Here is a 144,179-nt window from a genome sequence, read left to right on the forward strand (position 1 = left end):
GCAGGGCTAGGCACTCTCAAAGCCAGCTCCCAGTGACATGCTTCCTCCAACAAGCCTACATTATCTCCCTGAATAGCACTACCAACTAGGAAACAAATTTCTAATACCTGAGCCTATGAGGGACATTCTCATTCAAATTACCCCCAAAGCAATCAAACAACTGATCAAAGCAGGATGGATTTCCACCAACAGGGTCAAGACGTGGGAGATGATCATATAAATATGTTTATGATTTTCTGAGAATGATTTTCCTCTCATAATAAGATCTTACTCTGACTACTATTGAACTACACAGATTACAAAGTACACTTAAAGTAAGCAATACTGTATTCAATGCCTTTAAAAATCAATATGCTTCGTTAATTAGGTCTAGTATTTAAATAGAATATTTATCAGAAAACATTTCATAAGCTGTTGAGTAACAGCATCATTAAAGCAGTTACAAAAATTCAAGAACACCTTAAAAAAGTATTATCTGGTTTGATGTAAGTTGAAAAGCCAGTTAGGCGGCTTGTCTTCCAGACATGCACTCTGGCTGAGAGGGAGTGAGCTGTAGCCAGATTCTCAAGCTAGGAGTGGTTCATGGCCAGGCTCATTGCTCAGTGACAGACAAGCCAGAAGTGCAGATGGAAGATTCTGTGGATGCCAAGCATACCTCAGCTCTGCAACCAGCTCGATACAAATTCCAGAGGAATGTGAAATGTGACAAAGATGGCTTCCAGTAGGTTTTCATGCCAACAAGGCAGAATGTGAAAGGTACAAAGTTGTGGTTCCAACAACCTGTATTGGATGTTGAGCAAGGGACTTCCCAGTCAGCCTGTTTCCTCATCCAAAATGCAAATATGACAAAAGGTTTACATGATGGTTAAGTCAGTGTAAGTTTCTGGACCCTAGTTTCTGCTACATAGAGAAGAATCACAGTAAGTTGATTTCTTATGCAGCCCTTAGAATTGTTTACCCTTTTTTTTTTTTTTTTTTCAGCGCTGAGGACCAAACCTAGGACCTGTGCTTGCTAGTCACGTACTCTCCCACTGAGCTACTACAAGTCTAGCACAAATCCCCAAACCACTGAGTTATTTCTTAAAGGATACATGGGTCCACACAAAGCAGTGGTCTTTACATGATCATACCCAGTTTAAACCAGCCAGAGAATAGAATGGACAATGAATGACACATGTATGTTCTTCGGTCTGTCTATGCTCAGCTATCCAGAGTCATCCAAGTCTCAAAGTAAATAACCTCCAGGAGAGAAGGTCAACAGTCCTTGTTTGTAATTTTTAAGTTTATAGTAGCCAGAAGGGAAAAAAAACAACAACCAGGGACATGCTCCCCAGAGATGAGCAAAGAAACTGGCCTTGAATCAGTCTCATGGCTCATGGATCCTTTGACCTCCTCTGAATTCCCAGACAGCCACCTCAGGGGCAGTAGGTGGAGGACTGGACTGTCTTTTGAACTTAGGCTGACTGTTTTTCCTAAACCACTGTCTTCTGTGCTAGAACCCTACAACAAAACTACTAAAAATCTTTGCTAAGTCACATGGGGAAATCTGCACAAGCTTTATGTATCTTAGCTTTTTTCCCTCTGCTCTCCTGCTGAGCACTATGTTTACAACATAATAGCACCTAGCATTTTTTAAACAGCTGAAATGGGTTCCAAGAACTTGTCACTAGAATATTTCCCATAGCTCAGCTCCACATGGGTGCCCATGCATTGCTACCACCTACTTTGGAAGTGCTGGCGGACAAGTTGCAAATGCACAGGAAATGTGGGAAGGCTATCCAGATGTTGGAATCCCATCTGCAAAACCTCCTGTATCCCCAACCCTCACTAGTCATCACTGTATAATGGGAAGTGCGGCTGACCTCACCTCGATTTTACCTACAGCAGATGGCAGAGTAGTTTCACAGTTCACCCAGAGAAACATCAAGGGGACTCTCACGTTCCTACTGGCCCCATAGGCTTAAGTGAGGCACCTACAAAACATGACATCACTGTGTCTTAGTCTGTTTCATGTTATTTTATCAGAATAATGTGAGAGCTGAGGAGATGATGTAGTTGGTAAGCTGCTTACCACACAAGCATGAGGAAAAGGGTTCAGTTCCCAGAACCCAGATAAAACAAGCCAGGCATAGTGGTATGCACATGTAATCCCTTTGGGAGGTGAAGCAGGCAGATCCCTGGATCTCTCTCGTCAGCCAGCCTAACCTAATCAGGGAGCACCAGGTCAACGCAAAAAACAAGGTAGATGAACCTGAAGAACAAAACCTGAGGCTCGCTGAGATGGTTCTGTGGGGGAAGGGCACTGGCTACCAAGCCTGATGGCCTGATTTTGATTCCAGGCCCCACATGATGTATGGAAAGAATGAATTCCATCAAGTTGTTCTCAGACTTCAGCACATGCCTCATAACATGTGCACATACATACACACAACACACATACAAAATAAATAAACAAATGGATTAAAAAATAAAATGTAATACCTGAGGATGTCCTCTTGCCTGCATACATGCATGCACTTATGTACACACATACTCACACACGTGCTCTGACAGTCACACACATATATGCTGGGGACCCTATGAAGTAAAGAAGTTTATTTGGCTCAGTTCTGTGGTAGCTGGAAGATCCTCGAAGCTTGCATTGGTCCCTGGTGGTAAGAATGCTGTGATCCTGGGCTGTGTCTCAACATGACAGAGAAAGAGAAAGGTGAGCAGGTGCACTCAGAGAGGACTGAGTGTATAGAATGGCTTCACTTCCTAACAACCCACTTTCAAGAGAACCACTTCAGAGAGCCCTGGTCTGCCCCTCCCAAGACAGCTTTAGCCCATTACCTTTACTTCTTAAAGCAGCAAGTGTCTCAACACTGCTGCACTGGGGACCAAGCTTCCATGACACAGACTTGTAGGGCCACAAAGTACATCTGAACCATAGCAGAGGCTAAATACAACGGGCCTGATTTAGGATTTCAGGCTGACTTTAAGGAAGGAAAAGCAAGAAGTTAAATGATTAAAGAAACACTCCTCTAGCCCTACTGATACAACCAGAACTTCAAGTCCTAGTCCTTTCCACACTAAAATGTTAAGCTGCAAAGTGCCTGAAAAAAAATAGACTGACTCCTGAATAAATCTTGTTACAGACTAGGAAAATTAGGTTGTTGGCATTTCAAGACCTTCCCTGTTTATTGTAAGTATAAACAGATTGCTAAAATTTGGGAAATTATTTGCATATTATTCTATTTTTCAAGATTCAGGGAAGTGCAGAATTACGGACTTTTGGATCATTTCCTTACAAGTCTTTCATTGTATAAATAAGGGACCGGGGCTAGAGATGGCTTATAGGTTATAAATCTATGAGCTTGTGCAGCAAGATGAACAGATGACTCTCAATAGAGCCATGCCCACATCCATTAGCTTTATAATTGAGGGAATCCTTGCTTTTCTTTCCAATGTACTGACATGGTTGGAGTGTGGATTGTATCTCATAAGGCCTCCATCTTTGAAACACTTGGTCTCCCACAGGAGCTGCTGTTTTGGAAGGCTCTGAAGACTTTAGGAGGTGGGGCCTCACTGGAGGAAGTGGGTTCCTGTCTGTAAGGGTCTGAAAAAATCTCCAGGTAGCCTCACTCTTTTCTTTGTCTAAATTGATATATCATTTATTCTGGCAATATTAGTTTTGGCTTACTACTGCATGCATTGTTTTTCCCTAATCGTATATGACTCAAATGATTAGTTCTGGGGGAAATTCTTAATCTACTCAAAGAGTTCCTGAAGTGGAGCCAGCATTAACTCTAACTACTAACTCCATGAAACACACCTTCTCTTTCTAGGTAGAGGAATCATTTCTCATTTCCCACTCACTCAAGAGTCTAAAACTAATATAGAAAAGGGGAAACGATATGCTCAGGATATATGATATGAAAAAAATTAATGAATTTAAAAATTGACTAACAAAAAAGTACTCTCTTTTAATAAAAGTATCCAGAGTCCACTCACTTAGCCTGTATGTTCACTGACTGAAGGAAATTTACCCTCTCTCCTGAGCAATGCCAATTGCTAATAGCTTCTCAGCTAGGAGTGGGGACCTCTTAACCCTCACTGCTGAGATCTTTCTGACTGACTTGATTTTGTGGAGGCCTTGTGCATGCAGTCCCAGCCCCTGTCTTCACTTGGTCTTTATTCTGCCCCAAGCTGTTACCGTATCAATCTTTCAGCTGTGAGCCACCTCTCAAAAAATCTGCTGACAGGGTCCCATTTCCCAAATCACAGGTGTACAGTAGCTAATGATTTACTTGTTTCTTCCAAAAGTGGAACTGTGAAAAACTTCTTTTGTACTCTAGTGGGAAAAGAATACTAGTTCAGAGGCTGTCTAAGTGGTGCATGTCATCACACAGAGTCCCTCTTGCCTGGAGAGAGAGGTCTCCCTAGCTGAGAAGCCCCTGATGCCAGGGAAGCCCAGGCTTGCAGTGTGAGCAGAGGATTGGGCTCAAACAGCAGCAGGCAAGTCTTGGGCAGGGAAGGACAAAGTTCCACAGGGTTCTAATCAGCTTAACAAAAGAGCAGGAACTGGGGTCACACTGTGCCCTAGGATATTTGTATTTTAACTTTCTTATTGCTAAGATAAGAAATATGACAGAAACACCTTAAGGGGCGAAGGATTTGTTTGGCTCACACTTGAAGGAAAAACAATCCATCATTGCAGGGAAGGCACGACAAGAAGAAACAACTTTTGGCGGAACAAGAGGTAGCAGGTTACAGCCCAGCAACGTCCAGGAATCAGAGCGTGAACCATGGTCAGTACCAGTATCCATAAAGCCTACTCCCCTAGCCAGTGAGCCACTTCCTCCAGTGAGGATCCACCTCCTAAAGGATCCACAATCCCCAACACAGCCCTACCTACTGGGAACCAAGTATTTTAAACACATGAGCCCATGGGGGAACATTTCACACCCAAACCATAATAATGCAGTAGAAGAGAACCAGAGATTCTCTCAGTTCTAGGACTGGTGGACACAGTTATGGCTCTTATGAGAGTGACTAGTCCATCATTAGTTACACAGCTCATAGATTTAAAAAGAACCTGCCAATCCTTCATGTCTCAATCAAGGCCAATTTCACGTGTGTAATTAATTTATAGCTAGCACATGTATCCAAAAGATCTTTATTTCTACACTGTAATACATTCTTTTTATCTTTATTATACCACAGCTTGCAAAAGGGGACAGTACATTCACCAGGTCAGTGGTTAGGCTGTTTCAGAAGCCACTCAGCCTCCTTGAGATGGTATTAATTAGCTCTTACTAGTCAGGAAGTCAATTTGTGTCGTTATAATATCCTTTATGTATTATGATATTTTCTTCTGATTTTACCTTTAAAAAAACAAACATTTTGATACACAGTCAAACCCTGTCTTGAAAAACAAAACAACAACAACAACAACAAAAACCAACCAAACAAACAAAACCATTTTTAAACAACACAAAGAGAACAAAACAAAAAGGTCTTCATACCTGGTGACATGCGCTCTGAGAATTCAGATTCCATGAATGAAAGGGTTTGCCTCTGGGACCCACATGGAGACAAACAAAGAGTTCAAAGTTCAATATTAATGAGTTAAACAAACAACTTTCTGTAATTGGTGGCCTGGTGGTTCAGGAATCCTGTTGGTATTTTGTTTAGTGGCAGAGAGGGATGGACCCTTACTTGGTCAACTGGATTCTGGTGACTTATGTGGTGGCCTTTAGCTCGCTCTGCTTGGTGATTGCTTTGAAGATTATCAAATAATCCCTCAATTTAGCATTAGACCATACAAAACAGAACATTCAGGACTCTGCTCCCCAGTCTTTCCACCTTGTCCGTTTGTGGTTGCAGGCAGTGGAGACACTTTATCACTTTAACACCTAAGGAAACACACTTTCCACGATGTATCCTTCATCCCATCCCCCCTCCCTAATGATTCCAAGATCTTGCAGTTGAATAATAACTGATCCTTTCACCACCGCTCATATTTCAAAGATTGCAACACATCAGGTGTTTGTCTTCCCCTTGGCAGCCCTTTCTTTGGTTTCCAGCCTTGGACATGCTCTGATTACTCAGGGAAGACCCTGGGCTTTGTTACAGTTGCTGTTTAATGGTAGTCCAAGAGTAGACTTTTCTCTTCTGGCCTCTGATCCTGACAGTAAAGCTCTGTAAACAGCTCTGAGTGCCAGAAGAAGTGGATTCTGGTGGCCTTACAAGTCTTAGGGTCAGGGCTGTGAGAGAGGACGATGAGGTCAGCCTCTGACCTGACTCCAGGCTTGGAAATGAGGAGCTGCTGCTTTATTGGTCAGTCAGATGTCTTCTGTCAGATACGTCATCAGAGCACAAGTCCTTCAGAGAGCATACAAGAACTAAACACTACTTTATAGGGAGGGGGAAAAGACCAGGAAAAGCTTGGGGTTTTTTTTGGAATCCAAGCCTGAGTTAAGTATCAAAGAGGGTGTTAGCTAGTGCTATTTACTTTTTGTTTTTGTTAAGTGTGGGGCAATAACCAAGCAGAAAAGAACAAGGAAGGAACATTCTAGGCAAAAGAGATGGTGTGTATAAAGAGAGAGAAGCCAAACTATCATGGAAGTGCAATAATCAAATTATTTAGTGTTTTTGAGCCAAAAGTATAAAAGGGTGTAAGAGATGAAGCAAGAAAAGAGGGCAGAAGCTTCTCTTAGAATATAGACTCTATTCACGCTGTCAGTGATGGGTTTGGGACTTTGTTTGTTTGTTTGTTTGTTTCTTCTTGGACAGTATCTGGTCTCCAACTTAATTTCCTGAGCGCTAGGATCACAGGCATGTGTGTCTGGCTGTGATGAGTTTTGAGATGACATGATACTGTTGGCCTGCCATGACTAATGTATTCTTTTTGTGTGAAAGAAGAAGATAAACTGAAGAAGCAAAGATGACAATAAGAGAGACCAGTTAGCAGACTACAATAAAAATCCAAAATGAGGTACTGAGACCCTGTACCAAAGCATCAAAGCTGAAGGAAGAATTCAGAAAAATACTGACAGTATTAGCTCGAATAGCCACAAGCTGAGTGGACAGAGACTCCTTAAAGTCAGCATGGGTGACAGGTCCTACAGGAGAGAGAGAAGCAAGAATATCACCGGGGATGAGCTGTTACAAACAGCTACAGGGCTAGAAGCAAGAAGACAACGCAGACAACATTGCGCTGATTCTCAGGTGGAATGTTCACTTGGCAGGTCCTTCCGGCATTTCTGTATCCAAGTCTCAGAATTCCAAAGAGCAGCTTTCATATGAGTGAATTAGTAAGAAATGCAAGAGGGTTGGAGTCTTTCTTCCGAAGGTGCAGTATTCAAATATTAGACCGCAAAGGTAGAGAAAAATCCAGGCCCCAGAGACATCATAGTTACTACAGGATAGCTCTGGAATGGAAGGGACCTGGGAGTCCGTAAGCTATGCTGTTTGGTAAGTCCTCTGCCTGCATGGGTGGCAGAACTTCCAGGAATGGAGTAAGGAGCACAACTTTACATTAGGTCCTCAAGTTCAGAGGTCAGAAATTCAGTACATGACGGTGGGGAGGGACGTGAATGGCTGATCCTGATCCTCTCAAATACATGTGGAATGAGCTTTAGGATGCTAAGGATGACGAGAGCTGGGGATGATAAGGCAGAAGCCATGGTCCCTGGAGGGCTAAAGACTTAGAAGGGAGACACAGCCTGTGCTGAGGATAATGACACACAGAAGCAAGAATCCTTGCTGGCCTTTATTTGGTGAAAGGCAATTGCCACAACAGACTTGATTTGAACCTCTGATGCCCTTACTTTGTCTAGGGTAGTTCTAGAACTAAAAGTGACAGCTGTGTGAGACTTCTTCAGATTGCAAGCCTCCATTTGTTCAACTCACTTGACTTATTTATCTTCCTCAGTGAAGGACTATACCTGACTTCTGCCAGTATCATCTCAGAGCATGTCCTCAATAGTAAATACAAGTGCCAAAGGCAAACACAGCCGAGGAAAAGGAGCTGGACTGTCCAACTTGTCTTTCTCCTATGCTGAGATGCTTGAGCTAAGATCCTGAACTCGTTCTCTTAGTACTTCTTCCCTCTGGTATTCCCTTCCTATGTACTTGTGCACATACACAAATGTACGCTTTGATGATCGGGAGAATGGTATGGAATGATAATGATGGTGATTGTGGTGCTTTGAATGAAATGCCCCCCCCCCCCATAGGGAGTGGCACTGTTAAGAGCTGTGGCCTTGTTGGAGGGAGTATGTCACTGGGAGTGGGCTTTCTAGTGATATTTTGTTTGTACTCTTAGGAAATAAAATTTGCCTGAAGATCAGAGGACAAAACAAGCCACTAGATTACACATAGAGGCCAGGCAGTGGTGGCACACACCTCCAATCCAAGCACTTGGGAGGCAGAGGCAGAGATCCATCTGGATTTCTGTGAGTTCAAGGCCACACTGGGCTGCATGAGATGAATCCAATCTAAAAGAGGAACAGAGCCAAGCAATGGTGGCACACACCTTTAATTCCAGCTCTTGGGATCACACACCTTTAATCCCAGCACTAGAAAGGTTGAAACAGGGAGTGATATGGCTGGGTAGAGAAAGGAATATAAGGTGGGAGGAGACAGAAACTCTGGCTCTTTACAGGCTGAGGAGTTGGTGAGGTAAGAGGTGGCTGTGGCTTGCTCTGCTTCTCTGATCTTTCAGCTTTGACCCTGATATCTGGCTCTGGGTTTTTATTAAGGCCAATTAGGATTCATGCAATAGGCTTTGAGGTTTCAGATGCTCAAGCCAGACCCAGTATCACTCTCTTCCTGTTGCCTGAAGATCCAGATGTAGAACTCTCAGCTACCTCACCAGCACTGGCTGCCAGTATGCCACCAAGATTCCTGCTGTGATGATAATGGACTAATCCTCTGAACTGTAAGCTAGCTCCAATGAAATTTTTTCCTGTATAAAAGTTATGGTTATAGTGTCTCTTCACAGCAATAGAAATCATAACTAAGACAGTGATGAAACTCAAAGCAAACTTGGGTGACAAGTGTCTGGCATTCATGAGCTACATAATGAATAGGTAAGGAATATGCTTGAGTTTTATTTCAACTATTGACCTAACCTGAACCGTATAAACAAAACAGAGGATAAGTGACTGACTTAGTGACCTACTATCCTAATGCCCAAGCTACTTCCTGGTTTAAGTCAGATGGCTCAAGCTAAGAATGTTAATGTGGATTTCAGAGATGCCTAAGTTATTTGCACATAAAGGCCAGCATGCCAGAGATTCTGAATCATTGAAAATAGAAACACTTAATCCCCTGGAACTCTGCATTCTATTGTTTATTAAATTATGCCATTAGGTTTAATGAGAAATAAAATCTGTTCAAAATAAACCTGTTTTGAGGAGGCTGGGGAGATGATCGGTTCATAAGTGCTTGCCATGAAAACACAAGGAACTAAGTATGTCTGTCCACGTGAAAGCTAGATGTGGTGGTGTGTGTCTATACCCCAATTACCAGAAAGAGGAAGAAGAAATGAAGATACATGGAGGTTATTGTCCAGAGTCTTGCCAGTTAGTGAGCACCAGGTCCGATGAAAGATCTTGTGTCAAAAAATAAGTTGGGGAGTAATTAAGGAAGACACGCACCGCCAAGCTCTGGTTTCCACATGTGAAAACAATAATGTCAGGGCACAAGCACACACATAGACATGTACGTGCACTACACCATACAATACAATCATCAATAATAACATATTTGATTTTTAATATAGATGTTGGGGATCCAAACTCAGGTTCTCATGCTTGCACAGCAAAGCTCTTTACCCACTAAACCATCCCCCGCAGCCCTGAAAAAATAGAAATTCTAATGAAGAGCGTGTTTCTAAAACCCTAAAGCCTTAAAAATGTACTGTGTTTGGCATCACAAACAACACTAGATACCTCTGGGGATCTGCTTCATAAGTTTCAACTCTCCTCTTGCTAATAAGATGTAGGACAAAGGGAATTTAAAGTAATTAAAAGGTAAAGTAATTATATTAACCACTGAGATTTAATATAATAAACATGACATACATTTCCATCTAATATGAAGTAAAATTTGGTGATAACAACGACAACAAAACATGACAAATATCTATTGGTGTTCAAGGCAGATTTCCTTCCAGAACATACTCTATCAGGAGGTTTAGCGTGGAAGGTTATTCATAGACTGTAAGGAAAATTCAAACAGGTACAACATATAGCCAAACTGAAGGCCAAGAATTGCTGAGTTGGAAATGTTCAGTTTGTCTCTCAGCAGGACAGCCTCTGTCAGGTTTGAATCCTTTGAGCCTGGGATTTTCTAGGATTTACAAGGCTGCTCCATGCTTGGGCTATTGGGATGACTGAGCTAGATGACGACGGAGCAATATTGCTTCACACACTCAGCAGTAGATTTGACCAGGTCATCTAGCTTGGTGTGAAGCTGTGGAAGGAAATGATTTTATGAACCAACGAGGAAGTCATAACTTCACGCAGAGAAAAGGAGAATGAATTACAGCCTCCCTTGAGGCCAAATAGTTGGAAAATAAGGTGGTTGTAGAATGCTGTTTAGGAGTTCTCTACTGTATTAAGTATATGAGCTAAAACCATGTCTGTGTTCTTTCTCCTAATGGCCCTCCTTCCCCACCTGTAACTATTATTGAAGCACACATTTTTATCCATCAGTGTCCTCCACATATGTTCTTGCCTCTCCATTCCTGCTATCTTAATTCACACTCACATTACTACTGACTTTGCAAGCTCACCCTGCCTTCAGTTCCACTCCATGTCCATACACTGCCACGTTAACCACCCAAAATTCAGCACGCTCTACTACAACATCACCAACTGCTGAGGAAAAAAATAAGACCTTGTTTTTGGTCTTACACTCTTGGCTCATCTCAGTCTAGTCCCGAAGTTCCCACATCTTCTCTAACCCTATTGTGCTTGAATATCAATTCTCTATAGAGGATTGTCTTTCTTACTTCCAGCCCTTGCATTTAGACTCTTTTTACCTTCCTTATTTCTGCCCCAACCAGGCACATTCTTCCTTGAGAGCAATCTGAAATATTCCTGCAACACCCATAGCTTTGACTCTGTAGCTTATGCAGCGTCCACACATCCCACTTCTCATTAAAAATCATTGTAATGATTTCTATTCAGGTCGTTTCCTCCTTTTGTGTCCTCTAGTCAAGGTCACCACGGACTGACTCATTACTCTCACTCAGAGATAAGAGGCGAGCACAGCACTCATTTTCCTTTTACTTTATCAATGGAAGCGCCACACCCAGAGGTTGTATGTTAAGTAGGAGAAAACTGGAAATAGTGATCTCAGTTTTGTCTATTTTTTTTTAATCCTACTGGCAAAACTATGTGAGTTAAAAAGAAAGAAATGTGTCTCTTAAGAAGAAGTAGGAGGCATTAAATAAAACAGAATTGCAATCAATAAGTTAAGTTGGATCAAGACGGAGTCAGGGGAAGTTCTCTCTCAGCAGTTAGAGTCACATGGAGAGCAGCAGCGAAGGAATTCTGTCTCCTTTGCCTAGTCTTCTAAACACAGGAACTCGTCTGTGCTCCATGTGCCTGTTGATTGCCAGCAGAAAGATATAAAACAAATACAATGCATAAAGGGTGTAATTTACAATTAGCCGGGGAGCCAAGAACAATGAAACTGTTGAATAACAACCTAAGATGATATATAATTAAAATCATAACGCTAATCATAGAAATGATAATTGTTCTGCATTAGTGTTCTAGAAAGGCTGTATCTCAAGACAGAGTTTTTACTTAAAATTGTGTCACTCACATCCTGCAGATAAAAGATGCTTAAAAATGTTTTATTCATTTTACATACCAACCACAGATCCCTCTCATCTCTCTTCCCGTCCTGCCTCCCCTCTGCCTTCTTCTCCAGTCCACCTTCCGTCCCTTCCTCCAAAAGGGTAAGTCCTCCCATGGGGGAACAGCAAAGCCTGGTACATTCAGTTCAGGCAGAACCAAGCCCTCCCCACTGCATCAAGGCTGAGCAAGGTGTCCAACCATAGGCACTGGGCTCCAGAAAGCCAGTTCATACACCAGGGACAGATCCTGATCCCATTACCAGGGGCCCTCACACAGCCCCAGCTACACAATTTTCTCCCATATGCAGACAGTCTAGTCTGGTCCCACGCGTGTTCCATTACTATGGGTCTAAACAGATAAAAGATTTTTATCATGCATGGAGTGGATGGCAATTTGAAAATCTGTTCAACATCCAAATACAGAAAACACTACACATTAAAACTAGCCAGGCTCAAAGACTATACAGCTTGATGAACTTATATGTAGTTAGAATTGGCATTCAAAAATAAATTTTATTTATTCATAATTTTTATATTAAAGTATATTTCAAAAACCAGTAGAAAGTAAAATTGGAAGTGTAAAACTTCAGTGGGCTGCTGGTATACTCTCCAGGAGGTCCCCGACTATTTTTACACAATACACCCTATTTCAGAACATTCAAGCTACAGAAACATTCCTTGGTTGAAGAGAATTCCCTAAAAAATATCAATAATCTTTACAGGTACAACGATTTAATTTTTAAAAATTGAGCCTGTCTCAAGACCATTCCAGGAGCAATGTTTCTTTCTCCAGGGCTAGGCCAAGTTTAAATTAATTAATTAAAAAAAATGACTAAGAGCTTTCAATATGACTTGCTCTAAGTTAGGCTCTGGCAATACAAATCTAATGAGACCAATTCCTGATTTGTCTCTCTTTGTCTCTGTTTCTGTCTCTCTCTGTCTCTGTCTGTCACTCTCTGTCTGTGTCTTTGTGTCTGTGTCTGTGTACCTCTCTCTTCCTTTCTCTCTCTCTCTCTGTCTCTCTCTTTCTCTGTCTCTCTGTCTCTGTCTCTGTCTCTCTCTCTCTCTGTCTCTCTCTGTATGTGTGTGTGTGTGTGTGTGTGTGTGTGTGTGTGTGTGTGTGTGTGTGTGTATTTCTGGGGATTGAACTCCTGGTCTTGCATATACTAGGCAAACACTCCACTACTGAGCTACATCCCTAGCCTGCATAATTTTGAGACAGGCAATTACTGTGTAGCCCAGGCTGGCCTCCAACTTGCTAGCATCTTGCTTCCACCACATGGCACTGAAATTCCAGGTGTTTGTATCATGTCTCATATCTACCCTTCTTGATATAGTTTAGCAGGAAGGAATGAGGGAATTCTGTAGACAGGGTTGAGCACTGGAATGAGTCTGAACTGGATGTTAGAAGACTTTCGACCTAGCCTTGGTCCTGCCATGGCCCAAACTATTGTGCTAACCCAGGCAAATTCTTGAATCCCTTTGTACCCACACATTCTCTTATCAATTAAGAGCGAAAGTCCAAACTTCAAAGTATTTTTAAATATTCTCCACCCTCTTTAACCTCCTGATGGCAATCCTTCACTGTTTTCTCCTTCCTTGTCTTTTCTTTATAGTTCTTTTTCTTGTTTAGAGTTGACCCAGGGAAACACTTAGAATTGATAGGTTGTTAATCCCTATTTGTTTAGCATACTGAGAAGTCGTGGCCTAGGCTTTGTCTTTTTCCAGAAAGAGCTCCAAAGCTTCATGTTTGTCCTGCAGGTCTGCAACTGGGGGCCTAGGCCAGCGTTCAGCCTATATACCCTCAGCCAACCTTGAAGCTCTGGATGTGGTCTCCAATGGCCTTAACAGGAGATGGAGGCAGAACTGGGCATGCTGGTACATGCCTTTAATACCACAGCACTTTGAGAACGAGGCAAGAAGATCAGGAGTTTGAGTCCAGCCAAGGCTATCTTGTGACATTCTGTTTCAAAGGAGGTGGGAAAAAAGGGGGGAGAGAGTGTGTTCAGAGGTGCTCTGTATGGAAATGAGATGAGATGGTAGTAGTCTTCAGTCTGCCCCCTGAGTTTATTGAGGGAATGAACAGCCAAAAGAGTGACAGTTTGTCAAAGCTATGTGATAGGAACCCCAAATTCTTTCATTTAGGTATAAGCCGCCAAATGACTTTGTGACATATAATCTTCTTTTTCCTTTGTATTTCTCTCCAACTGTAAAAGAAGTCTAGATAATGTCTAGATTCTTCCTAGCCCTAAAGCTCATAAAACGTCTCCTCTTTGAATGATATCTTGGAAAGGTATGGTAGGTGCTTTTCATTATTTAGGGTTGAGAAATGTGGCTCCATAAATTCTCTATGGAGATAGATTCCTTTCTCTGAAGGGCTCAAGGGTCTATATTTCTCCATTTCTGGAGCATGATCTGTCATTTATTGGCTGGACTTTCTTACCAGAAGCCTATGTGTATGGTGTGAACATGCCCTTCTCATTTAAATACCAATATGCCAGTAAAACTTAACTCTGTCTCAAACTCAAACAATAGCTCTTACCACAGAGGCCATAAGATGGCTCTCTCTACTTGAACACACATTGAACTTGTCTTTGCTCACAGGCAGAATCTGCAGGTAGAAAAGAGTGCTCAGGAAAATGAGTATCTCTTAGATAAATGGTTTGTTGGGAACCACTGGTGTCCTGGAAGACAGAATGTCAGATACCTTCAGGAAAGATAGGATATAAACTAGAACATGGGTATGTGGCCTTAGGAAATGTTTTCCCTAGTTCCAGGGTCAGAGGGAACACTGGAATTTCATCCCCAGAAAGCAGTAAAAAAAGATCAGCATGTACATAAGTGGGCATCTGTGAAGAGCCAGACACTGAATTCAGGGATCATTTGATCCCCACCTTACGGTATGATAGGCTGGGTGGAGGGCATCTACCCCCTATGGGGCTGGGAAACGTGCCTGAGGACCAGAACCAAGAAGATGACCATGATAGCAAAGGTTGTTACTACCTCTTCAAATTTCTGTTTCTATGGCTTTCATTTAAACTATTTAAAAATGTTTATTGTTATTGTGTTTGCATGCACATGTGTATATATGATTGGGGGTACACTTAAACCACAATGTGCCTTTGGAGGTCAGAAGACATCATTGTAGAGTCAGTTTTCTCCATGCACTCTATGTGGGTTTGGGGGATCAATCTCAGGCCTCCATGCTTGTGTGGCAAGTGTCTTTACCCACCAAACCTTCTTGCTGGCTCTAAATTTTAAAGGTTCTCAGCTATAGCCAGACTGGGGTTTTCATGGATACTATGAGAAAATGTTGATGTCTGTGCTCATCCCTACCATATAAGAACTTCTTGGGGTGCGGAGTGAAGGGGTACAAAGAGATAAGCTTTAAGAAAGATGTCCCTGAGTTGCTTTAAGCATTGTTTAAGAACCACTTTTAAGTATTCATTTGCATTAATCCCAGCATAAAACTAGTAGAAATTTGTGTGTTTTTTTACAAAACTGCATGTCCGAGATTAGTTATATTGTTGCAAATCAGTTCTGAATCTGGTAGAAGATTGATTTTCAACTCAACAGAATCTTAGAAGTCCCAGGGATGTGCCAGGAGACTAGGGAGAACTTGCTTCTGCTTTTCCGTTACAGCTTTGGGTTGTAAAAAAAAAAAAAAAAGCACTAGTAGCCTGAGGGTTTTGGAAGGTGTTTCTTACAACTTGGGTTATTGTCTAATTCCAAGCTTAAGCCTCAGCTCAGCAGTTCTGGGTCACAGGTCATTTCCATGGCATTATGGAAGCACAAGACACGATGTGTGTATTCCGACAAATGAGACTCGGTGTTTGAGAGGATGGGGATGTGAAGGTAGCTCATGGAAAAGGAAATAGTCAATTGACTTTGTAAGTGGATGAAAGGCCGACAGTTTATCTTGCTCTTTATGACAAGGAGGGAAAGTCCCACCCCCAGCCATGAAGGAACTAGAATAAATCAACATGACATCTAACTGCAGACACTATGCTAGGGACACTCGGTTCACAAGATCATTATTTCAGACTGATGAACTAAATGAGATGTATTTTAGGGTTTGATCAGGTTTCAGCAAACTTTAAATGTTTAGTATTTCTCCTTTTTTTTTTTTTCTTTTTCTACCTCACAGTCACTGTGGGACAAATAGAACTCGCTTCTTAAAGAGTGCTCAAAAGTTGTCTGGGTTTCTAATGCTGATAATATACTATGACAGGAAAATATTATTGGTGCTTATTATATTGTGTTTTATAAAGAAAGGGTAACTTCCATTTTGTGGAGAACTTAAACCTAAATCGTTTAATTTAGAAAAATGACAAGGTATCTTCCTGGAGACGACAGGGCTTCCAGTATGCACAACTCCAGCGGTCACCTTACATACCATAAACTCTGTGCCTGGCCTCCACACAATTATACCCACACTGTGCTGTGTGCTGTACATGGCAGTACTGAGCAGCAAGATTCTTAACCAAAGACAAATGCCAGAGAGAAGAGATGGTAACAAGTACAGGAAAGAGGCTCATGGCATGAAGAGGGACAATGAGAGTCTTGGTTCTGCACTGAATAAATTGTTACCATATTTTTGTACAGTCTGTGTTCATTTGGACTGGCATTCACTCAACTACCAATTTTTGGATACTAAATGCTTACCCTAGGTGTTGGTCCTGCCATCAAGACATTGATGACATTCATGAACTTCAAAGGAGACCTGAAATCTGCGTGTAGGCACTGTATGTGGCAGTGCCGTGGTGTCAGGGACCTGAGCCATGGACTCTGCTGCCCCTCAATTGTCACCACATGGCCTAGCCTCTACCAGGTGTCCATGAAATGTTCCCAGGTGTGTTAGTTGCTAAATTTGATATCAGTGGGTGCAATAAGGACTGTTTCTGAGTGGGAGGAAGAGATGCAAGCAAAGAAATGTCCTAAGGGCTGACTCTTCAGGAGAGGTGAAATTTTCCTAAGGTGAGCTGTAGAGTGAGACATTTTAAACAATGGACCCAGTGTGAAGCTGTAGAGCCTGTGAGTTAAGGCTTGTAACAACGAGATTACGGGAAGGTAGGGTATCTAATAGCAAGGTGATATGCCTGAAAGAGCTCAGTGTTGGGCTGTCCTGGCTACTAAAAGTTGGCCCGCGGTTCCGCGGTTTGATCTTAATTCACTCAGCAGGAGAGAGAGTAGGCATTGAAAATGTTTCAGCAACTGAATGGTGGGTAAGAGATAGATCAATTATTTATGGAAAGGATGTAAGTTGACAGCTCCACTCTCAGTCTTGGGCCTGGGGCACAGACTCTGAGGCCTTCCCTTGACTGGATCACCTGAGGTACTTGTTGGACATGCAGATGCCAGGGTCCTGCAATGTTATATTTCTTAGCTCTGGGCTGAGGTATGGGCTCAGTATTTAAATGATCTATCCAGGTCATTTTCTATACATGAGTGCTAATTAAATTTGGGTCAGAAATAAGACCAGGGAGGGAGGGCATTGGTTATTCACTTCTGTGTAACAAACTACCTCTGAATTATTGACTTACTACAATGCAAATGGTTTAGCTTTAACTATATACAGATCAGGAGTTCAGCTTAACTGAACAATAGCATGAATTTTCAGTGAAGCTACAGGCCAGTATTATAGTTACCAAAAAGCTCGAGGGCAGCTGAGGATCTTCCAAGCTAATTTGTGTGGGTTTGGCCTTAGTGTCTCTCTGGGTGGATTTCTCCAATGGATCACTTGATATGGAAATTCTTATCTCTCGGCATGAATGTTTTAAGGGTATGGGAGACACAGAGGGGGAAGGAGAAGGGATGGTGGAGGAAGAGACAGACATACAGTCTAAGACAGAGCTACAGGCTTCTTTTACATTGTTATTTTACATTGTCATATGCTTTCACTATGAATCCAGGCTGGCCTGCAACTAAGCAGCTCACATTGGCCTGGAACAGCTTTCTTTCTATTTCAGCATCCTGGGTGCTGGGATAACAAAACTTTGCCACCACTACAAGCTAGACTAGGAAATGGCATACCATCACTTCTGCTATGTTCTCCTGGACACCGACCAATGCTGGTACAGCAAGGGCTTGCATGCTTTGACTAGGAGGACTCAGGAGAGCCTAGAGTCAAGGTAAGGTGGGAGACAAAATTTATAGCCTAGGTATGAAAAGATGGAAGGATCATGAAATTATAATATGTGGTGTGGAGTAATATGAACTAATGTGTTTGAATATGTATTGCATGTCGGAAACTCTCCTGAATACTTTGTGCAAAAACCTCTGTCTGCTCAATTGTCTCTGGCATGCAATGCGTATTCACACATATTAGCCAGCCATACTCTGAGCACTTTGCTTGCATCATCTCACTTAACTCTCGTGGCATCTGAGTGGGCCAGGCACTGCTGCTGTCCTGAGTGAGAAACTGCAAGACCGATCATACAGGGGGAGGGCTGCTATTAAGACAGACTTGTCAGGACATGGAGACAGAAGGCATGTGGAGGAGGATAACCTATGAGAGATCAGTGTCCTATGAGACTTTTAGCTGGCTCAGAGGCTGCTTGGGCAGTTCCTTAACTCCCATCCAGGGAGTGTGAGGACACTGGCTGAGCAGATACAGCCACTAAGCAGAGGAGGACTTGCCAGCCTAAAGCACCTCACAGGCCGTGCATGCAGCTCAATGCCTTGGAGACTAAGCCTTGGGCCAGGAATCCTTCCCTGAATGGATCCCAAGTACCATTCCTAAACAGCCGATTCTGTTTCCTGAGAACGTAGGGTATGGCCCCTGCCTTAAGGCTTTTCAACTCAAGAGTTTCAGCATGCCAGGCGTCTAAAATGATTGGATAGGCTGTATAAAATCACACCACGATTCTTGTTTATAGCACTTCTTACCAACACTCACAGTCTGGGGTCCTGGGTCCATCAGCCTCGCCACCCAGCACTGTTTTCCTCCACACATCCCTAACATTCCTTCCCGATGTAAAAGGCCCGTCCAGCTTTCCACTCTGCTAAGCTTTCTTCCCAGATGTGCTTCGGCTGTGCCCTGCACCACCCTGGTCCTCTTCTGTTAATCATAGGGTTTTTCCATCCCCACCCCCCAACACAACTCCCCTTTCAGGTTTCTCTCCCTGGCTGTCCCTCTCTCTAGTGCCTTCAGACTCCCACATTCCGGCCTTTCTCTTCCTTGATCCTGCCCAGTAAAGCCATACCTGGAGTAACAAATGCTTCAGAGTTTGATAATTTACTTAATGTCAACAAAAGAGAAAGGGGAAAGTAAGCTTGTAGAAATGCAGGCACAGAACTGAAGAGAGAGAGCCAACTTGGCCTGCAGGACTCAGGTTCCCAGAAGGGCCTGTCTGCCTCTGCAGGCTCCACCTAGCAAGTTGAGTGTGGAAGGGGCCAGGCTGTTGTCATTAATAAGTCCCTCGGACCCCTCTGAGATGGCGGGACAAACCATCCCAAACTGACTGCGGACAGCGCTCTAGATTAACTGAGGATTGCCTTACTGTCGCTGGACCAAAGCAGCCAAGCCTAGCCTAGTGGCCCTGGAGCCTCTCCAGCACCAGGGTGGGGCCCGGAGGGAGCGCCCAGTCAGTCACCCCGGCATGTGGGCGCGGCGGGGCGGGCCAGGGCTCGGAGCAGGACGCTGAGCGTCCTTCTGGGCCGAGTGTTTGTCCAGCCTGCCCGCCTGGCTGGGTCTCAGCCTGTCCTCCCTTCTCTTCCTGGACAGCTGCCGGAGGCAATCTGAAGGTGGCAGTGGCTTGCTCTGGGTCCTGAGCAGGTAGGTGACCCGGTGGCGGTGGTGGTGGATGGGGTGGGACGCTGGAGCACGGAGCCAGGCAGAAGGGTGAGCGAGTGGGCAGTGGGACCCGGGAGGTGGGTCTCCAGCGCGAGGGGAGAAGTACAGGGGCCAGGGCTAGGAGGGTGGTGAGACCCCGGTCCCCGTGCATCTGTCCCTCCGGTCCCTCCTCCACCGCGCGAAGGGCGGGCTCAGGTGCCCAGCGGAACCGCGGCCGGTGGTGTCCCGTGTCCGGTATAGGGTGTCCGGAGGCTGCAGCCGCAGCAGGGTGAGTTGCGGCCGGAAGACAGGGGGTTTGTGATCGATATACCCGGTGCCCACAGTGGGAGGAGAATAGGCATCGTCGACTTGGCGTCTTTAGGGGAAGTTGTGGGGTTCGGGCGGTGTGCATGCACACTCGATGAGTGTGTACACCGGACCGGGGCAGGTGCAGCCGGAGGAAGCCACTGCTAGGGTTTGGGCCACGCTGCAGTTGCTGGGTGCTGGCCGCAGTGGGTCTCTGCAGGGGTCTCTCCTGACCCGGAGACCTTCCAGACAGAGAGCCCTGAAAACCGGTTTCATCCCACGCAGAACTCCAGGAGTGCCTTCCCAGCTCCGGGACACCCTTGTGCCGGCGCCCCCACGTGGTACAGGGAGGGCCGGGCGGTGTTGCCTCCTCGCGGTTCTGGGTCAAGGCTCAGTTCAGAACCAGCTCCGGCTTCTGGCCGCTCCTGTCTTAGGAGTTCATGGGTCTTTTTGTAGGTTTTCTCAATCCTATCTCCCTTTCCTATGGCCTCAGAGAAGCAGTGTGACAGCCTCTTCCGCAGCTCTTCCACAAGTTTCTCTTCGCTTCTGTAACAAAACAATGTTTATATATATTTTTTTAATTTAATAAATAAGTGGAAGGAATACTTGGGTGAAGATTTGGCGTGGAGAGAATTTTTTTTCTAAGTACTTGAAAGCATTTATAAAACATTCAACTGATCTTACTACTTGCAATTTATTTTATTCTCAAAATCATCATATAAATAAAAAATTGAATAAAACAACTCAAAGCCTGAAGATGTAGGTAGATGTTTAAAGGATAAATAGAATTTAAACTAGGTTCTTAGTTTTAGGGATATACTTACTGTACACACCACATTATTTTTATGATGGATTGGGCTGTGGCTAGGGTATTATTATTATTTATTAGGCCCCATATTCATTAAAAACATAATTGTGTTGTAGAAAAGCAGAAAGTATGAAAGTCAGACCAGAGATCTTCGGGTATCCTGGGAACTTAACCCAACTTAGGACTCTTTAGAAAGTTTTAGAGTGAGCTTGTGGCTTCTTACTTGCCCTTTTCAAGAAAAGTGTCGCAGGAGAAGAAAAACAAGTTAGTTGAGCTGCACATTGTGCTGAATCTTGAATAACTGCACTCAGTGTGAGACCCAAACATGACTGACTGGGTGAATCAGCAGTGAATGTCGCTTCAGTTGGAGTGGAAGTAGAAAACCCCAGCTGGTTAATTTCCTTGTTTTCATTCCCTGCACTTGCCTCAGTAACATCAAGGTAGATTTTATCTCACAGTCCACGGGTCACAAATATTCCCAGATTGATTTTACTGATTGGGAAACTGAGTCCGAAGATGCAAAGTGACCGAAGCTGGGAATCCAGGCTGGGCTGGTATCCCTTGAGGTAGCCCATGAACATACTGCTGTGTTGGGGTGTGCTATAGGAAAGCCTTGAGGATGGTGCAGGAGCTTCATCCAGAGTGAATCAGCAGTCCAGTTTGGTGCCCATAGTCAACAGCCAAAGACACTTGTTAGCTGGGTTTCCTTTGTGTTCTCTGGGGACACCAGCAGCCACTTGTCTTTTTTCCAAGAATGATTAAGCTGGCCTGGTGGTCAGGGTCTACAGTCCGTGTTATGTGAGAGCAGAGGCAGTCAGTATAGAAAGTCAAAAGCATACCTAGCCTGGAGTATATTCAAAACTGGCCTGGGCAACTTAGACGCTATCTCAAAGTATAAAGTAAAAGGAGGGCTGGCGATGTAGCTTAGCAACAGGGGGATTGCCCATCATGTACAAGGGACAGGGTTTACTTCTCAGGACTACAAAACAAAACTGACTAACTAACCTCAATGCTTGAAGTCCATGTTTGTGACACAAGGCAAAATGAAAAGTTTGCACAACTCTTTACAGAGGTGCCACGGAAGGGAATATTGGAGAGACAAAGTAGTGAGCCGGAGGAAGACAAACTCACCACTGGGCGAGTGCGCCTGTCAGCTCCGTGCTCCTTCCTGGGCGGGGTGTTTTCTTCTGTGGCCTCCTCTAATCTTATCTATAGTTGATGGGTTGGGCTTCTGCACTTGCTGAGATATCGGTCTCCCCATCTGCAGCTCTCTTCCCAGGGATATTTTCTGGTCTTCCTTCTGAAATTCTAAAAGCGGCATCACACACTGATTCTGGGCTCCTGAGTAGACTTGTAGCTGCCAGTCAATGCAGTGGACATAGAACCCGCCCTGCTTTGCAGCCTCCCAGCTGTCTGCCTCAGCTGGGGGGGGAGGGCGTTCCTGGAGGAGGGAGTGGAGGAGGGAGTTGACTTATGCTGAGGGCTTGAGTTGGTGCTTGCAACAGTTAAGTGTTGGTTCTGTTATCTGAGCACTCAGGGAGGAATGTGCCCTTGGCTCTTTGAGAGAGTTGATTTTCAGCTCTCCCTGACCCTCTAATACTAGTCACTTGATTAAAGATTGGGGTAGAATAGAAGCTGCAGACCTCATCAGTGGCTAATTTTTCTATCCTGTTCTATGGGCACCAACCACTGAGGTCATGGAACGTAGCCATTTTGGATGCTTCCTGGAATTTCAAGGAGTCATTTACTTTATTTACCTAGTGCTTTACCTCAGGACCTTGGAGTCACATGGGCCAAAGAACCAGATTCTTTCTGTGGGAGAAGAATATCTTCTATAAACACTTCCTTTAGTGTGGAATTGCTCTATTGCATGAGAATGTGCTAGAACCAAAATATCACAAGGCATTGACTCTGTGCTGTATACCCCTCTGAGGACCATCTTAAAGCAATATGCAAGCTTAACTAGGGATCCTGACAGAGGTATGCCTGGCCAAGTTACAGCCTTGGCATTCATTTTAATGCTGCTTAACCTTCCTCATATTAGCACGTTCCATTTGAATTCCAGTAGTTAAGCGCTGCTGTGGGAGAAAATGGGGTGCGGGTAGGAACAGTACACGTAGCTCCAAGGCCCTGCTGTACAATGAATAATTAGTGAGTCTGAATGCTGCTGACGTCCTGTGGCACCTGACTACTGAGTGAGCATGTCTGAACGGACTGTGTTCAAGAAGCCACCTTACAAAGAAACAGAAGAGGAAGAGAAGAAAACAGGATTAAAACTCACAAAGATAGGGAAGAGACAGGGGGAGTCAAGATTACTGTGGTCACGATGTGGCCTACTGACTGTTCCCAATTTAAGCGTGTTTTGCTTCCTATGGAGAAACAGGAAGTTTGAGCGGGTATGGCTGGAACTGAAATGTCATGGTGAGACTTTTGTACTTCCTATGCCATTTAGGACAAATCGAATGTCTTTCCTCCACATATATACATATGTGCATATACATATGTAGTATTTCCTCCTGATGATAAAAGTGTAAGGGTTTAGGGCCGAGAGATAGGTGGGTAAATAAAGCATGAGGGTGCATTAGGACCCCACACAGTGGCATCTAATCCCAGTGCCCCTCTGCTGAGAGGAAAGGTGGGATCAGGAGGCTCCCAGAGCCTTCCAGTCGTCTGGCATGGTTGGTCTACAAAGTGTCGAAGAAGAAAAAGAGAAATCTTGTCTCAAGGTGGAAGGACTGAGATTGTCCTCTGTGGCATACATGTGTGTACATTCATGCATTCATAATACATGCGTGTGTTGTACGCACAGAAAGTCTGAAAGTTTGATGTCTAAAAACATTAACGCGCATAAAACTATGTAAACTAAACAGACCTAGAAGAAGCGCTACCTCTTGGCACCATGCTTGCCTCTTTCTAAAGGAAACCCCTGATAAACTTATAAATCAAAGACAGAAGCCAGTGCCCACCCCACCCCCATCTGCCTGAAACTTTTATTTTACTAAATTAGGTTCCCGGAAAGGAGACACCTACAAGCTGGTAACCTTCCAGAATGTTCGTGCATGTTCTCTTTTGTACTTGCGCGCTCTCATGACTTTGCTGGGTTGTCTGGAAAAGTCCTTTGTGAAGGAGGAAGCACATGGTTGTATTCATACAGTGCCTAAGAGAAAGAAAAAGAAAGACAGCCCTCTCTCAGTTTTATTCCTTCTTTTTACTTTTTGAGAATGGCTCTGTTCCCCTAAAAATACCTCCAATGTGATATTTTCCTTTGGGATTTGGGGAGGGTATTTTAATTTCCTCTTGTGACCTTTTGTTATTGTTATTGTTGGTTCTTTTCGGCCATACTGTTGGCACTTGGGAGGCCCTGAGATAATAATGTGTTTGTTTGGTTGGGAGGAGGCCAGACAAACCTCTGTTAAATTTCTGTTTCCCTGAGGCTGGCCTGTACAAAGTTAGGGTTTTTCCAATAAAGTATCTATTATGGGATAGAGGTTATACAATCTCTTATCAAAACATACCACGACTTTTCTCCTGTTTCTCTTTAAAATAAAGAACTATATTGTATTTCCTCCTGGCTTTCTTTGCCAGCCTGCTCCCGTACAGAATCTATGCATTTTATTGCCTGATGTGGGCTGTCGCTCTTTGCAGGTTTGTCCACTGAAAGCGTTTACAAAAGAAACCACTCTGCTGAGTTCCTGTCCCAGCAGGTCATTATTGCTGGGGGTGTTCCAGCCTCTGGGAAGGTCTGTGGAGGTGCCCAAGCACCAGCCTGCTGGGAGCAAGTCATTTCCAGAAGCCTCTGCTACAGGTGTAGAGGTTCTTGTGATCAGCAACGATGCTGAAACAGATTCTGGCGGATATGTTCATAGACCCTGACCTGCTGGCAGAGCTCAGCGAAGAGCAGAAACAGATCTTGTTCTACAAGATGAGGGAGGAACAGATCCGGCGGTGGAAAGAAAGAGAAGCAGCCATGGAAAGAAAGGAGATCTTGCCAGTGAAATCCAGACCAAAGAAAGGTAAGTCTAGCTTGGTCCTCCGTGCTGTGAATGGGACGGCAGGAGGCCTGCTGCCTTGCTGGAAGTGCTCAGGCCACTCACTAGCTGGCCAGGTATGAACCGGGACTTTGTGACTAGCTCCTATGTTACTTCTTAAGTCAGGTTTTCAACTGGAAGTCTGCCTCTACTCACACGTAAACACATGGAATACCCACCATGCAGTATATATGTTTTAAGTATCTTGTCTAAAATCAGATTATCCTTAAAGTATGGTGAAGTCAGTGCTAAGGAATGGGGGTATAACAGTGGCAGAGCACTTGCCGAACGTACATGAGCCTCTCATTTCCATCCCAGCACCTCCAAAAAACAAAAAGCCATCCTAGATTTTGACTTGTGGGGCATTAAGAGAGGTCTTTACCCACCCCAACCCCCTTGGCATTTTGCCATCATAATACAAAGTACTTGGACAGCAAGTGTAACTATGCGTCATCAACTTCAGGCACTTTTTAAAGTTACCATTTTAAAGGCATGCCTGTTAAAATGTAAGAAATTTGCTTAAAGAAAGCAAATCTCTATAGTGCAAATGCTTAGTGTGGAATGATTCTCAGATGTACTTCTTCATGGCTGAATGAATCCCTAGGAGTTTGAACGAGTTCTTTTGAGATCATCAGGGGAGGAATTCTTTGTTCATTATGACCTAAATGTATATATGCACAAATATGGAAAGTGTACAATAACTCCCCCACACCCCCACACATGTAGGCTCTATCATGAATCAGTACTTAACTAAACACATACACATGTACACACACACACACACACACACACACACACACACACACACTTGCACACAGTTTTCAAGGTCACTTACTGAGATATTCACACTCAATTTCTCTTCACTTTTTTTTATTAAGCCAGGAAAAGTAAAATTTTTATAAAATTGCTCAGGATTTCAATAGTTGAGAAAATCCCACTGGCAAGCTTGCCAGATACACAGATTCAAAGTGGAAATCAGTTTAGTGGCCTTTGCCTCATACTATAACTAAATTCTTTTTATGAGGTCTATATACTGATAAGAAAAACAAATATGGGTATTTCGATTATTATTATCTTATACAACATAGACAATTTAAGGGCTGGGTGTAGACCAGGGTGAGGGTGCCTGCATGGGCATACAGGAAGCACTAGGGTCTACCTCAAGTACCACTACCACATCAGCAACAAACCACTAAACAAAAAGTCCTGGATATAATATTTTAAAAAATATGGTATTTTAGATACTCTGTGAAACACATACCTTGTGTCTTATTCTCCCTAAATTCGTACAATGTTGCTATTAACTGTCCACTGTTAGAGGCCAAGACAAACAAACAAATAAAATGTAACCCTTAGAGATCTTCTATATTGTATACCCTGTACAGATGCTCACATCTTTGAGATTTTTCATTGCACTATCCAGATTCCAACTTTTCCTTCAAAAAAGTCATGGTGAGCTGAAGCATTGGGGCATGGCTTAGCTGTTCATCTCTTTGCATCCCCAGGAAGTTGATCAAACAGCTGGGCTCCTCTAGGGAACCCTGCTCATTGAAAACCTGATATGCTGGTATAGTGGGGTAACTTTGGGGACTGTTGAGACCAAAAGAGTGCTTGCCCCTGGGTCCTTTACTAAGCTGCAGGCTTCTCAAATTTTCTGAATTGTTTTCCTTGTGATAACTTGAGGCAATTATTTCAATGTCTTTGCTTAACTGTTTCCTTGTAGAGTTTTGAATACAGCTTTCAAAAGAAATCCGCATTACCTTTTTAGTTAAATGGTGGTAGAAGAAGTATGCTAATATAAATATAATGAAAAGAATAGAAGTTCTATCAATATTGCTTATCAGATGTTTATTACCCCTGGAAATTCTTTAGCCCTTGGAGAAAGATGACTGACATTAAACTAGTTCCTCTCGTAACCAGAGAGCAGGAAAAAATTCTCCACTTCCTCTAGGAAGCAAGTGCTTCTCATATTTAATCTTGCCCAGCCTTTGGAGCCAAAACCACAAGTGGTCCAAAGTGGCAGCAAGGTGCCTAGTGGTTGCCCAAGGGCACTGTCTGTGCTGTGGACCCATTGAGCCTGTAGCCACCATGTCTTGGCCTCCCACACTTATCTTCACCTTACTGACATGTGCATTCTACCTGCCCCCAGCCCTGCCTGCCTCCAGCTTGTCTTGGACTACAGGCTTTTCCTGCCCATAGATCACAGCCCAGCCATGGCTTTGGAAGTTGTTCCTTTTATTGTATCGATCTTATGCCCACCCCCATTCCTTTATACCATTGTCTTCATCGTGTTAAAAGTTCTTAGAAATGCATAAACCACTGTGGAACTCTCCTGGCTTTCTATAATCTTAAGGTGTATGCAGGAATGGCTGAGAAAATCATTGGCAGCAGGGATTGAACCAACAATAGGCCAGATGCTTTCTGAATTCTCATGAGACATTATCTTTCATAAAGCAGGAGATAATTGTGGACTGACTGTTTTTGCTATGTGATAGCTAAGAAGAGGTCTGAGTACTGTAACAGGGAGCTACACATGGCTGTACCACAACTCTGAATTGAGGTTTATTTATTTATTTATTTTTGCCAGAGCTGAGGACCGAACCCAGGGCCTTGTGCTTGCAAGGCAAGCACTCTACTACTGAGCTAAATCCCCAACCCCATGACTTTTTTCCCCTGAGACAGGGTTTCTCTGTGTAGTTTTGGTGCCTGTCCTGGATCTTGCTCTGTAGACCAGGCTGGCCTCGAACTCACAGAGATCCACCTGGCTCTGCCTCCCGAGTGCTGGGATTAATGTCATGCTCCACCACTGCCCAGCCTGAATTGAGGTTTGACGAATGTGTAATGAAGGTCTCAATGGCATAGATGTGTAATTGAAGCTTCTTGGGAGCTTGAGAAGGGTAACCTGCCAGGCTACAGAGGGAGTTCAAGTCCAACTTGAGACCCTACCTCAAATAAAAAGTAAAATGTGGGCTGGAAGATGGCCTAGTGACTAAATTACTTACTGTACCAGTGTGAGAACTTAAGTTCAGATCTCCAGAATCTGTATAAATTCGGAGTGGTCTCGTCAGCCCATCTGTAATTTTAATCTTGAAAGGCAAAGCCAGGGGACCCCCAGAGTAAGCTGGCTACCAAGACGAACTATATTGGCAAGCTCTGGTTTTCATGGAGTCCCTCTCACAGAAGAATGTAGAAGAGCCATTCAAGATGATTCCTGACCTCAACCTTGGATCATGGATATAGGCACATGTGCAAAAGAACCTACATTATGTACACACACACATGCAAATATGTATACATACACATACACCCACACACACACTTGAAAATGGAAAAGTGCTTTAAAGTATAAGGGGCTGGGGATGGGACTATAACTCAGAGCAGTTACCTAGCAGGAGAATAAACTGGATTTAATTTCCAGTGCTTAGGGGGGAAAGTGTATAAACCACCAGATTTCAAAGACTTGGGTAGTAGGAAAATAGTTAATAAAAAGTAGACATGGAAGTTCGCTATTGAATATTGGGTTGGATGCATGATTTGCATAAATGTCACTAGTTTTTAGGTGTCAGAATGTTAGAAAAGTCATCATTATGGATGTGGTCCCCATTTGGACAGTACTACTCTCTGCTCTAGACCTTCATGGGAACCTCAGCCAGTGTGTTTCAGGCTGGCTGTTTCATTCAGATTCTGAGCTGCATGCCTCAGTATATTATCTCACTAAATAATAACAACCAAGCTTGCGGCATGAAGTACTGTTTACATTTTATAGATGGGGAAAGTGAAGGTCAGTCATTAATTAACTTGCCTTGGACAAATAGCTGGTAAATGACAGCTGGAATATACCCTGACTTTGATTCTCCCCAAACTGGTGCTATGAACAAACGTGGTACGTGGCAAGCATAACTGGGGTTTGGGAGCAGTTACTAGAAATGCCTTGCCTGTATCTAAGACAGAAGTTGGCACTTTTCCTGTGTGCTCTGTCACATTAACACAAAAAGAAGACATGGTTCCCCTGCACTTTTTTTTTATTGGCTCTTAATGAAGCAGAGGACAGGAGCCCAAAGCCCAGGTGAGGATCTGGTGGCTGGGATGGTGTGTCCTCATCTGCCCTTGAGATACGTGTGCTTGAGATACACGTGGTAGTTTGAATGAGAATGGCCACCATAGGCTCATATATTTGAATGTTTAGTCACCAGGGAATATAACTGTTTGAAAGGATTACTATGCTCAATACAGAGCCTGACTTCTGAGGCTGTGGCATAAAAGCACTGTGGCCCCTCTTCACTCTTTTTTTAAAATCTCTCCCTCTCCCCATCTCCCCCACCCCTCATTCCTTGCTGGAGATGTGTAACTAGCAGGGGCTTTGAGGTTTCAAAGGCCCATGCCAGCACCAGCATTACCAGCCCCCTCTTATCTGCCTGTGGGTTACAATGCTGTTCTCAGCGACTGCTCCAGCACCATGCATGCCGCCATGCTCCCCGCAATGATAAAGACAGACTAACACTCGGAAACTATAAGCAAGGCCCCAATTAAATAGTTTCTTTTGTAAGAGTTGCCTTAGCAATGGTATCTCTTCACAGTTATGGAGTAATGACTAAGGCTTGAATTCATCTCCATTTGCTGCATTCTTATTATTATCGCAGGCACGTTGCTTTAGCTAGTCTTCTGTTTCCAGGAAGCAATGGTTCCATAGAGCTGAGCTGGAATGCAGAAGGGTCTCTGGAAATGATAGCTAGACAATTAGCTGAATCCTTTTTCTTCTATACAGCAGTGACTCAAACCCATGTTGCCAAGAGACTTCTCACCAAGCTTTGGTCTGATTGCCATTACCTCATGAGAATTTCTGTTCAGATGCCCATGAGCCCTGCAAGATATGCACAAAGAAAATTTTCCCCAAGTTTTCCTATGGTTCCTCATCAGCCCCTGGTCCTGTCTGTCACTCTGCCATGATGGCAGCTCTGCTCTCTGCCTAGTCACTAAAGCCAAATGGCTAGGAGGCATTGTGGCTTCTCTCCGACCCTTACCTGTCCCCAGTCATTAAATCTTTTTTTTTTTTTTTTGAGCTGAGGATCGAACCCAGGGCAAGCGCTCTACCACTGAGCAAAATCCCCAACCTTGTCCCCTTTATTCTTACAAATAAAGAAACAAATGGAAAGATATGATTTGTATAATCCCAAACTGGAACTATCATTTGAATTTGAGTCCAGTTAAGTCCCTAGTCTTTTCTGAGCAGGTGGACTGAACCTCTTGCCTTAACATTTTGTCTGTCTAGCTGGCTTTGAATTCCCTGGTAATGCATGTCTTCCAAACAATTGCATTTCCCATCCCTCTTGCTGCCCTTAAATCCCATGTTCTCCCTTCTTGATTTATTGTTTCTGTCTGCTCTTTTGATTGGCAGTCTCATTTATCCATCCACCAGTCACTTTTTGAGACTATGGTATCAGGCATGTCACCAGCTTTCCCCTCTCTAAACTGTACATATGATTTTATTAAATTAAAACTGACTTTGGTGTTAAGAACTCCAGCACATTCAGCAGGATTCGAAATTATAGAGAAAAATAAAAACCAAGTAATTTGAGGAAGACTTGATAGAAATTGACCTTGGCCTTCATTAAAAAATGGAGACAGATCAGGCCTGTTCATTCCCCCATTTCACCCTAAAAGATGAGAAAGAACACTACATTGAACTTAATGTAGGTCACCCCAGCTTACCTGTTATCCTCTTGGCTCTTTTTATTCTCAGTGTCTCAATTTGGATCACATATTAGAAATATTCTTTAAATACAGGCTTTAGTCACACAGATCAGTTTTGAATTCCCCTTTCAGTATGCAGTGGCTGTGTCATCTTGAATAAGTTCCTTCTCTGAGCTGCCATGGCCTTACAATAAAATATGGTTAAGAATGGCCTAGGGTAGTGTGGAAAGATGAGTATGGTGTAGGCATTCCCCAGTCAGAAGGGATATTGGCCACAGCATGAGGACTCAGAGGTCAAGGGCAGCTGATGGTCATCATTTGGTGTCTACCTGAGGATGAGGGTTCTTACAAGAGACACAGAGTGAAAGATACTCCAGGGGCCTCTGGAGTGGCAGTGTATAGAAGAACCTCAGGATTGTTGACTCTCCTAGTATTGTTGCAGGAGCCCTGATTCTGGCAGTCACACAGACTAGTGCTGAATTCTTGCAATGTGCAGTAGTTTATTATCTTGAGGAAATACTTTCCCTGGAGCTCAAAGGACTCACAATAAAGTAGGGCTATGAACAGCCTAGGGTTATGTGTAATGATTAGTATGAGCATCCACCAATGTCCCAGGAGTGGGTTACTGTAATACATACCTGACTTGTCATGAGAAGCTTGTCTTCCTGCTGGACCATCACATAGGAAGCAGCAAACACAACAGTGTTATGTTATAATCAGGAATATAAGGCTGGAGTAGTCCGGTCATTTCTCTGACAAAGAGATGTGCCGCTCTGTTTTTATATGACATTTTACAGCCCTGCCTCATGAGAGGGTTTGCATGTGGCTCTGAGTAGGGAAAATCTCTTAGTCCAGAGAAAAGACTTCTCCGAAGAACCAGGTATGACTACAGGCCTCTGCTTGACAGTTCTTATGATGTAGTCCCCAAGCAGGATGGACCCACTTTTCTAGAACAGCTGGTTTTAGAATAATTTTATAAGATCCCCTGAGATAACACTCAGAAAGAGACCTGTGGTTGTAGAGTCACACTTAAAAGACTAGAGAAGCAAAAGACCTTGTAATTATGTGGAAGTGCTATACAAACTCCCTCCCTCCATGTGTTCAAATTTAAGAGTACATATAATTTCAAGGCGAGGTAGATGGAAAATCCAGAATGACAGGGTAGTATTAGACTGAGAAAGAGATATTAAATGTGTCTCATTTAGAATTCCTAAGTTTATACCTTTTCTTTTAAAGAGGCATGTTAGGAGCTACATGGCTCTGTGCGTGCCTAATCTCTGCTTTTCTCTTTCCTCCCCCTCCTCCCCCTCCCCTTCCTCCTCCCCCTCCTCCCCTTCCTCCTCTCCCTCCCCCTCCCCTTCCTCCTCCCCCTCCTCCCCTTCCTCCTCTCCCTCCCCCTCCTCCTCCTCCTCCTCCTCCCTTTCCTCCTCCCCCCCTCCCCTCCTCCCCTTCCTCCCCTTCCTCTTCTCCCTCCTTCTCACCCTCCTTTTTTAGTTACAAGGTCCCACATATCCCAGGCTGAACTCCAATTTCCTAAGTAGCCAAGGATGTCATTAAACAGATCTTCCCGCCTGTATCTTTCAAGCGCTGGGAGTACAGGCATGAACCACCACGCCTGATTTTATAGTTGTGCTTGAAATTGAGCCCAGGGTCTCAGATGTGGTCGGTTAGCATTCTACCTGCTGAGCTACATCTCCAGCCAGCCAATGCTTTCTTTTCACCTACCTCTGCAGTCCTTCTATCCATTTTTCCCCTTCTGATCTTTCCTGGCATTCTTACTGGTTTGCCTTCCAACGGCCCAGGTAGAAGCCCCGCCCTATTTCCTCGATTCAAGGAGCTCTCTCGTGCAGCTTTGTTCTTCCACTGTCTCTCTGTCCCCGAGGCCCTTGGAGCAGTGCAGGAGTGTACAGATATTCTGGAAATGTCTGCTGAACAGACAGCAGCACCCCCTTTTCTCTTCACTGATGGACTCTAGAATGCACACCTGCTTCCCAAACCAGTTCTCACCATTCTGAGTCTCCTGCCTCCTCCTGCATCCCTGATGTGCCTGTCCCCTCAGCATCATTTAATACCACCTTATTTCTCTCTCATCTGCATGGCTGTGTACACTTTCCCGGCCATCTTCGACCTTACCTCGTTATTTGGGGAATCAGAATTCTCCGCTTTCATATTATTTATAAGTAATTCGGATTCTTTTCTTCTGACCCCCGAATGAAGCCTGTGTTTCTCCCAGGCTCTCTTCTTGGCTTCCTTCTCTCTGTGAGTCCAGCTATTCCGGTGATTTCGATGATGATATGTGTAAGGTAATTTCCAAGTCCACCTGACCAGTCTCAACCTCATTTGCTTTCTGTACCTACTCGAGGGACTCTGGAGATGAGGGGACCGAACATCGGCTAATCACTGGTGGGAACCTGGCTAAGTGTGACATTTTGGATCTAGTCCTTACACTACTTGCCAGTGTTGTTTGTGGCCACAGCACTGCCTAACCCTCTTCCGTTTGCTGAGCTCTTATCGTTTCTTTGTCCTGCACACACTCCATGGTTCACCTCCAGTCCTTGCTTTTGTCTGTCCCCCCCCCCCCAGTCACTGCCACCTGCAGCCTGCAGCCTCTATGAAAACCATTTTGTGGACATTCATATGGTGTCCCAGCTGAACAATGACTCTCTGGGCTCTGAATCTTTGCCTCTCTTGGCATCCTACCACTGTCTGCTCTAGGTGTCAGCCTCCAGTTGCCAAAGAATGTCAGCAGAGAGTTATTTAAGTGACGTTTGAGAGATGGGCATGATAAAAATATTATAGTTGGACTCGGGAGTGTGTAACAGAGGCAGTTTTATGAGATATGACAGCTTTCTGGAGTTAATGAAACATTTGACATGTCCTGAAACTGCAAGATCAGTGAGGGCTGGCCCCAGGGCTTTTCACCACAAGAGTTCTCAGGGAACCATCTCCCTTTCTACCTGGGTTCCACCTTTGCTGTCTCTCTATCTGTGAAAGCAGGGTCAGGGCCGTTCCTTCTGCATTAGGTCCTGCAGTGAAGATTGTTCAAATGTGCCCCACTCTCCTCAGTGGTTTTCAGAATTCCCCAAGACTGTGGTGTGGTGATATATTGTGTACCCTAATAAACTAATCTGAGGATCAGAGGACAGAGCCAGCCACTAGATTAGACACATAGAGGCCAGGCAGTGGTGGCTCATACCTTTAATCCCAGCACTTGGGAAGCACACACACCTTTAATCCCAGGAAGTAATATGGCAGGGCAGAGAAAGGTACATAAGGCATGAAAACTGGAACTCACTCTCTTTAGGCTGAGGTTTTCATAGAGGTTCAACTAGTAGCTGGCTGTTCTGCTTCTCTGATCTTTCAGCTTTTACCTTGATATCTGGCACTGAGTTATTTTAAAATTATAAGACCACTTAAGATTTGAACAACACTTCAGGATGAGATTATTCATCTGGAGAAGAGCAGAAAGCAGAGATCAATTTTGGCAGCCTGCTTTTGTAATGCAACCTGAGACAGCACGCTGAAATGGGCCAATAGTACATGAATGTTGGAATTGAAAAGCTTCCTCTGCTTAGCATAATACCAGAGCACCCCCAGAGTGGGTTTCTAAGGAATACCACATGGATTAGCATATGCTACACCCCATTCACATACTCAGCACCCTTAGCTGGTTTGAAGGTATTGGCTACACCTAACTTTGGACCACAATGACCTATGCAGATCCCAGATATGTCCCTTTAGTTTATGGACTGTATTTTTGGCCTCTCCTAATCACACGTCACATTTCCCTGGTCTCAGGGACCAAGCTCTCACTGGCTACATTTCTGGAGCATAGAAACTAGATGAAATACAACCCCTGGACCAATTGTAAACAAGGGTTATTTAAGTAGCTTCACCAAGTGTCATACTACCCAGGTAGTATTATCTTCTCACATGCTGGTGTGAATCTCCAAGCAGCCCCATAAGTAAATAATAGGCTGGCTGGCAATAGCAGTTAACCTCTGTTGAACTCCTATTATGTGGCAGGTACAAGGGCATCCTTAGCATGCCTGTTCTTCACAACCATCATTGTGATGGATGTTAGTATTCCCATTTGGCAGATGAAGAAATCGAGTCTTAAAAAATATGAATTTTTCTAAGTCACAAAGCTGGTAGGTAGCAAGGCTACCAGAATGAGACTGGTCTAACTCTAAACATGCATTTAAGGCCCTGTAATGGTAGTGGGAACACCAGATGCTTGAGCAGCTGCTCAGTTCTGGGTAATGGGGAAATTCTTAGGCTTAAGACATGGGATCTGATGGCAGCTCGCTCTCTTTGCTTTCCTTCTCTCTCAGCATCTGGCAGGTGCAAGCACCAGGCACATCGTATTTGTAAAGAAACCTTTGCACCTCTAGAATTACTCTTCACTCCCGAGCAGGTTGGAAGTGTTTTGTTTAACCCCCACCCCCCAAGACTGAAAATACTAAAGTGATTGGGACACATAATACCCCATAAATAATTTGTTCAACCCCAATTTTGTTTTGTTTGCAGAGAATGGCAAATCTGTCCACTGGAAGCTGGGCGCTGATAAGAAGGTGTGGGTGTGGGTGATGGGCGAACACCATCTAGACAAGCCCTACGATGTGCTGTGTGATGAGATCCTGGCTGAGAGGGCGCATTTGAGAGCAGTGCCGGACTCTGAGCTCAGGTAGGGGAGCTGCACCCCAGCCAGAGACTGGCTGCCTTTAGAAAAGCAGTGTGTATCGGTTACTTCTTTTCATTGCTGTGACAGGATACTTGACAAAAGCAACCCAGCGGAGTAAAGGTTTCTTTGTCTCAGAATAAAAAAGGAATATAGTCCATCATGGCCAGGAAGGCATGGAGGCAGGAACCTGGTCACATGACATCTACAGTCAAACATCAGTGTGAACAGAAAGTGGGGCTGGAGTACAAAACATAAGACTCGTCCCCAGTGTCTCACTTCCTTCAATGTGACTTCACCTCCCAAAGGTGAAGTCACATTCTACAACATTCCTATCAGCTACAGACCAAGCATGCAGACACACGAGCTTCTGGGGGTGTTTCACATTCAACAACAACACTCTGGAGAGACACCTCTTGCTCACAGCATCCGGTAGGAGAATACAGTGAACTCTAAGAGTCAGAAAGGATCACTTTAGATCTTTCTAGAAAGTTCACTTGAGCTTTCAGCAAATACCCTTCTCACCTGCAGTGCTGCCAAGCAACTGCTTCCTGGCTTTGACAGACATCCCGGTGCTGATTTGCATGAACATGCTGCCTCCTCCTCCTCCACCTCCAACACACATCTATTAGCATCTTCCTGGAGCAGCACCACAGGATGCAGCTATGTGTCAGGTGTGTTTGGGAGAACAGAACCAGCTGTGGGCAGCTGAATGGCAGCATCCACCGGTGCTGGTGCTTGCGCTATGCCAGGCATCAGGAATGCCAAGAGAATCCGAAGAATTCATTCCAGCCCATGAAGGAAACAAGGCAAGATACACAAGCAGCTGTCACAATGCAGGCTGTGCCCAGGAGACTTGGTTAAGGTGTAAACAGAATCCCCCTGTTCCAGGTGGAAGCCCAGCATTCTGATGCTACAAGGGGGGACATGTGAGTTGAGTCTTAAGGAAGAGTTGGGTATCCAGCTATAGAAGGTTAGGAGAGAAATTCAAGTGGAGGGCACAATCAGGATTCCTCAACTTGGGTTTTGCACAACTCTGAGTGTGGGGGTGTATGTGAAACCTCAGTCCTTGGGGTACAGTATCAGATGAGCCCTGGGAGATGGGGAATGATGCTTTAAGGTGCTTTGAAGGCTAAGCATGGGAGTCTGAAGCTCTTCTAGGGACAGTAAGATTTTTATGGGAAATTGACATAGTCAACTTGACATGTAAGTGGACTTGGAACAGAGGCAGGTGATGATCACCTCTGCCGGGTACTATCCTTGAGTTCTGGGAGGCTCCACCATTAAACTGGTGAGCTGAAACTGAAAAAGATGTGTGGACCTAACTTCAGTGCCCAAAGGCTAATAGTGTCTCACTCCATTTCTCATGATGTTGAAACTATAAATAAACATACAGCAATGCAGGGGATATTCTTTGAATGGCCATAGGAAAGCAGGATATACTAGCAGTCTAGCTGAGTCAGGAGCTGGGTAACCCTGGGTTCAAATCCTGACAAAACCCTTATGTGGTCTTGGGTAAATTATAGTTCTTTGAACCTTTTATTGTAACATGAGGATAGCCTCAAGTGGTTGTTTAAAGAAAGATTTAGTTAATATTTTTAAAGCTCTAGGCAAAGACCTACCAGGTGATAAGCGTTATAATAAGCCAGCTGCTGCTGCTTTTCACCTGGTTTGATTGTAGACGCCTGCCTTGGAAAGCCTGTTCCTGTTGAAGAAAGGTTTGATCATTTCCCCTTTGTCTCTCTGCAGGAAAGCCCAGTCTGTGGAATTCACCAATAGCTTGAGAACAAAGTCACAGAGCTGTGGTCAGCAGGCACTAGAGAAGCTGGGGCTTCAGAATGTCACCAGGAAAGCAGTGGCAGAGGAGATGTCAGGGCAAGGACCCAGAGCAATGCCGACCAAGAGTGAAGACAAAGCCCATGTGAGTCTTACCTGCACACCAATGTGCAGAATCCCATAGCCAGGCAGGGGAAGGGAAGCGGCCACCGACACAAACAGAGCCGTGCCCTGGAAGCTCAAACACCTCCAACGTTTAAGGTCCCGTCAGTCACCTTATATTAGGGGGTGGGGGCACTTTTTACCTTATACTTCATGGGTATAGTTAAGCATCGCCTTCTCCCCAGTGGGGCTGGTACTGAGGAGAAACTCGAGGAGAGTTTGACATTTTAATGTTTTCAAAATTTCCCCACTTCTATAACAGAAGACTATAAACACTCATTTGTTTGCTTTTGTTTTGTTTTCTTAGTAAAAGTCACATGTAAATAAGGTAGGCTTTGTGGGCCAAATAATCCTTGTCATGATTGCACACAAATGAGCAAGTATGGCTGTGGTCCAGTAAAACTTTACTCACAGATATATGCAGGCAGGACTCAGCCCATTCCCGAGTTAGATTACGTTCTGTTGAGTCTTCCTTGTTTTTTTAATGCACGGGCTCTAAACATGAGTTTTGGCTTCTGGATTCTGCTGGCTGCTGCTTTCTCCACAAAATAGAATTTTATGCTAAGAACTGATATGAATTTTTTTATGGACCAGATGCTTTAGAACACTCAAATATAATTTGCTTCCTGGATTACAGTTTGGAAGAACAATAAACTGTATTACAAAGTACAGTATTCTGCCAGAAATTTACAGTGTGAATTAACAGAGGATTTGCTGTTGTTTGACTTATGTTCAAGTCCATGTGGGTTACATGTGACTTGGGCAGCTGCCTAGTGCTCCCTTTGAGGCTGGCCCTTGGGGATATGGTTATCTCTGTCCTGCCCACTTTGCGAGTCTGATAATATTCTAATCATTAGCAGGACTCAAGGGTTATTACGTGGGCAAAGGCAGGTCAGGCTGCAGAATGTCTCCTTTCGTGCTCACAATACTGTGAATTAGCTACTGCTTAACTTTGTCCATCTTACTTATTTTTAATGTACCTCTGTTCACATGTGAGTACAGGTATGTGTGCAGGTATGCGGAGGCCAGAAGATAATCTTCAGTGTCATTGTGAAGAAAATCATCTACCTCAATTTAGATAAGGTCTCTCTTTCATTAGCATGATGCTCACCAGTCAGACTAGTCTGGGGGCCAGTGAGCAAGGTAGTGTCCTGTTTCTGCTTCTGCAGTTCTGGGATTGCAAGCATGCGTTACTCAACCTCTCTGCATGGGTTCTGAGGACTGAACTTAAATCCTCACACTTGTAGAGCAAGTGCTTTACTGACTGAGCCTTCCTGAAACCTCTATCTTTGTCTTACAGTGAGGTAGGCTTAGTTAAGCAACATGCTGAAGATCTCATTCATACTGAGGTCTTCTTGATCCCTAAGTTCCTCCTTAACTGTCAATTCTTTTTCAGAGACTTATTTGTCTGTTTTTATTTTATGTGTGTGTCTGTATGCATGTGCATTGTGTACATACATTGCCTAAGGAGGCCAGAAGAGGGTATCATATCCTCTGGAGTCACAGACAGCAGTGAGCTGCCATTGAAGGTGTTGGGAGGCAAACCCAGGTCCTCTGGAAGAGCAGCCAGTGCTCTTAAGTGCTGAGCTGTCTCTCTGGCCCTCTCCACTGTTGACTCTTACTAGTGATTGTGTCCTTACTGTGAAGACTATGAAGAAACTCCACAAATATAAGACTTGTAGTCTTAGTCCGAAGTTCTAGAATTTGGTTTGAATCCTCACATCAGCCCTGGGGACTTCCCTCATCTTCTTAGCGAGGCTCCCAAGCTTTCTCATACTTAGTGTGCACTCAACATGACACTCTGTGTGCACTCAACATGCTTTACACTCAACTCTCTCCAAGCCACTCTGTTTCTAAGACCCCTAAAATGAAGAGCAGCAGCAACAACAAAAACCTCAGGGAACCTCATCTTTGTGCTTGAACTACATTGTTAGAGTAACCACACCTTTCAAAACTAGGATAAAAGATTAAAACAGAAACTAAACATCCACCATGATTTATCTTGTTCACACATTTCATAAGCATAGAGTGGCACTGTCTCACTCCTTTGTCTGCTAAAGTTTCAAATGGAAAGTTAAGAGGGGCAAGAAAACGAAACATTTAGATCCAAGAAATATGGATGTTGGTGAAAGGTTTTCTTTCTTCTCTGTCTGTTATCCCTATGTTGGGGTTGGGAGTCCTGCCAAGTTCTGCTGTGATGTTTCCTGAAGTTCCCTCTAGCAGTGGGATGCTCAGTGACCTTTACATTTGAATGGCAGACTCTTGTGTAATATGTGGAATCTACTTAATGGCCTATTTATATTTTGCTTGTAAACCCTGCCCGTGTTACTACAGCGTAAACTCCCGAGTCGGTCATGGTTTGGTATAGCAGCAAAGGGAGAATAATACTATCCAGTAGGATTTTGGGATGAGTGAAAGAGATAATAAATACAAATGCACCAAGTCAGTCCCCAGCACCTATCAGGTGTTTGGTTGGTAACTCCCTTTCTTTCTCAATAGTAGTTTTAAGTTATAGAGAGCAAGGAGAGTGCCCCAAGCCTGATTTAATTACTAATTACTAAAGCATTGGGATAACAAAGTTGGAGTCAAAATAACCACACCATTAGGAGCTTTACTGATGTGGAGGTAGGCAGAGATTTAACTAATGTTTAATTTCGAATGATAATAAGTGCTCTGAGGGAAATTATGGGTTTCCGTGCATCCCATTACATTAGGACTTGGGTCAGAGCTTCCAGAATGGCGTCTGTGAGGACTTGAGGATTCTTGGGGGCTACCCTTCCAGCCAATGGCAGCATAGAAAAAGCCTTTGAGGGGCTCCAGCAGAAGGGGAGGTGTGAACGTCTTGTTACGCTGGAAGTGAGCAAGGACAGGTAGGAAGGGGGGCATCAGTGTTTTACTCTGTTTTCAGAAATAGTTGGAAATCATCAGTGAATCTTGAGCAGCTTTATATTTTGAAAAGAATTAGTCTTGCATTGCCATGAGTGCAGGGACAGATAGCACAGCCAAGCCTGCACACTTCCTGTCTAGGGAGCAGGAAGCCACCAGCATCAACAGAAGCTCCTGCAAGAGGAGCTGTGGTTTGGACACAGGAAGGGTTTTTCATGCTGCCCACAGTGGTATGGGCTATCTTATACATGAACACGTGTGGTTTTCCTCATGCTGACATTTCATTCCCATTCATTTTATAACTTCTTCTGATGCATAAACAAGGCACCTACAGGAGTTTCTTTTATAAAGTAAGGAAATTGATGGTCAAGGAGATGACAGGATATGCCTCCAAATCACACATCGGAACAGCCCCATTCTGCACCTACCTCAGTCCCCAGTCTCATAATGACTTTGGTATGCTTTTGGACATGACAAAACCATTTGTCACTGTTTCTCAGACCCTTTCCTTCAGATGAGAACTCCTGTGGGAAGAGGCTAGAATAAAGAGAGTCATCCTATATGTTTCTAACTGAAATCCATTTCCCAGGAAAGAGTTTTAAGTTTTAGCTGTAGTTTATTCTAACTTTGGATTGTTGTTAAAACTCCAGGGTCTTACCAGGCCTAAAATCTATTATGAAGAAAAATATCTCCAAATGCATTGTGTGTGTGTGTGTGTGTGTGTGTGTGTGTGTGTGTGTGTGTGTGATATTTATGCAGATATATGTGCCCACACTCCACTGAGGCCAGAGGAGGATGGCAAATATGCTGCCCCATCGCTCACTGTACTATTCCCTGGAGACTTACTCCCACAGGGGTTGTTTGTCCACGGCCAGGCTACAGCTTTTGCTTCTCACTCCTTGTGAGTTTTCTATGGATCGCTGGAGCTACCTGGTTGTCCCACATGAGGGTGAGAAGCTGAGGACATGTGGTAGAGTTTGTTGTGAAATGTCTGGGAAAAATCCCATAAAATTTGGGGGCCTCTGGTTTTCCATCTATAAAAGTGGGGAAGTAATGGAATATGTGTGTCATGAAAACAGGAGAAAGGGGACAATAAAAAGGGACAGAGGACAGGAGAGTAGTAACGTGGAGAATAAGCAAACGGTGAGATACGAAAATATCATGGTGAGCCCCATCTCTTTAAATGCGAATTCAAAGACTTTATTCAAATACCCGCTCTGTTTATCTCATGGGTTGTGAATACAAACAGATTTTTGTTTTTGTGGGTAATGGATTCAGAAGCGCTTTGAAAACTGCAAGTCCCAGTGACTAGGAGGGGTTATTTTCAGTAGAAACACTGGCCTGCGCTGGCTGCCCGTGACGCCCCTGACTCCATGCTTCACTGCCTGGCACTCTTGGGCTGGTTCACCTGACTCACTCCTTCCCTGAGTGACTACTTTTCCATGGTTCAGCACATGTAATGACAGGCCTTAGGGAGCCTGCAGGGGGGCATAAGACAAGATCTCCCCCCCTTCCAGGGTTTTAATTCCACACTGGAGAGAAGGGAAGCAGCTAGAAGCCAAGGATGAGGCAGGGCTTCATCAAGTCTCAGGAGGGGAGTGGTGCACTGGTGTGGGTATGAGTAGGATGACGGGGCGGGGGGGGGGGAGATGGCGTGCTAGAATGGCAGATGGGTGAAGGAGAGGTTTGGCGGAGCAGAGTGTCAATGGTGTGAAAGCACAGAACATGTTGTGTGGTGGGGGCAGGGAAGAGAACATCCTGACTAGGATTGGGCACATAGACTAGGACCCAGGAGGGGAGTGATGCCAAGAGGCTGCATTCTGCAGGTGGAAAACAGGCTGGTCTTGGAAGTTGGTTTTGTTACTGTAAAAACAAATAGCAATGCACTTAGTGTGCTAAAATCATACTGAAGCCCGGTGTGGCATGTTTAAGGTCTTGCAAGACTGAAATCACACCACATGGGCTGCTATCTGGTGGTTCTCAAGAAGAATCTACACTTGTTAGGAGTCTTGGACAAGTGGGCCATCTAAAAGCCAACCAGGGCACAGTTAGCTGATGGTATTAGTTAGTGGACAGTTGGCTCCTGGAAGTGGCTTGCAGCCCTTATCTTTCTATGTGGCCCTTCCAGGGCGATGAAGTCTGTTTCTAGCTTAGAATCTCTCTGGTTTCCCTTCTGCTCTGTCTCTCTGCCTCCCATTGGAGCAAGTGCTCTGCTTTTAACAGCTCATGTGTCCTATGGGACAATCCAGGGTAATTTCTCCACTTAGACGCATTGTTTGTTATTAATGTCTATGAAGTTCCTATTGCCATCTAACCCAGGTTCTAGGAATTACCATATGGCTACCATTAGAGGTCATTCTATCTATCATGCCTGTAAGGATGGGGCTCAATAGTATATGCCTTCTACTCATCAATCAAAACATCTAGGCCAAGATGTGTTCCAGAATTCAGATTATCATGTTTCAGAATTCAGATTATCTCAGACTTTATACAAGAAATGTGAATACATGACCCCATATTGGGTCACGTAATTGAATGCAGGAGATGCAAATTTTGGCAGTTGTGCAAAGTTTCTGAACTTACACTGAACAAAGATTAATTCAAAATCAAATGTTTAATGAATCCAAGGAGCTTCTGGTAGTACTTGATTTGGTTGTGTCACATGACTTTGGTGAACATACCATGTGACCACTGTATTCCCATCACTCTGTGAGACAGTGGGCACTGCTTGGAATATCTTAGCTCAGATTTGAGAACATTATGCGTTGTGAATTTCAGTTCTTACTGTATATACAAAGTTTTCTGTTCTTATAGAAACATAATGGCTTAACTATGAAAAAAAAAAGATTTTCACTATTTCCTTATAGTCATCCCTCAATATCTATAAATTAGCTTATCTTTGCATTAAATTATTAGAATGTTTGATTTAAAAATTGTTTTTTGAGTTGCTGACTTCAGTTTCATATTAAAATATTTGGCTTGGGATTAGAACAGAATATTGAGTAATTTCTGAAATGGCCTTAAAAGTACCCCTGCCTCTTGTACTGTGTACTTATGCGAGGCAGTGTTCTTAGTATTGATGGTTATAAAATAAAAATAGTGTTTAACCCTGAAGAACACTGAAGATGCTCTCCAACCTGAAGAAGCAAATACTCAGCCTATATTGAATTATGGATGCACAATAATAATAAATCTCATTAGTGTGCAATTTTATTTTCATTTTTAATCACTGGTAAAATATGTGTACCAAAGAATTATTTTAAAATAAATTTCTTCGTGATTTATTATCTGCAAATGTTTGATTTGTATTCCTATTTTGCATTTTTATAAACATGGGGTCACAGAGCAGTTTCTCAGGTGAAAGGGGATCATAGGTGGAAAAACTTATAAACTCCTATATTGTACAATGGATAATGCCCCTCGGAAAGCTTTGCAGAAGCACCCTATAGTCAAACATCATAAATATTACAAATGTTCCATGTTAGTGCAAGTCAGATTTTCCTTTGCATAGGAGCTGTATATTTTCAGAACCTTTTAGATTTTAGAATTGTCAAGAAAAGATTATTTTTGAATTGTGGTAACATAACTAAGAGCAAGTGTGATAAAGTCTAATGAGAAGCACTAGGCTTTCTGTCTGGTTCTGCAACAGCAGGACATTGCTTTCTTTGTATGAAATAAAAACTATTTAAACAATGGTCTAAGTACAGAGCATACCTACATACATAACACCTGCATCTAGGGCAGACATGACTAACTGGCTGTTGTTATTCACCTCTATGGTGAATAAGTCAGGTCTCATAGCCTCAACAGAGTACTCCAGGCAGCCACATGAATCAAGTCTTGTGGGTTGGTTGTAGTGAGGGAATCTGATGGCTGAGATGACTACTCATAGTCCCATCCAGGGATACACATTTGTACTTCGAGTCAACACCCTGTCTGCATGGCATGAAGGGTATTTTCTCACATCACTTCTGGCTATTAACTAGGGTTTCCATGAAGTTTCAATGGCTAGAGCCTTTGACACTATGAGTTCAATACTTCCACATTCAAGCAAGAAGTAGAAGTGTGATATACAAGGTCCAGACAAACTCAATTTTTATAAGAGAAAGTACTTTATCATAGGTAAGAGACAGACCTATTCAGCTCTCCTTTATACCACACCCTTTATTCCTGACTCAAAAACTTATCTCTTGGTCACCTGAGAAATAGCTGTTCTCACATCTAAAGTATGTAGAGAGACACAGATTTCTATACATGGAAAAGTTTTGGCAGTTTAACCAGAACATAAAGAGCCAGGTCAATAGATTTGATTTTGGATTATTTTATACTAAAGTAACTTTGGGCTCTGACGCCTCCATTAGCAAATGACTTCATCCAAGGGCATCCTTTGCAGACCAAAGGAAGCCATGTCTCCCATTCTAGGAATAAAGCACTTCTGTCTCACCTTCTGATCACTAGGAACAAACTGGAGGTTTTGGAGGTGAGCAATTTGAACCCCTCTGTGAAAGCAAGAAAGCAGGAGGTCCAGTCATGGCGCATCTTTCTGTACACACAATATGATGTTCACAAGAGGCTTCTTTAAATAATATATCTATTTTGGTTTACATTTTTCATTTTATCAAGGAATGTCCCAAACTGACTACCCAATGAAGTACTAGGTACTTGTAAGGCATGTTGCTAGCACAAGAGAAGTGGTGTATTCTGAAAAAAGATATTTTCAGTGCTTGTAAGCAACTCCATGACTTGGGGAAAGAGCTTGCTAGGGATCCAATTCCCTCCATAACGTAGATTAAGTGGAGTGACGTCATCCCTTTACAAAGGGAGCTGAGATCATTTGTGGATATGAAGCTAGCCTTGTGAAAGCTGATGGGAAAAGTAAGATTCATTCACTTAAATCCTTCAGATGTGAGATCCTCTCAGGAGCACAGACTTGGTCCTTCTCACTTCTCTGGTGATGAATCAGAGGTGATGGAATCCCATTGGTTTGCTCATGCTGAAGAGGAGACTGTGCCACTAAAATTTCTTCCTAGGGGGAAGACAAATTTAAGCAATGTCTACCCCTTCTATTAATGTCCCAAAGACTAATTGAGACATAATTCCACCCAAATTTATTCTGGGGAAACCAATGAATCTAGAGGGCTTCCCTATAGAGCGTAGGTTACTTACCAGGGTATGGGTGCTCTTCCCCAACGGGTCACACCTGAAAATTCTTTACCCAGCAAAGGTGAAGTCTTCTGTAGTTGCACTTTCTTTGGACCACCAGTTCTCAAATAATGACACAAAGACTTCTTATTAATTATAAAAACTTGGCCTTATCTTAGGCTTATTCCCAACTAACTCTTAAAACTTAAATTAACCTGTTTATATTAATCTACATTCTGCCACATGGCTCTTTACCTCTCCTCCACATTGTACAGCCAACTTCCCCATGTCTCAATGGTGAATTCCTGGCACCTCTGTTTCCTCACAGAATTCTACAGGAGTCCTGCCTATCCTCTGCTGCCCAGCTATTGGTTATTCAGCTCTTTATTAAACCAACCAGAAGGTGTCTTTTACACATTGTGATCAAATGTCCTGTAACAGGCTTCCCCGTTGCTCCATAGTTGGACCCTTCCTCCAGTCTTCTTAGGCCACATGCAATTAAGGCAGAGTCACATACAACAGGTGGTAGAGAGAAGATGAATGTTCCGGGAGGGGCTTGTGACTCTTCACACTCCTCCACTGGGGGCTGTGAACAGTCAGTTGCCTCGCTGGGATGATGTTTTGCAAGCAGGCACAACTGAATGCCCCAAGAGGGCATTTTCTTGGGTCAGAGGACAGTATCTCACAACAGATTGTTCGAGCTGAGAATGTGGCTTTTATTCTGCAAAGCTGTTGCTTTCTGTCTTTCCCTTCTTTTAGGGATGATGCAATTAAGGTATCTCACAAGTGATGCTCTTTCCTGTTCTGCAACACAGCTGTGGTTCCGACCAGATCACTCAGTGTTTGTGGGTGCCTGTTCCTGAACTGGAGGGGATAGTCAGTGGTAGGACTTTGCTGTCATTGAGCTGGGTCCCAAGATAGACAGGTTGGCAACCAGATGCCATTTCCAGGCAAATACAAGTACGGTGAAGGATTGATAGGACACAGGATGATAGATGAGGCACTGTGTGATCCCCTGGCCCAGGGAGTTGAGTGGGAACTAGTTGGACCCTGCAGCTGCATAGAGCTCCTTGGGGGACACTCAATAGAGACAGCTGTCTGAATAGTCTCTGTGTTTCTTCTCACTTCCTACAAGAGAATCTGAGAAGACAGAACAGGAGGATGCCAGACTATGATAATTTTTAAAATAAGTCCTTTCTGGTTCTCTACTTAAATGCAAAGTGTAGTTTGGGAACTCATTAATATGAGGAAACTGACTGTCCTTGTTCCTAGAGGGAACCTTGAATAAGACTATATTTGCTCCCTTTTACGTTTTTATCTCTAGAGAATTATCCTACTAGTTCTGCAGAAATGACCTTCAGAGACAGCCACATAGTAAAACAGGAGATTAAAATTAGGGATTATCTGTATAAGAGCTACACAAGATTATTCCCCTCAACATTCCATCATGGAAGGGGTAAGGGCTTATGAGGCCCCACCCCTCCCTGAGGGACTATAGACAGTCAGTGTTGGCTGGGAGAAATGGGTGTCATTTTCTTCTTTGGTATATCCTCTGGTCCATTGGTTGCTCCTGCTCTAATTAATCTCCCACCCACATTCATGCAAGCATCTAAATAAACTCAATGAGTCTCTCTGTCTCTCATAAACATCTGGGTTCAAAGAAGTACAATAAAGTAAAAAGAAAAATATAAAACCTCTCAGACAGCAGATTACAAAGCCAACAAGAGTATACTGTGTCTTATTTTCTTTAACCCAAAGGAGTTAGAGTGTCCCCACCAGACACACTTTGTGCTTTGCATACACACAATATGAGTGCTACCCACCAGTATACAGCAGTTACCTGTAAAGGCATAGTGAAAACCTTCCACCTAGCTCTTCTGTCTTCTATACTGCCCTTCTAAACCAAAGTTAAGCCTCTATCTACTCTGAAACCAGCAGTTATCTGAACTGGATTTTAACTGATTGCTTTTATAAAAGGATGCTTCAGAAATGGAAGGCTAAGGCTGGGGAGATAGCTTACCTGGTAAGTGAATGCCTTGCTAGCAAGAGGACCTTAATTTGATCTCTAGAACCTACTTTTAAATTATTTTTAAATCTGGGCATGATAGTGCTCATTTGTATCCTAACTCCAGGGTGAAAGAGATGTATAGCTCCTGGAGCTTGCATGCTACCCATTATAGCCTACTTGCTCAGTTTGGGGCCAGTGAGAAATCCTGTCTTAAAAAGCAAGATAGAGAGTATTAATCCCACTGGGCAAGAATAAGACCACTACACAATTTTGAGCCAAATTTAAAGCAAGCTTTAATTAAATACTGGCCAGGATGATGGACTCTGGCCAGGTCCATTCAAAATGGCCACGAATCACATTTTGCAGAGGCTTATATAGGTAAACCTGTAAGCCTACATATTTCCTAATCAGGAACAAGCATATATCCTGATGTACTTCCTGCCTATGTGCCTCCACCTACATCCAATCAGAGACAAGCATACATCCTGACATATTTCTTGCTTGTCTACCTCTCATCTACCCATCTACATGTGATTAAGCAAATCCAGTACAGTTAGGTCAAAGAAACTTGTTTAGCAACTTGTTCTCTTTTTGAACAACATCCTACAGCATTTCTGTATCTGTCCTTGGGAAGTGGCTTACAGGTCAGAGGCATTTTTGTCTTATGGATCTCTTAGGCACAGCAACTTAAAACATAACTTTGCCTCTCCCAAGAGAATGGAGGAAGAACTGTGAGGTTATCCTCTGGTTTCTACATGTGTGTGTACAAGGTGCTGATGAACCTGCTCACACACATGGAATACACACACACACACACACACACACACACACACACACACACACACACACAAAGTGAGAGCCTAATATGGACTACTTCTTTGAAGGAGCATAAAAAGTATGTGCTGAACTGGTTTATTTATATGTTTGTTTTATTTTAAACATAGATGCCTCAAAATGTTGTACTTGAGCAACCACAGTTTTAGATTTTCTGTAGCCTTGGGCCTTTTGAAAAGTAGGTGAGCAGACAGAAATATGTATTGCTGTTGTGTGTGTGGCAAGATTGAGAATCTTGTGCCTATCCTAAAGTAGTTATCTGAGGCCAGGGTCCCTGGAAACATCATGGTGTAGACAAGCTTCCTACAGCGGTTGGCATTATCATGAGTCATATCACAGGTCTTGGGAGGCCAGGGTGTTGAGGACACACAGTGAGGGGCAGTATAAACAGCACAAGGAAATGCATTTCTGAAGTTCAAGCTAGAATTTGGAGGACAGAACTAGCTGTGAACAGAGAAGAGAAATAATCCTGCCCCCAAACCAGCAACTGTTTCTTTTGATGTAGACTCCTTCACAGAATATATGGAGGATGTATTTCAGTAGTGTGTGTGTGTGTGTGTGTGTGTGTGTGTGTGTGTGTGTGTGTGTGTGTGTGAAAGATAAAATACTGGCATGTCAGATAAAGACAGAGAAAGAACAAGTGTGTTTATCTTTCTAATTCACAAACCAAGAGAAGAGCTATAATTGGAGCCCAATGTGGTTATCCAAGTACTTTCGATTTTAGCTAATAGAATTCAGGACAGTTTACAGAATATGATTTTGTATAAGACACATGCCCAAAATGCTAGCACTTTATAAGTCACTTAAGCTGTTTTTTTAAAAAGACAAATGGATAAATAAACAGAAAGCACCTGACATAAGACACTAATGTAAAATAAATTAGAAAAGAGGAAAGATAATGCCTCTAACACAACAGAGAAACACAGTCTGGGGTCCCGGATGTGATGAAGTTGGTAACAACTTTTACACAGCTTTGCATTGCACTAAGTTCCTAGTGACAATCAATGTTTTAGGTGCCATTGGCAGTGATTTGCCCACCCAACTCATTGGTAGAATTGGGGGAAAGAAAGAAGGAATTTTGAGTCAGTGGACCAAAGGTCAAGTTGAGCACTTGGAATCAGTCATTAACTCTTTGGGACTGGGTAATATGATCTCTAAGATGGGTGTTACAGTAGCTGCGTGTCACTGGACTAATGTATGAATCAAATATACTACACAGGGTAGTGTTTTACAGAGTACCCTGCATGATAGGAAAAGCCATGCTCTACAGTTATTTGTACTTCCTTCCATCCCACTGATCAAGACTTCCTGAGGCAGTTATGCTTTAGAGCTGGACTATCCTCTCAGCCATAGTTCATTATTTTCTATCTTGTGCTTGAACAACTTCTTTGTCTTCCTTGCCTGCTTTTAAAGATGCTTCATAGATGTGAATGCAAGAACAGCCTTTAAAACTTCACCTCTGAAATGCTCTGCCTTGACAACCCTTCCTAGCTGAATGCATTTTCTGTGGTCTCCACATTGCCCTGGTGGACTGTAGGAAGGAAGGTTCAAGAGCAACGATTGAAGTTCTCCTGATGTAACCCTTCATACTCCAATATGCAGAATAAACTAGAGACTAAACATGGTAGTTTATGTAAAGGTGTGTCCTTAAATCAAATATTGCGTCAAGGCAGTGATTCTCAACCCATGGGTTATGACCTCTCTAGGGACTGAATGATCCTTTCACAGGGGTAGCCTAAGACCATCAGAAAACACATAACGATTCTTAAAGGTAGCAAAATTACAATTATGAAGTAGCAATGAAAATAATTTTGTGGTTGGGGTCACCACAACTTGAGGAACTGCATTAAAGGGTCACATAATTAGGAAGGTTGAGAACCACTGTGTTAGAGCTTATTGTACTTTTCATTTAAAGCATTCAATAGTCTAAAGTGATTTGCTAGAAAAACAAATAAGACAAGTGAGGAAAATATTCCTTGGTTTCCATTGTCCTGAAGAATGTTTTGGTAAGATCTCTTTTTAAGGAGCACATAGCTATTTTCAACAATAAAATTTATCATCCCACTTTTCACCCTGTTAGTCTACTTGCCTTGGGAAATCTCTCTCTCTCCTGGTATTTCATAAGCAAAGGCTAAATCCCAGTATGCTCAAAAGCTAAATATTCTATGCATCTATTAAGGTGATGGGAGGAGGGTAGTCTGGTTACTTCACTGACTAGTTAGTGAAATGAGAGAAACTGCTGATTTTTACAGCACTTGAAGCCACTCTGTCTTAATTACTAACAAAACTAGATTGTATATCTTTTCATGATTAAGAAAGCATTTTGCAAATTTCTTGTGTATTTGTTTTATCACCCAATATTTATGAGGACCTACTAAGTGTGGTTCAATGTTCTAATTTTTGTAGAAGACTTGGTGATGCTGGACTAAGCCCCATGGTATTTACCATTTATGGAAGTTATTATTCTAAATATCCTTCTATTGTAGAGTGTCACAGTTAAGAAATATGGGAGAATAGAATAGTTGAAAGTGCAGTCATTTGCTTTAAAAAATAAGACCTTAGTTTTATATTAACTCATTATTTTTATCTTTGTTCCTAAACTATGAATGCAAAAAAAACCCCAAACATTTCTTTTATTGGAGTCTTCTGATTTAGTTGAAATGAAGGGTCCCTGGCATTTGTTTGATTGTATAACCCTGTTTTTAAATAAAGTGAATGCTAAATGAATGGTTTGCAAATCAATTTTACAAGTGGATATAATTAGAATAATCCTTCTTGTATGACATCTATTCTCTTTGGGGATTGCAGTTTGCAGCCTTATAATAACTATAGCATCAGCAGCATCAATCTATAACCCGGTTGCTTATGTAGATGAAATTGCCATATTTCCAGGTCTAATAGCTTTTAAAATATACTCTCATCTGTCCGACTGGATGAGCTACACTCCCAGACTTAATGGAGACTTGAATTGGGCTGCAGGAGCCTCTGTAGTTTCTATTCTTATTAGCTTTCTAGTTCCCTCTTTATTTGGGAAATTTTTGTGTGGCTACTCTTAGAGGCATTTTTTTTTAAACATAGCAAACATGAAGCTGATGTGATTGCTTTAACTCTGGCTATAAATTTTTCAGTATCTGCTACATTTCTTTAGGGTAACAGGTAGAAGATGGCTATGGAGGCTGGTGTGTGTGGGAGAAGGCTCTCTTGTTCCCTCTGGGAGAATGAATGGAACAAGCTTTAGATAGAAAAAGGACATGGGCTTGAGTCTTCTCCCCAATACCCACTAACAGGTTACTTCACCTCTTTGGTAAAGGGATATACTGGCTCTGGCATGTGATATAAAGGTCAAAGGATGCATTGAACAGCAAAGTGCTTTATAAACTAAAGTTATTATGGTAGAAGGCACTTTTCTTCTATTTGTTTTGTATAGGAATAAGTGCAGAGCATGCTGATCTTCTTCAGAGAAGGCCAGTACCATCTCCAAGCAGCTCATTCTTCCTTCAAGTGCTTAAGTGGAAGGCACATTTCTGAGATTGTCTTCCTCCTGTATAGACATCGTAAGCCATCATGTTTGAGCCTGTGAAGCTAGATGGTTTTTAATAAATACATTTATTAGATGCATTTTTCAACACAGTACATTTCCTGGGTTGGTAAAAAAAATATATATATGTCACGTATCTGAGTGGACATGCTTTATGCAAGTCTTAATCCTTCATTTTGCTTCAACCCTTTGAGAAATGTGAAATCTTGGATCACTTTGAAAAGCAGAATTTTTATAAACATGGTTGTTAGTATGTATGAAGAGCTTTATGGCATAGTTTCAATATATAAAAGTATTCGAACAGAATTAGTCAGCTCTAGGGTAGTTAATAAAATTCAGGTCCATACCAAAATAAGTCTACTTGAGATCCAATGTGTGCATCTTGGTTTTGAAAACCAAACCTAGAGTTTTAAAGACAAAGAAGCTCTGACACTCTGAGCTCATCGTGGGGTGGTTTGTATTCATGACCACAGGGCTCTCTCTCATCTCTGGCGTACTTGCTTCAGTTGACACTGTCTGGCACATTCTGTGTGCTTAGCTCTCAGTTATTTCAAGAGTATTAACAACCCTGTCATATCTGATAAAGTCAAAACTGGTGAGCAGGTTGAAAATGCCAGTGAAAGAAGAAATAGAAAAAGTTTAAGGTAAATTTTAAAAGTGAATGCTGAGAAAACAATGCTGTATTATGCACTAGGTAAGTGGTTCCGAGAGACTCAAGGTAACTCATACAAGAGGTTTGTAGCGATACCCATGCAGGTAACATCACCGACCAAGAGATGAAGTGGGGTGGTGGTGGTATTTGATACAGGACATAACACTTCTGAGTAAGTGGGTCACTATTAGATGTCTGGTGGCTTAATGCTAGTTCAGGGAACACTTTAAGGGCTTGGGAGTTCAATAGCTGGAGGAGTGATGGTGTCTGTAACAGAATGTTGCTTCAAAGATCTCTTGTTTCATGGATGTATCAGTCAACTTAAGGGCCAAGCCATTATGACATGAGGCTTTAGAGAATTTTTAAAACTTGGAGGATAAATGGGTCAAGTCCTGACCTTAAGAGTACAGCTCTGCACATTTGGAACATCATCCAAATCCCTTGAGGAGGGATCAAGATGGGATGCCTATCTGCCTCCTGGATTTTAACACAAGAAACTGACCCTGTTTGGAATGTAAGGTTTTATTGGTTATAGACCAACAAGGAAAGGGAGCTTGAGCCTGTCCTCAAAGTCCACATCTCTGAGGACAAAAAAGAATTCAATGATTTTTCAAAGTCATCCGAGGCTGTTGAAGAAACAGTTCTAACTTGTGATGAGGGAACTGGTCTCTGGACTCTATTTCTGATGCTAAGCAGCTAAGTGTTCCTTAATGTGCAGAATGCATATGGTAAGTGGGGATTGGAAAGCCTATAGGATCTATTCACTTTCAAGTCATCAGCATAAATGATCTTTTGGCCTGCCTCTGGTTTTCTTTGGCTGCAATGTCAGCAGCACAGAAAGCATATATATACATAACAAAAGCCAGCATGTATTCCCACACAACTCTGAGACACAGTTTCTTTACCTGAAAATGAGTTCTGTCATCAAAGTCATCACCCAGAGTTAACACAATACTAAATCCCTAACACAACACTGTACCATTATAGACCTCCAAGTGCCTAGCAAGCACTGGTAGTTACCATAAATTCAACTTCACACCACGAGTAAAACAAAATCTCAGTAGAAGGCTTGAAATGTGCTATCAGTATGTAATGGCCTATTTTTATCAACTTAAGGCAGTGAAACATTTGGAAAAAAAATAGACCCAAGATGTAACACACTCACACACACACACACACACACCCACACACACACACACCCACACCCACACACACACACACACACATGGTTACTTTTCATTTTTAACATTCCTGGATTGTTGTTTGTTCTCAGTAGGGCTGAGCTCCACAGGGTCACTCCTTGAACTAAGGAATCTTGTTGACGTCTCGAAGACATCAAGTTCCCCCAGGGCATCATGAGAACAAGACAGACCAAACCGTCAGCTCCTGACTTTTGGGCATTCATCCATCTCTATGCTCTACTGAATGGAAACACTGGTTTCATATGCTGCCAGGCAGCTTGGCTCAGGAACTTTGGTGCCAGTGGGAAGGGAGACTTGGTGGCTTCAGATGTGTGGGAAACACTGATAGATCAGCTTCTGAAATTACTTCCCAATTCTAAACACTCAAAAATGTGTGTGTGTAGACAAATTTCTAAATGGTCTTACTAAATAAAAAACACGGAGCCAAATATAGGCGTGAAAACCTTAGAGAGATCAGGGAAATAGGGAAAGCCATCAGCCAACCTCGCCTCACCAACTCTGCAGCTTCCAAATGCAAGCTACTTCTTGTCTACCCATGCCTTTATTGCCTTGCTGTTCTGCCTGTCACCATGCTTGGCTCTGTTCTCTAGTGTGGCCTTGAACACACAGAGACCCTGCCTGATAAGTGATTGGATTAAGGGCGTGTGCTACCACTGCCTGACTTTTGTGTTTACTTAAAATGGCTTGCTATTTCCTCTGATCTCCAGGCAAGCTTTATTTATCAAAGCACAAATTAAATATTACCACATTTTAGCACAGATAAAATATAACTCCATGTGTGTGCTTCTAATTTTTAGTCACAATGCAGTTTTTCAAGATGTACTCAACAAAAGTAGGCAGATTCCATCAATCAGATGCAGGCATATGGATTCCACCAGGTAAAAGAGATTTGCATTCTGTCTTCAGGGGGCTAGATGCATAGCCACTTCCACTAATGTTTCACAAATTAGTTAATTAGGATCATGCATACATGAAATGAGGCAGCAGAATGTGGAATCTGTCCGGAAAGCCACAAGCACAGCTATTCATCTTTCCCCATTTATCTTGAGTTGGGAACATCTTGGATGTCATGCAAAGAATGGATGCCAAGATGTATCTGCTGAACTTCTCGCTGAAGAGCCAAAACAGAGGCGGCATCCCCAGCGGCTGGGAACATCCAGGGAAGACTGATTTTAGAGAGTGACAAATGGCCTATCAAGCCTGGCATCAACTGGGGTTCCTGCTTAAGTGGCTTGAGTGCTTGCTGACTCTGTGAACCTCACTGCTGGGAAGGAGCAGCGGCTTCTGCTGCTACTGTCCGTTGAGCCAAGCCAGAGCTTCTTTGGGATTGCTTTTCCATCCGTCCAGACATGACCTTGTCCTTAAAGACTGCTATTGTTTTTCCGTCGGCACAGAGGCTGGGCTTTGGTCATAATCTGCTGCTGTGTCTGTCAGTCAGCAATTGTGGCTCTGCAGTTACTGGTCTGCTTCTCTGGCAGTGGCCACTGCTTACACCCTAGCCTAGTGGGAATTCTGTTCCTGCAGGTGCCAGCTATGTTGCTGCTGCCAAATATAGCTTTTAATTAAATCTCCATCATTCTATGTATTAATAAGACGCAGAGATGAATACCTGCTGGCTCAGAAAGGTCGAATAGCAACTAGCTGACCTTCTCTCTTAGCTGGCATCTCCTAAAGCAGGTATCCTTCTGCTCTGTCAAAACCAAAAACACACGCCACACAAAGCCCCTCCCTACTACTTCCTGTGCATCTGTCTGTCATCCTACCTACACCCTCTGATTTTCTATGATTGCCTCTGTCAACTAGTTGCTGACTCGGCTTCCTGGTTGGTTTTATTTAATTAATGCAAACACGAACTCGGGATTCACAGTGTAATTGAATATCCCATAGCACCTTACTTTTCCCATTATATTAGATTGCTGTCAGATCACAGGCTGTTCACAATAAATTAGGGGTAGATTGTGGTAGGATTTGATGCACAATAGGTCTGAAAATTCTTGGTAAAACACAAGGCCAAGAAGAGAAGTTTTCTAATGGGTCCAGGCCTAAGAATGGGCTTTTGAAGAGGCTGCCTAGAAGTTTCTGTGGGCCATATGGTCTACTCTCTAACTGTTCTTTAGGGACCATCACTAATGAGGACAGCTTACAGTTGTGGAACATCAAGAAATCACACTGAATTCAGGGCTGGAAGGATGGCCAACAATTCAGAGTGCCTACCTACTGTGCAGTCACAAGGACTGGAGCTGGGTTCCCAGCATCCACATAAGAAGCTGGGAGTCTCATACACACACATGCACATGTGCACGCGCACACACACACACCACACCTGTAGCCCTCTCCAAGAGGAGTGGAAGCAGAAAAACCATTTGTGTATTTCTGGCTTCTAGCTTAGCAAAGAAAAGGAAAGATCCAGGTTCAGGGAAGATCTCGTCTCAAAGGAATAGGTGGAGAGTAATAGAGATGCTCTCTTCTGGCCTCTGCATGTGTGTGCAGGTACATGTACCCAAACACACACACACACACACACACACACGCACGCACGCACGCACGCACGCACGCACACACACATACACGCACACGCACACGCACACACACATGAATGAACACAGTCTTTAAGGGAAACACTGTTGTGTTTTTGGAACATTCATCCTCATGGGTGTGTTGACCATGGAGGGCATCTCTACCCTACATCTAGGAATTCAACCAACCACGTATCACAAGCATTGAAAATCACTGCATTTGTACTGGCCATGTGCAATAAATACTTAGACAGCATTTACCTTGCAATCTGATAGATGATTTGATGTAAACACAAGGAAGTATGTAGTTTCACCACACCCACTGTGCTTCCTTATATGAAAGACTTAAGTATCTGGACATTTCCAGCGTTGTCAGGGGTCCTAGACACTGAGGAATGACTGACTACATGCTGGAAATCGGTGGAAAAAATTTCAGTACCATTATCCCTAATTACATTGTATCAGCTTAAATGATGAAGGCCAAGAAAGTCAAGCTGTATATTCATTCAAGGAATATTTGCTAAATGCCTGCTGTGCACCAGATATGGGTGTGAAAATTGAAGACATATTTTATGATAAAATTAGATAAAATTTCTTCCCTTCAGCTGAGAAAAGGTAAATTTATCTGTGAAGTCTGGTGATCATAAGAAATCTGGAAAAAAATAAAGCAGAATGTAGAGGCTGAGGGATGCTGCTGGGATGTGGGTGGTGGTTGGAGGAGACCATTCTGAGGAAGTGATGCTGGAGCAGAGCCCTGGAGAGGCCATGTGGATTGATGAGAGGGAAGTGTGGTCCAGGCAGAGGGAATTCCAGGCACACAGACTAGGAGAAGAAGGCATGTTTGATGTGGTCAAAGCATGATGACAGTTATTTGGATAGAATGAGGTCACCCCAGATCCCATCGAACAAAGGTGATAGAACAAGGCTTGCTCTCTTAGACGTTAGCTTGGAAAGAGTTCTTTACTTTTCCAGCTTCTTTGGATAAACAGAAAGGTCAGGGCCAGATCTCATCTGCTATTAACTTGTGAGGCTTATTTATTTTCTTTCCTTCCCCACTGTGCCCATATAATTACACTGTAGAGAAGAAAGGATTGGGCTTACTAAATATAGCACTCCCAGACATCTGATTATCAGCTATCAACCAAGTACTCTCTGTGTTATTTTCTCAATATTTTTCCTTCAGTGGGTTCACTTTTCAAACTTCTTGTAAACCATGACCTGGGCAGGGAGCACTAGAGGGGTTGGCTGTGGTAAACCCTATGCTCTTGAAGAGGACCTGAGTTTGATTCCCACCAACCACCAACATTAGGCAGCTCAGAACTCCCCCAGACTCCAAGGAATTTAATACCTTCTTCTGCCCAGCAAGGGCACCTGCATACATGTGTGTACATGCATATGCATTAATAAAAGTAAAATACATTGTCCAGCTTCTTGTTCAAACTGAGCATCAGAGTGGGTGAAAGTCCTAATTTAATGTTGTGACCATGTTTTGAGGTTATTTAAAAACAAATTCAGGGCCTTGGGAGATAGCTCAGTTGGTAAACTGTTTGCTGTGCAAGCATTGGGACCCGAATTTTGATCCCCAGATAAAAACGTGTGTGCTTATAATCTCAGAACCAGGCAAGCAGAGACAGGTGGATATCTGGCACTTGCTGGCCAGTCAGATCTAGACAATCAAGGAACTCCAGGCTCAATGAAAGAACTTGTCTCAAAAAGTAGGCGAGGAAATGATTGAGGAATACACTTGATATTGAACACTAGCCTCTATACACCCTCTCATTCCTGCACAGATGGACCCCTACATGTGAACACACATAGAGAAAGACAGACAGGAACAAAGAGCCAGAGAGATTAAATAAATACATACCCATGTGCTGTGTAGCTGGTTCCTCTGCTAAGACATTCCATGCAGGAGGGGGAGGGAAGGAAGGATACAAGATGGAGAAGCTACAAGAAGTTATTAACACTCCCAACCCACTCCAAAGTTAGGTAAGCTGTAAGTAATTGGTAGGTTGGAGGACGCTTTTCAGTGGCTCTGTCTGGAAGTTGGGCCAACAATTCCAGGGACAGAACTATGAGTGGTCACTGTGCTGGGGTGGGCTTGGCGATGCCCCTGCCTTTCGGGGGTCTGCGCTGCTGTCAGCATCCCCAGTGACCTCACTGTTTCCTCAGTCTTGATGTGGGGAGAACGTTTTCTTTGTAACTAGTTTGTTCACTTCTCCCAGGGAAGAGGTGTGCCCCATGAACAGAGTTCCTCTGGAAGGGTTTTTGTTTTTCCTCCTGTTCACGTTTGAAAATTACGAGCAGTACTTTGGTGTACTTCAGGCTCAAAAACAGCTGCAGCAAAAGATGGCAACTTTGAGCAGTCCTTTGAGAAACCAAAAGCTGTTCTTTGGATTTCATAAAAACGCCATGCCACAAATGATAGGAGCTTGGCTCTCGGCAGGGAAACAATGTAAGAAAAAAGTAAAAAAAAAGATGTGCTCAAAGCACAGTTTCAGAGTATGACTGCCTTAGTGGTGGTTTATGGTTTCCTACAGTGACCCAAACCTGGGTTCCCACCACAATTTGTATTTTGATTGTGGTAAAATACTTTCACCGCAAGGCTATCTTTGTGGACATTTGGGGATAGGGTGGTGAGTGTGATATCTGCATGTAGAAGCCTGTGTGTGCACTGGATGTCTTCCTCTGTGGCTTTGTATATTTTTTAAGACTTGGTCTCTCTCTTAGCCTAGAACACGGTTTGTCCAGTATGCACCTGTCTCTACCCTGCCGGCACTGGGATTACAGGCACATGCCACAAGGCCCAGCTACTAGATGGATACTGGGGATTCAAACTCGGGTCCTGATTCTGGGACAGCTGGCACTTGACACACTGAATCCATCTTCGTAGCTGGAAAGTCATCGATGTCATTTTCGTGGTCCTCCTCCTCCTCTTGTGGCACAGGGGATTGAGCTTGGAGCTTTGCACACGCTAGGCAGGCCAGGATTAGAGCTTTCCCAGAGCTGGTCTAGGCCCAAGCTCTGGTCACGACCCTCTTTTCATTTTGAGAGTTGGTGTTACAAAATTGTTTGTGCTGAATTTGAACTCACTCTGGAGTGTATTTCCCTTTTTCAAAGGTGATTTTTGTGTGTGTGTGTTTTTAAGAAAAAAAGCACCTCATTCCTTTTTTGAGCACACCAAATCACATATCACATTCCCCTATTTGGATACAAGGTTAGAGAACATTTAGATCCCACACAGTTGAGATTGCTCTTGGGATCCTGTTAGCTACAGCAGGTCAGTGTCTACACTGGCCCCGTGACCCGACATGTTTACTTCAGAGAAGAATATTTGGGATAGCTAAGTGCCACATCTGGGGAAGGACTGCTTAGAATGGTCTTAGGTGCTGTGCCATGTGCTAGGCACTCCTAAAAACATGGATGCTCACCGTGACTCTGTGTTACATTCTTTCTCACTTCTGGGGAAACAGTCTAGAGTCCCACACAGAGTTAGCCGAAGCTGTTGGAGATTATTAACATGTGAACTCGATTTTCTTGGAGAAGCTGGATTTTAAATTATTCATTTCAATTTTACTTCTTGTTACTCTGTTTTGGTTTTCTTCCCAAAGTTCTCAATAGTGCATATGTTTTTAAACAGTTTTTTTAAACTGACACATGTCAGTTGAGTATGAGGTATACTATGAAACGCCCATCATATAACTTTGTAATACAAAGTATACGGAAGTGACAGGTAGGGTATATTTGCTTCATCCTCATGACTCTAGCCTCTGACCCAAGGTACACCAAGTACCTCCCTTGTGGGTCAGAGATGGTTAAATAGAAGGCAGGGTGCCTTCTGTCCTCTGAACAAACGGCCACATTCTTTCACCACTTCCCATCTCTATTTTTATTTTCAAACAGACTAAAGAGCCCATCAAGAAAAAGGGAGATGGAGAAATAAAACAAACAGAGGATGAGAAAGCCAAGCAGATATACAAGAGCTGGAAAGAGGATTCAGAATGGCAGGCATCTTGTGAGTACCCAGGGGTCTCAGACGCACCATCCAGGCCCTTAGCTGGACCTTCTTCCAGTGAAATGACTCATCCAGGGAGCACAGGAAGGGCAACCTGAGAAGTGTCTTCCCATTGAGTAGTCCCTCAAATGTTATTAGTAAGTGATGCCTGGGTAGCAGAAGGCTTTCCATTTATCTTTATACCACTAAATTGTAATGCTTCTGTATGGTGGAATGGTATATCGCTATGAAAAATATCCCATGGAAGAATGTCCAATGACATTAAAACATGTCTCTTTCTTGGAGAAGAAAAAATTATAAGTAGTATAAAATATCACTATTTTAAAACTCTAAACTATGATGGAGAAAACAGGGAGATTATTAACATGTGAACTTGATTTTCTTGGAGAAGCTGGATTTTAAATTATTCATTTCAATTTTACTCCTTGTTACTCTGTTTTGGCTTTCTCCCAGGTTCTAAATAGTGCATATGCTTTTAAACAGTTGTTTATTTTTTTAAACTGACACATCTCAGTTGAGTATGAGTATACTATGAAATGCCCACCGTATAACTCTGTAACACAAAGTATGCAGAATTGACAGGTGGGGTGTATGTGCATCATCCTCATGACTCTAGGCCTCTGACCTAACACTGATGCTCTTTTGAGCTTGTACTGCCAGGGCCAAATCAGGAAGACAGGTCAGGCAGAAGATGGGCAACCCAGGCTTAAGAATGGATTAAAGTTTTCCCTTGGCATCAACAGAGAAGACTCAACTGCCTGATAGTTGCTTGAGGCAGGGGGAGAGGCAGATCCTAAACATCAAAATTGTCGGGATTCTAAGAGTCCTAAACTGGTCTGCAGTTCCATTGCATTCCGTTATGCTAAAAGTTTTTGTGAAACAAAAATATCTGCGAGACCCAATCTGTGTCCCTCTTGTGCTAAGCACTGAAACTCTGGTATGATGAAATAAATGTTTTTAGTATGTCTTCAATGTCAAACATGACAATATTTAACCCATAATGCCTCAATTATTTAAAAAAAAACCCTTAATGAAAATGGTTATTGCAAACAAAACAAAACAACCTGGAAACTTAGAAGTCGGGCAGAAATGATACATGCCTTTAACCGCAGCACTCGGGAAGCAGAGGCAAGCAGATCTCTGTGAGTTCAAGGTTGGCCTGATCTACAGAGCAAGTTCAAGGACAGCCAAGGCTACTCAGAGAAATCCTGTCTTGAATGGCCCCCCTTCCCTGAAGAAATGGTTATTGCATCCTACATTAGTCTTTAACACTATATGGCTAAAACATGACAATGCCCTTTATTTTAGAAAGTAATTAATGTTCAAGGACGTACTGGGAAGTGCTTTGTACATTTATTGAGGTGTTCTGAAATTCTCCACAGCATGTTTATGGGTAAAATGCCCTTACTTTCTGTCTTTTTGGCCAATTCACATTCAGTGAAGCCTCTAGTGGGCTCTAGATGTGACAGGCCTAGCTGTCCTTTTTCTAGTCACCTGTGATGGAGAAGTCCTGCCTTCCTAGTCTTTGCTCATGACTTGGAATGCACTGCATCCTGACCATGCCTGTATCAGGAATGTGGTTCTGGCCTCTGCTGTTCCCAGTCTCTCCAACCTCACAGCTCCGCCCTGCAAAGTGAAGTAGCTATCTTGCTATGCACTTCCACTTCCACCTCCCTCCTTCCCCTTTGTCTTTCTTTCCTGTCCTTCTCAGGAGTCCTCAGCTCCCAAATGCAGATAGGAATGCCACAGCAACCACAGGAGAGCTCATAAAATGTCCTAAGTACAAGGAGTGATTGTTAACATGAGCACAAGGCCAACTCTGCCAGGAGCCTTCCCAGTCTCCTGTGTCTGTGGGCTCTAAGACCTTTGGCAAGCCTGATGGACTTCCTCAGACGCTTTTGTCTTTCTAGTGAGAAAATCCAAGGCAGCTGATGAGAAGAGACGCTCCTTAGCCAAACAAGCACGGGAAGACTACAAGAGGCTATCCCAAAGGGGAAGGAGTGGAGAGGGGCTGCAGAGCCCTTTGGCTGGCCCACAGAAGCCTAGAAGACCTCCTCTTCCCCCGAAACCTCAGTTCCTACACCCACTAGGAAACCCTCCAAAGTCTGTAGGGTAAGAAACCACACGTATCGGTTTCATCATAAGCTCTGGGTTGGGCTGATTAAAGCTATATATGTCTTGGGACACCCGGGAGCTGGCTCGCTGCTTAGGTCGACGCAGGTTCACCTCTAGCTCGCCTCCAGCCTTGCCTTCTTTGCTCTAAGATATCCACAGTGGCTATAATTATAACCCAACCACAGGGTGAAGATGTCTAGTTAGGTGATTTCCTGTTCCCCGCCTCCACCCAGTAGCAGCAAGCTTACAGGAAAGAGAAACAGGGAGCATGGGGAGTGGGAGGATGTATGATGCTCAACATTGCCTCTAGTGGTAAAAAAAGAAATAACAAAGTAGGATGCCGCAAGCAGGCGGACTCTATCCACAAGCCTGGGACTGCCTTTGATTGCTGAAGAGTCAGGATTCGAGGGCAATTCTCTTTCTAAGATGCAGAACCGAGGTCATAGGTTCAGAATTCTGAAATGCTCCATCCTGGACCCAAGTCTCTATTTGGTGATGAAGGCACCTTCGCTTTCTAGGCAGAACACATGCTGGCAGGCAAACAACAACAACAACAACAAAACCCCCATCAGTATATATCAGTTTATATCAGTATATATATATACTGATAACCAGAACAAAACTCCATTCCTCAGGTTTACTGACTATCAAATTCTTTTTTTAAAATGACTACTGATTTATAGACTTGTTAATATTCTAATATTTTTTGATTGCTTGTAGTAGGGCTCAAACCCAGGGCCTCTCACGTTAGGCAAGCACTATACTACTAAGCTACGTCTTCAGCCCTAATATTCTAATATTTAGAAAGAAGTATTTTAAGATCAAATTTTGATTGCATGATCCAGACTGCATCTAGCATTGCTTTCTGAAATAAAAACTAAAAATACTTCTCTGTTAAAAGTTCGGCAAAATGAAACAAACGATCTTTGTTTTTGTTTTTTAATTTAAAAAATTAGTTTTTTTCTAAATAGGAATTATGACCTCAGAGGAAACACAGGGGTGACTCATTTCTTTTACTATAATTATTTCTTCCCATTGCCCTGAAAGTTCCATATTGAGACGTGATGATCAACACTAAATGACCTGTTCACAGTTTGGGAAGTGAGATTTTATTTTTTATTTCCCCCCTTACAGTTAAAAATAAAAAGTCAGGAAATATGTATCTCCTATTAGCTTTGCAACATGTCTCAAATAAACTCCTGCACATGGCTCTGCCTAGTGTAACTCTGGCCACAGAGCTTCATGAGCAGCTTTTTCCTGTTTTCTAGCACCTTCACAGGGTAGCATGGATACGGCTGACACGATGTCTCTTTCCTGTAGCTTGTAGTGTATTTAATGGATGACAGTACAGGCAACCTTTAAAGGGAAGGAAACAGTTCTTGTCAGTTGTGTTCAGATTATTTTCTCCAACTTAAGACACTGTGTGAAGAGCTCTCTGTGTGTCAGAGTGGATGGGGCGAGGCTTGGGACTCTGGGCAGCTAAGACACAGGTCAGTCAGGAGCCAGCCCAGAGAAACACACACTAGCCTGTCCCATGTATGTGGAATTTTACTCCATCTCTGAGAATTTTGTGGAGAAAAGGAAGCTAATGTGGAAACTAGTATGATAATTTGTCTTATAATCTCACGTGTATACGCCATGTCAGCTTCCTGGAGGAGTCCAATATTATAAGACATTTTTCTCTCAAGTCCTCTGAATGTCATAAATGATAATACATAGCTGTATTTGCATATATGCATGAATGTTTGCTCTGCTCATCCAGTGGTCGGTTGAGCAGGATTTGGGAATAATGTTTATTTCCTTGTGTTTCTGCCTTCTGTGGTGGGACCCACCCACCCTGGAACCCCCTCCTGATATCTGAGTGGATTTCAAGACGGTGCTCTTTCCTTCCTGGTCTGCAGAGTTACTCCCTTTACCTTCTTCTTCCAAGAGCATATTTTAGTAGAAATAAACTTCCTCAGAGTGTGAGAGAAGAAGCAAGAGAAGGAGGTGAGCAGAAACCAAGAAAGAAGAGTTAGGGATGCAGGTAGCTCATTATGTGTGCTTGCCCTTGTTCACACATCCATCCTCTCCAGGAAAACAGCTCCCACTTCTGAATGCTTCTTTTCTCCAATTGTCAATTGGAAGTCAGCGGATCTCCTAACCCATAGTAAAATGAATTTGAATCTAACACAATAGTGGTCCTTTCGGACCAGACAGATGAATGTGTTCTCCTTCTCTGACCTTGAAGAACCATATAATGGTGGCACATAAGAGCCCAACCTACCATTAACTCTGCTTCATGATTAGATGTTGGAAATGGAAATGAATATAATTCTCTCCTCCCACCTCTTCCTCCCTTGTCTTCTCCCTCACCTTTTCCCCCTTCCCTCTCCCCTCTACCTCTCTGTATAAAGTCATCCATCAGTATCTATGGCAACAATTCCCAAGACACCTTGAAGAGACCAAAATGTGAAAGATGCTCAAGCCCCTTGTATAATAAAATGGTGCAATGTTTGCATATAATGCATGCATAGTCTCCCTGTACTTTAAATGATCTCTAAATCACTTATGATGACTAATATAATGTGAGTGCTATACAAATAAGTACATACTCATATGGTATTGTTTGGGGAATAATGAGAATCAAAAATGTCTCTATATGCTTAGTATAGTAGAAAACTGTTCTTGAATATTTCCAGTCCTTCATTGTTTGAATTGATACAAGTCAGTTTGTATGTGCATATGTATGTATACATAAACACACATATATGTGTATATGTGTAAGGCTACACACATATATGCATATACATAATGGATCAATTGTTTTTCCCTTAAATTACAATTAAAACTTTAATTCTCCTTTAGCACAGGTGAAAATATCACATCTATAATCAGATTATCATAAATTCCCATAAGCTTATTTTTTTTATTGAAAATGTATACACTCTATTCTGGTCACAGTTCCCCCATCGCTCATTTCCTCCCAGATCTCCCCCTACCATATCTCTATCCATCCAGCTCCTTACCTTCTTTCTCTCTCACTTTAGAAAACAAGCCAGCAAATAGAAAAGCAAACAAATCAGCCTAAAAAATAAAAAGAAACAGTGAAAAAACATAAGACAAACACACAAAGAATAAAACCCATAAAAACACACAATTAGAAATCATAATATACAATCAAAAGATCAATGAGATTTTTAAAAAGCCCCAACAAAATGTTATAAGACTTTTTTTTTTTTCCAAAAAGACCATTGAGTTCATTTTGTGTAGGCATTTACTGCTGGGCATGGGGCCTCCTTTAAGTGTGGTTTGTACACTCAGTGAGAAAACCAATTTGTTTTCTTTGTAAGCAGTTGGTCTGGGTTAGTAATGAGAGCCCCAGTCCACTTCCCCCTCTCAGCACTGGATCCCAGCTGAGTAAGACCCGTGCAGGCCCTGTGCGTGCTGCCACAGTCTCTGTGAGTTCGCATGTGCTGTGTCTAGAAGACCCTTTCTTGATGTATCCGTACCCCCTGGCAATTACACTCTTCCGGTGTCCTTTTCCTCAGAGCTTCTGGAGCCCTGAGTGTAGGGATTTGATGGAGACATTTAAGGCTGAGTGTTCCAAGGTCTTTCACTCTCTGAATAATGAATGCCTTGCTGTGGGTCTCTGTATTAATTCCCCTCTGCTGTAGGTGGAAGCTTCTCTGATAGTGGCCGAGCCAGACTCTGATCTATGAATATAGCAGAGTGGAGGACATATTTCAAAATAGTTCGCTCTAACTTGAGAATCGTCTTCCGCATCACAGGAATCAGGGAGTGGTAAGGGCAGAGTCCAGCTCCACCCAGGAGGACATCATTCAATGGTTCAAAGAGGAACAGCTGCCATTCCGTGCAGGTTACCAGAAAAACTCAGACACCATTGCTCCCTGGTTCCACGGTGAGTACCCAAACCATCTCTGTGGCAAATCAGACATGCTTGCGCCAAGAAAGACAAACAATGAAGACTTTCCCCTCCCTTCTTTGTGCTGTACTAACAGTCTTGTGCATTATTCCCATGAAGCATTTTCTCGGTTCTTTCCAGAGGGCTGCTTTCTTGTGCCTACTTAGAGAGCAACTGGCATTCATGGCCACTGTGCATGATGCCGGTTAATTCTTTACCATGAATACAACACTTCAGGGTAGATGGGAAAAGCAGGGCTTCCTAGGGACTGGGAGCATAACTTCAGCAAACGCCACTCTCTTCCTCCACTAGAAACTCAGTGGGGGCTGTTTGATGTAGTCGGGCAGGGTCAGCAGGCTTTTTTAACTAGTTGCACTATATGCTGAAGAAATAGTGGTCTCTTTCTATAGCTGCTCAACCCACTTGAACCCAAATTTCCTCATCTTCTAAATGAGAATCTAAAATGTTTTGATCTTAAAGAATCCTGTGACTTTGATCCTTCCTTTCAATGCTCTAGTACATCTATCTGCAAGGGGGAGTTCTTTGAGTCCTGGGACAGTATTAGCTGATCATTTCAGCATTTGGCTTAAGAGATGGTTAACCGAGGCTCCTCTGTCGACCCAGGTCATATGCACTGGCTGCTTCATTTTAAGAAAAGTTGGTTGTTTCTTTATGACGTGTGGTTAGGTGACTGGGACATAACTCTGACAGAGTTATTTGCTGAGAATGTACAAAGTGCACAACACAGAAAAGAAAAGAAAGGAAAGGAAAGGAAAGGAAAGGAAAGGAAAGGAAAAGAAATTAAAAGAAAATAAGAGAAGAGAAGAGAAGAGAAGAGAAGAGAAAAGGAATTACTCATGGCTGAATTGGACTTACTGCCTAAGTATGCATCCAAGGCATTCTCTCCCACGTAGCAAATAGAGTGTCTTGGTTTGAACTATGTTTAAGGGATCTCACTTTTCAGTAGTGTCATTGCACACATAAATAGACCACAGAAAAGAAGTTTCCAAACACACTTCTAAAGCCCCCAGCTCATCCGTGATGGCTTTTTCCTGACAGCCCCTTTTGTAGCCTGTGTCTCAGCAGATCTGCCAGCTGTCCTTGAATATATTTGATAGTCAGACTTTGGTTTTGATCATTGCTGAAGGACTGCTACCCCCTCCAGGGGCAGGGTGGCAAGTGTCTCTCCCCTCTGCGAAGATGTGCTGCAGTCAGAGACTAACAGAGAACTCTGCTGACTCTGCATGCCTTTGCCAGGGCCACCTCCATTGTCTGCTGTCCATGGCTTTCCTTTCTAAGATAAGCCCAGGAAATCAGCATTTGTAGTTCCTGTGGCCTTGGATAGTTGCTGTATTCCATCCCTGATTATAAGAGCAGTCATACTTTCGTTTCTGTGTTTTTGTTTTTTAAACAGCAGGGTATGAAAGTGTTATTGGAAGTGTTAGCTGATGTCATTGAGAATTCTGATAGATGAACTTTTTCAGTTCTGTCTGAAAAAGTCATGGAAAGCTAGAAGACACAGCAGGACTAACAATCCCCTGGGAGCTTTGCTTAGAAAATACAACTCCGGAGGATTACACATAATACTTTATAAATATGACATTGTGGATTTGTTCTACAAATATTTATCATGGTTATAAGCAAAATAAATAATATGATAAATAAATAATGTGGTGATAAATATGCAGTCAGCATATATCCTCATCTTCCATTTTAGGGAGACTATATTTTACATTTCCATGATGGAGAGAGGGTGGAGCACACTTTGTCTCTCTGAAATACAACTGCTCATGTGTTTCCTAGTTAGTAATATAAAAATGGCCTGACCCCACTCTTGAGCACATCTCATCATATCCGCATAGCATAATTTCCTCAGAGACTTCATCCAGATAGAGAATTTCTGGAAAGGAGAGACATATGTATGTTTAAGTATGCATGATGAACATTCCTAATCCAAATAGCCAAAATCAGAAACACTCCAGAACTTGAGCTCAAATACTTCAGATTTTAGAACATGTCATGTCCTGTATTTTCTGGTTCTAAATGCTCAACTTGTAGGTCTACTGAAATACATTGTCATGAAAACAACCTCCAAAATCGGAAGCACTTGTGGATAAACGTGCTGAACAAGGTACACTCAGTCCACACTGAGTGTTACCAAATGCCCCTGACACGATGACCCCAATGTATACTCCTCCGTCCGTCTGTTCCCAAGTTTCTGCTTTTTCTCTGTATTTGCCAGTGCTCGATGCTGCCTGACTTCATTTCCTTCTGTCTTGTGGGTCCACAGTGGAACTGTAATGATTGTGCTTGTCCTGATGTGCAGTGAGCCTGGGCCCCTCGTGTATTTGTTGGGTGAGTGTTTGCTGCAATAGTTCTTCAGATGTTTTGATCATTTTCCAGGATATTTATTGAACGTCTACTTTGATTTGTAGAATTTTATGTATTCTAAATACTCATAATTTATCAATTATATGGGCTCGCAATATTTTCTTTCAGTCAATGATTTACCTTTTAACATCTTGGCACATTTCGAGGCACACATTTTCATTTCAGTGCTGTTCAGTTTAGTTTTTCTTTCATGATTTTCTGCTTGTATCATGTACAACCGACATGCAATTTATTTTTCATAGATACAAGGTATACAGATACCTTTCTGTTTATATTGTGTCCTTATGGCATTTCATACATTTGTGTATTTCACTTTACTGATATTCATCCCGCCCCATCAGCTTCCCTCTGTTCTGCCTCTGCCTTCCTGCCCCGTCTTAGCAATGCTATCTATTTATGTGTGCATGCGTGTGCTGGCCTCCAGGCCTGTGCATGAGTGTGTAGTGTCTGGCTTCTTCCTCTGTCACTCTCCACTTTGACCTTTGAGACAGGATTCTCACTGATCCTGGAGCTTTCTGGCCAGCAAGTCCTTATCATCTGCCTCTCTCCACTTCTCCACTACTGAGCTTCAGCTTCGGTGTGGGTGCTAAGAATAGGAACGGGGTCTTTTGGTTGGGTATCAGGCAGTTTGCCCACTCAGCCACCTCCTCAGCCCTTTCACTACCGTTAAGTGTTTGTTTTAGTTATAGGCAGTCTCTGTGCCAAGGATCAGTGTGCGGTGTAAGCGTGTGGTCTTTCCATGTCTTTCCTGGGCCTGCCCTATATCTGGGTATCTGTGGTGACTTTTTAATTGTATACCATGTACACCATTATTTTTGAATGTCCTAGTCTTTAATTTCTACCCCACAAGGGTGAAATGAAGAGAAATGGAAGAGGCAAGGAGTTTGGAAACTTAATTTCCAGAACATCAAGCTGTGAGTTGCACTTTCTCCATTGTGAATGGGGAGAAGGATAAATATGCGCAGGGAATTCTGTAGAGAGCAAATGAGCTAAAATGGGAAGAGTCCAGAACAGCCCCTGAGAACAAGGCTTCTTTCTGTTCTGGCTCTTCAGAAGGATGCATTGGACCTGCTTTTGCTTTCCGCTCTCCCCTTCATCATGGTCTCAGTGTGCTGAGCAACAGTTACACAGGGAGCATGTGCTTCTTCAGCAAAACAGATCTTAATTACCGCAAACGCTCTCGCCTTTGCAAGTACTGACTTAGGGCCTGTCTGTAAGAAGTCAGCTCATCTCAGAAGGCAATAGTAACACAGGACAGAAGCCACCACAAAGGCTCAGAGGGTTTGGCTGTTTGGGAAGTAGGTCCGTCAAGGCTGAGCCTGTGGGAGAGGATATGGCCACCAGGCGGGCTAGAGCTGCTGAAGTAAACTCTTGGGTCTCCGACACTCATCATCCTCCGAACACTGACATGAAGTCTGTTTTTTGGTTTCCTCAACAAAAGGGATTATTATTCTTGTCTGCGTCATTTTTATCTCTTCTCATCCTGCTGTCCTAGACTGTAATTCTCCGCTCAAGTGTATTGTCCCTTGAATACAATACCAGTTTTTAATCCACTTGATTCTTGCAGCTAGCTCCAGGGTCCTGCAGTCTTTCAGCCGCACTGTTCAGTCTCTGGTGTTCATGAAGTATATGGATTAAACTCCAGGGAGTCCTCCTGCCCCAGGGATCAGCAAAGTCACCAAGCACAAGCTAACCCCAGGTTCGGAGTCTTCAGAATATATTGCTACATAATGCATTATACCCACTACCATGCTTTGTGGACTCACTGAAAGAGTCAATGAATAAACACAACTCAGGTCTGAAGTTCTACCACAAGTTCATTACTTCACTCTACCAACGTTTCCTCACCTCTTCTAAGTAGACTAAACTGTAGCTGTGTAGGTGTCTTAGAAGCTGCCAGAGTCTGAAGTGTAAAAACCCAGAAAAGAAGGTAGGAACTGAAAGGATAAACGGCGCTCGTTGTACGGTGGAAGAGTCGCGAGCCATGGCTACCAGAGTCAGAATGGGCTTTGCTAGAGAGAAGAGGGGATAGGACAGAGAAGCCATGCAAGTCCGGCTTTTAGGCTGGGACACAGTCGCCCATTGATGACGCAACAAGGCGCCAGACAAGCCCCCCCCCCCCTCAAGTTGCGAGTTGCGCGTGTACAGAATCCTAACAGGATCCCATTTCTAATTGAGGGTTTCCTCAGCAGTCTTTGTTGCTGGGTAATTTCACTCGCACACTTGCTTTTCATATCGGGTTGAAAGTTAGTTTTGAAATTACTGACAGTTACCAAATAGGATATGACTGAGCTCTGCGAAGTAGCCCCGTCCTTGTTTATTCCTTGTGGATGCCTCTTGCTGACGTGGCATGTGACTGAGCCTGCCTCCCAGACGCTGTAGTCCCAAGAATTTTTACTTTAGTCCACTCCGAAAGCAAATTCTCTAGTTTTAGTGGGATTTGACATTGCTGGATCGGACTACAGAAGTTTACATTGCTTCTAGGTTGATACAGCTCTCTGCCTCATTCTCATTGGTAAATTTTCTCTGCCTGTTGTGGGAGTAGTCGTCCCTGCAATTAAAGCGTCCTGGAGATAGCCATCAGGGTGAGGCCTTATATGTTTCTCCATTTTTTCAGCTTTTGTCATAGCCTCGGTTCCTTCTGCAAGGGAACAAAACACCAACATAGCTCGTGTAGGCAACTGATCTCATTAAGAAAGACTCATAGATACACCTCACCAGACCTGCCAGTCAGTGCCCATTAGTGACCTATCTTTTGACCATCTCGCTTCAGAGGAGAGATTTCTTAATGTAGGACATCAAATTCTGCTCATTTTCTGCAAAGGGGTTCTCATATAGCTGTCTTCCAAGCACAATTTATTGATGTATGCGGCATCTCCTAGTCTGTAGCTAAGCCTCAGGTGATGGTTTGCATCCTATGTCATTATGTGTAGGACACACACATTTCATGAAGCAATTAGACTATGACTAAGAAGCAAAAAAATGCATCACCACTGTGTGTGGCAGGCCACTGGAAGCCCAATCCCTGCTGGTCACTGTGTGTGCCCTTAGAGGAACCAGCATGGCTCTGTTTAGCATGCAAACTTACATTAGTGGCATTGAGACCCTTTTCATAATTATCATCTATATTTCTCTATTGGTTATATACAGATTTTTGGTTTATTCAGATTTTTAAGGAACTGAAGAAGATGGAACAGAAAGGGGCTAAAGCTGCACAGGTTCATTTGGGGATGTTTTAATTCTTCTGCAGAGAATGCTGTGCACTGGTGTTCTTTTCTGGAATACTCTGATGTTATCAATGACTCAGTACCATCTGCATAGATGTCACTGTGATTTCTATTGATGTTGAGTATAGAGAAGACCTTAGACTTCAAATTCTCCATTACTAATGTGTTGCAAATGATGTACTTCAATTACAAATGTCCAGGATGCCAAATGTGTGTGTGTGTGTGTGTGTGTGTGTGTGTGTGTGTGTGTGTGCGCACATGCTCACATACATAGAGATGGAACTCAGTATATTAGCAAGCATTGTATCTATGATTCAGGGTGTAATCTTATAGTTTTCTGTCATATTTTTGGAGCTTCGAGGTTATCCAGAAGCCAGTGGCCAGCAGAGTGGGTATAGTAGAAGCAAGAGTGAATACCTCTGCTTTGAGGGATCCTGCCTAGGATCTGTGTAGAAGGGGGATTCTAGAGCATTGAAGAATAATGATTTTGTCTTTAGACTTTTCTTGGTCAGCACACGTTTTCTTACCACAACCATATAATGTTGGACACCATTACTTTATGTCAGGGAAAGAAACCTAAAGAAATAAGTGGTGGTTAAGAGCACACACATGGAGTTGGCTGCATGGCCTCATATCTGAAGCCATGTGGCCTTGACCAGATGAGCTGACTTCTGTGTTTCTGTCACTTTTCTGTTGATGTAGGATGACTAAGGTCCAAGTCTTTTAATAGATATAGAGTACTCAAAACTGTGTGAGGTGCACACTAAGCACCGGGTGGTAAGTGTCACCATCAAGAAAGCAAATGAGAATGGGGAATGCTAATAGTTCTGTCCTTTAACTATGAGGGAAACATTTAAATGATATTTTAAGAGCTTTGGTCATGGTCATCTTTTCTGAGCTGGGACGGACTTGGGGCAGGTTCCAGAGCTCTCAGGAATACTGCTTTTAAGTGCAGAAGGAGCTGAAAGTGCATAGAGTAGAAAGGAGAGGCTGTGGAGCCATAGACCCTCATCCAGGTGCAGTTGGAGACTATAGAAAAAGTTGCTGCTCATCCTGTGCTGCAGGCAGATTGGCATAGGAGACTCCAGGGTACCCTAACAGCAGAGGCATGTCCCCTTGCAAATGCTGTTTTCCAGCAGCCTCTCCTTTTGCATATTTTTGGGGAAGCCCAGAGGCAGGAGTGTAGCACAGATGGCAAAAGAAGAAGGGGAGGCATGGGAGGGCAGCCTAGGACACTGGCAACCTTCAGCCACCTGGCTCTGGGATGCACTACAATGGCCACATGTCCTATTGTTTTGTGATACCTCCCAGTGTGGCCTGAAGTATCTATAACACAAAGCCTGAGCTGAAGAGCGTGAGAAATAGCACCCTAGTAGGATCTGCACACCCAGCTTGACCACACTTAATGTTTCAAGAGACATGCATCTTCTGTAACTTGCTGAGGGTAGATATGAACACCTCTTTGTGGTATACACATTTGTAAAATTTCATGAGAATAATGAGTTCAAAGCAAAATACCACAGCTGAGGACCCAGAACAGACCCTGATCCTACAACCTTGGCTTTGACTTCCCCCTGCTTAGCTTGCTTGTCTACAAAATGGGATGATAATAGTACCAGCTCTCCTTATTTAGAACACATTGAAGATTAAATAAAAGGTGAAATATAAACAGAAGCACATTGTATCATCATGGGAGGAGGTATCCTGGTTGAGTGGGTAAGAGTTTGGTTATAGGCTCAATGCCTAGAGCCAGTGACACACTTACCATGATCTTCATAAGGACCCTATAGTGCTATGTAGTTCTCTGTGAACACACTTGGAGGCATTTTACAAATTTTTTATTTTTATTTTAACTATATGAATCTTTGCCTACATATATGTATTTGTACCAATGCATGCCCAGTGCCTATGGAGGCTTGGAGAGAGTATTAATTAGATCACCTGGGACTGGAATTACAGGGAGCTGTGAGATGCCATATGGGTGCTTGGAGTTACAGATGGTTGTAAGCCATGTGTGTGCTAGGAATGCAACTTCGGGTCCTTTGCTGCTGCTCTTAACTGCTGAGCTATCTCTCCATCCCCTTAAGGCTTCCTTCAAAGTAGTCATATTACTCTTCTGTAGGGTTGCTTTAAGGGATCAATACATTGAGTCATTATTTGGTAATCTTTCATTTCATTCAAACATGTATTTTCCAGATATGGAAAGTATGTGGTACAGCTGTACGGTTTGTATCACTTCATACAGAAGGGCACACATCCCTTGACTCTATCTAACAATTCTTAGACCAGATGCAGTAACTTCACAGAGGTGTCGATTATGAGATGGAATCAGTTAGCTAGGTATTTTCCAGGAGCAGGTGCTGAAGATGTAAAGTATGTCAGTGTGGGGGCTGCCTGACTGCTAGAAGGTCATAGGAAGTGGGGAAGGACAAGATGGTCCTTATGGAATGTGCTGTACATGAGCCCACAGAGCTGAGACCAGGTGAGCACACATGGGTGATGGGTGCCAGGTACGTGCTCTGCAGGGTCAGAGGAAATAGCTCAGGAGGAATCCAAATACTTCATATTATCTGGTTGCAGATTGAGTAGGAATTTTCCAGAAGGTGCTTTGGGAATAATCATCCTACCAACTTCTTCCTATGGAGTACTCTCTGCCTGCTGGATTTCTAACTAGAGCCTTGCTAGGGTTTTCAAGTTACTGTGAGTCCCTTTGGGTCTGTCGATCTCTTCTGGGCAGAGATCAGTTTTCTTAGGGCTGTTTTAATCAAATCTTTATTCCAGAGAAGTATAAAAACAACACAGTCCAATGCAGTAGGTATTGACCACACATGCCAAGTAACTAAGGAAACAAAATAAAGCTGAAGTTTGAGTCCACAGGCATATTCACTCTAGTTCAAATCTCAATAAATACCTGGGGCTGACAGCAGTCATCTGGCCAACACAGGACATTTCCCTCATTGCAGGATCTTCTGTTTCATGGTGCTGCTAGAAGGAGGGTCCCATCCCTATCATTATATATAGAGGAGTGTGTGGGACTGTATTTTGTCAGCTAGTAGCTATCTCTGCCCTCTCATTAGAACAAACTTTATTATCAGACTTGGGAGCATCAGAATGCAATAAAAATATCTCATAACATTTCCCCCCTTTGTCAAAATAAAAAGGGAAGGCTTTAACTCTAACATAGTAAAACTATATACAATAAGAACAATCATCAGGCAAGAATTATGTTCACAATTTCTAGTCCATTTGCATTTGGAAAATTCAAAGAAAATACTCCATTACCTATCCTACCTTGGTGAGTCCAAAGTTTTATACCTAATTCACTTTCTACCCTAACATATATTACCAACCCAGAACTATTTTTTTAGACTTCAAAACATTTTCTTAGATAAACATTTTAAGATTTTATGTCTCTCAACCTTATACACTTTACACCTCTTTTGTGAGTTACTTTTTTGAATTTGGTAACCAAAAATACTGTAACTATGACTGTCTAATCATCAACTCTACCAGAGACCTGAGAAGGATACATTACCTGAGTAAACAGGAAGTGCAGAGCAAACAACTTTCAAAACTATAGAAATGACAGAAACATTTGGCTGCCTGGACAATCACCCAAGGTTCCTTTACAATGTCAGGGGATCCATCTTTAACCTACAGGCCTAGACAATCTGACAGACTTTTCTTTGAAGCAGGAATTTTGAAGGACTGTCTTACCTTGTCTTGGCAAAGTCCAGCAGTCACTTTCTTTTGTGTCTTGCTTGTCCAATTTTGGCAGCATACTGTCAGCCATCGAGGCATGGGTAATTTCTAAATTAAAAGTGGCTAACTTTTGCCACAAAGAAAGCAAATTCCATATGAAGAATCTTTGATGATCATCATCTTGTCAGAAGTAGATTGGTGCTGCCAGGAGCAGACATGTCTCATTGTCATGAAAAGTCTTATGTTATTAAAATATCTTACATGCCATATTCTGTAATATCTAAAGTGTTTGAAGACCATCTGTCTATCTAAAATATATCTCTGTTTGACTTTGAAAACATACCTAACATAGCCACAAATTTGATTGTTGTAGATGACTAACTACTAACCTACATTTCTTAATTATATTAAACAGTTTGTAATAATATAATTTAAGGACTAAAACTTTATATTATAATTTAAAATGACCTGCATAGACACAACATCTTAAGCAAGAGTAGAGACATATATACAATGTTAAAACAAAAATAACCTTAAATTTTTATCAATATACAAAAATACTTTAAACAAGAGTGGAAACATATATACAGTATAACAAAAATAACCTTAAATTTGTATCACTACACAAAAATCCATACCAATGTAAGATATTTAAGACTAGTAGTTGCTTTTTAGTATAAAACTAGGTTCAATAATCTATCCTTTTATCCTACCAGTCCCATATCCTCCTTTTTCTTTTTAGAACAAGATCCTTGAATCTGACCTCCTTTGCTTAGTTTCCTCCCTGACTATGACCAATAACAAATTGCTATCAATTCCCCCCAAACAACATCTATAATCCACCAATAAACCAAAACAACCCACCCCACCTCTTGGAAATGTGGGCATCATGTTTTCTATACTGCTTCCTGTTGTCTGGGAGTGATGGCATCTTTAGGAGACCCTGAGAAAACTGAGATAATGGTCAAGTCCTGGGAAAGCTGCTGTATTATTTTTTGTCCAATCTCTATGCAATGAGAAAGTCCAGAGCTTATCTGAAGTCCTGGTTGGAGTAGTGTGTGAGGCTGGACCATCTCAGCAAGCAGCTTTGAAGTTGTTCTTGATGCAGAATTTTGAAGAAACTGCAACATAGGCATTCTGAGAGGCTGGATCACCTGGGCTACTTGTTTTCACCAGCTTCTAAGTCTTTTCTTTTCTGAAGACACACCAACTTTTAAAGGTAACATACATATCTGTAATAGCACAAGTATGGAATGTGCACTGTGACAAAGTCAGCTAAAGGTGATTTTCTGTTTTCTGTTCGAGCATGTAAAAGGCATCTATCAATTGTATAAGTTTGTTTGGACTTTATAACCAAACTGTCATGAAGATTCTGTGACCAGCTAGATTTATCATGCCTCATCCATTCTGAGAGCTGTTCCCATGTTGGTCAGCATACATATCACAATCTTGTAGTAGTTTTTCCTGGCTTTCCCCCTCAGGTCTGCATTCAAGATCCTTAGGAGGTCTCCCCTGGTCTGATCTCTACTAAATTTGAAGGAATCTGAGGTTTTTGTTTCCTGTGGAAATAAACCTCTCCCCCAATGTAACACGTTTCTTGACTTCCATTCTAAAGCTGAGATATCTCTAAAGTATCTAGGCTGGTTTAACTCAGCAGTCCCTCTATAATCCAATGTCTCTCAGCAGCTGCACTTGGGCATAAGCATTCAAAACTTCAAAGTCAACAAAGCACCATACATGATCCAGATGCCCTGTTGATTTCCCATCCTTATGTGGCTTATTTCTTTTATTACTTATTCTTTCTTTAAAGACTTCACTTTATTATTTTTAATATTTGTTTCTATGGTTGTCTATACCCATTTTCTTTTTTCTTTAGCATTTAAGCACATTTTTAAGCATTCTGTAGCTTTTGTTGTTGTTGTTGTTGTTGTTTTGGTCTGGTCCTGGCTTTACTAAGCACCCTAAGCATCCTCTGACCATTTGAGCCAAAATTTAAACTGCTAAGCAGTGGATAAACCTTCTGCCTCTGGGCTATGGCAGCTGGTTCTAACTCTTTGGTTCCCTGAGAGCCTAGCCTCATGTAGGCAAGTATGGGAGGGGAGCTGTTTACTGCTCCAGCTCTGGGAAGTTGCTGAGCCTATTTTCCAGAGTCCCTGCAAGTGCTCCTGGATAGATCTATGGGCCAACTGCAGAGAGGTACCAGCCAGCATGACTTCTCTGTCCATGTGGTCATGGCATGTGTTGGTGTACCAAATGTAGCATTTCTCTAGTTATTCTTTATCAATAAAAACTCAGGAGTCAGATATCTGGGTAAGAACATGAATGATCAGAGAAGCAGTGGAGAAGTGACCAGTGACCTCCCCTCTCCCTCTCTGTTTCTTGATCCAAAAATGGCGAAGACTCTCTCCAAACCATGCCCTACTACTTCATGTGTCTCTCTATCTGTCCTTAGTCTTCCAAAATCTCTATGGCTAATTTTGGTCAGTAGTAGCTAGCTCTACCCTCTGATTCAAAGCCAACTTTATTGGCAATCTCAGGAGTGTCAGATGTGATCAAAATATCCCATAACATGTTTCACTTCCTTCTGGTTTCACTTCTACTTATTGGGCCTGCACACCAATGTTCACACTCCCAGAAGTTTCAATTCTAGCTGTGCCTTGGCCCTTTAGGACCAGTTGCTGCCCATGAGACCTCATGCAGTGACATGTCACATCAATCTGCTACTTTCTAGCTAGATTCTACTCTTAAAATATGTGGGCTATTTTCCTGGTAGAAATATATCCCATTAAACTTACTGAATAAAAGAAATCTAGCCAGATGGTAGCATATGACTTTAATACCTGCAAAGGCAGACAGATCTCTGTGAGTTCCAGGCCAGCCTGGCCTATTAGAAAGATGTTGTCTCAATAAACAAACCAACAAATAAGTAAAAGCAATATGCCATTCTCTTCTTTGGCCCTCACAGAACTCCCCTCCCACTTTCAGGACCTCAGATTGCTTTGGTTTTTTTTTACAATGTGTGAAGATTGCTGATTCCCAGAGGCAGCCCCTAAGTGTCTTGAATTGAGATGTGGGGTGGAGACTGCTTCTTTCATAATTCTTAGAGACATGCAGTGTGCAAATTCAAAGTCTGTGAGGACATTGCTCACACCACACAGACCAGTACACCTGACTTTGGAACTTGGCTTTGTACTCAGTAATTCCTATCTTTCACAGACATGGCTCTTATGAAGCTGGCAGTGGCCATGGCTCCCCAAAGTATCCATTTCCCCTGACCACCGAGGACTTCCAAGAAGAAACATTTACATTAACCTATGTTTTTAGATGCAAGAGCTGTGCTAAGTAAAGTGAACTACATGGATAAGCAAGTAGAAAGCAACCACCCACTTGCAGATGGCCCTCACCTTTGAGCCTGTTCTCACCCCTGTGATATGCAAGGAGATTGCATTATGACCTGTCATTTATTGCAAAATCATTTTATTGTGTTCTGGTGTCTTAGATTAGATAGTGCTAAGATAGTATGTAATGGATGTTGATTGCAGAGGTCAGGAAGCTTGTAGATACTTTGATTTATGCTTACTAAACCACCTGATTTTAGGAAAAAAAACATAGCCCAGGTTTCCTTTTATGAGTCCATATATATCTGGGTACCACTCAGATGTCATTGACTGTACACATCTATCCATTCTGTTGGAGGAACTTAGAACAAAGTCTTCATCTGTCAGTAAGTTTGGTTGTAATAAGAAATAATTTTCCATAATGCTACTTTCTCTCCAGACAGGAGTTTAATAAGTCCTTGTTTCTGAAGGGAGATTTGCAGTGTTGGTGAAAAATAGTCCTTCTTCCCTAGGTAATCTAGTATGGCATCTTCTAACTTCTGTCATGGGGTAGTCCTGGCAGAGAGTGGTTGTTTGTGACCTTCTTACAGCTTACAGTTGTCTTTTAGACAGTTTATCCATGGAAGCTGAGATTTATAGAGGCAAAAGAGACTGTGAAAGCAATAGCCTGTGTCTGCTGGGCCATTATTAGAGCTTTTGTCACAGATGGTGCAGCTTCTGAACTGAGACACTCACTATGGAGTCACTGTTGCCCGGGCGCCACAGAGAAAGTTTAGAACAATGACCGACAGGTAGAATGTTCATGCTTGGTGTTGCTGTGACCAAAATTCCATAACGAACAACTGAAAGGAGACGATATCTGTTCTTCATGTTAGAGGGCTCAAGCCTGATGTTTGGTACCATGCACATGGGCAGAACATCCTGAGAACAGGAGCATGTGCAGATCTAATCTCAGGGAAGACAGGAAGGAGAGGTAGAGAACAAGCAAATGGGCAGTGTAAGACACAGCCCCTAAGGACATCCCTCTGGTTACTTACTCCAGCCAGGCTCTACCTCCCAAAGTTTTACAATCTCCCCAAAATGGCACCAGCATCCAGAAAGCAAGCATTGAAGTCATGAACTGGGGTGTGTTGGAGGAGAGGATATTTCTATTTCAACTATGGTGGACATGAATCATCAACCCTTCAGAGAGGCACAGCAATAGAACTTGGGTCTCTGGGAGAAATGCCCTGGATTTCTTTCCTTTTAGATGCCATTTCCTATCTGAGTAGAGGAATCTAGCAGCACTTTCCTAACCCCAGTGCTTGACACAAGTTCTCATGCTGGGCTTTGTGGTATAGGATCGGGGCCATCATCTTCCTGAACAGTGATTGGTAAAGAGCAGATAGAAGTGTTGGTGGGTTGATCTTGGCTTGGGGGAATGGGGTTTTTTAAATTCCTCCTCTCATTAAAGATTTATTTACACAGGTTTTTTTTTTTTTAATTGTGCTCTGGGTGGCTGAGGCTTACTTAATGAACTAAAAATTCACTAGCAATTAGAAGGGCTGTGAAAACCTGTTTCCTTTTCATGAGGAAGGCTTCTGTTTGCTTCCTTAATAGTCAGAATTTGAATATCAGCAGCAAAGTAAGGCTGGAACAAGAGAAGCCAGGAGCTTCTGTATGCTGCAGAGCAGAGTGAACATGAACAGAACATTGCTCCTCCCTTGCAAATCAGAGCCCAGGGGGTAATTCAGCAAGCTGATTATTTTCTGTATGTTTACAATGCTGTCTATTCATTTCACGAACTATAATAGAAATAAGAAGGGAACTTTGGAGGATGAGTCAAAGCCTATGAACTGGGAAATGAGAATGGGAAAGCAGGAGACATCTTAATTATACCTTTCTACATTCTACATAAAGGCCCATATATGTGTGTTTGTAGAGCTTACCCCTTTGAATGTATATATACCTAAGTAAGTTAAGCTCTAGCCTTTCAAAGACCAGTGGATACATACACTGGAGATTAGTTTTAGTAGAAGTCACAAGACCTGGTGCTGGGATGTGGCACTCAGTAGACCAAAGTATCTTCTGATTCTGTCACTCATTTGTAGGGCCTCCTAGACTAGGCTGTATCATCTTTATCACCATTGATGCTTTGTGCTGGATGAGTTTTTACAGTGCCAGACTGCCGTGTGCATGTTCTGGCCTCTACCCTGTGAATAGAAGTATCACCCGCACCCACGACGACTTCTTACATCACTGTGAACACAATACCTGAGAGTAACACCACAAGAGAGAATATTTATTTGGTTCCATGACAGAGAAACACTGGCAGTGAGAATGAAAGGCAGGTTCTTCCCATCATGGTGAGCTGCTGCGGGCCGCAGGAGTATACCGTAAGAACTCAGCTGGTTATGGCAAAGTTATTACCTGAAGGGATTAAGGAATTCCTTCAGAGGAAGCCAAATTCCAAGGAGCTTTTGGTGTGACTTGGCTTGTTATATATCAGATGTATTCTGTTATGAAAATCATGTGTGCCTTCATAGTTTTCCCAATTGATTTTTCCCTAAGAAGGGCTAACAGTGTGGACTGATCACTCTCTGGACATACACATTCCAGGTATTTGGAGAACAGCCTTAGGAAAGGCTTCCTCTGGAATCAGATATCTCCCTTAGACACTTTCAAGGACTACAGTCATAACAGTCCACATGCTAGTCTCCAGATTTAAGGCAAATTCCACACGGAGACACCACCTAGGTCAGGTGGATGTTAAGTAATAGCTTTACACAATTTAGCTCAGACCCTCTTTTCTTATAGCCTTACTAACTTTATAGACCTCTAACTCCTCACCTAACCACTTCTAGGAATATTTAGATAACTTTCTGTGCTGACAGCTATGCTCAGCCAGAACCCCAGTTCAAGCCTCCCTGTAATTACCATCATTGGCAGTATCCGGCAAGGTCCATCCCCAGATGGAGAAAAGTGCCTTATCAGAGACACCTCTGTACTCTCTAAGAACAGACCTAAGCATCCAGGATACCTGTTAGAGAAGGCCTGGCGGATGTGCCAATTAAGCTTTATTTCCTTCTTTCCCAAACCTTACCTCTAGATCCAGATCTCCGTTTACCTATCACCAGAGGCATCTAGCTGTACACAGGTTGCCTAGAGACTGAGCACACTTTCCCCCACCCTGCAGATAAACAGCAAATAGCTTGGACAGATAAGAGCCACAGGAAAAAAGAAGGCAGTTTTATTTTTTCCCATTGACCTAGCAACTTAGATTCTTTACATTTTCTACCAATCACATTTAAGACTACAGTGGAGCACATAAGATCCCTCTTCTTAGATATTACCTAAATTTAGCCTCTAGTAAATTCATTCCCCATTGATCACTTCCCCTTTGGGTTGCAAATGATAATTAACAATTACTGCCCCTCTATGTGATTCTTATCACCCCTCCAATTGACCCTGGAAGCCTGGTGGTTTCTGCCGGAGGAAAATTCTTACCTATCTTTATGATCCCATAGAATTCAAGCCTGGTGACCCTGCTAAACCAGGGGATTGCTTGGGTTTATAATTGTTTTGCTGGGAGACTTGGGAGGAACGTGGAGAACTTAGAGATGGAGAACAGAGAGGGATAAGGAGAATTTTGACTAGAGAGTACATGTGGACGAGATGAAAGATGAGGAAGAGTCAGATGGGGAAGTATTAGCTAGGTAAGAACAAGGTGAAAAGGACTTAGATGAGGCAGAATTGAGATGAGAGAATTAAGATAGAATTTAGAGGGAGGAGTAGATAAATATAGAGAGAAATCAGGCAAGAAAGGAGCTAGGCACGAGAACAGAACTGAAGCTGTGTAAATAGGATGTTCTGCCAGAGGAATTAAAGCAAATGGACTGTAGAGCTTGGTGTGTTGAGATTCTATTTCCCAAAACCAGTCCTCACCATTAGTATTTCTCTTTCCTGAGCCCCTGGGATGTATAATATTAAGGCTAGTTATGCTAATATTATACAAGAATGAGCTGGAAACACTGGCAGTGGGAATGAGAGGAAGGCTCTTCCCATCATGATGAGCAGGATACACTGGCAGTGGGAATGAGAGGAAGGCTCTTCCCATCATGATAAACAGGAAACACTGGCAGTGGGAATGAGAGGAAGGCTCTTCCCATCAAGATAAACAGGAAACACTGGCAGTGGGAATGAGAGGAAGGCTCTTTCCATCATGATAAACAGGAAACACTGGCAGTGGGAATGAGAGGAAGGCTCTTCCCATCATGATAAACAGGAAACACTGGCAGTGGGAATGAGAGGAAGGCTCTTCCCATCATGATGAGCAGGAAACACTGGCATGGGGAGTGTGTAGGAGAGACTAGTCACATCATATTGGATGTGGAAGTGGAGAAAAGAGAATTCTAGCCCTTGACTAGCTTTCTTCTTTCTCATTCTTTTCATCTCATCCACTAGGCAATGGGATAGTGCTACCAAAATTCAGGGTGGGTCTTTCTCCCAGTTTATCCTCTATGCAAACCACCTTAACTTCACAGCAGGGGGCTTTAATCTCCCATGTGCTTCTATTTGAGAACTACTATTTTAGACCAAGTCAGGTCACTTCCCAGACCAGAGTTCTCCCTGATAAGCTGATAGTGGCGGTCCTACAACAGCATCTGAAGTTCACTTCGGATCTGACCAATCCCAACACTGCCGTCAAGGTCACACCAGACTTTCATAAGTGGTAGACAGCTTGTGTTAATCCAAATGGGTCTAAGTGAAACTGTTTGTAAATACAGTTCTTTCATTATTGCTTCTAGTTTGCTTCCCTGTTGCCGATTAAAACACTGACCAAAAGCAGCTGGAGGAGGAAAGGGTTTATTACAGCTTGTAATCCCAAATCACAACATGCCATTGAGGGAGGGCAGGGTGGGAACTTACGGCAGGAATCTGGAGGCAGAAACTGAAGCAGGGACCAAGGAGTGCTGCTTACTGGCTTGTTCATGTCGGTTTCTTATACAGCTCAGGACTACCTGCCAGGGGTGGCACCACCCAAAGAGGGCTGGGCCCTCCCAATCAATCACTACTCAAGAAAATGACCTAGCTTAATGGAGGAAATTCTTCGGCTGAAGGCCCTTTCTCCAATGTGACCTAGCTTGTTGCTAGTTGACAAACTATTTGTTTTGTGTTTGTCCAGTCATCAAATACCAAGGGCTTTGTTTATTTGTTTGTTTCTTCTGATTCCCAAGGACCTCAAAATATACATGGGGCAGCTCTGCCTTTCACCAAAATCTACTGCTACAGTGAGGGGCAACAGAGGAGTGGTCTATAGGGACTTTGCTGAACTGACTTTTTTCCCTTCCCACAGGGATTCTCACACTAAAGAAAGCAAACGAACTTCTGAGCACAGGCGTGCCCGGCAGTTTTCTGATCCGAGTCAGTGAGAAGATCAAGGGCTATGCCCTGTCCTACGTGTCTGAGGAGGGCTGCAAACATTTCCTCATAGATGCATCTGCCGACTCTTACAGCTTCTTGGGTGTGGACCAGCTGCAGCACGCCACCCTGGCAGATTTGGTGGAATATCATAAGGTGAAGCCATTCATATGCTTAATTTGCCTGGAGAATTAGTGTCATATAGATATATAATAAAGAAAGGCATGGCTAGGCATATAGCTCAAAAGCAAGCAGCGGGAGGGCATGGCACATTTTTCGCCCTGATAATAAGGAATCTTAATTCTATGTCCTTTATCATATCCTCCTGATATACTCAGATATATCCCACTGGAGCTGAGGATACTGGAGATGCACATACTGATCACCTCTGTGGATGGTCCTAAGCTAGAACTTGGGCTCTAGCAGGAAAGGAGAGCAAGCAGGAAGAAAATAGCTTTGAAGATTGTCATAAGCCAATATAGGTTTGCATAGACCTAGAATAGAGGAGGGATGTCCTCTGAGGAGCTAGCAAGGGCATCTATACACAGCTGCCACCTGACTCTGCTTTGGTTGACAGGAAGAGCCCATAACCTCCCTGGGGAAGGAACTCCTGCTGTATCCCTGCGGTCAACAAGACGAACCACCCGACTACCTGGAGCTCTTTGAGTGACAGAGCTTACCCAGATCAGCCTCCAGCCTCCAGCTGGGTTCTCTTCTGGACAGACACCTCTGAGGTGGACATTTGCATGTGATGCCAAAATCACTCTGTGACAGAGCCAACAGTGAACAATATCTGTGAGGTCTAAAGTGAATCCTCTATTCTGCATAAATGCTGGAGTTCAATTCCAGGGGACATGACCTCTCCCTGTCCTCATTCTGAAAGGAAAAGGGGGAAGTGTACCCGTTTCAGCAACATCCTAGTACAAAGGACAGGACCTTGAAGGATAAGACCCTAATGATGCATATAAGATAAAATAACACGTGTAAACTGAAATCTTTTTATCTATTAAGGTGTTACTTAAAACAACAACAACAACAAGTGAACTATTTTGTGATCACATGCTCCGTCTTTGATATCCAGTCAAACGTTTCAGTCTCCTGCTTATGTGAACTTCCATCTTGGCTTTTATTATGCTGGGGAAAAATGTCCTAACTCAGGCCTGAGATTATCCCCAAAAGACAACCTTTTCTGTATGTGTTGGAGCCAGGATTTAAGAGACAGAAAAGCAAGTCTCAATTGGGAACTGAAAGAGAAGTTTTAGTACCTGGGGAGAGAGACTTACTATGTACAAACAAATACAAACACTAACTACTAGATCCAGCACACACAGTGGCGGTAGGGACCTGCAGCATCTTATAGCTTGCTCCTCATTTTGCTCTGTCTCCCTCACTTCTATCTGTGAATAAATACAAAAGATGCTGTGCATGGTCGTGTGAGGATTCATGTATTCATGGTCCCAAGAGAAGAACAGAGCGAGTGTCTTGGACACCACCTATTGAAGGTTGAATTGTGTCCCACATCAAAAATATACAAAGTACTGACCTCCCTGTACAGGGGTGTGACCTGATATGGAAATAGGGTCTTTGCAGACAAGATAAGTAGGGTAGGCCCTGACTCTAATGACTGGCATCTAGACAAGGAGAGATGTAGAGATAGACACAGAAAGATGAAGGCTAAGGGACGCAGAGGAGAGTGAGTGATGCAGCGTGATCAGAGGCTGCCGGGAATGGTGGAAGACAACAGGACTCAGTGGTAGATTCTCCCTGGAACGCTAGAAGACAAAAACATGGCCTTGTTCATACTTGTTTGCACTGTCACCGTGGCCTTCTAGCCTTTAGAACTGTGAGGTAATAAACGTCAAAGTCACTGGATATATGGGAACTTTTTACAGCACTCTCAGAAAACTAGTCAAGAGTTTATGTAGCCACAGATCCCACACACATTTCGTGGACTTGGTTCTTGTTACAGTCTGCACCCTCACTATGAAATAAAACTTTGATATGGGAAGAACATTCCAAGCAATGCTGTCTAGCCCTGGGACACAGATTTATTCAGCCAGTAATCTCCTGCCCTGCATCATCCTTAAATCAAACCTCCAGCCATTTTTAGCTCAGATCGATGAGGTGGGGACAACCTCTGGATGGCGACCAAGGAGTGTGCGAGTCACTCAGTGTCATGTTTTCCTGGGAGGAAGGAACTTTGCCAGTAGCTAAGCCTATCTGTGCTAGCTTTTTGTGAACTTGCCTTTTAACCAATGTAGAAAGGCGCTACAGTTGTTCCTTGTGTGCAGCAGTCAAACACACCATGAACTGAGGTAGAGGCTGGTGTGCACGCCCATGAGAAAACTTCGAAATTCAGATTATAGCCAACTTGGTTCTTAAAATATTCCATGTGGTTTATATTGTGAAATTTTTATAAGGTACGCCTTTTAGCCTTGTTTCCGTGACTCAATGGTCAGGACATTACTCAGAATCTTTGTTCTATTCTCAGCTCCTCCACTGTTTTCCTGGTTATCTTGAATGGTCCCTATACCTATAAATATTAGTTACTTTTCTCATCGGAGGGATGAAAATACCCACCAAAAGCAAGGGAAGGAGGGAAGGAAGGGTTTATTTCAGCTCACAGTGTGAGCGTGCAGTCCAGCATGATGGGGAACCCAAGGAGGCAGGAGCCTGCCACAGCTGGTCACGTAGAGCCACAGTTAGGAAGTAGAGAGAGATGAATGATAGTACTTAACTAGCTCTCTCCGTTTTACTCAGTGTGGGATCCAGCTGATGGTAGGGTGCTGAAATACTTACATAGGCAATAAGTATTGCTATGTCCAAATATATCACTCTGTGTTAAGTAACCAAAAGAAGATTAAGAAAGAACTCAACCCAGTTAACCTAATGTAATAGCAGGAGGAGTATATTTGAGTTCTGTACTCTTTCATCTTATTGGTGATTGACACACAAAGGAATGAACTGTCTACTGTTTGGTGATACAGTGGCCAGGAGGAATATTGAAATTCTGAGGGCAGGAAATGGTTTGCAGAATTGGGAATTTCAGCTAAATGGGCTGAGGAAGCCTGGATACTCATCTTCACTGTCCTGACAGTGTCTTATACTAGGTATGGTCTGAGGTGGAGTCCAGCCCTGGCCCTGGTCTCCTCCTTCTGTTGTGTCAACAAGCCTAGAGTCCCACCCTTTCTGCTCAAGGTTTCTTAATCCAGGGTGTCGCCTTTAGACTGTTGTGCAGGTTTCCAATCCCAGGGACTCAGGCCTGTGGACACTTGTGTCTTGGGCTACAGCCAAGTGCCAGCCCCTGCCCACATTGATTCTTCTTTCCATCAGTAAGACTTTAGAAAGTCCCTGCTACAGTCATCTCAAATTTTCTGGCCTTTATGATTGCCATAGCAAGCCAGTCAACTCAAACATTACCTAGGCTAAGGAAGAACACAGGAATGATTAGACCAAAAAGAACCAAAGAGGCAGACCATGAACATGTTCTCCCCAAATATCTCAGGGCATCTATACCTAGAGTTTCCTATTTGAGCCAAGGCTTTGCCATTAGTCATTCTTTGGTGGACTAGCATTGTTCTAGTGTGCTTTCTATTGCTGTGATAAACACTATGACCGGAAACAACCTGAGTGAGAAAAAGGTTTACTTGACTCACACATCCCAATCATCGTCAATTACTGGAGGAAGTCAAGGCAGGAACTGAAGCCAAAGGCAGCGAGCAATGCTACTTACTGGAGTGTTCTCAGGCTTGCATTCAGCTACCTTTCTTACACTTCCCAGACCTGGCAGGAACCACAGTGAGCTGGGCCTTCCCACATCAATCATCAATCAAGAAAATACCCCATAGACTTCCCTACAGGTCAATCAAATGGAAACATCTTAATTAAGGCATATTTGTGACCCTTGCACATTTGTAGTTTGGGGCTTCCATTAGTTTGAACACAGAATACACAAAAAATATTTATAGAATGACAGGAACATATCCATGGAGCTTCTTTGCTTGAAGCTAAGAAGGGGTTGAATCATGCCTAGCCTGGATTTTGTCCACCTCAGAGTGCCATGAGTTTGCTCACCTACCTTGCCTGGGTACCAACAGACCCCAGCAGTTAGCTTCCCAGGTGGGGACACACCCCGGTGCACGTAGCAACTGATTAGCGCCTGTGTCTCAAGGGTCAGAGAAATGGTTGTTGCTTATCTGACCACTGAAACATCCCAGGCTGGACTTCCTTTCTTTTTCATATGATCTTATGGGTATGTTCCCTTGGTCCCTGCTGCTCCCAAGTATGCAAATGAAGCACCCTCTATGTTCTTGCCTCAGCCAATAACATACTCCACATGGATCCAACTGTCCATTCTTCCTGGGGTATAATTGTTCCCTGTTCCCTCCTAATAAACGAGCTGTTTTCACACACAGCTTCCCAGGTGTTCTTTGCCATCATACTCACCAATGCCCAGGATCCTCCTGCGCCCTGACGAGCTTGGACCCGCTCACCCTTTCCCCGACCCCAGGTTGGGCTAGTGTGCAATAGTCTGACCATACCAGGACAACGTGGGACTTGAGTCAGGCAAATAACTTTATTTCAGGATGCATTACATTTGTCTTTCTTAGAATGCAGCTTTTTTTCTTATACAGCTTTTCCACAAATATATCTTTAATAGTTTTGCTTAAATTGTGCTTTCCTGTCCTCTAGGAATAGATATAAGCTTTATTTAGGTTTTTTCCCTTGTCTTCTATTTTTACAATCTTTTCATTGTGTTTATCTCTCTTTTCTGCTGTTTATTAGGAGAGCTGCTCATCCCCGACCCTGTGGAAGGAGAGACTGGATTTCCTGCCATGTTAGTTCTGTGATCTATGTGACCACTCCACAGTAACACAGCCATGTTAGTTCTGTGATCTATGTGACCACTCCACAGTAACACAGCCATGTTAATTCTGTGATGTATGTGACCACTCCACAGTAACACAGCCATGTTAGTTCTGTGATCTATGTGACCACTCCACAGTAACACAGCCATGTTAATTCTGTGATGTATGTGACCACTCCACAGTAACACAGCCATGTTAGTTCTGTGATCTATGTGACCACTCCACAGTAACACAGCCATGTTAGTTCTGTGATCTATGTGACCACTCCACAGTAACACAGCCATGTTAATTCTGTGATGTATGTGACCACTCCACAGTAACACAGCCATGTTAGTTCTGTGATCTATGTGACCACTCCACAGTAACACAGCCATGTTAATTCTGTGATCTACCATGACCACTCCACAGTATCACAGCCATGTTAATTCTGTGATCTATGTGACCACTCCACAGTAACACAGCCATGTTAATTCTGTGATCTACCATGACAACTCCACAGTTACACAGCCATATTAATTCTGTGATCTACTGCAGGTGGCACCACAGTTAAACTTCCAGTTTGTCTGTAGGGTGATGAGTAACTTCTCTCTATGTGGTAGAGGCTTACTTACCTGTGTTGCTCCAGAATGAAAACTATCAAGGGGCTTAAGTGATGAAATCTCTCTTCCTTTAATGTATGATTAAAAATATATTATTGAAGCTGGGTGGTGGTGGCGCACACCTCTAATACCAGCACTCAGGAGGCAGAGCCAGACGGATCTCTGAGTTTGAGGCCAGCCTGGTCCAAGACAGGCACCAAAACTACACAGAGAAACGCTGTCTCAAAAAAGAAAAACAACCCAGTACACACACACACACACACACACACACACACACACACACACACACATATAATTGGATAATGAAGCAACTTGACATAGCAGAAAGAAAGCCCAGTGGGCTTAGGATTACGTCCTGCCTAGATCCTCATTTAGCCATGTGGAATCATAAAAAGGAAAAAAATTGCTGAACCTACATGAGTTTCCACTTCTGAAATGAGTTACTGACATCACCTAGGTTCTGAAGATTAGAAAAGAGTTTTGTTAAGTGCCCAGCACAGTGAAAGCCCTCCTAAGTGTAATCACTCTCTGTGAGTGTTCCTTCATGTACCCAGCTTATATAACCAACTGGGCCATGCAGCATAATGGCCAATTTCCTGGAATTTTGGGAAGTATTTTAAGGGAACAAGGGAAATTTTTGAAATTTTGAGGATATATTGATCTAGACAGAATGCTAGCTAGTTGACCTAAAGCAAAATGGATCAATTAGCTTGGGATTTAAAGTGTCATGGGAGGGGAGGGTTATTTCCTAGTGATTTTGACAACCCGGAGGTTAGCAGTAGCCATCTTTTTTCCCTAAATTGGCAGTTATCAAATTGATTCAGAGACTAAACATGCCTAATCATAACCTCCAAGTTAACATCTCCTCTTCGAGGAGAAGACTTACAAATTTGGAACCTACTCTGTCCGTCTCCCTGTTAGGTCATGTGGTGCCAAGATTCTACCCTATGCTAGTGGTACAGATTAGGCCCAGTGCACACGTCCATCTAAGTCAGCTGTGTGCTTTCCTCAGGGGGAAGGTTTTTCCATTCTGAAGACTGCCCAGCAAGTCAAACTCCCAGCAACACCCCCACCCTAGCACTGTATCACACCAACCAAAGGGCCAATGCCCTCTTCTCCTTGGGGGTCTGTCTCATCGGTGTGAAGGAGCCCTACGCAGCTTCTCACCCAGGCCCTTCTGGCTATTTCCGACAGCTCTCCACACTGTGGATGTCATCTTTATACAGCTCAGCTTTATATGAGAGTGGTTACAGGGGATAAAAAAAAAATTACGAAAAGATTCTTCAGGATTTAAACTTAATTTGGGTGATATTCTATTTTTGTCTGTATTTCAAACATTTAAATGCATTTAAAATGTCTTTAAGACCTCAGTGGAGAAAAATCTTCTTGAAGGTTTTCAACACAGGTTGAGGCTGAGATGGGTGGTATATGTGGAAGTTACAAGGCCTAGGATCCAAGACAGAGGCAGTTGCCAGAAGTACTGTGCACATCTCAGTGTGCACAATGTGTGGCTGCAGAAGAGGGAATACATTCAGGTCTCCTAACCACCCATACCAGATTCACAGACTTTTGGTTAGCTCTAGCAGAGCGACCCCACATTCTGGCTCTTGGATGTTGGCAAAACAGGGGAGGGAGGAACATGGCCTGGCTTCTCTCTCCACTGGTTTCCTGCCCTCCCAGGCGGTGACATTCACCATGGCCTCCCTTCCTATTACCTCCCTCATGGTCTCTGTCCTCTTTCTTACTAGACCTGCCAAAAGATAAGCCCCAGAGGATGCTGGGATTGACTTCTGCAGAGGGAATCTTCAAAGGCTGAGCAAAGCAGAGACATTTTAAAAGGTATCTCTGTGGATAGGAAATAACATATTCTGTGTGTTGGGGAAAAACCAAATCCCCCAAACCAACTGGCACGGACCCCACAACTTTTTGGCAGTGACAACAAAGCCTGAATCTTGCCAGGAGAAACAGCTTTGAATGATAATATGTAGCTAGTCAGAATGTAATCACGGGGAGCTCAGGCATCAGTGGGCACAGGAGCAAAGCACACCTGCCCTCCTAAGAAACTGCCCAAGGTCATGATCTCATCAGCAACTCCCAGGAACAGTCTCTCTTAAACACGAGGATCCCCCATCTGACCTTCTACTTGAGAGTCTTTAAACTTCACCTTTTGGGGTCCTGCTTAAGAGCCCAGCTCTGAGGCTGGAGAGATCAGGTGGCAGGGTTGTGTGGCTCTTCCTGGTCTGATAGGCCAACAAGAAGCTTCTCTCTTCTGTGTTTCTTATATGGGGCTGGAGGAGCAGAACAGAGGGAAGAACACCCAGAGGATGGAGGTCTGGGCTTGCCTGACTCAGACTTCTTTCCCTTGGGCCATTATACCACCTGGAGCTTGCCCCAGGCTGGAATGGAGACAGGAAGCCCTGGAGTCAGTCAGTTTATGAGCCACTCTCTTAACATCTCTTGGCCTCAATTGTCTGCACCTGGAAAATGGAAGTCCTATTATTACTCACCTTAGAAATTACTCTGGATTGAAGAGTTTTAGCCCGGCTGTCTCAGCAACCCTAGATATCTAAGCACGAATTGGAATTGAAGGTGGTAGCTATGTATTATGTTTTAGGTTCCTAGCATGTCTTTTCATTCACAGTCGTTTTGGAACAGCAAAACATAGGACAAAAGTGCATGGGGGTTTCATAATCTCAAATGGATGGCCCGCAATGGCCCCCTGATTATGTCCAAGACACGTGGGGCATACCGTTAAACAAATTCTATGTCCTGGTCACGTCATAAGTACTGTGTCTGCATTGACTCATTTAACGCTGAAATAATTGCAAGCTATAGATGTGACTGTATTCAGAGGAAGAAACTGGGGTACACAGAGACATGGAGTGACTCATCTTAAACCATGTAAGTTATATATATATACACCAAATGTATTTATTTATTTATTTTTCGAGACAAGGTTTAGCCCTGGCTATCCTGGAACTCACTCTGTAGATCAAGTTGGCTTCAAAATCACAGAGATCCACCTGCTTCTGCTTCCCCAGTGGTGGGATTAAAGGCATGCACCACCACTGCCTGGCTAAACCATGTAAATTTTGAGTGTAAGAATGAGAATTTAGATCTTGGTGGTCTCAATGCAGGAGCTGTAACAGCTACCACGTGGGCCCAAGCCCTGGTATGATTAGATGATTAGATAAAATAATAGAGGGTTTTTCCTGAAACAAAGGGTTAAAATTCTGGGAGTTACTTACCTAGTGTGGAAGAAGGCAAGGTGTTCACACTTATGAATCCAGGGGCTGTGTGTGTGTGTGTGTGTGTGTGTGTGTGTGTGTGTGTGTGTATGTATGTGTGTGTGTATGTGTGTGTGTGTATGTGTGTGTATGTGTATGTGTGTGTGCATGTGTGTGTGTGTGTGTGTGTGTGTGTGTGTGTGTGTGCATGCGTGCACTGGAAAGCACAGGATTGGAGAGATCCAGCACAAGGACATGAAGTATGTCGCTGGGAGTCATTATTTGTTGAAAATAACAGGAGGCTAGGTAGGTGTGGTGGCTAGAGGCCTGATCTGTAGCATTAACTGCCAATTCTCACTCTAGATTCAATCTGTCATCATCAAAGAGTTGGGAAGAGCTTCTAACAGCTCTCCCACAGCAGCATCATTAGTAGTTCTTGGTTGGGACCCCAAGTATATTATAGAAGGCAACTGGACTGCTTAATTAGCAAGGTACAGAGACAAAAATAGAGAAAGTCTTCATGAGGTCTGAAGAGGCCTTTGACAAGCCTGGCATCTGGCAAGTGTCTTTGTAAGAGGTAATGAGCCTGAGTTCTTCAGTTCCATTTCCGCTTTCCTTTGCTGTGTAAGTTTGAACTACAGCCCCCTTTTAGGTTTAGTGGGCCTCCTCCACCCTCATTTACATAAGCTTGGGGTTCCGTCTCCCTCCATGTGGACAGGAAACAAAGAGAGCTAGGAAGAGTTCAGAGGACCAGGACTTCCTCCAAAGTCCTCACCTCCCGACTTCTTACCACCACCAAATTAGGAATGTCATGACAGGATGAATGCATGGAGGGACAGATCCACTAATGAAGTTAGGGACCCCAGGAGCCAGTCACTGCCCAAGATCCCATCCACTGGCAGCCACATCTCTAACAGATGGGCCTTCAGAAGAAATTTCAAACAGAAATCACAGCTAAGCTAAGCTTTAAGAGGAAGGAAATTATTTCCTGTCCTCTTCACTTACCCTCAGTGAAGTTTGAATTAGACTTTTTAAAAGTTATCATACATAATGATGGGCTTCCCTATGGCCCTCCACATGTGTGCACACACTGTGTGTCTTCCTCTACTGCTCTCCACTTTAGTTTTTAGGAGAAGCTCTCTCACGGAACCTGGAGCATGCTGGTTCAGCCAGTCTGGTTAGACACAGCCCCTCCCCCCTGCCCCCCCAGCCTTCTCTCGGCTCTGCTTTCCATGCATGTAGTGTTGGGGCCAGAGGGGATCTGAGTTCACTTTACCCACGGAGGCCTTTTGCTAGTCTCCTCAGCAATTGTTGAAATCAGTTCTTAGTGAGGTGTGCTTGTACACAACTGTAACCCCCAGGCACTTGAGAGTCTGAGGCGGAAGGAGAAGGCTGAGTTTCAGCCCATCCTGGGCGACAAAATGAGACCTTGTCTCAAGAAACAAACAAAACTCTTCTTGGGTATAATAGACATCTGTAATGTACACAGTGTGAACAAATTCAAATGCTGATCATCCTGGAGTCATCGAGGGACTGCACCAAGAGACATCTGAACATTTGATGGCTGCCTCTACCCGGGTGGGATAGCAATCCCCCTGCCTCAGTGAGAGTATCATCAAGAGTCAGTCACTAATCCATAAGGACCACTATTGGGAGACAACAGTCACATGCCCCGAGGGCTCAAAAATCACAGGAGTGTGTGAATATTGCAAAGGCAGCATGGAAACGGGTTTCAGAAATCATTTTTCGATTTCATCTAACTAAAAATTAGCATGAATGAAATGTCAAAAGTTTCCTGCTATCTTAGTGGTTCTCAGCCAGAAGTCATATTCTCATTCCTTGAGTATTTGACAACGATTGGAGATATTCTGGTTGTCAAAAACCAAGTGGGATCTGCCCCTGGCATTCTGTGTAGAGGGATGTTGCACAGAACAGACACCTCCCCTGCTAAGTGATCAAGCCCCCAATGTCAATAGTGCTAACACTGGAAAGCCCTAATCTATGCACAAAAGAATCTCCCCAAACTCAAGACACTGCATTCTTATTCCAGGAAGAAATCACATTCACACATTTTATTAGCTGTGCAATGCCACCTTTCATTCATGTCTCATGTTTTAATTAAACTTTATAAACTACCAGTACAAATCAATACAATGCTTTTTTTTCTTTTTAAACACACAGCTTGAGTGTTCTTGAAGCATCTAAACAATGAATTCACTGTGGGCAAACAGAAGGCACGGAGACAGAGGAGGTAATTAGCTCATGCATCTGGTGCTGGTTAATAAATAAATAATTTGCACATGGATGTAGAAACCACTCGATGGGAACCATATTTATCTTTTTAAAAACAAGTTTGAAGTTGTAAGAAAATGTGAGCTTCAGAAGCGTCTTGGCAACCAAGCAACATTGCTTATTTTAAAAATAAGTTGTTTCCACACGGCCAGGAGGGAGTGAAAATGTAGCAACATTTCCCATCTCGATGGGTTGATGGACGGGTCTTTCACAAAATATATGTTTATTTTTCCTGCCTTTTCTTCTTATGGAAGCCAGAGACCAGGAAGAGCACCCTGCTTTGAAAAGCAACAGTTTGGTTCATAACTTTGGTTTATTCAAACAGGTAAGAAAGTGGTCCCCATTTCTCCTGAGGAGAAGGCATGTTCTCTAGGAAACATACCAAGGTCTTAGTGTCCCTTGATGGTGAAGATGACAGTGTCTTTTCCTCTCTGTAGTGCTTGATTTTTCCTCTTCGGACAGTCCTAGACAGTTTCGATATACCTTTCTTTCGGCAGCCCCACACATAGCCTTGTCTCTGAGTTTGGCATGTCCTCAGATTTGCGCCCAGATGTTGGCACCTGAAGGTTCTCTCACACGCCTCCATAGGTACCTTCTTGCCAATGGTGGCAGTGCACACCTGTAATTTCAGCACTCGGGCTGCTGAGGCAGGAGGACCATGACTTCAAAGTTAGCTCAGGCTCTGTGTCCAGACTGTCTCAAATAAACATACCAACAAAAGCAACAAAAAATAAAAACAAATCTTAGAAATCGTACAAGTGTATATACTACAATGTGCTCCTACTAAGGCCTGCCAATAGGTAATTAAATAAGCACAATACAAGCAAAACAAAAAGTGCATTTTTAGAATAGCGACTAAAGATAACTGAAACGAGTGGGTTATTTTTTGGTTAATATTGGGGTAATGACAGTGTTGACAGTTTGTTACCAGGTCTCTTTGATTTTGCTCATTGTCCCCTGGAGGGTGCTCATGTCGGATCTCCACATTTCTCACAGGTCCTTTGCTCCTTCTGAGATGTGGGTAGTCCTGGATACCAAAGCCCTCTGATGTAACCATTCCTAAGAAGAGAAGCCAGTATGCATGCATCTCTTCTAGTGAACTTTTTACAAAACTGGTCTGAGGCTGTGACTATTTCAGTGATCAGGGACAGAGAGATCATCTTGCTGTAAACACGGTCACTGTCACCATACACAGAGCCAACAGAAACTGGAGACTCTCTACTTCCATCTCTCTTACTCATCAGATTCTTGGTCACCCTTTGTGGAAGTCTATACCTTGTTGCATCTACTTTTTTCAGAAGAGCCAAAGGCAAACAACTTGAAGTCTCTACTAATCTGTGCCTGGGAGATCATGTCTTTTTACTGCCTGCTTTCTGCTTCTGTTTGCGAAGGTGAGCCTCTATTTCATGCCGGAAGACAAGCATCCCCAGCTGCCCATGGGATGCCTCATTCATGGCCTTGGATTGCATGCACATCTTGTATTGCTCAGGGGTCAGTTCATCCATACAGTGCTTCTCATGCCAAAGGTGGAAAAGTCCCCGTACAGGTGTGCGTACCACTATGAGGTTGCTGTGGAGATACTTCCGGTACAAGTGTACATCTTCACCACCCCAGCCTTTGATGTCCAGGTCAAATCCACCTGTGGGAACAGAAGATGCTACTGAATTGTGTGGCACACACTCAGCCTCCATGGATTTTTCATCATAGGGAGATAACTTCATTGGTGGAGTACTTGCTTTGTAAGCATGAGGAACTAAGTTCAACCCCCCAGAACACACATAAAAAAAATGTCAAACCCAAGAGTGGACACCTGAATGGTGGCTTGCACTTTCAAGTCCAGCACCAAGGAGGCAGAGACAGGTGAATGACCGGGGCTTGCTGGTCAGCCAACCTAGCCTGCTTGACGGGATCCAGGCTAATGGGAGACTGTCCCAAAATTTAAAATGTGGATGACACCTGAGGAATGATATTTGAGGTTGTCCCCTGGCCTCCATGTCCTCATACACACAATAAGGAAGTATTCAGGGGAGGTGCCATTTGAAGCACCATTCATCCAAATTTCCAGGGTCATAGACTGGATGGGCATGGTCAACAGGAATGCAAGGCAAACCTTGTATTTTTTGTCTGAGTGTGGCTTCCTTCTATCACTGCATCCTGTCCCAAACATTCTCATGTGGCCTCTTTATCCCTGCCTCCATGCCCTAGCTACACTGCTCTGATCAGGGCCAGTTCAGACTAGAAAAACTCAAGACCAGAAATCTCAGCTAAGCACCCCCGACTGGTGTTAGTTTATGGGTGAATGTGTCCCTGCAGTCGGGGGACAGCAAGAAGAGGGGAATCACAAGCTAGACAGTAAGAATTTAGATCCTTTGTTTCTAGCAAAGTTGCTGCTGAACTTGACAAGTTATTTTTGTTTTGTTCTGCTCTGTTCTGTTTTTCTGAGACAGTCTCTTGCTGTACAGCCCAGGCCTTGAATTTTTATTTCTACTGTCTTTGCCTCTGAAATACCAGGGATACAAGAATGAGGCTACATGATGATGCCTGCCTGGACTTTGGTGTTTTAAAATCCTCTAGTGAAGCAGATATCATAACCAAATAAGCTAGAATTTTGTCCTTAGCATCTCTTATTAAATACCAGGGTGTCTCTCTCTCTCTCTCTCTCTCTCTCTCTCACACACACACACACACACACACACACACACACACACACACACTTGCAAACAAGGACACTGTAGCAAAGAATGGTATCCAAGGGGACTGAGGAGCTGTGAGGTCACAGCAGTGGCCCCTTAAGGAAGAACACCCTCTCCATCTCATTGTGCTCCTACTTCTTGAAAGTATAGTGTCCTCTATCTTCAGAACCCAATGCAATATGAATCCAAATGTGATAAACATGAGAGTCCTCACGCATAATATCACCTTCTGCACACAAAGCAAGGAAACAATAGTTTCTTGAAACGGGATTTATTTTTAAAATTTGAATAGTATTTTTGGGAATCTGTTGTGCATACAGTCAACTAGGACTGTTTTCCTGGAGATAGGAAAGAAGACCTGCTGGCTCTTCAGGGTAGCTGCCACTCAAGACCTGGCACCCTGGCCTTCTGCCGCCTCCTTGGGGACACAAATCCAGGTGGCTTGACATTATTCCTATTTCAGTCTGGTGATATCTACGGAACAACATGTACTTGGGCCTGCTTCTGCTGCCTGCTTTCAAAACGGGGAGCCTCAGGCTCAGACCCGGGGTAGGCGTATGAGAGAGAGAAGGATGAGGTACCTGAGAGGCCTAAGGAGGAGTCTCTCCATCACTTCCCAGAGAGAAGGGCTTCCTCAGAGTGCAAGTCAAGGTTTGGGACCTGTTCCTTCTTGCCCTAGGGGTGTATAGTTGAGCCTATTCCCCATTTTCCACTTACTGTGAGGCCTTAGGGGGTCCCTGTGCCTCTGAACACTGTGTTCTGTTCTGCTGAACCCCTTGGCTTTTCCTTTCTGAGTTCTGGAACTCTTCAGGCAAGCTCATATGTATTTGTAAATATGTTCATTTAACCTTCTATGTGAATACACATGTATGTATGTGCCTGTGTACATTTTTGTGTGTGCCTCTGGATATGTATATGTAAATGTGTGCATGTCTGTATATATAAATGAGTGTATATATCTTTATCTATGTGGCTATGTGTGCATGTACATCTGTGTGTGTGCATGTGTGTCTGTGTTCAAACATGTATCATTGAGTGCATGTGTATATACCTGTCTGCATCTCTGAGTCCATGCATATCTGTGTGTCTACATGTGTAGAGATGCTTGCACATGTGTGCTCATGTTGACAGCAACTGTATACTCAGAGCTTAGAGTGACATGTGGGACTTTAAATAAAGGTCACCAGAGTGAAACATGGGTCTTCTTTGCATGTGCGTTTCCCAGAGTCTCCTCTTTTTCCTCATTCCTGAGGGCTCACAGAGTCCTATTAGTGTTACCGGATACACCTGAGAGACACTGGTGTATATGACAGGGTTCCAAGTGCTGCTGCATGTGACCTGGGGGCAGCACTGTTTGGGCAGCATCTTTACCCAGAGGAACCTGCAGACGCTCAAGGCCTGCAGGACAATGGCCTCCAGGTGGCAGTAGGACTCAAGCTTTCATCTCACCTATGTTGATGAAGTCTGACCGGTACTGACAAGTCATCCCAAATCCAAAGTCCCTCCAAAATCCAGTCTCCTTCTTTATGACCTGCAAGGAAAAAACAACTGTCAGAGAGAGAATGTAAAACTGATATGCACGTACTTAGGTGAGCAGTGCTCAATACTGACTCCCCACTGCTAACAAATAGGCAAGTGTGTGTGTGTGTGTGTGTGTGTGTGTGTGTGTGTGTGTGTTTACCAAAAAGAATGATAATAAGCTAAGTCCAAATTGGGGCCTTGTGAGTTTTGGCACCTTTGGCCAGGATGAAAACATGCACACACTCTTTCACACACAACCACAAACAATCCCAGAGAGCAGGTTTTTTGAGTAGTGCCATGGAAAAGCCACCTACATATCTGGTGCTTGGTCCTCGTGCTAAAGAGAAGTGAGGTTGGGCCCCTTACACAGGCCTGGGCACAGAGCCAGCAAAGGGCTCAGGAAGTTGAGACAAGGCCTCAGGAACAGCTTAGAATTCACAGTCCAACTACAGGAAAAGAGAGGAAATACCCAAGATTGGTCCTGGCTCACTGGCCCGGTTCCCTCTGGCTGGCTGTGGACAGGGTAGGTCTAAATGATGAAGCTGCTCCAGGAAGCTCCTTCTGGAAGTGCCAACCTGTAGGGTGGCCGAGAGGCCGTCTGAGCAGTTGCTGAAAAAATCAGGGCAACACACTACTGCTCGGTTTCTTCCCTTGGAGAAAATTTCCAGCAAATGTGCTGAGGCAAAATAATAGAGATCAGCCTGCGCACGCGTGTGTGCACACATGCATGCACACACACACACACACGTGCACACACATATATGTGAACTCACATAGGCACACACAGAGACACATGCACACACATATGTGCACACAGATTTGTCATAAGTAATTCTGGAAATGGGTTTGAAATCTTTTTAGCTACTTTCCCCATGATCTTTGTCGTCTCCATAGGTGCTTAGAAGACAGGAAGTTGCCTCCCTGGGAGAGGGAAACAGAGGGCCTAGGAGAGTCCCTATTACTGAAGCCTGGGTCTGTTTGCTGCTCATCTGTAACAGCTCAGGAGAAAGGGAGGAGAGTAGCTGTACTACTGACCACTCTTTCCACCTCAGGCTGGCCTCTTGATTTCAAGCCCCCATTTTCTTTTCTATACAATGAAGAGTTGAGCTAAATCCCAGCTGGAGAGTCTTCTAGCTCATTTATTACATCACCATTATTCCATGTTCTAGAACCTTTCCCCAGCCTAAATTATATTTGATAAATGTCTTGCAAAACAGTTAAGGAGTCTTAAAACATTCGTGTATCCCAGAATTCAATAGCGCAAAGATGATGTCATGCTATAGGTACAAGACCTTGCTCATGATGAGGCTCCTTACCAACCTGTCATGGAGTGGGAGGGACTCAAGAAGTCCCACCCACCCTTCTCCAAGGATTTATATGCAATTCACAGTTGCGGGGTGGGGGAGGAAAGGTCTTTACTAGTGGTATAGCCACTGGTAAGCTGCCCACACTCCTGCAAATAATGCCCACCCATGCATGCAACCCTGGCTTAACTCATCACGTCACCAAACTCACAATGTGAAAGTAGGAGGCAGAGAAGTTTGGGAGGACTGTGTGAGGCAGGCAAGTCTGGAGAAACGTCCATTGAATAAATCTGAAATGAATTTTGTTCTTTCTCTGTCAATCAGGTATACTCTTTCTGTTGCAGCTAATGGCTACAGTCCAGGGTTCTAGTTATCTTACAGACATGGAGAGGAAGAGAAGCCAGTAATCAAACCCCAAATTCTTGGCTCTACTCTACATAGATGGCTCCCTACTGGAAAAGCAATCATCAGGAGACCTGAGGAGAAAGAATGTGTGTGCTCCCAGGAAGCCACTGTCCCAGGATTCTGGGCTGAATCAATGTTGTGCTGAAGGACATTAAAGAAGGGTGATCCTTACCTGGAGAGATGTGACAGCAACACCCTGATTTAAGGGCAGGGGTTGAGGTATAGGAACAGTTATTAAGTTGGTTTTAAAGCTGGTAAGCCATAGAAAGCCACTCTGGGAAGAAGTTATTGAAATATACGGTCTTGTGGAAACCAGCTTGGTTGTGTCAGAGCATGTAGTTTCAGGGTAAAATGGGTTTCACTTACTAAGTTTCTACCACCAGAACTGGGCCAAGTTGCTAACTGTTGCTCTCCAACATTGCTTTTGGAGAGCAGCCTGGCACAAATGAATGCTCTTACATTCTCTTCTGATGGGATCAGGTCACTGCTGAAGACCCTACAAGGGCCACAAAGGGTTACCAATCCACCTGCCTGCTTCCTCCTTCTCTCCTTTGAGCCTCTACACCAGTGGTTCTCAATCTTCCTAATGCTGCAACCCTTTAATACAGTCCCTCATGTTGCGGTGACCCCCAACGATAAAAGTATTTTTATTGCTACTGTAATTTTATAATGACCACAGGTTGAGAATTGCTGCTCTACACAGGCCCATTTCCTGACTGCCAAGCTCCCCAGGCTCCCAGGCATCTGAGGTGCTGCTACAGTCTCTGCTTGGTCACCCTTTTCTTACTCATCATTGCTCAGGGTGCCAGCCTCTTGTCTGCCTCTCTTGGCCAATGCCATACAATTGCCAGTCCCCATTTCCCCTTTGCACCGTGACCCTGGCTCAACTTCCTAGCAGTGAAATGACCCTGTGGGTGCATTTGTTTCTCAGTTTTCTGTCTTCACCTATCACCCTTGGGGAATATCAGCCAGAACCCTAGTCCCCTAGGTCGCCAGCACCCAGAACACTGCTCACCACACAGCCATGCAATTAATAGATACTTCCTTAGTAGATGGGGGAGGAACAGTTCTGGAGGTAACCGTGGCTCCTAGCCTGTGGAGACAAATGTGCTTCCAGTGAGAGACACTTGTCAGCAAGAACCTCAGCAAAAGCATAGGTGGTCCGGTGGTGACATCTGTCAGGAGATTATGTAGATCGAGACCAATTGGCAAAGATGTCCTTATGTTCCTGAGGCCTACGGCACCACGTGTGACTCATACACATTGAGTCAGGCACACGGAGTCCCACCATTCTGCCTAAGTGTTAAAATGTATACTCCAATGGCTCTACCACGGGGTAAAGACTAAGACTTAAAAGTTCCTGACCTCTCCTCTACTTCTAAATTCCCTCGACCTATCGACAGGCACCACTGTCATTTTAAAGTTGTCCTTTGGTGCTAGCCTCTTGTCCACTCTCTCTGTAGCACCTTCCTGCTCCACGGAATTTTGCAGAAGGTTTTAGGCTGGATCTCCTACAGGAAGCTTCTAGAATCACGGCTTTGTGGGCACGTCATGTGACAGGGGGTAATCATTATTTTTTTTTTTTAAATTAAGATCAAAACACAAAACATGAATCAGCAACTCCCTCTAGAGTTGAGGGGAACACAGTGGTCTCACAGCTGCACAGGCAGCCTGGAGCACAGGCAGTTGCCTGTCTGATTTAATGGTGTTGGGTTGGGCAGCTGCCTATGAAGTAATCTGGATCTTAAAATTAAGTTGGTAGCAAAGACTTTGGACAGACTATTCTCTCTGAATGAAAGGGTGTCTCCCTAACCAAAGCTAGATCTGATCAGCCTTCTATGTCCTAGGAATGCCCAGGAGCTTGGCATGTTCACAGGCATGTGGCCCACAACTCAGAGTCCCATGCTTATTGCAGCTGCCTTTAAATTCTGAACACATTTGGAACAAGGGTCTGCATTTTGGTTTTGTTCTGAGATATTCTACTGATATAACAAGCCCTGTCCACGAATACTAGATACGCTGAATTGCAGCAATTTCTGGGTCTGACTATGTATTGTGTACTCTTTATTATCTGGACACTGAAGGGCTGGTGATCACACTGCACAGGGTTCTGGGAGTGAAGGCTATGTGCCCTCTTCTTGAGACCTATGCTCAAGTACACTCAGTCTGCTGCAACAGAGCTCGGGGCTGGGATTCCTATGAAGATCTGGGTTTAATTTCTTAAGAAATAATGCATTCTGGAGCTACAGGGCCCCAGAATTTATTTAATAATAGGCTCAACTCTCATCTCCTTCTACATCTCTACAGAGTCTCATTTTCACACATATTATTAGTTTCCGGATAAAGGATGACAGTGTCTTCTAAGGGGTTCATACTGGACACAGACCCACTAGGTCTTTCCTTTCTGGGATCTAGAATCTTGGTCCTCCTCAAGCACACTGAAGCCAAAGGATATAGTTCCTTCAGCTCATCATCCTTGGTCAAGTTTAGCCTCACAGTGTGGCACCCACATCTGTCCCTCTCCCACTCAGCAGCTGCAGGAATTTGAGCTAGTGAACTTATGTCCTCTGAACCGGGACTTCTGCATGTGTGAACTGAGATGCTGATGTCACTTTCCCTTGCTGAGAATTATGGGAGATTACATAGTCATGGCGAAGGATTCTCAAATTACTTTATTACTTACTAAGTGTATGTTTTCTGCATAAACAGAACCAGTCTGTGAGGGTGCGCTGCATATACTCTGCTCGGCAGACAGCGCTAAAAACTGGAACACATGTCAGTGGTTAAAATGATCAGTAACTCAAACTGCCAAATGAAAAAGCTCAACTGGTTGAGGAGCTGAGAAATGGCTTCTTGGTAAAGTGGCTGTGTCACAAGTGTGGAGTCCAGTGCTCGGATCCCTAGAACTCACATAAAAAGCTAGGTGCAGTGAGGTGTGTGGCCCTAACCCTACTGTTCATTGTCCAGGCAGACTGGATAGATCAAATAGATCTAGACCCTGTTTCAAATAGTAAGGTGCAGGGAAGAAGCAGGGACCCAGGGGGGATAGGAATAACATAAGAGGGTAATAGAAAGGGAAAAAGACTGACTACATTAATACATGTATGAAATTGTAAACAAAGAATTAAGGAGGATTAAGGAAGACACTTGCTATCAACCTCCGGGTTCACACACAAACTACTTGAGGCAGGTAAAGCAGTGCAGGTGTAAGCAAGAGAGGATGAGGACAAGTGAGAAGCACAGTCACTACACTGAACAGTGTCCCCAAGTCACGGCTGTCACTGCACAGCAGACATCGCAGTCCACATCGAACTCCAAGAGACTAAAGCTGGGAAGGTGGTGGCCTGGAGGAACGAGGACAGCACTTAGAGACTGTGGGCAGGTGTGCTGCCCGACCACAGGCTGCCTGGGGGTCTATGGAGCTGGTGTCATCTGCCAGGTGCTGGCATTAGCTGACATCTTTGCAATCAGATTGAGCTGGTTTATGGAGGACAATTAGTCCCAACAAGAAATCAGAGTTTGCAGCCCTGTGCTCAAGACAGCCTAAATTGGCTCACCAGATTTGCACACATCTCTTCCCAGCTGCATGCCCTGTGGTAACACAGTGGTGAGCCCAAAATAAGCCACAGTGGGATTATTTACACCATAGAAATTGGCAAACACCATCACCAGGGCTTTTTTTTTTCTTCTTCTTCTTTCCAAGAGTGGGTTGCTGAACATTTGTAAGCTCGCCACTGGCTTTATGCCATAAACACTTTTTTAAAAAGTGGAATTAATTTGTTTATTCAAAACCAGTCTCTGGCAGAGGGTGAGAAAAGACTGGAGCGTGGGGAGGGTCCAAATCTAAAGATAGGAGAAGTAGGAGGCTTCTGCAGCATCTAAGCAGAGACTAACAGGCTGAGCCAGCAAGGTAGAATGCTTAAAGTGAACACTGATTTAAATTACACTCATTCCCTTCTCTGTATGCTGTTTCTGCATTAAGGCACCAGCAAGTTTCATGGCTTAAAACTCAAAAATTAAATATTAGCATGGAAATCCCACAGTGTCACTTATTACTAATGATTTGTATGCAGAAGTTAAAAAAATAACAAGGCATCTGAACACACACAAAAATTCTTGCTTTCATCTGCAGGTAAAATGGAAATGCCAGGACATGATAGGCATGGAAACTCATCCCGGAAACATTGAGCAGGAGGCTGTGTTTGCAGGGCTGCTGGGAAACATCATCTCACTGGCACAGGTAACCTTCATTACAGCCCCATTCTGAACCTACATTCCCCACCTCATCTGAGGCACTGCTGTGTCCCAGGGAAGGCTATGAAGGATTTGTTAATATATCCACAGTCTAGACTGAGCCAAAATGCAATCTCAAGGGAAATCTCTCCTAATTTACCCATCTCCAGTCATTACTTTTTATTTCTGGTGTCTTGCCACCTACACATTCTGTCCCCACTGTATTAATTTCTGTAGTTTGATGTTTGCCTCCAGAATCCCTGTTAGGCCATTTTCTTTATGCCTCAGCTCTCTTGGGAATGCTTGGCAGATCTAATCCCATTGCTCAAGAGGAAGGACACCTTGGCATGGGCTAAGCTTTGTTACTCAGACAGCTTTCAATCTTAATTTTGGGCTTAGAAGTGTGCATGAGTGTGTGTGTGTGTGTGTGTGTGTGTGTGTGTGTGTGTGTGCACTAGTGTGCATCCATGTTTGCACATTTGTGTATGGGTGCTCACCTGTGCCTGTGTAGAGGCCAGAGGTTAACTTTGGGTGTCTTTCTCTGTCACTCTTTACACTATTTTTTTTTTTTTGAGACAATGTCTCTAAGGAACCTGGAGCTGCCAGTTTGGCTAGACTTTCTGGCTAGTGACTGGCCCACCTCTCCTTTTGGGATCCACCTGTCTCCATCACAATCTTGGTGTGGGAGTTTCATGTATGCACCACCCACCTGTCTGGGGATCTGAACTCAGGTTCTCATGCTTGCACAGCAAGCTCTTTATCTGTCTCCCTAGCTCCTGACTGCAGCCTTGGACCATTCAGCCTCCATGAAGAGTGGTTGGTTGAGGGATCTCTGATCAATCATGCGTGAGTGTATGAAACAATTACAGTTTGATTCCAGTAACAGGACCTGGAGCAGACCTTTGTGGGCAGCAAGTGATCAATATACCATTTGTCTTGGGATTGTACACATGGCTCCATGGCTAAGTGGTCTTGCTGTTCTTGCAGAGGACCTGAGCTTGCTTTCCAGCACCTGCATTAGATGTAACTTCAGCTTCAAGAGATCTTATACCCTCACCTGACTTTACATATATAAAAAAAAGACTTGTCTAATGGAGGACACAATCCTGCATTTCTCTGGAATCTGGGGAACCTTGAAATCACTGTATTTCACTGAACTAAATAATTGTAAATACCGAACTCTGAAACAGCAGCTTTATGTCCTGAGGAGAAGTCAATGATGCTTTAGGAAGTAAATCTCAAAGGATGCAGGGTGATTCAGCTTCTAGATGTGGCCACTGGGATCTGAGGGATCTGAGCTGTTCCCACCTGGACTGCTTATTCTGTGGGTCTTGCAGACCCACTTCTGTGCTGTCTGTCTCTCTGCCTCCCATCCTACCTGCTCTCAACAGGGTGAACTAGGAAGGGCAGAACCTTTAGACTGTGAAATGAAAAGAAGTCCTGGCTAGCAAACAGGGCCATGAATTTGACTAGAAACATTAATCATTTCCAATGTCAAATGTAAAACAGAGCTTTATTTTTATTTTCATTGGTTGAAAGGAAACAAACACTTGATCCCCTTTTCCTTTAAAGCCCCATGAGAAGCTTGCCACTCCTGAGAAGGGAAGCTAGAAGCCTCTGTCCTCACAGAAGACTTATCTCTCCTGGGTAGAAAACTGGTTCTTTGGCTGTGGAACTGTATTGTTTTCATCTACAAAGCCCAGATAGAGATGTAGACCATACACAGTAGCACACTACATCTGCAGTGTTAAAATCTGATGGAAAAAGAGGGGACTGTTTATGTACTTTCTTGGCTTGAGCCCACAAAAATCATGCTAGGACAAGCGTGAGCCATGAACATCTTCCATTCTGAAAACACCCACAGCTTCAGTGTTCTGTAGAAGAATCACATCAGCTGTCAGAGGTGACCTGGGGGAGGGTGAAGGGCATGGATCAGGCCTGGAGAGAACGGGTTCTGTTACTTCTGAAAAATTATCATGGTCAGCTATTCAAATGAACTTTACAGAACACTGTTCTCCCATGACATGGGGCATGAGAAGACTTAGTCCCATCACATCTATATGTCTACATCCCATTTTCAGGCTTGCTAACAAGAGGCAGAGGTGTTCAAACTACTCTCACTGATGGAAAGATCAACCTGAGTGATATGAGATGAGGGTCTGTTCTATGCCCAGGCAGCCACATGTAGTACCTACCACATACACTCCATGGTTTTAGTTACTGCTATCAGCTGAGGTCTGAAAATATTAAATGGCTAATTCTAGGAAGGAGTAAGTTATATTTTACATAATGCTTATTTTAGGATATTGTTAGGTTCTATATTATCATTAGTCATTGTGGTTAGTCTCTCATTGCTAATTTATAATTTAAATGTTATCATGGGTGGAAGTATAGAGAAAGCCTCACTATGTACAGGGCTTGGTGTTATTTATGGCTTGGTATTATTCATTATCCCAGGTATATTGTGAAGGTCTTGGCACATACTCCACATGGGCAAATGGTACTATTACAACAGCCTTGGAGGGGCATGGAGATACTCTCCTGGACTGTCTCAGTTCCCATTTTCTGTTCTGCTTCAGCTGTCTGTGGTGACGTAAGATTGAACAGGCCCTAGGGGCTCTGTGGTTCCATGACATATCACTCGTGCAGCCAAGATCTTGGCAGAGAAGTCCCTCCACTATTTCTTCTAAAGCTACCTTTCTGGTACCCCCACTGATGCCAGCATCTGGCCTGTACAAGGATGTGGAGCAGCAGTGACTCAGTGAGATGCGATGGGATGGGTGAAGGGCGGGGGACAGGATGCGTCCTTGTACCCCACTGACTCACTGCAACCGTGAGGTAAGCCACCCCTTTCTATCACCCGTTTCCCACCATTTTAGGAGTTCCCATTTTTTAATTTTAATTTTTTAACACCAGACTCACTTTTCTTGCTAGGTTTTGTAATGATAAAGAAAAAGTATGCTCTAGCCATAATCCAATAATAGTAATTCCTAAAACCATAGAAGAAAACTAGGAAGGTGTGAAATTACCCTCTTATAAGATATGATTCCTATTTATTTCCACTTTTAAATATTGCAAGCACTTTTAATCAACATGGCACTTTGGAACAAAGGCCAGAACATCTGCCAAACTTAAAAACCACTAAGGGGCTTGGTCTGCGGATCTGACTCACCTTTCCTCATGGTCAGGTGCCCCAGTAACGAGCGACATGAAACAGTCACCTGCAGAGTAATTACTCACCAGCTGCTGTTCTAGGGGTGGGACTGCATCATGATGACCGTAGATTATGCCAGGGTTATACTGGCTGAAAAGAACCGGATAAAATACCTTCTTGCCTGCAAATCAGAAAGCAAACATCTGCTTACAGGAGACTCCTCCAAGGCTGGGCTTGTTCGTATGCGTTCAGCCATTGGCCCAGGCATTTTTGCCCATTCTTTCTTCTCCCTTCACTCACTTCTAGACTAGATCTTAGGCATATTGCACCAGCTAGACTAGGTAGTCTGATTCTCGAACCTTTCTGTCCTTCTGGAATGAAAACAATACACATGTTGTTGACAGCCAGTGGCTGGAATTGTATTCCCAAAAACAATGAAAGAGGGCCCTGGTGTCCCTGTCCTGCATGCACAAAGCCTTTGAATGTCAGTGTCTAGCACAACCTTAAAGACTACAAAGGAAGACAAGGAGACCCTGGGCAGTGGAGGACTCGGAACAGCTACCCTTGGCCATACTTTAACAGCAAATGACCACACCAGGACTCTTAGCTGTCTATCAGCTGTGCCTAACTCCACAGACATCGTTTGTGTATTTGGGGTTTCTTCCAGCCATAGCCTTGCTGACGGCCCATAGCTAATTTTTTCTCTTTTAGATTTGAGTGGCTTTCCCAGGACCATGTCTCTTGTGGATGTCACACTCATCTGCCCTCCCAGGAGGAAACAGAAAGGGGTTCTGGACAGGGGCCCGAGACAGTCCCAGAGTCAGTATGCCTGGCATGCCTGCTGCACAGCACCCGAGGACAAGTTGAACCTTCCTTGTCTTTGTGACTGGAAGGGAAGTGGTTCTGACTCCTCAGCAGAATGGCAGAGTGGGACTGTGTGGACAGCAGAGCCTGAGGGAAAGAGAGAGGGGCACCTGAAAGAGGTAAGAAAGAGACATTGCAAACCTGGCTGTGTGTTCAGCCTGCACGTGTTGAGGAACTCAGAGGTGAAGTAGATGTCCACGTCACAGAAAAAGAGCAGGACATTGCTTCCCTTCCAGAAGCGGGCTCCGACGTCCAGTCCCTTCCCCCGGGAAAATTCTCCATTCAGCTGGATGAAGGTGAAGTTCCTGAAGTTGGCAGCTCTAGAAGGTGTGGGGAGCAGAAGGTCAGGGATCACTGCTCAGCCCCACACTCCCCAGGAGGACAGGATCCCCAGAAGTGCACAGCTGTGGCCATCCCACTCTGAACATTCTGCAGCCCTGCGGTGGGGGTGGGGCCACCCAGGCAAGGACAGACTAGCCAGACTGAAGAGACACCACTGAGGTTCAAAGGACAGAGAACACCTAGCCAACTTGGTTATTTTGTTTTGTGATTGGGTCTTCTGTCGAGCCCAGGTTGACCTTGATTTTCATGATCTTCCTACCTCAGCTGACATTACAGGTATATGCTACCATGCCCAGTTTCTACTGAACTTAACTAACAAATTTTTAAATCATGTGTATTTGTGTGTGTAGTTGCTCATGGAAACCAGAAGAGGATGTGTGATTCCCCTGGAGCTGGAGTTAGAGGTAGTTGTGAGCCATACATGTACGCTGGAAAAAATGCATCCTCTACAAGAACAGTATGTGCTCTCAACCACTGAGCTATCTCTCCTGCCCCCTAATGAAGTTGCAATATGAATTTATTTCTTCTATTTCTGCTAATTCTTCTATATTAAGATGGCTATTGTTACCACTAATGCACATTCTTTGTGGCAGAATTTAGAATTAGTTAAGTAGAGACACAACCCAAACACATCCCCATATGGGCTTTCTGGGCCACTCAAATAAACCTGGTGCCTAAAAACTTGTTCCCTGTAGAATGTGGCTTCCCAGCATCTTTTTTTCTGTTTCAAGGCCAGGAGCCAGGCAACATATTCTCAATATGTGCTGCCCCAGACAGACTGAAATCTTCCTCCCTTCCTCCCTCCCTCCCTCCCTCCCTCCCTCCCTCCCTCCCTCCCTCCCTCCCTTCCTTCCTTCCTTCCTTCCTTCCTTCCTGGCATAGGAACAGCAACACCGCATGGTAAGAAAGAGGGCTGACTACCCTGTAGTTGGAAGACAATAATGCATCAGACCTGGCTGCACTGTTGGTTAGCTATGTGAGGAGGACAAGCTCATTCTTTAGTTGCCTCATTTGCATAAAGAGAGTAACAACAGCCTCCCTAGCCTTTTAAAGTGACTATGTGTAGCATGAATTATTAGAAGGTCTTAATAAAACAGACCTGGAGCCAGGTATTGGGGTGAACAGTGGAAGGTCAGAGAAACAGAACACGCCACAGCTAACCTCACCTTGCCAATTTCTCAGCTGATCCTGTTTCCTCAGACTGGAAACCTCTGTGTCCTCATCCAGAATGAATCTCAGTTGAACTGCTGCTAAAAGCCTAAAAGCTTAACCAGCTCTAGTTCCTGGACCTCACGCCTTATATACCTTAATGCTTCCTGCCATCACTTCCTGGAATTAAAGGCGTGTGTCACCATGCCTGGCTGTTTTCAGTATGGCTTCGAACTCACAGAGATTCACATGGATCTCTGCCTCTGGAATGCTAGAATTAAAGGTGTGTGTGCCACCATTTTCTGGCCTCTATGTCTGTCTAGTGGCTGTTCTGTTCTCTGACCCCAGATAAGTTTATTGAGGTGCACAATATATTGGGAGACACAATATCACCACAACTATGTAAGTGGTAGCAAGGGGATCTGGCAATGTAAGCACTGGCTCCTGCCATCATTAGCAGAGATGGATTTCTAAGCCCAGGCTGCTGAAGATTCTTTAGTTGCTGAACTTCCCCAGAAGTAGCAAAACCTTCTGAAACAAGACTCATCTGGGTAAAACTTAATTTACTTGGTACAAATGAGTCCTGGACAGCCTTCCATCAGGTAGAATGAAAGGCCTCATTCAGTCCTATTTCTGCGTCTGTGTGCCCAGTGGCTGGCATCTGCTGGCAGTTCTCCTTGTTGACTCCATCTGTCTTTGGTTATGGTTGACTCTACCCTCACTCCCTGCCTTTCCTATCTTAGCCTGGCCCCACCACTCCCCAACTTCTCCTGCCTTGATATATTCAGCAGATACAGGAGGAAAACTATTTCCATCATTAATAGTTTATATTCCTTGCAAGTCTCTTGGCTGAAGGTCAACACAAATTACCCAAGTCCTAAGCTTCTCACATGCTAAGTGGTGCTAGTATCTGGAGGTTTAATCACAGAAACCAGTTTGGCAACTCTTCTGTGACTTACTGTCTTCTTCCAGATCTTGGAAGAAGCTTGGTATTTTATCTCAGGAATCTATGGGTGCAGCCTAGCCTCCGTCTGACGCCAGACAGGACCTACAGCCTGAGATCTGGGTGGAAGTCAACAGTATGTGAAAAGCTCTGCTCTCTGAGTCAGCAAACCCAGATCCAGGGCCAACAACTGTGCCTGGTCATCCAGGTACGCACTGGATGTCTATGAATATATGTGAATACAGATTTAGGACTAGAAGTTAGAGTGGTTCTAGCCCTTGGTGTGTTTCTGATTTATTTATTCTCTCGCCTCTGCTGTCTTTCTCCTAAGCCCTGTCCACCGAGTTCCAAGGCCCCTTCAGCTCTGACATCCCCCTGGACTATGAGTCTTCATTTATTTCAGTACTGTGATTCGCCTCTGCCTTCAGAGCTTTATCTTTGATCCTCTGCTCAGGGGTGGTAGCTCCAGCCCACAGCTTCTTCAATTAGCACTGAGGCTATGTTCTGATCCTTTCCAGAATCACACCTGGCACTGGTTAAGGAAAGTACAACTCTGGCTCCACAGACACACAAGCGCTGTGAGGACCTGGCAGGCAGCCTCCAGCTCCTAGAGATTTCCACAGCCCCAACTATTCTAAGTTGGCCCAGCCCATGTCCTCCTGCCCAAGGGAAACTTCCCCTGAGGGAGAAGCCTGGATTTCACCTGTTCATCTAAGGGGCTTCCCAACCAGATTGCCCAGATGCTCCATCCAGAGTCTGTTTTGTCCAGTTGTTTCAGCTTTTATATCCTCTGAGACCCTGTCTCCTGGACCACAAGGGTATTTGTTATCTGGTTTACAGGGTAGAAAGCTTGTCATTTCAAAACACAGTACTCACTCAGGTTGTATCGGACTCACCATTTAAAAGGTAACTCTCCAAAGAGGATTTAAAAAATCTATCATGGAAGATTTTAAATATAAAAGCTTATTTATTTATTCATTTGCTTATGTATTAGGTTTAATGAGATAGGGTCTTGTTATACAGACCAGGTTAGGCTCCAACTGACAATCTACCTTCTAAGTTTTGGGGTTACAGGAATGCATCACCATACTTGGCTTAAACATGTTTTCCATATGCATGATAGCAAGCAACACTTCCTAAGGCAAGAGGCACACGTTCATTAATGTTACAGTGGGAGAGCAGTGACACTATTACCTCTGCCTGGGATAGCCTGCAGTCAGTCCACTGGCAGAGGTGCTCCAAGAAGTCAGCTCACATTGAGTAGCAGAATGGGTGAGTGGCACAGATGTCTGAGCTAACAGTGTGAAAGATACAACAACCTATAGGAGGTATGTTGGCAAACAAATAGCAAAAGGCTGGGTGCTACGGAGTTAAGAGGAGACCAAACATCTGACGTTCCTGCCTGCCCAACACACAAATAAATCTATCGTGAGAACACCCTGGCTCAAGCTGGTTGCCCTAATAAACACCATCATCTGCTCCACAGCAACAGAAGGAAGGGGAAGGGCCTGGCCTTACATGACAGTCTTTGGAAAAAGAGGAGAGGCATCCATGGTACTAGTGCTTGAGATGTTCTTAATTTGAAAGACCTTTAGAAAAAGTATTTGAACATCGAACTGTATGCATGAATGTGTTGCTTCTCAAGAAAGATTACTCAGGGAACTATTCCTGGAAACCCTTTGTCTGCCCTCACACAGCAGCAATTTTCTTTTCCCTTTTCATCCAGGCTTTCTATGAAGATAAGGTATTCTGTGCTATTTCCAGGGTACTACTCATTCCCAATGTGCATCACATTCACTCTCCACTTACCCCACAGGCTACAGCATTCATGATGTGAAAACTGGCAGCCCCAGGAGGGCATCTCCTCTGTGCACACTTTGTTACACAGCAGGGCACTACTGGGGTACAAACACATGAAGTCCCAGCAACCTCTGCCCATGCCCCATAGCACTCTGTCCTCTACAGTCCTTCCTGCCCCCTTCATCTCCCTTGGGCACAGAAGCCAGGGGACAAGTTTCCTCTAGCATCCTCTGAAATCCTGACAGCTGTCTAGGCCCTGATTAGTGGGATACTCACTCACAAAGAAAGCAGGGTGTGGTCAGTCATCCATGGCCTGGGAAGAACAGTGCTACCTCTGTCATCCATCTATGGTTCTCCCCTGGCTGCCAGGAGAGCAAAGCCTCAAAGTCCATTGTGGAGTGATGGCACGATTTCTATACCTGGCTTCTAGAAAAACCCTCTGGCCCTGAGTGCAGACCACTGAGGCCCATGCTAGCACCCTGTTCACTCTGCTGTCTATGGCCCAACTCTGGTGACAAGCCATAGATGGTCATGATAGATGAGTCAAAAGATATGCATGACAGGCACCTCCTCTCACTCCTCGGTGACCCTTTTCTACTACACACGATCTTCCTCTATATCTGTGAAAGGGGCTCTCATTCTTCATGCTTCTCACCTTGAGTATCACCTTTTGGTTGCTTTCCTGCAAATGAAAGAGCCCTCTCTGGGCTTTCTATGGAGTCCTGCCGCTGACTCTCTTGTGTCTTGACACCTTACTCTATCAAATGTACCGATGCACAAGAGGCTTCTGCAGGTTCCAATCCTTTCAAGGCAGCAGCTCCACATACACACCCCCGCAGAAAGTTTCCAGTACTGGGTGGTAAGGGGCACACATGAGGACAATGGAGAGGCTAAAAACACTCGATATAGCTAGAGGTAAGCGATAGAAATGACTGAGGCTCTTCGGGTACTTCCTGAAGGACTTGCTGTCTGGAGAAAGTTTCTCCTACAAGGAGAGTTCAGTCCCCTCCAATGCTAACCAGGAAGCCCTTAGTTACCCCTAACTGACATAAGCCTACTACCCACATCTGAAAGAGTTTAGGACCAGCAGACATGGATGGATAAATAAAAACCCTAGCTTTCAAGAAAAGGTAAATGCAGAGTTGCAGAAAACAGAGCAGGGAACAAGAGCGTACAGTTTGTTTTGAAATATTTAATTTACTCTTACAATGAAATGTAGTATGTGATGACATGCCTGTAGCTGTGGTCTAGCAAGGAACGGGCATCGAAGACGGCAGAATGGGGCTCTCTGTCTCATTACTACGTGAATTCCTAGTATGGACACACAAGAGGGTACATGATTCATTCCTAATTACTTCTTGAATTGTATTATTAATTAACAAAACTCTTGAATCTCCCACTCAATTCTTTTCTTGGATATGAAAAACCTGTTGCGTGGGGACTTCTCAGTTCCAAGTTTGTAGCAGTTATGATGACCCGAGAAAGCTATTGCTTCTGCTATTTCTAACACACACACACACACACACACACACACACACACACACACACACACCGCCCACTGCCTTGAGTTTCTCAGAATGACAGGATTAAAAGTGGTTCAAGCCCTTGTTGCCTAGTATGGTTGTTTCTAATGTAGACATTTCCTTACAACTGCAAAGAAATGATCTTAATGTAACAATTCCCACGATAGCCCTTTATTTAAAAAAATACTTTAGCCCTAAACTTTGGCAGAATTCCACTACTCAGATACAGGCCACGCCAGTTAGAGGAACAGATGAGTGACCTGCCTGCTGGCTGGACTACCCCACTCCTTGAATTCTCTTCCCCCAAGACCCATTCTACGTTCCAAGCTCTCCCACTTCATCATCTTCCCTGTGGCCAGCCTTTCCACCCAAGTCTGGCAGACTTCACTGTCTCAGGTACAGTCTGCACCAATTGGAAGGAGAGGTGAGTGACTGTCTGCCAGCCAACCTGCCCCACCCCCCAAATTCTGATCCCCAGGATCTATCCTGTGGCCCTGCCTCTCCTACCTCATCACTAATACCTCTGCTAGGCCCTGCCCCCCACACTCCTGCAGAATTCCACTGCTCAGGTACAGACCACACCTATCAGAAGAACAGAGACCCAGCGCTGCATCAAAGACCAAGCTAGCCACCAAAACACTTGGGCAGAGGCTTCCTACTAGATCAGACAGCCACTAGAAATCCAGGACATAAAGACTAGAAGACCAAATGGAAACAGAAACAAGGAGCGAAATACCCATTCAAAAAAGACAAACCCAGAAATCAGCACCTAGACTGATAATCATCTACAAACCAGATCCCTAAACACCAGTGTAAGAACACAATCAACAACAGCCAGGGCAATATGGCATCACCAGAGCCCAGCCGTCCTACAACAGCAAGACACAAATATTCCAAGGCAGCTGAAGCACAAGAAAATGACCTGAAAAACAACTTTATGAAGATGATAGAGGTCCCTAAAGAGGAAATTAAAAACTCCCTTAAAGAGCCAGGTGGTGGTGTCTCACGCCTTTAATCCCAGCACTTAGGAGGCAGGTGGATCTCTGAGTTGGAGGCCAGCCTGGGCTACAAAGTGAGTTCTAGGAAAGGTGCCAAAGCTACATAGAGAAACCCTGTCTCGAAAAACAAAACAAAACAAAACAACAACAAAAAATTCTCTTACATAAATTGAGGAAAAGACATAAAAAACTGTAGGAATTCAATAAATTCTTTAAAGAATGCCCAGAAAACCAAGGAAAAAAAAAAAACAAATATGGGAAGGAAACTATTCAAGACCTGAAAACTGAAACAGAAGCAAAAAAGAAAACACAAACTAAGGGAATTCTGGAAATGGAAAATCTGGGCAAGTGAACAGGAACTACAAATGCAAGCATCACCAACAGAATACAAGAGATGGAAGAGCAAATCTCTGAAGATTCAATAGAAGAAATAGATTGATCAGTCAAAGCAAATGTTAAATCTAAAAAATTCTTAACACAAAATATCCAGGAAATCTGAAATTCTATGAAAAAGACCAAACCTAAGAATAATAGAAATAGAAGAAGGCAAAGAATCTCAGCTCAAAAAGAGAGAGAGAGAATATATTTTTAAAAAATCATAGAAGGAAATTTTCCTAATCTAAAGGACATACCTATAAACATACAAGAATCTTATAAAACACCAAATAGATTGGATCAGAAAATAGAATCTTCATGCCACATAATAATCAAAACACTAAACATATAGAATAAAGAAAGAACATTAAAAGCTGCAAGAGAAAAAGGCCAAGTAACATATAAAGGCAGAACTATTAGAATTACAACCTACTTCTCAATGGAGACTAAAAGCCAGAAGGGCCTGGGCTAGTGTCCTGCAGACTCTAAGAGACCACAGATGCCAGCTCAGACTACTATACCCAGAAAAACTTTCAATCACCATAGATGGAGAAAACAAGATAGTTCATGACAAAGTCAAAGTCAAGTTTAAACAATATCTATCCACAAATACAGCTCTATAGAAGGTTCTAGAAGGAAAACTCCAGTCCAGGGGACATAGCTGCACCCACAAAACACAGGCAATAGATAATCTCACACCAGCAAAACTCAAAGGGAAACACAAACACACCACCACCACCGCCGCCGCCGCCGCCGCCGCCGCCGCCGCCGCCACCGCCACCACCACCACCACCACCACCACCACCACCACCACCAAAAATAGCAGGAATTAATAATCATTGGTCATTAATATCTCTCAGTATCATTTTTTCAATAAAAAGACATATGCCAACTGAATGGATTCTAAACAGGATCCTGCTTTCTGATGCATACAATGAACAACATCAAAGATAGAAATTACCTCAGAGTAAAGTGTTGGAAAAAGATTTTCCGAGGAAATGGTCCCAAGAAGCAAGCTGGTATAAGCTATTCTTACATCTAACAAAACAAACTTTCAACCAAAATTAATCAAAAGAGATGGAGATGGACAATTTATTTTCATTAAAGGAAAAATCCACCAAGATAATGTCTCAATTTGAACTCCTTTGCCCCAAATACAAGGGCACTCACATTAGTAAGAGAAACATTACTAAGATTAAATCACACATCAAACCTACACATTATTAGTGGGAGACTTCAACAGCCCACTCTCATTAATGGACAGAAATTAAACAAAGAAGTAATAGAACTAACAGATATTATGACTCAAGTGACCTAACATATATCTACAAAACATTTCACCCAAAGACAAAAGAATATACCTTCTACTCAACACCTCACAGAACAGTCGAAAAAATTGACTGTATACTCAATCACAAAGCAAGTCTCAACAGATAGAATAAAATTGAAATAACTCCCTGTGTCTTAACAGACCATCACAGATTAAAACTGGATTTCAACAGCAACAGAAACAACAGAAAGCTTACAACTCATGGAAACTGAACAACTCTACTGAATTACCACTGGGTCAAGGAAGAAGTGAAGAAAGAAATGAAAGACTTCCCAGAATTCAATGAAAATGAATGTACAACATACCCAAACTTATGGGACAAAATGACAGCAGTGCTAGAGGAAAGTTAAATGCCTGCATGAAGAATTTAGAAGTGTCTCATATTAGCAGCTTAACAGAACACCTGAAAGCTCGAGAACAAAAAGAAGCAAACTCACCCAGGAGAAATAGACACCAGGAAATAATCAAACTGAGATCTGAAATCAATAAAATAGAAACAAAGAGAACAATACAAAGAATCAATGAGACTAAGAGTTAGTTCTTTGAAAATATCAACAAGATAGACAAACTCTTATCCAAACTAACCAAAAGGCAGAGAGAAAATATCCAAATTAACAAAATCAGAAATGAGAAGGGGGACATAACAACAGACACTGAGGAAATCCAGATAATCATCAGGTCATACTTCAAAAACTTGTACTCCCCCAAATTGGAAAATTTAAAAGAAATGGACAATTTTTCTTGGTAGATACCACTTACCAAAGTCCAGATCAGATAAACTATTTAAATAGTCCTGTAACTCCTGAGGAAATAGAAGCAGTTATTAAAAGTCTCCCAACAACAACAACAACAACAACAAGCCTAGGGCCAGTTTTGGGCAGAATTTGACCAGACTTTCAAAGAAGAGCTGATACCAATACTCCTCAAAATATTCCACACAATAGAAACAGAAGGAACATTGCCAAATTCTTTCTATGAGGCCACAGTCAATCTTAATGCCCAAACCACATAAAGACTCAACAAAGAAAGAAAATTACAGGCCAATTTCCATCATGAACATTGATGCAAAAATATTCCATTAAATACTTGCAAACTGAATCCAGGAACACATCAATAAGATCATCCACCATGATCAAGTAAGCTTCATCCCAGAGATGCAGGGATTGTTCAACATATGAAAATATGTCAATGTAACCTGCAATAAACAAACTCGAGGAAAATATCCCACATGATCATCTCATTAGACACTGAAAAGGCCTTTGACAAGATCTAACACTTTTTCATGATAAAAGTCTTGCAGAGATCAGTGATACAAGGGACATAACTAAACATAATAAAAGCAACATAAAGCAAGCCAACAGCCAACATTATATTAAATGGAGAGAAACTCAAAGCTATTCCACTAAAATCAGGAACAAGAGAAGGCTGTCCACCATCCCCATATCGATTTAATGTAGTACTTGAAATTCTAGCTAGAGCAATAAGACAACTAAAAGACACCAGGGGATATAAATTGGAAAGGAAGAACTCAAACTTTCGCTATTCACAGGTGATATGATAGTATACATTAAGTGACCCCAAAATTTCTATCAGGGAACTCCTAAAGGTAATAAACACCTTAGTGAAGCGGCTGGATAAAAGATTAACTCAAAATGAACATTTGGGTTGTTTTCATTTTGCAAATTGATCATAATATTACTGAATGCTTGTGCTCAGTTGTTTAAATGCTGATTTTCAATTATTTTTGGATTTAACTGGGAATGAAATTCCTAGTTTAGATGGTAATTCTATTCTGAACCATTTAAAGAACCATGGAAATCTTATCCAGTATCACCATTTCCCATTGCTGCCATCAGTGGGCAAGAGTTCCAATTTTTTTCACATCCCCATTTACATTTGTGATTGTCTGATTTTTGAAGTTTGCCACCCTAGAGGGCAGGAATTTACATGTGGTCTTCCTTACCTGAGACACACACAAATTCTCCCCTCCGTTATCTGAATGAAATCTTCATGAAATGACTTCAAAGAGGCATGATATGCTAACACACACTGTGGTAAGACAGGTCCATGATAATACCACCATCACTACAAGGACAAGCTTCTCTTCTCCTCACACACATGGGGTAGAGCAATCTATTTGTGTGTGTATGTGTGTGTGTGTGTGTGTGTGTGTGTGTGTGTGTGTGTGTGTCTCCCCGTATGCGTGTGCGTGTGCGTGTGTGTGTGTGTGTGTGTACATCCATGCATCATATATGTGCATGCATGTTTGCGTGTGTACAGGTGTATGTGGTTGCATGTACATGTGTGTGAGTGTGTTTATGGAAGCCAGAAGTCAACATCAGGTATCTTTCACAATTGAAGTCCATCTTATCTTTTGAAACAGAATCTCTCATTGAGGCTAGTGTTCACTGATTCACTAAATAAGCTGTGCAATAATCTCTACAGATCTTCCTGTCTCCTCTCCCACTTCCAGTTCCAGAGTTACAGACACATATGACCACACCCAGAGTTTACATGAGTGCTGGAGATCCAAAGTCTGCTCTTCATGTTTGTGCAGCATGTACCTTACCCAAGAAGCTAGTTGCCTATCCTCAGTGTCTCATTGTTAATGTCTCAATTCTCAGAGATGATTCCTCTGAAAGATGCCCCTGTGTCCTGATGATCAAACAAAGATAAACTTGTCAATGCATGATAATTCAGCTATAAGTTATAGTATTTTAAATATTTTCTTCTACAGTTCCAACCAGACACCACAGTGCACATAGAAAATGAAACACTGGTTCCCAGGCTGCAACTCCAGCCTGCTGACTCAGTATCCAGGGCTGGGTCCAAGTATTCTGCATGTTAGAAAGCATCCAAGGTTATACCAAAGCTTATGCATATCCGAGAGCTCCTGAGTTAAGCTTTTATTTGAGAATAGATGAGTCCTGGGAAAATCTGTAGATTAAGGATCAGGGACTTGGAAGTAATTTGTGTTGTTTTCTGTGACCGTGGCTTGTAAACAGCTGAACCACAATCTTTACAAAGCAACATGCTGTCTTCATATCGCAGGACAAGCACATATGCAGGCACATAGTATTTCAGGAAATGATATGTATCCTTATTACCTGTGATTCATGCTGAAAATTTGCACCCTGCTCTATTCCGTGTTCAAAATCCCGGGCTAAGCCCACTGAATCGATTTTGAAATCCTCTAATGAATCACAACCAGGGTTTACAAACCACCAGTCTGTAGCAATCAACCGAAATACAAAGCTCAATTGAGGAAGTACAAACAGGGGGAAAGAGAACATAAAACACTGCAAACTAGTCATTAAACAAGGCTGTATTTTTAGCTATTCTTAAAATGTTTACATTTAGCTGGATTTAGAACACTTTAATTACAATACTGATCTCCTAATGAAGTGAATGTCATTTCGTCTGATTACAAATCTCATTACCTTCAACTAACAATTATGAATCTTAGGAGGGCATGGGGGGGTGCTTTGTCTCTCTCATGTGACTGGAATGAAGGCCTCAGGGACAATCTCCCTAAGGCCCAGTTTCTTCATCTAGAAAACAGGGCTGGTAATGATAGCTACCTCAAAAAGCCAGACACAAAGGGCCAAAGAGCTTGGGCAGATGGCTTAGCAGGAAAAACACTTGCTGTGTGAGCATGTGAACCACAGTCCCAGAAGCCATGTGGTAGCCCATCTGCAGTCCTAGCAAGTGGGAGGCACAGACAGGAAATCCTAGGACAGTCAGCTAACCAGACTTTAGCAGACTTCTAGCTCAAAGTTCAGTGAGAGATGTTTTGCATCTATACACAAGGTGAAGAGCATTTCTTTGAAAATGTCCAATGTCCACCTCAGGTATCCACATACATGCACACATGTGTGTATATACCCATATGTACACATGCGAAAATGCATATACATATGCACATCACACATACATGCACGCACCAAAAGTTGCTATGAATAGTCAATGAGATTGTTCATAAAAATAATTGAAAATAAAAGGCCATTGAACAAATATTATTACCATCTATAAAGAACAGTGAAGACATTAAAGCCTTAGGGTGTGTGTGTGTGTGTGTGTGCGCACTTTATCATAAATCCAAATTCAATAATTACTTGGTACTATCTTTCCTTTGATGAACAAACTCATAATTCAAGGTCTTTGGATTGGCTCTGTATATGGCTGTTGACATGGCCTACTTGACTGCCTACCTGTCCACTTCCTTCCTGTCTGGACTTGAATCCACCATTTCTTGCTCAGAGCAGTTTCTATCCAGTTGTCTCCACAGCTGGCAACATCATCACTTCCAAACCTAACTCTCCCACCCTTTGACCCCTACAGCATAACCTCTTTACTGTACTGTGTTCTTTTGTCTTGGGAACACAGACTCTACTTACACTTTTCTCAGTCCACTTCTAAATCCTAACATCTGCTTTCGCCTCTTGTATTCATTCTGTAACCACTATCTATGCTTATTAATGGACTTATTGCATGCTATGTGCTCTGTGATGTTGAGTGTTCATATTAGAAATTAAGATTAAAATAAAAAATCATATATTTGCCTCAGTCAGATTACCAAGGTAGACAAATTATCTGACTAATGGATACAATTAGAATCAATAGATACCGTGGGGTAGACAGGGCTCAATGGTTAAGAGCACTTTCTGCTCTTGCAGAGGACTCAGGTTCGATTTCTGACACCCATGTGGCACCTTACAACTGCTATAACTCAAGTTCCAGGGGATCTGACACCCTCCTCTGACCTCTGAGAGCACCACAAAGTACACACAAATACATGCAGGCAAAACATGCACATATACATTGTAAAAATAAATCTTAAAATCATTACATCTTATGAATGTATTGCCTTTTAATAAGTTTGAACATTGTGGAAAGACACAAATGTGTTAGTCAATGTCTGGGGAAGACTTACTTGATAAAAGTACTTAGGCCTTCCAGTCCTTAGAAAGAATATTTCCTATAGTATGTTTAAAGTAGCCTGCCACTTGTACATACAGTTTCTATAAATCTGAATCTGTGTAACCATCAGCAAATGTCCCAACATCCTTTGCGATATGAAAAAAGTGCCAAACCCAAGAGGATAGGATTTGCCAATTCTGTTTGCACACTGGAATCACCTGCCTGCACAGACACTTAAAATACGTTGAAATGACTTGGAATGACGCTGTTCCCTGCAGTTCAGGGTGCAGCCCCAGGGGTGGCCACCACTTTTTCTTACAGTACTTTTCTATCCTGATTGCAGGTTTGAAGCACCTGGAAAACTTTAAAAACTATTTTGTCCAGGAATGGATATTAGCAAAGATGCTCACAGCTACCTGTTGGGCAGAGAACATGAGTCCTAACCATCTGTGCTCTCCACTGCTGAGCAGAGAGGGAAAGATTAGACCTGAAAGATTTCTATTTCTTTTTTTGTAATATATTTTATTTTATTTTATTATGTGCATTTGTGTTTTTGCCATGGGTGTGGGGCTCCCTGAAACTTGAGTTACAGACAGGTGTGAGCTGCCATGTGGTTGCTGGGAATTGAACTCAGGACCTCTGGAAGAAGAGTCAGTGCTCTTAACCCCTGAGCCATCTCTCCAGCCCGAACAGTGGACAAAATATGAGGAGGACAAATTCTACCTTGAACCCTATCTGAGATTTCTATTTCAGCTACATTCAGTGTATCCAATTATTCCCCATGTGATGATCCTCACACATGGTTCTTTACTACTTTTAACTCCTATTCCTTTAGGATACAGGTAAACAATTTTCTTCTTCTATAAAGAGCCAGAGAGTAAATTGGTTAGGCTTTTTGAGTCTTACGGCCATAAATAACATGTATATCAACAGACCTTCTTATATCCAATTAAACTTTATTTACAAAAACAGATGTGGTGGGGCTCTTGGTCGGAGAGCCACAGCTGATGACCTCTGCTTCCAGGATGTTTGGAATTTTAATTGTGCCCATTAACACAAGTGTGGTACCAGCATGGAATAACATGGAAAGTGATCTCCACCTTAGAAGCTTTTCCTTCAACTGTCATCCAATTACCACATACCAGAAACTCAAAGCAGACAGTCCTGTTTCTATCTGAACCATATGGACCTGCTCAGACTAGTTCTGCCACTGAGTACTGTGAAAGCCATCAAAGCTTCACATCTATCCCAGTTGTCCACCTGACTTCTCAGCTGAGTCTGCACACCTCTATGGCAAGCAAATGTGGCTCACAACTGTACCGTGCCTGCCTCCTCATTTGCACAGGATGCCATGGGTTATTTATCTTGAAGAAAAAAAAAAAAGAATCCATCTTTGCTGCTTCTGAATACCCTTTTACACTCTGCAACTGATCAATGAGTTATAAACATATAACACCAGGCCTAAAGGCTTTGATTAAGTAATTTCTGTTTGCTGGATGGGTTTAATCAAGGATCCTGCCTCAGCCACCCCTTCTGGGTGTCCCCTGATGTCTTTAAATGAATAATGCATAAAAGGCAGAGATGAAAGGGTGAGAACATGTGCTCCATAGATGGGATTTGAGCCTGAGTATTACTCTTAGACTGTTGAGCAGGGGCTGAGTTGGAGCTCAGAGCACAGCTATGTTCTTCCTCAATCTGACTCTGCAAACATGGAAGTCTTCAAGTGTGGTACTGAGGGAGATTGCCTTCAGTTAGAGATCCCAGAAGCCCATGCTCTAAACCTTTGCCAAACAGGGCAGCTTATGTCTACTGACAAACTTATCATCCCGACATTACCAGTGTCAGACAGGGTGGTCTCGTGGGGAGGTTGACCTTCCTGGCTATCCAGGGTTACAGAAAGGAAAACTAAGCAGACGCACTTACTTGGAAGTGTTTTCAAGTATTCCTTTGACTTCATTCATTTCTTCTTTCCCAAAGTACACAACGGTGAGGTGAACTCTCCCATCCTGTTGGATACACATCTCCCTGGAAAATAAAACACATGTATGTCTGGTTCTGTCTGTACATTTACAGGAAGATACAAACTGACTCCCCTCCCTCCTCCTTCTTCTTTTTCCTCATTTTTTTTAAGTGCAAAAAGGCTTAAAGTAAACTCAAGACAGAAGAGAAGAGCACCCTGATTGGCCACTCAATTTTTATTTATCTTATCAGGAAAATCATTATATTTAAATATGCAGATATGGGAAATAAAACATCAGATGAAAGACACCTTAGAGTCAACCTGCCATTGGAATAGCCCCCTTGGGGCCCTCAGGTTGTCCTGGAGAGGGCTCTGGGAAGTCTCTGGGACATAAAACATTAGTTCTGTGTTACACATGAGAAATCTAACGTCCAGAGAGGGGGACACAAGAGGCTTTGTCTGTGGATATTTCCCTGGTGTGGGACAAACAACACAGTCCCCATTCCCAAATGATCCACAATAAACCATCACTCTTTGGTTTAGGACTGTGGGAAGCCTTGGAAATATCCAGTGTTATATGGACTGTCAAGGAATTCTAGCATTGTGTGTGCACCCTACCTCATGAGTTAATGAAGTAGACATATACAACCCTAGGCCCGAAAGTTTTGATCAAAGGATTTCTGTACAGCTGGAAGGAGTAAAGACCTGGGAAGAGGAGCCTGGGGAGTAACAGTATGACTTAAAACTGAGAGTCCCCTCATAGCTACAGTCCCTGTAGGGAGTCTTTACCTATTTACAGCACAAGTCTCCATGCACAAAAGCCGCCACTGCCCCACTGCTCCGCTACAACCAGCACCTGGTGACTCATGGTCCTGACAGAGAAGCCATTTGGTTCAGCTCTCAGAGCAGGTCTTTGGCTCTAGACTAGTGTAGATTATCTCCACCAAAGCTTATGTGTTGTTTGCTATGCCCTGTTCTTTCAAACATAACATCTAGCTGATCTGCTAAGTTCTTCTGAGGGTTTGCTCTTCAAATATATGTGTGTGCAACTGTCTGTGTGCATACCTGTAAATGTAAATACACACACACAAGTATTTATGTATGCAGGCAGGAATGTCTTCATACGTGTGTGTGTGTGTGTGTGTGTGTGTATAAGTATGTAGATAATGTGAACTGGTGTTTCCTGGGAGCCAACCGTTACAGAAATTCTGCTGGTGAGATGGTATTTTGAAATATTTGGCTATTTCCTGTGCCCTTATTCCACTGTTGACATTTATACAATAATCCAAATCATAGATTCCAGAAATCTCTTAGCCTTCCTTACCGAGGTCAAATTACTAGATGGTCTTAGTTATAACATCAAAAGGGGAGAGCCACATCCCCGGGTTTGCTGGGAAGCATTGGAAACAACAGAAGACGTGGTTCCTGCCCTAAAAATGGACTTAGCAGATAAAACAAGCACAGAGGAAGGCATCAGAGAAGGAGAACATTGGAGGCATGGCGAGTTCTCAGGCTGGATTGGGACTTGGAGGATGGGAAGAGTTCAGAAAGCTGGGGTCAAGAAGGAAGGCCATCCTGACACCAATGGGGACGTAAGCCTCAGCCTCACTATAGCGTGCTTCTGACAAAGTCTCTGTGTGCACAGTTCCCCTTGCCAAACCTACCAGATGAGTGGAAGGAAACCATGTGCATGGCCAAGTGCTGGAGAAATTGTGCTTTGAAAGTGTGTGAGTGTGAGTGAGTGTGCGTGGGGTACAGGGGGGTCCATCACAGAATCAGGAACAAGTCACCTGCTAGGCCTGAATTAAAGCCTTCTGTGTTTTCCAGGAATATCTGTGCTGCCCCTCTCTCATTGGTGTTTTAAATCAGGGAGATGGGTCAGGCCCAACCCTTAAATGGCAAGGTGAGGGATCTCACAAAGGCAAATCCAAGGTTGCCCTGTTGTCTCCAGCTCTCCACTTTAGATGTTTGTGAATTCTTTTCATTCACTCAAAAAGTATTTGTTGTCAATATACCACAGGCTAGACACTCTACCAGGGGATCTTAAACAAGAGGGATTGGAATGTCTGCCTTTGAAGTTTCCTACCTCCTAGGCAGGACTCAAGCTACCCACAATGAAGCCATTCAATGCTCCTTGAGAATATGGGATTGTGCGGATCCCACTATTGCTGTGTGAACGGTCTTTGTATTTTCCAAAATCTTTCCAATTTGACTACCCCACCCTTGAGAGGGAATGGGAATATGTGTGGTTAGATGGCCATGTGCAGATACATCTTTGTTTCAGAGATAAATTTAAAAAGAAGTCTTAAACAACTGACTCATGCTGCATATAGACTTCTAGCTTGATGTTAATTACTTGCATTTTGGACAATGCTATCTGTATTACGGAGGCAATGGGCCCGCTTCTGTAAGCAGGTCCCCAGGGACACTGTGGTTGAGCGGTAAGTGAAACTATAAAATGATTCCAGGGAACCTTGACCTCATGAACCCCTCTAGGGAGCACATCATGCCCACAAATGCTTCCCATTACCTCAAAAGCCTCAATTCTTTGACCTCAAGCTGGAAACTGAAAATTCTGTTTCCACATCACAAACACCATATCTTTTTAGAATGACTTTTCTATAAAACAATGTGCTCTTCCCACACAGAGTGCAGAAACTAGTTTAGGACACATTTTTAGGCAGAAAATGTGGGTTACAGTCCTTTATGCATATCTATATTTTTATTTCCTGAGAGGTCAAAGTTCTATCATTAGTCTGTAGGACTGAACTGTGAACAGAGTGTGGAGTCCATTGCTCAAAGTCTTAGTTTATAGGTAAGAAAATGCATTCCAGCGGCCTCCGAGAGCTGTGTAGGGAGCAATACACACATCTGGATCTAGAAGGATTGATAGTATCTGTCTCCAGGGCAACGTTAGCCACAGGAGGGGGGGGGGGGCTATCAGATCTGACAGCTTGGGTTTCACTGTATAGGATTCACCGCTAAGCACAGTGCAGTGCTGTGTTTAGACAGATGTGGAGTAGAGGAAACCTCAACAAAACTCCACATGGAAATCGTTGTGCAGAAGGACAGATAGTCTTAGGTTCCTGATGTGGAAGCTCGGCAGGTACAGTCAAACAGATCTGGTGGTCTACAGAAGGCTTCCCTAGGCCTGTTTGCAGGAGATGTTGCATCCCTAGACAAAGAAATCATCTCAGGCATGGCTTCTCAAATTCACCACAGAACTGAGCTTGGAACATGTGGGAAGAGTGTCCTGTGTGTGCCGAAGTGTGTTCAGCATCATCCCAGGCCTCCCCCAACTTTGGGCTAACAGCATTTCCTTAATCCAATTGTCATAACCAAAAGTATCTCCACACTTTGCCAAATGGACTCAGAGCTGGGAAGAGTGAGTTACAGAATGTCCTCAGTGCTGAGCCCCTGTCTGAAGAATCCCGTTTGGTAATAACACCTGATCTGTGACAGGAAGTAAGCACCCCTTGGATGCCTTGTGAAATCCTGTGTGAGGCCAGGGGAGACACAGTGCTGAAGCAGCCCTACAAGCTTTCTTTACAGAACAGGAAGCCTTCAAGGGGCATTGGTCGTCTAGGCAGGGACTTGAAGGGAATTAATGTGCATGGCAGTGTATGCACAATGAGGCTTGGGCACTGAGGATGAGGACAGTGACAGCAGCCTCTGAGGCACCAGTGAGTGACAACTGCTTCAGCTGTCACCAGAAGCAGGGAGGTTGCCTGTTCTGTGACACTTGGGCTGGCAGTGCATGCTAGACACATGTCCTTGCCCTTTTGAGAAGCCCCAGAGAACACCAGGAGAGACTGGCAGAGTCATGGAGGATGAGTGCTCTTGTGCTGGATGAGAGAAAGCAGGAAATGTGTCATGAAGTTGGGGATGTCAGTGTTATACCCCATGCTGAGTAGCCTGGGGAAGCACTATACCGTGGTTTTTGTGAAAAAGGAATTGATGTGGCGGTAGCTTGGCTTTCAGTGTGGTGATATTAGGAGGTAGGGCTTAGTATAAGGTGAGTAGGTCACCGGGGACACTGCCATTGGAAGGAGTTACTTTGGGTTTCCTGAGACCTTGGTGTGTTCCTGTGTTGTTACCTAGACATGGTGATACATGCCTACCATTCCAGCATTTGGGAAACAGACCATATTCCGAGCCAGACCCTGTCTCAGAAGAAAAGAAAGGAAGGGGGGAAAAAGCAATAGAAAGGAGACAGGAAGGGGGAGGGAGGGGGGAAGGGGGAGGGAGGGGAGGGAGAGGGGAGGGGAGGGGGAAGGGGGAGGGAGGGGAAGGGGGAAGGGGGAGGGAGGGGAAGGGGGAGGGAGGGAGGGGGAGGGGAGGGGGGGAAGGGGGAGGGAGGGGAAGGGGGAGGGGAAAGGGGAGGGGGGAGGGAGGGGAAGAGGAGAGGAAGACAAAGCAAGAAAAGTGTGAGAAAAGGAAAAGAGGAGATGAGAGGAGGGGAGGTGAGGGGAGAGGAAGGGAGGGGAAGGGAGAGAAAAGAAGAGGAGAGGGGAGGGCAGATCTGGGAGAGCCAGGCATTATCCGGCTCCTGGAGGCTTCTCGCCCTCCTGATGCTGCTTTTCCATGTCTGATGTGTCCTCATCCTGATCCAGTCCTGATGACACCCTCACCAGGAAAAAGTCAGTGTTAGGACCAACCTTAAACTTTAACACCATGACCCAAGCAAATTATCTGTTTAGTCTTTGGGGTTTCTAATTTTTATTTATCTATTTTTCTGAGGTCTCTCATTCTATAGCCCAGGCTAGCCTGGAACTTCATATATAATAGCCCAGGCTGGCTTCAAAATGGCATTAATTCTCCCTTATCAAGAACATCTCCCAAGGCCTGAGATTATAGTTGTAAGCCACCATGTCTGCCTTAATCAACTTTATCATACTTATCTGTGAATACTATGTTGGGGCAACATAAATAAGATGAACACACAAACTCAAGAATCCATATTCACTGAGCACCTGGGTGATACGATGCATGTTTTTCCCTTGGAGAAGGATTAACAAAGGGTTAGCACATATAATTCCCTCCAGGAGAATAACAACCCAGGTTCACTTCAGAGCCTCCATGTTTTCCCAGTCAAAATCCCATGTGTAAGGAGATGCTTAAGTTCTAGGAAAACTGGGATAACCGAAGAGCTCAAATGTAGTACGGTGTGGAATAACCACAGTTATGGAGGCTGCTGAGTCAAGAGGACAGCAAGGAGAGTTAACTTCAGGAGGCTGGTGGGTTCTGAGGAGGAGACATCATCTCAGGTCAGCACCAGAGGTGAGGAGGAGCAGAAGGGGACTTGAACAGCTAAGAAAAGGCTTCAGCTATGAGGAATCTCATTGCTATTCTTTTCTAACTCAGTTTCTCCTCAAATATATCAGGAATGGGAAAACGTATCAGGAATTAGGGTGCTTCACGCAACAACAACCCATCAGCCCCCAGTCTGCCAAAGGTTTATAATGTCAACAGGAGGGAAGTCACTCAGTGATAAAGAAACTGGGAAAATTGTAAGGAAGAGATTCGATCCTGGAGAGGGACAGAGGGTTATTGGTGCACTCTGGCATCTGCTTATATCCCAGCATTCTATTTTGGGTTTGGTGCATCCTTCCCCTTACCCCTTTGCCAACATGAATTAACAAACAATTCTACTGTTCTAATTTTTGGGTGTTCTGCTCCTTGTTAAGACATGATGGTGGATTCTGACCTGCAGTCAAGCAACTTTCCTGATTCTTGTCACAATACAGAAAACACAACCACTCCTCCAACTGACCACGTTTCAGTCTCTTGACTGGACATCTCTATACAGTGTGTAGCTTAGACTCAACACCTCTTCTATTAGGTCCCTAAGGACAACGATTTAAACAACATGGCTGATGAAGTTTTAGCGTATCTCCAGCTCATCAGCTATGAAAGCTTCTCGGCGTGGCTCTGTTTTGTGAGTAGTGAATGGCTCACAGGACTGGTGTGGGATGTGGATTAGAAAGAGGACTGTGTTACACAAGACAGCATACTTTTCTTAAGGAATACAGAGGGCCCAGGAATCTATCTCTGTCACAGTCCTGGTGGCCAGAGGGCTTTCAGTCACCTATATCAGCTTAGCCAAATGTTGAAGGATTGTTTCAATTGAAATATATAATTCCTGCTTTAAATTTCCCCCCCAGAAATTTCCAGAGCCTTCTTAAAGGTTCTAGGCAAAAACAGGATGAAAGAGAAAATTTCTAAAGAAAGTCAAGTAGAAGATGACCCCGATAGTCCATTAAAACGTCAAGAATGCCTTGATAGAGATGAGAAGAGCCGGAAGGAGAAAATGAAGGACGTTCAGACAAACATAACCCACCCACCCTGTCTGAAGAGGAACTTGACAAGAAAAAGGGTCCACTCCAGCTGGAAGCAGTCAAAACAAAAAGCAAGCAAGCTTGGAAGAAACAGAAAAAGGGTTGAAAAAAGTTATGAAGGCTATTTCCCATTAAAATCCCCCACCCTGCTGGGAGTGGCAGAGATAACGATCTGAAGATCTATAGCTTTGTTATTGTGAGAGTGTTCCTGATATTAAACAAAGCACATGAGGAGGAAATAACAGATGAGCCTAAAATCCACAACACAGATGAGAGAAACTCAGAGTCACAGCCAAATGTGAGAGAGCTTCAAAGGCAAAATGAGGTGGTTAACCAAGCCAAGAAGAGAAGGCAGGCTAAGGCGACATAGCTCCTGGGCCAAGCGTGCACGTGCAAACATGACCTGACTCAAGTAGAGTTCCCCTGGGAGCCCCAGATATCCCGTGATCCCAAGGGATGAATAGGGATCACCTATTCATTTGTGATGAAATGGCATGTGAGGACTCTGGCTTTCACATGCAGGCCAACCTGATGGCAGCAACAAAGGAGCCTTCGTTAGTGCCAGCCAATGACCGCCAGGATCCAAGACAAGTTCACACCTGGAAGCCCTGCATCACCAAGACCAAAGTCATCTATATTGGTCCCAAAAGGAAAAGGAGGATTTTTGATTCTTTGTCAGGAGATGGAAAGACCTAATTCTTGCCATTGTAATTGTGCCAGCTAGGAATATCATCACCTGGCATCCATTACCTCTTAAATGAAAGCACTGAAGGTCTACTGCTGGAAATAAGCTTGCTTCACCCAACAATGGCATTTTCTCATTACATACGAAGGCTAATATAAACTAGCCCTTGTTTCCCCCTTGCTCCCTGACTGCTTGGAAGTTCAGAAAACGAGCACACTGATGAGTTTGTATTGTGCCTGAGCCAAAGGCCTGCCCAGGCTTTGTCTTTGCTTCCATTCCTAGGGCTTCTAAGCACTTTCTATGAAGCCCCAAACAACACTCGGTTAAAACAACACGGGTGAGAAAGTTAGCGTTTCTCCAGCCCGTCACTCATAAAAGCACACCTCTGTGTAGCTCTGGTTTGTGAGGTGCCTCACAGGAGTGGCACTGAGATCTGAATAAGAAGGTGGCCTGGTAAAGCTCCATATCATCCCACAGCTGAGGAGGGCCACAGCCACCGGGAACGGCCACCACAGGCTGCACACAGCCGTTAGGCTCTCCTCCACCTGCGCTCACATCCCAGAGGTCAGTAGTAGAACACTATTCTGTAGTCAGAACACAGCTAGGGGTGGGGACAGTGGCCCTCAGATGAGGCAGAAGCTCAGGCAGGCCTTTGATTGTGAAACAGGACAGCAACTGCACCCTGGGGGCAAGAGGAGAAAGAAAGAGGGTGTGGGAAGAAGGGCGAAGGGGGACAGGTTTTTTTTTTTTCTTTAATAGCATTCAAAGTAGGAAGAAAATATAGTCTCAAAGGAAATCAGGATCAGGCAAAAGAAACTTTCACAAAACATGAATTCAGTTTTGAAAAGTTAATTTTAAAACAAAAGAAAATAATAGTACCAGGCAGAGTATATTCTCAGGAAATAAATCAATGTCAAGACAAACAGAAGTGTCTTAGAAAGATACAGGACACATTTGTAAAAGATCAAAGAGAAGCCTCACATGCACGCAGGTAAAGGAACTAAAAATAGAAAGAAAGGTTGGGTAGATGACCCAGTGATTAAGTGTACTTGCTCTGAAAGCATGAGGATCTGAGTTTGAATCCCAGCATCTATACAAAAACATGGGCATGGCTGCATATGACTGTAAGCCCAGTATTGTGGAGCAAAAACAGACATATCACAAGAGTTCAGTAGCTGCTATTCCAGCCAGAAGGAAAGCTTTAGGTCCTATGAGAAACTCTGTCTCAAGACAGTAAGGTGGAGAACAATAGAGAAGACATCTACTCTGGCCTCTGCATGTCCACACATGGGCCTGTGTCCTGGCATATTCATATAAATGCACCACACACACACACACACACACACACACACACACACACACACACACACACCACACACACCACACATCATATACACACAACACACACCATATACATACACACTATACACATACAATGCATAAACATACCTTATATACACACATACATACACACATATGCCATATAAACACAACATATACACACAAGAAAATGGAGATGTTAATAAATGGAAACAAGTTATGAAACAGACAACTTGTTCTCATGTAGCACAGAACTGAGCAAGTCATGCATCTGCCATAAAACCCCTATATTAATTATATTCCTCTTGCTGTGAAGAGACATCATAATCAAGGAAACTTACAAAACAAAGAGTTTATTGGGGCTCATGGTTCTAGAAAGTTAGAGTCTTTGATCATCATGGTGGGAAACATGGCAGTAGGCAGGCATGGAGCAGTAGCTGAGAGCTTACATCCTGATCCACAGGCATGAGGCAGGGAGAGGTAGGGTAGAGGTAGAGGTAGAGGTAGAGGTAGAGGTAGAGGTAGAGGTAGAGGTAGAGGTAGAGGGAGAGGGAGAGAGAGAGAGAGAGAGAGAGAGAGAGAGAGAGAGAGAGCTGGGAATGATACAGGCTTCTGAAACATCAAAGTCCACCTCTATGACTTACCTCCTCCAACAAGGCCACACCTCCCAATGTTTCCCAAACAGTTCTACCAAGTAGGGACCAAACATTCAAATATATGAGCCTATGGGGGCCATTCTCATTCAAACATCATCACCCCTTAACACAAAAGACTCCATAAAACAACATAGTAACTATATTCCGGGCAAGTGGTTGGGAACAACCATTACCAAGGAGAAACATATCCTGATAAAGTTACTATAATTTAAGACTAAAGGGGGATTCTTTTGGCCTTGAGGCAAAAGTCACCGTTAGAAGAGATAAATGAAAGATTCTTAATACATTTCCATGGCATCATTCAATGTTAAAAGAAGTCCCATAAAGTCCTGAGCAAAGTATGCTCCAAGCCCTTATGCCCAGCCAGCCACCTGTCCTGTCAACACTGCAAAGGTAACATCAGACAGTTGGTGTTAAAGCACTTATGGCTGTCCTTGTGTTTCTTACCCCTTAAACACAACCAAGCACTGAAGGATGGGGCTGTTATTTGAAGAGCACTAGCTAAATGCAACAACGCTGAATGTAGAATTTGCCTTTTGAAAAGCAGAAAGTAAGGCTTTCATCCCCCAACAAGGTCAAAACACAGGAGTGGGGAGGAATCAAAACTTGGAGTGGGGAGGAATCACAGAGGAAGGAGGGTGCCCAGAAGGTGTGGATTCTTTCTTCCTACTGCAATTCCTTAGTCAGTTCAGTGTGATACTAAACTATGATTCAAGGGCATTATCATTATAGTTTGTCCTGTGAGTAACCTTTTCAACATGAGAAAGATCTCTTATGCATTAATATCTCTTCAGAGTGAAGGTACATTTGCTAGAAGCTCAGCAGTTCGTTCCTTCTAGCATACTCAGATTTTTCTTTTTACTACAAATTTAAGAAGGTAAAAATTTAATTCATTAAAAATGGAACATGTAAGATATCTCATGCAGTATTGAATTATTCATAGCCAGTGAACTATCCTTTCCGTAACATATGTGTTAAGAAAGGTCTCATGAAATGGTGTTGAATTAATGTAAATAATGTTTAGCTGTGGGTTGCTTTTAAAATAATCTGTTCCTTGTTTTGTTCTACATTGCTCAAATATCTTGTAGTAGCCAAGTAGTCACTTCTAGAAGCTAAGTATCCATCCTAGGTTAGAAACTCCAAGATGATCTTTTGTTGAATTTTTAAATAACTTCATTTCATACTGTTACATGTGTAGACATAATGTATGTGGTATGTCCATGGTTAGAGTGTATAGGGCAAAGGACTTTTCCATGGACTTTGTTCTCTCCCTCCACCATTGGGGGAGCTCCAGGAATGAACTTAGGTCATCAAGCTTGTTTGGAAAGACTTTTTATCTATGAGCCATTTCCCTGGCCCTGAATTTTAAGACAAATAGAAAATATTGGGTCGTTGTGAGGTAACATACACAACAGGTAGAGGGTATAAAATCACTCACAGTATCGTCTTCAGTGTCAACTAGAGCTGGTATGTTCCAACCTGAAGTTGAAAAGGACGTCATAGCAACAGTCAGGGCTAATAAATAGTCCCTACATGCCTACATGGTCTCCCAGTTATTTTATGGTCAGATTAATTGTGTCCGAACACTTAACTGGCCAGATGTTTCCCCCTTTTGTTGAAAATGTTATTTTTTTCTCATGTAATATATTGTGATTCTAGCTCCCCTCCCTCTACTCCTTCCAGCTCCTCCCCACCTCCCCTCTCATACAGATCACCCCCTTCTGCCTTTCACTAGAAAACACTCTTCTATGGGAATAGAATAGAACAGATAAAGCAAAACTAATGCATTGGAATTGGACACAGCAAACAAATCCAGGGAAAAGAGCCCAAGAGAAGGCCCAAGAAATAAAGACCCACTTGTCACACACTCAGGAATCCCATAAAACTACTAAACTGGAAACCACAGTATATATGCAAAGGACCTGCAGGGTAAAAAGAGAGAAGAAAATATAGACATAGTAAAAATGAATATACAATATTAAAAAATAATTTTTTAAAGGAAGAACTCTGTCACATTATGAGTCGAGGAACCTCCAAAGCTGCCAATTGAGTTCATTTTCGGTTGGTCATCTACTGCTGGGTATGCGGCCTACCCTTAAGAGTAGTTTGTCTCCCCAGTGAGACTCCCTTTGTAGAAACTCATTTTCATGTATAAGTGGTTTTCAATTGGAGATTGCTTCTGGGTTAGGGATAGAGGCATGTGACTACTTTTCTTTTTAGCTCTAGACCCCAACTAGTACAAACCCCTGCAGGCCCAGTACATGCTGCCTTGCCTCCATCAATGTGGGTTCATATGTTGATTTAGAGGGCCTCGTTTTCTTAGTGTCTCCCATCCCCTCTGACAGCTCTTAGTGTCTTTCTGCCTCCTCTTCCACAGGGTTCCCTGAGCCCTAAGAGGAGCGATTTGATATCTTCTGAGTGTTCCAAGATATCCCTCTCTCCACATAATGTCTGGCTGTGGATTTCTGTATTTGTTCCCATCTGCTGTAGAAGGAAGCTTCTCTGTTGATAGCTGAGCAGGCAACAAATTATGAGTATAACAGGATGCCCTTAGGAGTCATTTTATTGCTAAATTTTTTTTTGGGGGGGAGAAAGTAGGATGTCATTAGGAGTCATTTTATTGCTACATTTTTTTTTTTTGGCAAAGTGTTATACCCTAAGTCCCTGTGCTATCTAGTCTCAGATTCTTCATCACCCAAACAGTATAGCCTTTCATCTCTTAGAGTGGGCCTTCAGTCAAACCAGACAGTGGTTGGTTACTCCACAAACTTTGTGCCATCATTGCACTAGCCCATCTTGCAGGCAGGACACTGTTGTAGATCTAGAGTTTATAGACAGGTTGGTACTTATGTCTCTCCTTTGGTAGTGTGCAGAATACTGTCCTGTACCAAAGATGTTAGCATGAAAGGACGCAGGCTCCAGGGAGGCACCAGCCAAATGTCTCCATGTCTGGTGAGTTGAGCAGGTGCTGTCTTCAGCAACGGGAACATGCCATCAGTTTGTGGAGAGAAGCCTAGTGTCTTGGTAACAGCCTGCATTGTTTCAGGGTTCCCATGGGACCCTTTGGCTTAGTTGGCCAGATTTTAAATTTAGGTGTAAAAAATAATTACCTTTTCCAGCTCTGCTTGATCATTTATTCTAGCACTATGTTTTGTATAATCCCCCTTTTGACTGTGTTTTGAAAATCATCTTTTTGTCATGTTCCTACATAGAATTAAACGCCCTAGGACCTCATGATTTTACATTCCACTTTTTCAGAGGCCTACACATACTCAGAAGCTCCTTGGCTGCACAGCAGATACTCCGCTCAGTCTCTGCCCCAGTGCCTGCCTGTGCTGGGAATCTGTCTTTGTATGCACTATCCTTTCCAGCCTCTGGCTCTCAGATGTGGCTTCTGTCTTCCATTACCAGATGATTCAATGGTCTCTTCAAAGATGATTTGATCCTGACACAAATAACTTAAATTACAAAAGGATCTCTCTTGTACTCTTGAGCTAGAATTTTGAGAACTATCAATCATATTCTTCTACTGAATGCCATCAAATTCTTAATAATAGGAACTTAACGATAAGAGATTTTAAAAAATCAGCTGAATCTTTCAAGATTTATAATTGGGTAAAATAAGCTGGCTTCTTTAAAACAAAATGACTCAGTCATTTAGCTGGTTAACCTCAGCCTATATGCAGATTCCATACATAAAAGATGAGAACCACTGTTGCTCAGGAGAGGGTTTCCAGTCGTGTACACACCAGCTCTACCAGTGTACCCTCGAATAAAGGTCTACTTACTGAGTACCTATAAAGAGGAGCCCTGAAGCCTTCCTGCCACAGTGTTAAACTCAGTCTCTTAGGGCATGCAGCTAAGAACAAGAAATAGAGTGTGATTCAATCTGCTCCAAATGCAGTCCGAGCAGAGCAGCAAATGAAGCCAGTCTTCTGCTGAGCCAGGGCCTCTTTCCCGTCCAGGGTCATCACTGATGTGGGGATTGTCACCATCAGCTAGCTCCTGCCTGCTCCTGATGACTCTGAACCTCATTTGCTTGCCTCTGAGAACTTAATTTTTGGCTGGGGAGCCCAGGCTCAAGTCTGGGTGATGTGTGCAGAGCTGGTTCATCAAGTCAGGATGAAGGTGATGTGTGCAGTGATGGTTTATTAAGTCAGGATGAAGGCGACTTTGTGCAGTGATGGTTTATCAATTCAGAATGAAGGTGATGTGTACAGAGCTGGTTCATCAAGTCAGGATGAAGGTGACTTTGTGCAGTGATGGTTCATCAAGTCAGGATGAAGGTGACTTTGTGCAGTGATGGTTCATCAAGTCAGGATGAAGGTGACTTTGTGCAGTGATGGTTTATCAAGTCAAGATGAAGGTGACATGCAGCGCTGTTGTAGCCCATCCTTCCTAGACTTTCCTTCTAAGGAAAATGCACTAAAGCAAGGCTTTTCTAATTGCTTTAGGGAAAGGCAAATACAAGCGGCAAATTTCATGAAGAAACCAGGGTGGAAGAGAGGAAAAGGAACCTTTGCACCTGGAAGGAAATGAAGGCCATGACAGGAAAGGAGCAGGGCTCCCTGCAAACACACGCACCTGAAGTTCTGCATGAAGTGCCGGAACTTGTCCACTCTCCTCGCTAGGGGCACGATAACGTTGATAAGCGTGTTGGCCATGTTGAGTTTTTCCTTTTTCACTTTCATGATGGGGCCAAAGGGTCGAAATAGGACAAGTCGTTGGAATTCATGTTCGTGGTCCCCTTTGAAGGTGAGCTCATACAGAGTGCCTTTATCCCTTTCTGTCCGGTAGATGCCTGCGAGGCAGAACAAGGAGAGATGGTTTCAGAAAAGTGAGCTGTGGCTGTTCAGGATTTTTCTATAACCAAGATCTAACCACAAATGCCTTTAAAATTAACATTAGATCTCCACATTCTGTGATTAGAAATCTTGAAATATAATTAATAGTCAAAAACCCCCATCAATAAGTTATGAAACCCTCATAAAGCCACAGGGAATGTTTGTAATATTAGACACAAAACTATTTATATATTTAGGATCATTGAAAAAAGACTATTAGAAATGTAGAATAAGTCTGATATAATATAGATTAGGATGTGTTCTTTGCTGCTATTTCATATATTTTATAATAGCATTATAATATGAACATTACTGTTTAATTTAAAACTTTACACTAAAATTATCTCTTTGCAATTATATTCATTTCCGATGAAACAACTATAGTGATTTATAGGGCATCTTGGAAGAAAATCAGGATATAAACATGTGCCTCTCCCACCACAAAGCTTCCAGAAACATTAAGACAACACGTAAAATATCCAGTGTGATGGCAGGCACACATTGTCCTGCCTCTAAGCAGTGTGATTAAGAACCTCGGAATATGTGTGTTCAAGGCCAAAAACCTATGTTAAAATTCTGGCTCCATGGTAACTTTGGAAAACTATTTCATCTTCCCATACCTCATTTACCTCACAGAATAAACTGTATCTTAGTGGCATAATCTGGAGGCTGGTTCAGGAAGATCACAAGTTGAAGTCTTGCCTGGACTACAGAATGAGTTCAAGGCCAACCTTCATCATTTAGTGAATCACTGATGTGCCTCAGTGATAGAAAGCTTGCTTAGCGTGTGCCATGTCCTGGGTTCATCCTCTAGCACCACCATCACCAAATGCTGGAGTATTTACCAACAGGTCCCCACAGTGCTTGGCACATAGTAAAGTGTATATGTATGTTTCCCTCCTCTTTACTCTCCCTTCTTCTGTCAGGGCTGATGAAACATGGTATATTGGGAAGGAAGAGAAACAGAGTTTATTTATGTTGCCTTCGATCTGTGCTGTGTCTCACGCCACTGAGTGTCACCTGTCAGGTTGAAGATGCAGCCTTACCATCTCACCCAGCTCTCAGGAGGATGCTCACTAAGGCCCACGTGACAGAACCGCCACATCTAAAAACTAAACAACTCCCTAGGCCCATGTTCTTCCCTAGGACCCCTGGCATTGAGGATGTTTTCTTAAAAGTAGGCAAAAGTTAGTAACATCCAACCAATTAGGAGAAAAGCTTTTATCTTTGACTTACACCGTATTTCCCACTCCACATCTTTGTTTTATTCTTAAGCCCCACATTAGCTGACAATGTACCTCCTCGTCTCTGATTAGCTACAGAAGTAAATCTCCAAGGGGACATTCTGGCTGACTCACAGTGAGTTACGGCTCTCAAGTGCATCTCACAAGCCATTTCCCTTTTCTTCCTCATGCTCCCTCTTTGTATTTTTTTTCTGTAGGAAACACACATCTTCCCTACACACATTGCCTAGGTCTCTTCTTTGTGTTCTGACTTTGGGGAACTTTTTCATCCTGGAGCTCCGGTCTTGCAGCCTCTTCAATTTCATCCAAAGTTTAGATCTCTCTGAGGTGTAGAAGAGTCTGTGAATTTTCAATGTGTTCTCATTTGTTGTAGTCATCCAATGGGCCTGATTAAAATTCAAAAGGCACAGTGTACTGGCAGTGAGCAAGGGTGACTGCAGGTGACTTCTGAGGCCTTTGCTGCTTCCTAGGGTACCACAGTGGGACATCCTGCTCTGCTACCGGCAATGTGAGGGATGCTGGGAGAATAGCTGAGCAACTGTTGGTGAAGAACTCAGGATCCTTCTTTAGCCAATCAAAGAAGAGAGGAAGAGATTTATTCCTTTGGAGGCTCTAAGGACTTCTTTGGAAACATCAAATCATGCCTTCAAAGTCTGTTAATTTTTTTTTTTTAGGCAATTAGTCCCAAGTAAGGAAAGAGGACTCTAATGATGTCTACAGCACTGGGTTAGACTGCAGCATCTTCATACAGCCCAAATGAGGCTCTGCTGAGTCACACAGGAGTCCAGTTGTCACAGAGGTATATCTACACACTTGAACAGCCCTTGTGGTTGGTGGCTGAGCCTTGACAAATGCTTCTTCTTCTCCTTCTCTTCCTCCCCCCTCTTCCTCTTCCTCCTCCTTCTTCTTCTGTGTTTCTTTGTGTAGCTTTGGTGCCTGTCCTGGATCTTGCTCTGTAGACCAGGCTGGCCTTGAATTCTCAGAGATCCGCCTGGTTCTGCCTCCAGAGTGCTGAGATTAAAGGCATGTGCTACCACTGCCCAGCAACAAATGCTTTTGTTATTGATGTCTGCAGTATAGATTCAGCACCCAGTCATAGACCTGAGAAAGGCTGTTTTCAGTTTAACTTGCTGATAAAAACATACAGGGCAGCAGGGATCCTATAAGCTACTATATTGCTTGCAAGAGGAACTGTGTTTGGTCACCAGAACTCATATTAAAAAGACAGGGGTGGTTGCCCATGCTTAGATCACCACACTTACAGCTTTCAAACCTGATTTTAGACCCCTTAGCTATATTTATTTTAAAAATAAGTTATTTAAAACCTTCCTTAATCTGAGATCCACTGAACTGGGATTCACACTTGCTACCCAGCCATCATCACCAAGCACATTCCCTTGCACAGCTGCATGAGAAGGCACTATAGTCTGCCTTATGTTAACTCAGAGGTCAACACCTACTGGAGCCCTTGCTCTGTGGAATCTTCAGTAATCAAACACAATGGACCAGAGAGAAAGGGGTCGGGAACACCAAGCGGCAGGGGTGTTTTTAGCAGGACACATAGCCAACACAGAACCAAGGGCCACACAAACACCTTTGTTATACAAGTTGGGCATTCTTAATTGGAGAACTAAAAATGTGAAACTTAAGTATAAATACTGCTCATAAGTTCTCCATTTTAAACCATTTTAGATTTAGTATTTTCTAGTCTAGGTGGTAAAATGTCTGCAAATATGCCAAGATCTACAATTCTACAAAATCTGAACCATGTCTGGTGCCAATCATTCTAGATAAAAGATATACTTGTTGTGGGCTGTCATAATACTGTCGTTTTATTATTATGCAAATTAAGCACAAAAATAAGACTTTTGTAGCTCCAGCTTGGATCTTGTTTAGACACCCCTCTGGTGCCTACAGTCCATTCCTTACTATGGGTTTGGGTGTCACCCTCCATGCAAACATCTGAATGTTTTTCTCACTCAGGGCCCAGCTCTGTAACCCACAGCAAGAGGATGCTCCCTGTGAAGGAAACAGCTCCACATCTGCCTGTGCTCCCCTTCTCTTCCCCTGCCCCTTTCCTCCATCATGGGAAGGGAACCCATGACTCATCAATGCAGAGTAAGCAGTAGTCTACCATCCAGCCACACTCCCAGCCCCGCTGCAAAGCCGATTCCTTATTAGACCGATAATCACCTGGCTAAGTGGTTCTCTCCCATCTCCTTGTGCTATAGTCACCTTGGAAATCAAAATGACGAAGGGTCGGGGTGTACCACTTCTTACTATCACTCTACATGCATATACTTAAGATGCCAATGTTGAATGGCTGGCTGAGCCCGTGCAGAGTTCCTCACACCTCTCACCAGCAAAACACCTTCTTCATTCTCAAGAATCCCATCCACTCTCTCGGCCTTCATCCGTACCTTCCGAGCTTTCCCACTTGGAACCCAGGACACCCACCTAGAACTAAATCTTTAACCTAGATAGTTGGCTGTAATCAAATGCTGACCAATGTCCAGGCCAGCAGGTCTCAGTTCACGTTACCTGCAGCCTTTGGTTCTTAAGCTGTCTATGGTACTGTTGCATTTTGTCCTTGCCTCACCAGCTTGCCAAAACCTGCCCAATAAGCACCAGTGCCTTATCCTGGCTTCAAGACCCAAAGTCTGAAAACAATTTGTTGTCACATTTGTCACTGCCTCAGGTGCAGTCTGAGCTACTGTCAATCTGATTTAGATTGAAGACATAACCACTTACCCCCATGGAGAACCTAGAAGGAAGCCTTGTACATTCTCAGTGAGGATGTAAAATGGTGCAGCTGCTGTTCAAAAGCATTTGGAAATCCCTCAAAAGAGATAGGTATATGTTTGCAGCCATATGGTTCAGAACAGCTAAGAGAGACAATGCAACTCTCCATTGGCAGATGGATAAACAAAATGTGGTATATGCACATGATGGGATAGTATTCAATATGAAAACGGAATGTAATTTGATGTGTCCTACAAAGGTAGATTTTGAGAGCACTGTGTTAGGTGAAGTATGCAAGTCACGCAGTGAGAAATGCTGCATGATTCACTTTTATAAGGCACCCAAACAGTCAAAACAAGAAACAGAAAGCAGAATGGTGGTGACCGGGAGACCGGAGGGGGAGAAATGTGGAGTTACTGGCTTACAGATATGGTTGTGGGTTTTGTTTGTTTGTTTTTTGTACCACTAGGCATTGAACTCAGGGCCTTATATATGCTGGGAAAGCAATCGAACATTTAGCTACATCCATAAGCCCAAGGTTTTTATTTGGGAAGATAGAACTCTTCTGGAGATGGGTGATGGTGATGGCTGACAGGTTACGTGAATATCCTTAGCATTACTGAACTACATAATTAGAAGTTGATCCTGACCAATTTAATGGTCTGTGAGTTTCCACCATACTGCTTTCTGAAAGGCTCCTATGCTTTGTCACAGGCACACAAGTTTCACTAGCATTGTATCTACCTTTTAGTCTTTCTAACCTCACCTTCTCCCGGGGGAATTTTCTACCACATTCTCAATCTAGAGTGATCCTTCATCCCCCAGACTTTCTTTTTTTCTCACAGTCCTTAAACTTTGCTTCACTAAACCACTTTCTCAGGACTTGAGAAAAAAAGGGGGTGTGGATATCAACTGGTCCAGACATATGAGACCCAGAGAAGCCATCTTTGTCTCAAGGACCCATTTGTTACTGGTTACCTGGCTCATGGTCCTGACTCCCTGGAGTTACTGTTCACATCTAACACTGACAACTAGACTAGCAGAATCAGGATCATGGGAAATTGCTGTCTGGTAGTCAGAATAAAGAGCACAGAGGGCAGAGAAAGCTTCTGTACTTAGCTTCCATACTCACGGGTGACCCTTGTATACACAGCTTTTTCTTCACTTTCCATATACTTTTGACAGTTACTAAATAATCTGCACTCCAGCCTGTGAAACACTGAGGTAGTGGGTGTTGAAAAGCATGACTTTTATAAGGGAAAAGATTTTCCACTAAGAAGAGAAGACTATATAGTCATCCCTCAGTATCTACAAAGGCATTCTAGGATCCCACTAGGGTACCAAAACAGAGGAGGAGGCTCAAATCCCTTATATTAAATAGCATAAAATTTACATATAACCTGTATGCTTTAGATCATTTTGGTTGCTCATAATCCTCCAAAGAGGGACCAGTGACATGAAAAAGTCTGTACATGCTCAGTAAAGCTGTGATCATTCTTGAGTAGTTTCAATCCAAGTTTGGTTCAATGCACAGGTGCTGAGGCTGTGGCTACAGAGGGCCGACTTCAGGGGAGGAAGACCAGTACACGCATGAGAAAACAGAGACAGATGAACTGTCAACAGAGGACAAGACAGAACATGACATTTTAAAAATTATACATGTGTTCAGTGCTTTCCCATTTTATAGAAGCCACTTCTGTAAATTGCCTTAAAAGACTATACACCTGCTTCTCTCCACCTCTAGAGGAACACATGCTACCTGTTCTGCTCAGGGAGAAAATCAGCCAAGTGCAGAGATTTCACTCTAAAATGATAATATTCCCTCATTTGCTACCTCAGTTATCCAAACAATTCCACTTAGATGATATGTCATTTCTAGACCTCATAAAATTCA

General features: G+C 43.3%; 2 protein-coding genes across 2 annotated transcripts in view; one reads left to right on the plus strand and one right to left on the minus strand.

The window, feature by feature from the left end:
• The first annotated feature begins 19,506 nt into the window (after nt 1–19,506).
• Nucleotides 19,507–85,959, plus strand: Sh2d4a (SH2 domain containing 4A). Its single transcript, XM_036166536.1, has 9 exons — nt 19,507–19,637; nt 24,394–24,761; nt 34,998–35,154; nt 36,898–37,069; nt 59,768–59,879; nt 61,790–61,991; nt 65,765–65,895; nt 83,892–84,112; nt 84,534–85,959. Exons 2-9 carry the CDS (start codon nt 24,581–24,583, stop codon nt 84,624–84,626), a joined length of 1,269 nt encoding a protein of 422 aa, XP_036022429.1. The 5' UTR covers nt 19,507–19,637; nt 24,394–24,580; the 3' UTR covers nt 84,627–85,959.
• Nucleotides 85,960–94,707: 8,748 nt separating this feature from the next.
• Nucleotides 94,708–144,179, minus strand: part of Csgalnact1 (chondroitin sulfate N-acetylgalactosaminyltransferase 1) — a 148,621-nt gene continuing 99,149 nt past the window's right edge. The window contains exons 3-8 of the mRNA XM_036166651.1: nt 138,040–138,256; nt 124,420–124,521; nt 109,258–109,436; nt 108,339–108,433; nt 99,085–99,166; nt 94,708–96,581 (exon numbers count right to left, since the gene is read on the minus strand). Of these exons, the coding sequence (XP_036022544.1) occupies nt 96,292–96,581; nt 99,085–99,166; nt 108,339–108,433; nt 109,258–109,436; nt 124,420–124,521; nt 138,040–138,256 (965 nt within the window). The 3' untranslated portion in view covers nt 94,708–96,291. The remainder of the gene's footprint in view (nt 96,582–99,084; nt 99,167–108,338; nt 108,434–109,257; nt 109,437–124,419; nt 124,522–138,039; nt 138,257–144,179) is intronic.

The sequence above is a fragment of the Onychomys torridus genome, chromosome 17 (assembly GCF_903995425.1).
Source record: "Onychomys torridus chromosome 17, mOncTor1.1, whole genome shotgun sequence".
In the NCBI taxonomy this organism is placed as follows: Eukaryota; Metazoa; Chordata; class Mammalia; order Rodentia; family Cricetidae; genus Onychomys; species Onychomys torridus.

What these genes read in the sequence shown, in the direction of transcription:
- Sh2d4a (XM_036166536.1), top strand. Translation starts at nt 24,581, where the DNA reads ATGCTGAAACAGATTCTGGCGGATATGTTCATAGACCCTGACCTGCTG. An exon ending in GTGCCGGACTCTGAGCTCAG is followed by an intron (nt 35,155 to 36,897) that starts GTAGGGGAGCTG and finishes GTCTCTCTGCAG; the next exon opens with GAAAGCCCAGTCTGTGGAAT. An exon ending in CATTGCTCCCTGGTTCCACG is followed by an intron (nt 65,896 to 83,891) that starts GTGAGTACCCAA and finishes CCCTTCCCACAG; the next exon opens with GGATTCTCACACTAAAGAAA.